This window comes from Gymnogyps californianus, chromosome 1 (genome assembly GCF_018139145.2).
Source record: "Gymnogyps californianus isolate 813 chromosome 1, ASM1813914v2, whole genome shotgun sequence".
In the NCBI taxonomy this organism is placed as follows: Eukaryota; Metazoa; Chordata; class Aves; order Accipitriformes; family Cathartidae; genus Gymnogyps; species Gymnogyps californianus.
In genome coordinates, this window is record NC_059471.1 from 163,630,280 (window position 1) to 163,750,442 (window position 120,163).

Genomic DNA, 120,163 nt, shown 5'->3' on the forward strand with positions numbered 1-120,163 from the left:
TACGTCTGAGAAAGACTCGGGGAAAGTCCCGTCCTGCATGAGCCAGCGGAGTTCCCCAGCCCTGGGAGAGGTTTCTTGGAGCAGCTTTCAGCGCAAGAGATGGCAACACTGAATGTGGTCACCACTGGGTCCCTCTGGGCAGGGATGAACATCTCCAGTGCGTGGATTTCACGGTGCTACTCCCAGCAAATTGCTCTGGCCACGTACCCAGGAGAGGGCAATAGTACGGAGCTCACTAGCTCCTGTGCTACTCAAAATGCATCCAGCTGAGGGAGGTTGCTGCCTCACTGAGTGGGCGGTGTGGCGGGCTCAGCTCAGCGTGAGATTTCTATGGCACTGCCCTCATCCTGTCCTGTTGCACGGCCTGAGCCTCCCTTCAGCGGTAACCGAGTCCCGAACTATTTAATTGCTTTTCCTTGTATTCCTTAGAGGTGGTGAAATAATCAGCTAATAACTGCAAATAACCACATGCCATTTTGCTTCAGTGTAACACAATAAACACAGAGAAAGCAGATGCATCCTCTCATTTGTAGCACAGAAAAGGCACTCGCCATGCGCAGCAGTGGTAGCTGGTTACAGTGCACGGTTACCGGTGGTACTGGGGCCTTTACTGAAACCAGCTCAAGCTCCCACCCAGGCACCCATCACACTTGCAGTAGTCAGGTTCCTCGGGTGGTGGGAAAGGAAACTTTTCACTTGACCATGAAACAACGATTTTGTAAACAGCTAAAAATGCAGAATTCTCCTTCATTCGATGCATAGTTTTCCTCACCAATCCCATTTGTTTGGCAAAGGATACTGAAATCCCAAAGTCCAGAAGACAAACACTTGCTGGAGAGGGAGGATGGGGCAGGCTGCTTTATTTGATTTGGTATTTTATTCAGTTGGGGGAGAAGGGAAACCATATTGCACAGCATGGTCAAGTATTGTAAGAAAAGAACAAGACTTGTAAAAAAATATAGTCTCAAATCCCTTTGAGGGAGTACAAGTAGTTAACACTCTGAAAAGCTTAAAATAATTTCCCCTTTTTATTTACTTGCTTTAACGCACATTAAGAGCACTATTTGCCATGACGACGGTTAGCTGTAATGACGTGCTCATCATTGCCATAGACACCCTGGGCTGACAGGGGCCTGGCAACACTGGCCGATGGTTTAAAGCTCTTGTGTTCCCTGCTCCTGTGATGGAGAGAGGCATAGCAAAAGCAAAGCGTGTGAAACAAACCACACTCAGGCTTAAGTAAAGAGGGAGTTATTTTTAAAATCCATTTATAAAGGGGAGACACATTAAATTTTAAAAATTGGTGTGATGTGAGTGGTTTAGGAGTACATGGCCCCTTTTTTTTTTGTTTGTCTGAGATTTCAAAGGTTGGCAGGAAGCTTTCCCAACAGAACATAGATCAGACAACATCTTGAGATTCAGGATACCTGAGCTGAGTTCCCAGTTTTCCAGTAGACTCACTGAACAATCCTGTCTGACTTTCCTTGTACCTCACTGTGCCTCTGCAAAACAGCAACATTCATGTACTTGGGAGGCAAACCAAACACACTCTTTACTTACTGAACTGGTAAATACATGGTGCTACACATACTGTATGCATTCTTAGAGATAACTTTGATCCTGTGAAGAGAAACCTAAGGGAAACATCATACCTAAAGGTAGCAGGAAGAGATTTCCCCTAGAGCACCGCCAGTGAGTGGGACCAAAGCCCTCACACCAAGCTTCATGGTTTTCTTACAGCCTGTGGGACATCAGGAAGGTCTGAATGAGACAACAAATCTGTGACGTAGCATGGGTAGTATGACAAGTGCCTGTGACAGGTTAAATCAGCTAAGTGCCGTGGAGTCGTCTTTGTGCCTGACCTAAACCAGAACAGTGCAAACATGGAAAATACTGAGAAAGGGGAAGAAGAGTGAGACGGAGATCTTGGAGGAAGTTTATCCCCTCAGCTAGTAAAATCAAAGTGCTTTGCCAGTCACATTGCTGGAGAAAAAAGCATCCCCACAAGCAAAACTTCAGCTTGTAGAGACAGCCAAACACTCTCCTGATTCAAAATATTACCTAAACACTGTAAAAACACATATGTACTTAAATTCAGTTCATCAGCTTCGTTGAGTAAACTCAGACCTTCCAATGGGGGTAGCTTTGGGAAAGAACAAGGAATAGAAAATAAATAAAGGATCACAGGCAAGGAGATGAGAGAAATTTAACTTGAAAAACTTCAGTTGCTGTGGTGACAAAGCAGAAACTTACCCGGAGGAAGGTGCATTTGCAAGGCATCCCTGTGCAAATACAAATCCATGTTGGGATAAAATCCAAGAGTCCAGTGGTGTGCGACAGCATCACCAAATCACTCTGAGACAAGGCCTACAAACATACCAAGGCAATTTGAAATGACAGGGAGTGTTTTACAGAAGTAGTTAACCTAGCTGTCGAGGCATTTAAGCCTAATAATTTTCTTGCTAGAGAGTCCGAGCCAAGCAGCCTTCCTGCCCCTGCCTGAAGCATGGGCAGTAGAGGCCCAGGGAGGTGAGCAAAGGGGGGAGGTCATCTCAGATATCCCAGGGCTGCCCAGAGAGGGGACTAGAGACCTTGCAGAGGATTTGGGGAAGCTTCTAGGAAATCCTTCTAGCAGAGCCCAGAGAAAAACCCTCCCTTGCACCCACTCTTCCTGCTGGAAGGCTGTTTGCGTTATTGGTGCTTGAAGTGAAGGGCTGCTTGAGCTCCTTTGCTATAGAGCTGTGGGCATAGGTATAGATATATCCCTCAGAGGTGTTGCTTTACACTGAAAGAGTAGGGGCTTCTTCTAGATGCTGTTTAAAACACCTAGTGACGGGTAGAAGGTGGTGAGGGTACGGCCCAGATGGGAACATGCTGGGAACAATAATGTATCTACCCCATGCTCAGTGCCAGGGCAGTTGCTTCTGTTAGAGCTGGAGAGGAGCAGGGGAGCCCCGTTAGACCTTCAATTCACCTTCCTGGTTAAACAGAAGGTACCACAAGACTTGTAATGGCACAATGCATGATGAGAAAGGATTGCTGCCTATGGAAGGTCATACTGAGATATGACAAGTGAATTGTAACATCTGAATTGGCACTAGGAGCCAGTGGTCCCTGGAAAAACAGAACAGCCACTGAATTCAAATGCCTATCCATCAGGCATGGCACTCAGGCGTCTCATAAAAGCACAGGTATGACTCATGCTGCAAACAAAACCAAAAAAGCCCCCAGACCTATTCTAATCTTCTCAGTTTTCAACATTGCAAAATCTTTTTTTTCTTTCATTACAACATCCTGTTTTGGGGAAAGGGGATGTTAAAGAAGATAGCTTTTTTCTTTACCTTTGCTAAAGCTAATACTGAGATAATGAATATTTGTAATTAGAATATCACTGACGCTCAGTTAACCTTATATGCCATATCAGAGCACTTCTGGCTTATGCAGTGAGGTGGGTTTGAGCCAGTTCAGGGCATGGTTATACTGGTCAGATTGCACATGGTCAGTATCAAACAAGCCTAAGACACACAGGAGTGATTTTTTTCCTGGTGTGAGCCAGTAGCATCCTAGACTGAATTGTTTGCTTACTCAGTGGACAGCAGAAATGGCAGTCCTGTTGAACTGCAAGAATATTTTGTATGCTCACCTCGAAGAGCCCAGGCTTCTGCTTCTGACGTCCCTGGAAGCACTTCCGCAGGAGGAAGCACTGCTGTGGTGTCACAGGCAGCAACACGGTGCTTCACCTCCCCCCTGTACAACCACATGGGAGCAGACGAATCAGGGACGTGCTGCTGGTGATGGTGGTGCTGCTGATCTCCATCCAGCCTCCCCAGACAGTCCACCAGGGACACCCGGCAGGCACTGACCACCGCCATCAGGGAGAGCAGGCTGATCCCAACATCGCGCTGAAACTTCCCATTAGGACGGGACACCAGCAGAGCTTTGCACAGGGTTACAAGCAGAGGCAGAATTTTAGGACAAGGAAGAACATTGGAGCTGACATCAGCATTACGGTCCCACCCTCCATAAAGGCAGCAGTTGTCCTAGCCTGTTGGAAATCAGCAGTTCTTTACTCCCATTGCTCTGTTGCAAACCAGTTTGAGCTTAGGAAGATGGCAGCAATTTGAAAAGTTACAGTAGTTCAGTGCAAAGTCCCCAACCCACTTATCACCTTCTAGTGATGGATACTCAGAGGCTCGAGCAGGCCTTCGATGCTGGCAGTGCCTGACGGCCAGTGCTGTGAAAGTTGCCTTCTTTGCAGCCTCTCTGAGCCAGCACCAGGAATGATTTCTAACCTTTGCGTTCCTGAGCATCACCATCAATACTTTACTAGTCAGCATTCGTCAGATCATTTCAGCCTGGGAAAGGGCTGTACAGCCACGGCAGTTCCTGCTATCCGTCAGGCCCTTTTTGACCTTGCCCGTGTCCAGCTCTGCTTTGTTGCTAGCTAATCCTGACTCCCCGCTGGTGCATTTCCTGGGACACTGCTTGCCTGCGGTGCTCTGCGCAGCACCACCGAGAGCCTGGGGAAGCGATCTGGGGCTGCGGTTTCCCCAGCAACAGGAGGTGAAAAGCCAGAGCCAGGAGAGTCAAAGTCATGTTTTCTAATTGCCCGCTGACTGTCCATTATGTGCCTACAGAAGGGAAAGCAGGGATAAAGAGGAGAGCCTGGGCTAGAAACAAACATCTCTTCCTCTCTTCCCTTCTATTTCCAGCTGCTGATACAACTCTTGCCCAGCAGTCCACTGCTTTCCAGTTTTGCAGGCTGCAGTGAAAGATGGATCTCAGGTCTTACCAAAAAGAGGAATTGAAGAACTGCATCAGCAGTAACGGTGCAAGAATTTATTAAGAAGCAAGTAGAAAAAAAGTGATCAAAGCAAAAAAACAAAGGGCAAGAACCATACAGGACTGAATGAAGATCGCATTAACACTTTTTATAAGCCATTGCATCAGGAGAAACTAACCTCTACTGTTTGCTGAACAAAGGACAACTGTACCAAGGAAGGTGGCACGTGAAATACGGGATGGAGAATAGTAAACCGGGGGGGTTATCAGGTGCTGCAGACACACCACACACTGCACACTGCCATCACCTCTAGTGCATAGCTCATTCTGCATTTATACTTTGTTTAATGCTGACCGCAACTGCCATCTGCTTGAATCCTTAACAGTCCTGGAGGAGACAGCACACACGTCTCACTGAGTCATCTTCAGCACCACAGGAGCTTCTTGTTGCAATACTGTGTTCCTACATTCATTCGGATGTACTCACCCATGCCCTTAGCTATCTTGCATTGGCCCCAGGTGTCTTAAGACAAGTTGCTACCACTCTCCCTTCAGCTAAATAGATAACACCTGCCCCGAGGCTATTTAAGGTTTGCACAATCATCCATTTGCATTGGCTTAGGGAGCTGGTTCACCTATTTTCTCCCACTGCCCCTGGAGCAGGATGGAAGGCACCTCAAAGGCACTAACTGGTGCAAGATAGGTTGGACAGACAGATGGGCTCCACGGCCAGGGTTTGCGCTGTAGCAACAGGAGGATAAATCCTAGATTTGCTACCTGATGGAAGGCAAGAGGACAGATAGGAACAGCCTCCTCCGCCAGCTTCATTGGCAAGTCTGATGGTGGGTAATGCGATACAGCTGCACTAGGCCAAGCACCTCTTTGCTTGGAAATGTCACTGTTTTACCGTATGGTTCCTCCTGCTCCAGTGGGAAAAGCAACTCACCTATGTTCAGGAGAGGACCTCATTTCTGGTCACACGCCATCCTCTAGCTGCTTACCATCATAACGTTCTTCCGTTTTACGCTCCCCTGACTAATCCAGAGAGCGAGCTTTCTGAGATACAGGAATAATGCTTGCAGGTTCACTGCATTTCAAACACTTTAAATAAATGAAATAATCTACTCTTTTTGCTCAATTTGTACACCTGCAGTCTGATAAAAATTGCTATGGAGCTACAACTGCGTCAGCAAAATTTCAAAGAAGAGATGCTCAGCTACAGCATCCTTAGGTTCCCTCAGGAGCTCCATTCCCTTCCCAGGCTGCAGTAAGCCTCCTTGCAGGAGAGGGATGGTATTTTCCTCGAATAGGCACGGCCTTGAGCACTCCCAGATCTCCGTCCCTCTCAAGGACCTGCCGAGCTGCGAGATCTCTTAGTGAAGAAGTAGCAGCAGTACGGATCACTACACAGATTACTGCACAGCAGCATCCCCTGCAGATTTCCTGTGGGTCTAGCAGGCCGCCTCCAGCTCTCTCAGTCTCGTGAGAATCAATGGCTGAACAAGCAACTGAATGGAGAAAAGCTGGGCAAACAGGCTCCGTGTGGGAAGTCCTAACTATAGTGTGGACAGATGATACTCAGTGTGACGTGAAGCTAGTATATCCATGCCTGTAGGACGTATTTGATCCGGGTTAGTGGGTTGAGTGGCTTGATCTTCTCAATGATCTCGCCGTTGTATTTCTGATCTGGTTCTAGACCAGAAGTCAGATTTAACAATTGCTGAACTGCTTACTGAAGACTGGGAAATTAAAGACCACAGGTAATGAAGCCCAAACTATTTGATTGGTGTCAAAGCTCTTTCCGTTATATGATGCAGCAGAGATGGATAGAGATTTATTTCCCCCAGATCCCTTTCCTAATCATTTTGACCATGCAAACTAACATCAGTCAATACCACTCTTCAGCTGTCCAGCAGGAAATATACAGGTGATGAATACCTCCGTTTCACCCTCCTGGAAATTAACGTAGCTTGGTTCTGATGGAAGGGTGGAAGACCCTTACTTACTCTGGCACAACTAATAAAGCACTCTCCCTTTCTGATAGATGTTCCAGATCTCTTGCATCAGAAGTGTTTCATCCATTGCCTTAATTCAGTTCTCTTCCTAACTGCACTGCAGTCCTCATTTTGGACACAAGGCATGTATTTCCACATGTAATACAGATTATTTTATCAGGAAACTAGAAGCAAGACTTCTTGCTGTTTAACATTGGTGTGGTACTTGGATACTATGAAGCTCACCACCCCACAAAAATCTATAAATAAGGCCCAAATCCGATCACCCTTTCATAATTAAATTTAAAAGCCATTTGTAAAATCAACGGCATATTATCCAGAATTTGGTAGTACGGAGTCTAAGCAGTGTTTTGTCACAGTATGCAAATTCCACCCAACCCACCCCTTTTTTTTTTTTTACAATACAAAATTTCTAGTTGCTGGCTGCAGGGTGAGACAGGTCCTCAGTTTTCTGGAATATTTTTATTCCAGGAGGGAATTCCAAAGGAGCTAGCAATCCACTCATTGGCAATTCTGCTATGCAAGATGTATCTAGAAATGACTGTTCATCTTTTGCCATACCACTAGAATGCCATTAACAAAGGTGTGACAATAGATGTTAGCAAGAACTTATACAGCATGCTCATACCAGAGGGACAAACACTGGTAACTTACATTCATCATGCAGCTGGGCCACGCAGGAAATCATAAAACATTCCCAGGAAAGAAACTCATGTTCAGATTTCAAATGGGTAAATAAAAAAAGTGTTAAGTAGTTAGCCATCATTATTACAGTATTTCTTTAGAACCTTAAAAAGACGTGAATTCAAAGTGGAGTGTATGTGCCATGCTGGATAAAAGTCCTTGCTGAGATGTAAAGATCCTGTTCTAGCTTTCACTTGCCAGCCAAAATACTGCTGGATTATCTACTGTGTTAGAATTATCACCCATGTGTTCTGACCATACTGAAAAGCCTACAGAAAAGACACCAAGGAAAAATGCACACAGTGAATTTATAGTGATATTATACACCCATGATTAGCGGGCCTACAGAGACACTTGGACTAGGGAGATACAGGGGAGAGTCTGCAGAACCTGCTGAAAATGCCAATAAATCATTACAAACACTGCTCTTAAGTATCACTGCTAAGTAACTCAGTGGTGCTATCTCAAGGAGAACTTACGAATCTCTGAATTCTGCTGTGTGGGAGTAGGGCATATCTGAGTAATTTATATGCTCCAAAGCACTTTCAGCCGACAGAATTGACAGCAACCCCTTTATGTTTTGTCAGCAACACGGACAGTGGGATTGAGTGCACCCTCAGCAAGTGTGCCGATGACACACCACACCAAGTGTGGTGCAGTCTACACGCTGCAGGGAAGGGATGCCATCCAGAGGGACCTTGACAGGCTTGAGAGGTGGGCCCATGCAAACCTCACAAAGTTCAACAAGGCCAAGTGCAAGGTCCTGCACATAGGTCGGGGCAATCCCAAGCACAAATACAGGCTGGGCAATGAGTGGATTGAGAGGAGCCCTGCGGAGGAGGACTTGGGGCTGTTGGTTGATGAGAAGCTCAACATGACCCTGCAGTGTGCATGTGCAGCTCAGAAAGCCAACCATATCCTGGGCTGCATCAAAAGCAGCATGACCAGCAGGTCGAGGGAGGTGATTCTCCCTCTCTACTCCGCTCTCGTGAGACCCCACCTGGAGTACTGCGTTCACCTCTGGGGCCCCTAACTAAGGACATGGATCTGTTGGAGCAAGTCCAGAGGAGGGCCATGAAGATGATCAGAGGGCTGGAGCACCTCTCCTATGAAGACAGGCTGAGAGAGTTGGGGTTGTTCAGCCTGGGGAAGAGAAGGCTCCAGGGAGACCTTAAAGCAGCCTTCCAGTACCTAAAGGGGGCCTACAAGAAAGCTGGACAGGGACCTTTTACAAGAACATGTAGTGATAGGACAAGGAGTAATGGCTTTAAACTGAAAAGAGGGTAGATTTAGATTAGATACAAGGAAGAAGTTCTTCACTATGAGGGTCGTGAGGCACTGGAACAGGTTGCCCAGAAAGGCTGTGGATGCCCCATCCCTGGAAGTGTTCAAGGCCAGGTTGGATGGGGCTTTGAGCAACCTGGTCTAGTGGGAGGTGTCCCTGCCCATGGCAGGGGGGTTGGGACTAGATGATCTTTAAGGGCCCTCCCAACCCAAACCATGCTATGATTCTATGCAAAGGCAGCCTGCACGTAAATGAAATACTACTTTTTGAAACTGAAGTGGTTAAGGAGTTAGTGGTTGTGCCATGATCATTATGATTCCACATGTTTTTGCCTTTGAAGATCTTAGGATGGTCAGGATTGTAATCAGAAAGACGGCTTCTCCTAGAGCACATCTGTATGTTAAAAACTCTAAGAACCAAATGTTAGTTTTTAAATGACTGAACTGCTAAGTAACCACCTTAAGAGACCAGTATATCCTTGTTAAGTTATCGGACAATGTGGTTTCCTTTTTTATTTTTTTTTATTTTTTTTGTTCTTAATTTTTGTTTGTTGTTGCTGGTTTTTTGTTTGTTTTTAATACAATTAAGGATGTACCTCACAAGAAAAAGCAGAAAGAGTCCTTATGGAAAAAAACAAATATATTGAACACATACCAATCAAATGGTACAGATATGGGACTGGCTTTGATTTCAAAATTTAAGTAGAAATAAAAAAGATGTAATGCAACAGCTGTTCAATTTCCAAGTCTAAATAGGCACTGTAAAAAGACATTTCAGCTTTCTCCAGCACACATTCCTGTCTAAATGCTCCCACTGTAATCAACTCCTAGGTTCCCAAAAAAAAAAAAAAAAAAAAAAAAAAAAAATCACTGGGAACATAACCTTAGAGTAAAAGTTAATATCCATCCACCCACCCTCTTACAAAAAAAGCAAACAAAAAAATCCCCCAAAATACAACCTTTCAATGCTGCTGTTTTGACTGGAGCAAAATTGGAGAATTTATAAAGGTTCAAAAGCACCCAAGGCAAGTAGTACAATATAATTTGTTCACTAACTTGTATTGGAAAGGAGATTAAAAACATTGAAATCTGCATCTTGGTACATAAAACTGTCGTCCTGAATAAAGAGAAATCTTTCAGAAAAGTTTTACAACTTGGTGGAAGTCCAGGACCCAGCTTTAGGCATCATTAATTGATGGGGTTTAATTCTGACTTGGTTATAACCACTTTTATATACTGTACATCTACCCTAGTTGGATCAGTGTCTGGAACTGCTCACTGGTGTCCCTTTGAACAACTGTAAACTAAACCATAGTATGCAACTCCATAGGAAGCTAGAGATCAGGTGAATATACAGCCAGTTATATCTCCCCTGCTTCACGCTCTTCTGAGCTCCTCGGATCTTCCGATCGGCCATTAGCACTTTCATAAGAACGTTTCTTGTCTTTGAAATCTCGCGGTGACCTCTCTCTTGAGCTTCTATCTTTATCACGTGATGTTCTATCACGATCTCTTGAACGTTCTTTGTCTCTGGAAGATCTTTCTTTTGAGGATCTGAAAAGTGCAGTAAATTTGAGAATTCAAGTTAGTCATGAATCTGTAGCTATCAAACAGCATTCTGATTTTATATTTTTCTTCTTTTTCCAGCCCAACTTTAGATTTATATAAATAGAAGTGTATGAGAAGACATCAGAAACCATTCTACTCTTTTCCCTTTCCTACTTCCAATTTCAAAAGATAAATATTGTCAGGGGCAGAATTTAATCTACATTTATTATAGAGCCCAGATTAAGGTCAATGTGCTTCACTAAATCTCTTATTTTCAACCTCTGCCCTCAAGCTTGCATTAACAGAAGTTTAATTAAAATTTCTCATCTGTAGTCTCTAGGTTGAGAAGAATGTCTAGCGTATCTCAGATATAAAACTTACAGACTTAAAAAATGTGTTTAAAAATGGGAGTTTGATTAAAAGCAGGGGGAAATTAACTTGCATAACTCTGGAATGAGGCTACTACATGACAAATATAAAACAAATCTGGAATCTGTGCTACAATTAGGTTTTGTTAGAAGAATTATCCCTTGCGTGATTTTGCAATGTTGGGGTGGTGGTGTTTTTAGATATTTTACTCCGATAATAGGCATTTCCAAAACCTTTACAATGAAGACAGAAAAGAGCTGTTCTATTAAACAATCCACGTAGTTTTAAATTAAATGAGCTACCTTTACTGGAAAAAAAAATGGATTAGACATCCTCCTCTATATTCCCTCACAGAGTGCACCTAAGCCTGCTGTTGAAAAACACCACATTTTCATTTTAAGATGTATTGCAATCATAGATTCTAATACATACTTTCACAGAAAAATCTTAACAGCATGCTATAAAGCTAGTCACTAATTTCTTAGTCAAAAAAATCTAGTGTACTGGACAGTGAGACTGTACTCTCTCCACTTACAGAAAGTTACTGTCATCACCTCAAAGCTTCAAAACTAGAGTCTGCAAAATGCTCCTGCACTAATTTCCTTTTGTAAGCTTACAAAGAAGTGACCTTTCATTTTAGTTCCTCAGCTGGAAAGATTACTTTCCCCACAATGTAGTGTTTTGCAAGACTTAGTATTTGCAAACACTGAGATCCACACGCATTACTCCTATTCCACAAACTACATGTCAAAGCTACAGGCCAAATAAGTTAATACTGGAGTCAGTACAGCTGTTTCACAAGTATTTTGTGCTGCAAGTCTCCTGCAGAAGTAACAATGCTTCCAAACTGGTTGACTCAGGCTAACTCTAGTAACTAATCCTAGAATAGGCAGACAGATAAGATGTGATGCCATCCACAGCTTTGGCTTTTCATTCAACGCATTTCTGGAGGAATATAAGATGTGATTGTCCAGCCATCCCACCTCTCTACAGGTGGGTCTCTAATCAGCTGCCAAGAAGGAAGACTGGCTTTAATGAATGACAGCACAGTGATGTGAAAGTTTATACAATTGCTTCAGCAAGCAGTACTGCTACCAGAAGACTTAGAATTAAAATACCTTTCCTGCCTTTCTCAAGGGCAAGGTATAGTCTTCAGAATCAGAACCTCTACTAGACTTGCATTACCTAGAATGGTTGGAAAGCATTACTTCCTAACTGATGAAGTGGATTCTTCAGCAGAAACCAATCCCTTCACCAGATATACAGGCAGCACCCACACTGTCATGTTCACCAACTATGAATCACGTTACAGTATGTGATACTGGTTCCAAGACAGTATCTGTGGATGCCTGCATTGGGTCTGAGGACAAAAAAACGTAAGTAGCCTTGGACAAAAATCCTAGAGCAGCCAGTGTGACCTAGGAAAGCAGGGAAAGATGTAGCTACAGTTTCAAACCTTCCAAGGGGTAAGATGTTTAACTAAATGGGCCTGTGCTCTCCCCCGGCTTTCTCCTCAAAAGAAAAAAAAAAAAAAAAAAAAAAAAAAAAAAGAAAAAAAAAAAAAAAAAAAAAAAAAAAAAAAAAAAAAAAAAAAAAGAAAAAAAGAAAGTGAAGTCTGTACTTCTCTACCACAGCAGAGAATTAGCATAGGGCTAGAATCTTCTGTTGTCAACCAGGATCTGAAGGATATTAAAAAAAAAAAAAAAAAAAAAAAAAAAAAATCGCCTAAATGCTAAGAGTGGGATCTATCTCACCAGCTTTAAATGTCTGCAGTGTATACATCTAAGCTAATCAGCCAGATTTCCTTAACAGTCAGCAGAAGAAATAGACACTTTAAGGCATGATTTGTCTCATCTTTACTTTAAGTTAAAATTATGTCAGGTGAGTCTGTAATGAGACTCAAGAGATTCACATCTGACCTAGTCATCTAAAGCCAGGTGAAATAAAGTCCCATCCTATGACTTCAGGTACTCTATTTGTCCGTACAATGTCTGTATGGGAGTACACCAGCCTTTGTCACATGAGTTCTTGTAAGTGGGCTCAAGCATACTGACACAACCATCTCTCAATTTACCCACATTTGAGTCTGCTGTCATGACTGATCTTATCATTGAGTATGCATCTCAACATCTAACTGCAAATACTCACGTTCTCACTGCAAATCAACAAGCACAAATTACGTATTTTGTTTCTAATGAGATGAAAGATGATTCATTTTAGTTATTTGGAACTTATAGCTAACAGCGAGGAAAAGCAGGACTTTATTTAGACCTGCTCTTGATAAGCCAGTCATCCAAGCCTGGGTAGACCTAAGGTTCCTATTACCTTAGGCACGTTGCTGTTATTACCAGATGGGTTCCCCTTACCTTAGACACATTGCTACTATTGCCAGATACTTTGTATACATTCAGTTGTGACCACAGAGAGTGGAGGCCAGCTCCTTCTATTGACAATTTGCAATGAAATTCCAGCCATTAAAGAGATTTAAATCTGTCCACCTGTTCATAGGGTGAATGATAACACAGATTAAAGAAAATGTCTGGCAGACAAATTTATGTATTTGTAGAATTTCCTCAGATATAGCACACAATAAACATCACTTTACTTTCAGAATGAAGAAGTATCTGAGAGGTGGCAGCTTTTCATTTTAAGTGAAAGGCTCTTTGGAAAACACTTTCTGAAGGGTGGACAGAAAAACCAGAAGGAACTGTATGGTTTGCTGCAAACAATAATACTCAGCACATGTTTGCCTGTGATAATGTTGTTATACAGAACAAAATGGGAAAAATTACTTCCAGGAGAAGCACATCAAGAGTTTCTCCAGTAAGGTGTCTAATTGTCTAGTATGCTTACATGTTGAAGCCGTAATGGATGCAATCAAAACTGAAAAAAACCCAGACACATAAATAGCTTTTACAGCAGGATTCAGCAGCCTACAATAACTGTATTTTATGGTACTTCAACCAAGCCCAAAAATCACACCAAAGGCTTCAGGTTAACATAAAATGATGCAACTCTTCCTACATAGCAACCACAACTCCACACTTCCCTTAAGGCCCTAGAATTAGTGGCACCATGGGCTGCCACTGCTGCAGCTTTCAGCCATCCTTCTGCTGCTTCTGATGTCACATTCTGCTATTCTGCAAGAGTTTGGCAAAAGCACCACGTTCCCCAGATCTGAATTTATTTAGTTATTCAAAACCAAAAGGCTATCACTCCTTCCTGAAGAAGTTAACTTGCTGGAGTGTGTCTTTTATTTTCCAGAGTATTCTTGGCCAGAATTCCTTGTACAACTGAATGTTTTGAAATTAAGGAAGACAGACTTGAATAAAAGTATTTCATATCAGGACTTTAAGAAATTCCTAAAAAAAAAAATTTTTTTTTTTAAATAGGATTTGGCAACAAGTACTTCCCTGGACTAGAAAAAGAGTTCTTAGGAGACAAGGAAGTATAATACGTTTGAGCCTGCAAGTTCAGGTTTATTTTGGATTCTAGCATCAACAGCAGTATGGTATTCAACAGAAAGACTTCTCCCACATTCACGTAAAAGCAGCTGTATTGGCTAGAAGGGCATCTGCACAAAGGAGGTATCCAGCCTGGCTGCAAGTTCAATAGCTATCCTTGTTCCCATACAGCAAGATCACAGCTCTAAGGATTCTTCAGTCTCTTGAAAACACAATATACAAACGTTAAGAGCAAAAATTTTGCTTGACCTCAGAGAAATAAGAGGTATGAGCTGCTAATAATGGCACAGCATTTTTTCCCCTCAAGTTAACAATAATGCAAAACTCTTATTTGTACCAAGGATTCGTCCAACACAGGTGTGTCTCATTCCTTCAGGGCAGCAACTGACATCAGGAGAAATATTTCCAGTACTTAATATCATAAGGCTGAAATCTTGTGCCCTGAAATGTTATATTCTTAACTCATTCACACAAAACAAGGCTTGAAGGACACTGACTTCATCTTCAAATCACCTTGTGCTTTTTCAATTCACCTTTGGCAGTTGAGACTGACAGGTTTACTCTTATATGGATAGAGCCAATGGTCCACACCATTTCCTTGTTCTTACATATTTCTCTGCCAACATACGAAGACAATGCATTATTTGCATTGTGCATATGATATTGGAGAGTTTGAACAACTACAATGAGAATCCTGGAACAATCAACCAGTATAGTTTTCTCTGAAGAACTGAAATTGAGTCTGGCAAGGCTGGACTTTAAAGTTGAAGAATTAAAGGCAATTTGAGCATATGCTCTATACATTGGTTCATCGAAGTTAATGTGTTGATTCAAAGGAAAATGTCTATTTTAAGACTGAAAAACTACAGGTTTGAAGATTTGCTAATCTGCCATTGTGAATGCCTTGAAGAGGCAGGCTCTTTAAGATAACTGTGGTGACAGGCTACAATCAAGATGGAAATTGCCGAGTCCGAAATGTTGACTTTAGGACACTAAAGAACACCCTGAAGAATTTTAAATACCAGACACTAGTGATGATATCAACTAGACTGCTGGACATTTAAGTTTTACCCATCTGCAACACAAAGAAGGAAACAAAAGACTTGGACCAACTCTGTCTTCTATGCTCTCTTACAGAGCACAATAGGACTACAGTCACCTACCTATTCTAGGAATAAAAAAGCACATTTTTAGGGCAAAGAGCCCATGAGATACTTTAACACATATTTCTCCATCCTTGGTAATTTACCTCCTAAAATAATTTGAATTATAAACCCTGCACGTGCAGCCACTTCAAATCCAGATCTTTTCTCTTGCAAGTTGACAGTCTGTCAGGGTTTTAAGACTGAGCACCCCATCCACTGTACTGCACTCAAGTCTATGCCACGGTGGCTGACCTATACAAGAAAGGAATCCTGGTTATGAGCAGACCTCCCTACCGGAGGCCTCGTTGTGCAATTCCACCACTCTTCTAAATTATGCTTACCTCACTCATCTAAAATAAGCCAGCAAATCCTCAGGAGCAGACAGCAATTGAGTCATTCAAAAGCAACAGCCCCAGACTGCTCTCTGCAGTAATCCTTCAATGAGGGGTTGAGCCACTTTCCTTGCAAAGCAACGTCTTCAGATGCAATGCAACAAGTTTATTTTCAGGCATATCTAAACTTGTTTTTATCTGGCGCAGTACACAACAGATGGGCTCCAGTGCTGGGAACAAGAGCCCAAGGGAAAAAACCAAATGTACGACAGTTAAGATGACTGCTGATATCCCTGGGTTCAAATGGAGATCAACTGTTTCACTTTCTACAGTGCAGGAAGCTGGTAGTATTATCAACTTGACACCAATACCTTATATCACTCGTCCAAAACAGAAATAATACATAACCCTATTTTTATTTAAAAAAAAAAAAAAAAAAAAATCACTACAGTATGTCAAATCATAAATATGTTAAAGGTGTAACTGAAATCTGAGACAGTCTCAAAACATGTTTAAATTACCAAGTGGTAAATGGGAACTTAATTTAGTGCGAAAATTCTCATCATGCGTCTAGGAAAAGCCATTTATTTCTAGGCCAACATTTACCTCTTTTTGGAGCTGCGTTCTCGGCTTCTCTCCCTGGAACTATGCCTGCTTCTATGATGGCTGCGACTCCGGCTGCGGCTGTTAGAGCGAGACCTGTGACGATGGCGTTTCTCACGGGATTTGGAGCGAGTTCTTCTTTTTCGTTCCCGGGAGGCTGAGCGAGACCGATGTCTGCGGCGATCTCGGGACCTAGATCTAGGAACAGAAAGGACTTAAACCAGACACTGCATTCACCTAGCTACTCTATCAGTGTACTGTGAATATTATGCACTCTATGCATAAGCAAATCTGTACAGAGAATGGTCCACAGTGTTCAGAGCTATTGCATTGTCCTATCACAGGCAAACAGAGAGGGGAAAGCAACATTAGAAATCCTGCAAACTCCTTTGTGACTAATGCAGACAATTTTACAGTTAATTCATGACTATGTATGGTTACAGCATAGCCAATTCAGGCTTCTGAAAGGAATTATGGAAAAAGATCTGCTTCTTTCAGTAGATCGTCTTTATCAGGCAAAGTTGCAGAACTTCATGATGCAGTGATAGGGATCATCTGCAGAACCTATGTATTATGATGTTCTGAGAAAACACGACTATATCCTTCCCCATAGCTACTACAATAAAACTAGTCTGGAAGTTCCTAAACACCATACAAATTCATGATTTTCTTTCTTTCTTTTTTTTTTTTTTTAAATCACTTTGCAATAATACCTCACTGGTGACCTTCAACTGCGTAGGTTAGAAAGGAAACTTGTACTATTGATGGGTCACCTGTTGCGAGTTAACGTGGTGCTTAGGATTTTGAAAGCATGGGTTTTCACCAAAAGGTATTAACCACAAGCTTCTGTTTTGAAGAAAGAGCAATGCTCTGTGTTCTAAGCGTTATTTGGGACAAAAAGTTGCATTGTAGTAGCCACAAAATAGACGTACATGTATAAACTCAGTAGCATGGTGATAAATACTGTATAAATACACAGAGATGACTATGTAACAGAATGCTTTGTCTGTAAAGATGGACATCTTAAACTAATAGTGCTAGACAAACGTATAATGTTCCAGCTTGTGAAAGGCTGGCTTCACTGATGGTATTCCTCATCTGCAGATTTATATACCTTTTGGTATGCTTGCTGTGGGATCTGGACCTGAAATAAATGGAAAATAGTAAGTCAATTTTTCTTACAGAATCTTATTATCAAATAAAGTACAATTTAGTGAAAATAAACCAGACTAGTTGACCTGTTATTGTATTTCTTATTTTACTAGCAATTATTTAAAGGCCTTATTTGATATTAACATCTTTGTAACATGTTTACCAGGAAACACATCCCTCTGATAACTGTTGTGTTTGTTGTTTTTTTATTTATTTTTGAGCCCACCATACTACAAACCCAAAAGAATATCTAATCTGCTTTTTTATTCCCACCCCTCCCACAGAAAAAGCTTACAGTTCAAGTCAGTACTCCCTTATTTCTTGTCAGGCACGTATTATCAGACTGCAACAGATTTCAAAAGTTTACATTGTTAACCTCTGAAGCTAACACATCAAGAGAACTGCAGTTCAGATTCCATTCCACTTTAGCCCCACAAGGCCTTGGAAGCAACTATTTCATAGAAGAACAGGGAATTACTTTCCTCAGTTATACATTCAACTACTTCCAATAAGGAAAATTGCTAACATCTAACAGATGTTAGAAACTCACGTGTGTAAACTCACATCTGTCTGGTCTCAAAACAAGGTACACACCTGAAAATTATCTCATTTAAAGGCCATTTGTTCAAATATGTACAGACACTTCTATCTGTAGCTTTTAAAAAGGCTTTCTATGAAAACAATTCAGGTTTTAAGTTAGACATGAAATTCACTCTCAATCCTTGTAAGTTTCCAAGGAATGCAGACTATTATGATTCTGCAGATTTAGAAATGTGTATGGACTACATCATAGTTTTCCCATTAAACTTAAATAGGTCATTATGTATATGCAATTAAAATAGATCCCTACCTCCTTAGTTTCTCCCTTTCTTCTCTTTCTCTCTCCTCTCTACGTTTCAGACGTTCCTGATTTCGTTTCTCCTGTTTATCAGCCACAATCCTCTAAAAGCAAAGGAATATATTCATTAAGTTACATTTCAAAAATTCTCAATGAAGGTGCTATAAAAATAATCTAGACAGTTAATATTCAGTTCTTTCCCTCATGTATATTCCCTTTCCCTTGCGTATGTTATTCCCTCTCTCTTCCTCAGTGTGTGTGTATATATATTTATTTTTGTGTGTCCAAGAAACAGAAGTTATTGCAGAAGAGCTGCAGCAAATAGATGGGTGTTACACGAAGACCTGAAATACGTAGAGTTATATCAAGCTTTCCATGAAGGGGAATTCAGAGCAGCAAGTCATGCCTTTAATGTGAGAGCTTCCATGCCAATCCTATCATATTTTGGCCACTGGGGAAAGGTAGAAAGGAATCAGAACTGGGAGAGTTAATTGTTGCATTAACTCTTTCAGCTACGCTGTGACATAAAGAAATCCTTAAGTCTTAAAGGACTTGCTTGGGCTGATACCTAGCTTTGAGGCTACTTGTTTCTGTATTGTGAACACAAGACATAATTAGAGAGGATGCTTCAGCTGATAGCCCCCAGGTTGAACACACTACTACTGGGGACAAGGCACGCTCAGTAGAGCGCCCTCAGATGTGGAACTCACAACTGGAGATCTGGCCAAACCCAAGTCTCGCCACCTTCTGGACATGATGCAAGAAATTCAACTCTTTGTAAAGACCTTCTTCTGAGATGTGGAATTGCCCCAGCAGCATCTTGATTAGATCTCTGAGGAGAGCTCTGAGGAAGGAGGGGATAGTTATTGTTTTCTTTTTTTGTTAGCGAAGTATTTCAAAAGATTATTTTATTGATGCTTTGGGAATGTGAAATAATTATCCATGCATTTTTTTTCCGAATCGTGTAAATAATCAGTTATTTCAACCCCTTATGTCAAATTATATCTATACTTCCTTGTACAATATCAGTAATTTAACTACAAGCAAGGTTTCTTGTTCAAGTGACTCTTTGCATAATTTCATGGAGGGATGAGAGGAAGCACACATGATCTATTCTAGGCATCTAAGGTTTAAGTTACAGCAGCCATATTTAGGAGCCTAAATTGCCAATATAGTCAATGGAAGAAGCTGGGCTTTCCAAAGGGTAAGTCACAGTATCCATGCAAGACAGCTGGAATATTATGAAATATAAACCAAGCCAATTTACTCAAACTCAGCAGCACCATTTTCTGCTTTTAGGGCTTCAACTCATTCAGCTATTGTCTTTAGTGCTTTCTACAGTTAAATGCTTAATTGAGCCTTGAACTCCATAATTTGCATATTAAGATCATAAATGGCATCAGTACCCAAATCCATCCTCTTGAATACTAAAAGTCTAGAATATAATTCCAGTAAGTCTTTCTTCCAGCACATGATTTCTGGTCAAAATAGTGTTGTTTAGGATAATATTCCAACTGGATTTCAAATCTTCAAGCTATAGAGAACACGCAGCCTCCCTGAACAATTATTTTAACAGCTAGCCTGACTTCAAGATATACATCTTTTTGTATTCCGACTTTGGATAGCTACAGCCTTGAGTTGTGGGGAGTTATTTATTTCATCTATTGTCAGTTAAGCTTAAAAGCCTTCAAAAATGACTTAAAAAAAAGAGAAATCTTCTTTAGTTGTTGGTACCTATAGAATGAAAGTCACCTCCTAATCTTTGTCTGGATAAAATAAACAAACTGAGTTTTAGTCCTTCACCATACAGCAGGCTGTTTGAGCTCCAAGCATTTCTGTACATCTTTGCCATGTGTTATCATCCTCCTTATGTATTTGTACCAAAAATGAGGATTTCAACACCAGCCCTATTAACATTTTATCCTAATTAAATAAATAAATATCACTCACTGAGGCCCACTACATGTTCTTGTATTTTCAAGATTCTCTTTATTACTTTTAGCCAATCAACTGGCTAAAAGTTTGTTTGCCTGTCTCCTATGACTGCTAAATATGTTCCAACATCACTGTCATTCAAAATACAGTTCTCCATTTTACAAGTGGAATTGCACTCTTTGTTCCCAAGACCCATTACTTTGAACATGTGTTTTAATATACCTCAGTGCAAAAGAGTTCATCTTATCAAATTATCCAGATAATTGATATTAAATTAGAATGTTTAGTGTTTTGTAGACTAATGAAATCCCAAATTTTAAAGTAATAAGAAAAAAATTCACATGCCCAGAAAGAAATATTCCATTAAGGTTGTCTGGCAAATAACTAAGTAGGAGCACATACATATACACACATAAAAATGTAAGAATGATTTACCCTGAGTTCCTCAAGCTTCTCTCTTATTTCAATAAATCCTAAATGCAGTTTTCCTCCAAAGTGGTCAGCAAGTCGTCGGTCATTGTCATGAAGGCCAAGATAAGCCGAGCACACTTCACAAACCCGTAGCTTCTGCTGTTGAAAGCTGGAGGCAGGCATAGAATTCCTGTATACTTCCTAGAAAAAAAAAAAACCAATTTGCTAACTGTTACTTCTCAATGCACAGAAATACAAAGATAACACTTCACCAAAGATATACTACAAATTGATAACCGAATTCAATGTACAGCAGCACACCCTTTAGTTAATCCAGACTATTCGTAAGTCAACTGTCTCATTAAGATACAAGGCAGGTTCCTTATTTTGAAGACTGGACATATTTAAAAGCAGAACATCAGCAACTGGTTTTGCAAATTGAACAAAGTAGGGTGATTATTACCTTTACTTAAGATCTTACTTACTACTTGGACGGATGAACAACTTTTTCATATGCAACAATGAATACATGTTAACACTACAATTACTATGTTAAGATACTATGAAAATATTACACCAGTTTTAATTCTGAACCCAGTTTAAAACAGTAGCAGTTTCCTGAGAAATCTACCTGCATTTTAGACACTAATTAAACAAGTTATCTGAGCAAAATTTATTTACAGTCACTCGGATGACAGGCAAGCAAGACTGCCAGCAACCTGTGGTACCATTAAAACAACTGCAGATGTTTGTTCCTATAAATTTAAGTATCTTGGTGAAATACGATATGGAAAAGCTCTTGGTGAGTTCTGCCACCTGAACATTACAACAAGGACCATTTTGACTTGCTTGATACACAAGCCATTGACTAATTATCTTTCAATGAAGACAATGGTTCACTTCACTGAAGCCTTCCAGTATGAGCCACATCAGCACACCATGAGGCACAACAGGGTTGCCACAGCAAGAGTCGTGAGCGTGAGACTGAGCGCCATAAGGTCAGTCCAGCAAACACAGACACAACTGTAGTGTCCACAGATAAAACTGGCCAATACAGCTAAACTAAGATAAACGCATCATCCGTGGAAGTGAGTATAATTTTAATAGTATAGGAGTGTATTTAAAGGTAGAAACTTTAACTGCACAGGATGCCACAAAGCAAATTCTTTAAGTTTTATATGAAGCAATTAGTTAAGGAACTAACAAGCAGGTAAGACATCTTGCATTACACAGACGCCAACCAATTTAATATTGGACCCTGCCCTCTCCATCCCCCAAGCCTTACACAATCAACTTACTTCTGCTTCTCTCTTCTTTACCCGAGCCTTCTCCACTTCATCCATTACTTTTTGAGATTCTTCCACATTCCCATCAGCTCCAAGCTGTTCTACTTTGGCCAGCAGTTTCCCAATTTCTTCATTCAATTCATGAACTCTTTCAGCCTTGAAAGACAAGGAAAGCCTTAACACAGGAAATGCTTTTAATTATGGAAAACAATCTGAACTACTACAGAGTTGTTATATGCAAAATCGGTAGGACAGAATTAGAAGAAACATGCAGAGATAACTTCTCCAGGTAAAAGTGAAACAGAAGTTGCCTCATGTAAAAATACACAAAGGCTGAGTTACCAAGCCTATGTACCAACGCCAGAGCAGGATTTTGTTCAGAAACCTCAAGTAATTCACACTGTTGTCTATACCACATAGTCTTGCAAAATTAGCATTTGTACAACCATTCCTCCTAGCATGTGCATATATGTGCAGAAAAATGATGAAAGTTTTTTTCATTTAGAAGATCTAGAGAAAAGCACATCAAATTTTGTTTACTTTATGGATGAAGTTTTGATCAAAAGTGTACGAATTACTAACATTTGTATGGCACGGTATCACAGAGTCAAGTTTCCTGAGCTCACAAATATCAGAGAGGTCTCTTCCCTGTGTCTACTCTCTGTGCTTTAAAGGCAGTTTTGAGAAGGACAGAGAAAATGTCTTATTTTTTCCCCTCCTCAGTATGAATTCTCAGATTTGATAGCTTGCCAAAGCCTTAAGTTGGCTCCTTAGAAAAACAGACCTTCAAAGAGACTTCAGCAACTAGTTTTACATGCTTACTTTAGCTGCAACTTCAGCACTGATCTCTTCTTGGGTTTCTGCTAGTCTTTTCTTAGCCACTTCTGTTCTCCTGTCACAGTCTGCAATAAATGACTGCAGGTGGTCCATTGCCTAAAACATCAAAAACAACACTGATCAATGCTGTCAAGAACATGAATATTTCATTAGTCTTAACACTTTCCAGGTTTATTAAGACTTAACTTTTACAAATTTTTGTTAGTGAAAACTTTGTAAAACAATAATCTAGCAGTTTATGGTGACTAATCACATATTAATACACAACATTTTAAAAATCATAGTCTACACGTTGTCACAGTTATAAGTATTTGCAGAAATTTGGAAGTGAATCTGTCTTAAGTCTTCTCTAAGAAGAAGCGAGCATTTCTAACATGCATTAAAATTCTTCAAAGGATATTCAGGTTCACCTCACCCAGCCAATACATGCAATATTGTAACTTTTTTCGCTAGGGTTTTAAGCTATTAAGCATATTAACACCATCCCTCCAAACAACAACAAAAAAAACCCCGAACCTTTTTGTCCTAGTGAAGACTAACTTCCTAGTTGGGAGTTCAAAACTGTATTACTCAAACTATGGTGTACTGAGACGTAGTATACGATTTGTTATCCCCAATACAAAATTACTTTCTTCAATAATCATAGAATTTAAGACTCTCTTCAAAGCACACACAGCCTTAACATTTGCTTGCTATTTGATAACACTAAGACAGCATCCAGGTTTATGATATTTTTTTCTGTGGAAGGTTGTTAACAGCTCTACCTAGAGATGACTACCAATACAAATTAAATACTCGCATATAATCATGAAGAGGCATGTATCGTTTACGTAACTGTGCCAAGGGTTTCTCTGCCTCTTTCTGTAAAACTACTTTCCAAAAGTTTTCCTTCTGTGTGTACCAAAACTTAACATTTGTTGCTCAGTTTATCTACCTAGGTACACAAATTATGCTTTCTCTCCACCATTAAGACAAAATACATACATCAAGCTCAAAGAAGAAATCTTGATCTTTGGATGCTATTTCATAGTCTGCCCTTAATGCCAGGTCATGCACCTTCAGACATTCTCCAAGGTCCATTCTCTGAAAAGAGACAGAGGGAAAGTGGTATAAATTTTCAGAAGTGTTACAAGGAATGAAATTAGCATGATTTTTTTTAACAGTCAAATATTCTGAAGGAAATCATCTCCCCTGTCGGAATGAAAGGACAGTTTAATAAAGCTGTAAGACAATACCAGATCTTTAATGAACATGCATGAATCAGGAAATAATAAAAGTAGACAGAATGAACAGCTTATCTTATCATGATGGCTGTCTGCATTACAAAGTATCATTAATGTCCTGTAAAAATGTTGTTTTACTGAAAGTTCGAAAAAGCGACTGAAGTGGGACATCCTGTATTGAATTAAAACAACTTAGGAGAACCAAGTTCCCTGCAAATAACTGGCAATTAAATGGTCACATGCTTGATCTGAACTGTCTGCACATTCTATGATATGTGTTCCAGTTATATGCATCACCTGAAATAGCTACAACCACAGCACCACTGTTAGTGCTGCTTAAAAACCGTTCTTGAAGCATTTCAAGTAAGATAGCCAAAAACCCAATCCCAGCAAAACATTTTGCAGATGAGTGAAGATTAGCTGAGTGTTGGACTATGTTCAAGAGTCAGGGAAGAAAGAGTAGAAATATTTTACTTGTAATCTAAAACCATTCTAGACAGGGCAGGAAGGAAGCATGAACTTAAAAAAGTAAGTAGGCTGCATCACTAAGCTTGCATACATCACTTAGAAGAGCACCCAGAATCTTATTAGGCAACAAATACTGGTTTTAAATTGAGATTTGCATACCACACAGCATAAGGAATTCTCATTCAATCTGTTCCCTGAAAATTTGTTTGGTGATCAAGACAGAGCAATATGCATATGACAAAAAACCCAAAACAAAACAAAAAACCCAAAACAAAACAAAAAACCCAAAACAAAACAAACAAATCCCAAAAAAATGATTTGTAATGGAAACAAAATTGAACAAAACCAAGGCAACCTCTCTGCAAAAGCACAGGCTGATGTATAATCATTCAAAGTGATTATTATTTGCATCACTTAAAAACAGCACAGTTGCAGTTAAGTCTGCTCTTGGCACTGCTCACTTAATATTAAGAAAAATTAATCCTTCCTTAACATTGAAAGCATATAATGAAAGTTGAACTCCAATGGAAAAAGCTGTTACTGTTGTAGTTTAGTAACAGTTTTAGAACCAAAACTAAAATAATTAATAACTTGTGTTGTGGGTTTTGTAAATAAAAGATGAGTGTTAACTCAGAAACTGCTGCAAGTCATTAGGGTCTGAGCCAAATGGGTGCTTTATTTTTTTTTTTTTTAAATAAACAAAATACTTGCATTTAAGTAGCAATTCAAGCCTCACAAGTATAGTAAAAAAACCAAACATCAATTGCTTTCAACTTCTCAAATCATCGGTTAGATGCTCCAACAAATCCATTAAAGTAATTTTTACAGAAGTTGTTGGTTTATTTCAAATGTTAGAGACAGAAAAAACATTGTTAAAATATAAAATTTTGAACTTGAAAGTTTTTGATAAACTGTAGTTATTTAAATACCCTTCAGCCACCATAAATCTGTTTTCCGGAAAACATTTGATTGCAAAAGAGAACATCTGATTGCAATGCTAAAGAAAAAGATTAGCTTTTCCTTTTGCAACTACACAGGACCTCAGCAGTTTTGTTAACTGATGCAAATCCACAAAGACCTTGAAGCTGAGCAATGTATTACACACGTCTATTTCCAAGTCATTAGATGCTGACATTAATTAAACTGCAGCATTCTTTTCAGAAAAGCACTTCAGTACTAGGAAAGCAATATGAAAGAACATTTTAAAATTATCTGAAAATTAGACACTTAAAAATCCTCCTAAAATTGTGAAAAGCTTGTCTTTATGCTGATTCATCACTTTCACTGATACGGTATTTAAGGTTAAACTGTAAAACTCAGGGCCAATGCTGTTTTAAGTGAAGCACTCCAGTTCTAAATGCATAGATAAGGCTAGTGACACACTTTAATAGATCTGAATACAATGACAAAAAGCCTGAAACACTTCCACCACAGCATCAGAAAAACACTATTTTAATATGCGATCTACATACACTTTGAATAAATGCATGAAATAAACTTCCATCACACTCTAAAAAACCAGAATTCACATGACACCACTATGACACACTGTTCACTTTACATGTGTTTTACGCTTCTTTTCCCTCTATTCGGGTTGGATTTGCCCTCCTCAATGACTCTGAGCCAGCATTACTACTGAAACATTTTCTGTCCTCCCTTTATCACTGCGCTGTGCCACTCCATGCTGGCACATCTGCCTGTGCAGTTGAACACAATCTGGGTACTGACTGGGTAAAACCAAACCAGAGCAAAATCAAAGACAGGGGCAATTTTTCAGCAGTGTACCTTTGTCCATCTTGTCAGGCAGCCACACAAACAGATGTGCTGACAATATGTAGGGGGCAATGTAATAGTGGACTTAAGCAGCTAGGATCTCTTACAGTATCAAGATGCCATTTCAGAAACCCTTGAATAACTTCAGTAATATTAGCGGCAATTTTGGGGGATGAGGTGGGTGTTACAGAGGATTTCTTTTTGTTTCATGTCTCAATCAGAACACAGGAAATTTTGGCTCCTCTTCCCCTCTTTGGTCCAACAGAGGGGAAGCCTTATAAATACTCATGTGGCATAACAGACAGGGAGCAAGAACAAGCAGGTACAAGAGAAAAGGATTCTTTTTCATTAGCTTTGCTGCTAAAGAAATTATATTGTTGTTGGAACTGCTCCTTAACACAGGCTGTACTAGTCTTGGCTAATCCTTTGAAAGCACCTTTGCAGAAATATTACTACTAAATGCCTTTCTTAAAAGTTCTATTAGCAAACCACAATATAGAGATACATAAAACACCCCCATTTAAAACTCTTAAACCAGTTTGCATATTATATGCAAAATCGGGCTAAAAAGCACTTCTGCTGGGTAAGTTATGCAACATCAGGCAAAGACAATTCATCTTGGGGATGATTCATTACTGTCAAAAGTCTGTGCTGGATCAGGATTCCTGAGGACCTTAATAAGCACAGAGCAGCTCATATTATAATTTGGCTCATATGGCTAGCTGCAAAGTAGATGGACAGCAGATGGAAATGGACAGAAAATACAGTAAGACACACTATTTTCATTTTCCACATGTCCACTTTGCAATTTGGTGCCAAGACATGCCCTCCCCTAGAGGCAAAGAACAAGCATTGGTAGTCAGCCATTTAAAGATCAATCACATTTGAAACAGAAGATGGCTATGAGGGAGACTCATGTTCAGAAATTGAGCTACTAATGAAGGCTTAAAAAGAATGCACATAAACTGTTTTTCACTGTCGATACACTGACTTTCAGACAGACTTACACTACTTAAAGTGATTTACAGAGGAGGCCTGATGAGTAAAGCAAATAAAGAAAGGTGAGAACATCCAAGTCCCCAGGCTAGACATAACTAAAGTTTATTGAATATGCGAAGCCATGCTTTGGGGCTTTTTGCAGTTACTGCACTTTTACTGAAGATTAAAACCAGAAAAACCCTACGTATTTGGAGAATCTTTCTTACAAGTGAAAGCTATTGCTGAAGATTAGTCTAGAAAATAGTCTAGGCAACCACATGCAAAGCAGGGTATCAGGAGTCCTTTCGCTATTGCTGAACTCTGCTTAAGAAACTCGTGCCTTCCACAAACAACTTGCTAACCATTTTCTGTAATACTTTTTTTTATTTCTCAGTGTTAGATGGGCAATTAAAGCTACTTGATTTCCCTGAGCTGAGGTTTAGACAACTGGTCTTTCATCCCAAACAATCTCATATTGAAATGATTTAGTCATCATTTTTGTCATCCCATCCACAAAATGGATAGAATGCCTGTGGTATTAATACGGAAATATGGAATACATACATTTAATTTAACAATGATGCATAGCTCTGCTTCAATCAAATCAGGTACCAAAAAAAAAAAAAAAAAAGGAGAATCATGTCAGTTAAGTATGAATAGACAAAGAAGAGCTGGCCAAGGACTTGGGTAATAGAGAATCTGAAGAGTTTATCTGCAAAATAAACGTGCACTCAGAGTAGCTGACACTAATAACTGAATCAGAGACTAAACTCTGATGTGATGCTGAAATTAAGAAGGCTTTCTTTTCAGATCTTGAGCTACCTACAGCAAAAGTCCCATTTTGGCACTTTTACAACTACTACATATTCCTTTGACATCAGAGATTAGATTACTGAATGTACTCTATATGGAACACAAAAAGAGCACAGAGAAGTCAAAGCTACTTAAAACACAGAGGGCTGATGTTGAGGCAAGTGTGACGTAGTAGCATACACTATCAATGCTTCTAAAATCAGCATGCATCTTTGATAGGTTTTGAAAGAAGATACTGTGGGCAGTGTTTATGTAGAGAATTCTTTCTAGCTATAAAGATACCCATACCAAAGCCGTTCATATTCAGCAAGAGAAGGATTTTTTGTTTGTTTGTTTAGGAAGATCTGACATTACTGAAAAATTTATATTGGAGAAACCAGATCTCTCCCTTTATCAAATTGTCAAGGCAACTACTGGGGTCTATGAGAACACCCTTGCTACTGAAAAAGAAGCTGCAGATAAACTCTTTGCTGAGATCTTCCTTATTATGGAACTCACTTTTCATCTGCACTAACAATTTTGTTTCTGACAGATTTCTCGACTTGTGATAAAGCCCACCCTTTCTTGTAGGCAACACGTGTTCAGAAGGGGAGCCTTTAGGATGATCAAATAATGTGTGACTTAAGTCCTCCGACACCACTAATGGGGTTAACTTTGTAGGACTTCGCTAGCAGGAAAGAAATGCTGAGCTAAAAAGAGGCAGAAATTATTAAGTTATTAAAGTCCTTAGCAACCAGTGAAAATTCCAGGTATCTTCAGAAGTATACTACGTTAACTTTAAAGACATTTCTCCCTTTAACCATACTCTCACTTCTGAAGACTTCAAGTCCTTAGAATAGATCTTCACTGAAAGACAAAGCTAGCAGCAGTCCTTCCTATTTTTAAATGACATATTTCAGTATTTACATAGTATTTGGTCTTATAACCTGAGTATATAATATATTAACATTGAAGTTAGATAACCATACAGAGAGTAACAAAAAAACCCTTCATCTAGATAAATTAAACCCATTAAAATGGAATACGGTACAATCAGTTTACTTTCCTGGCACTGGTCAAAGAAATTAAGAATACATTTCAAGAGACTGACACGATCACTTGCTGGGACAAAAGAGCACTTTACAATTCATCGCCACTGGGCTGAAGGCTACAAATTGAGGTAGCTTATGCAAGCCTAATTTAATTTGATTTGCAAAGCTGAAACAGTTCACATGATCAAATAAGTCCTGAACTGAAAAGCTTATAACCTCCAGCAGAATGCCAGCTTTTTGTAACACTATAGCAAATAATCACACTGGCACACTCAAGTTTTAAGCATGGAAATAGTTCCACTGAGCCAATGGGACTACTGGCAAAGAAATCAACGCCAGATTAAAACACCTTACTACTGCCTATCTGCAGATGTGGGAACTATCCAAACTTCTCTTCCACAGTAAAAGGAGATCTAGACAGTACAGTCAGTGAGCCTAAATGGATTCAGCCCACCTTGAGAGGGATACCTAGTGGCAGGTGAACTGAATCTTTCTCTAGGCTCCACTGCCTAGACTCCTTCTGACTCCAGTGCAACCTTCGACACCTAGCTCCTCAGCTGAAACCTAAATTTAGATGTCTTAATCTGGAGCTGAATTCCACCCCTAATAAGCTTAATCACGTATTAAAGTATATTGCTAAACCAAGGCCTCAATCAATATGGTTTTAGTCAGGAAGAGTCCTGAAGAGCTGAGTGCAACAAATTCATGAGCACATAAAGATACGCTTAACTGCAGGACTGAGCTGACAGAGCATACTTTGAAGTCTGTATAAATAAAATGCAAGAAGCAACGTTCCTCAACAAATACACATAAATACAAATACAAAGGTAATCCACTGAGCAGAAAGGAGTTTCTCAACTGTGGTTTGCAAGACCACATACAGTATTTGTGAAATTTTTTCAACAGGAAAGCACAATCAAGCTAATAACAAAGCCAGATAGCTGCAGAAGTGCTGAACTGCTTGGGCTCTTCAAAGATAGCTAGCGGGTTACTATAAATATTCAGGACATTACTACTTTTAACCTTATTAAAGGTATTTGCTTTAAATCTTCCCACCTTGTCATTTTCATTAGTACTCAGCTATTCATTCAGAAACATACAAAGACAGAGAAAACACATTCTTATACATCTTGTAAAACCTGCCAAAGACAGCACAGAGCTTACATCCAGAGAATGTTGCTTAATAGGTTCGTACCGTTACAGGGGAGTCATCTGAATCCTACATATGTAGCTTCAGTCCTAATCTCATAATATAGATGAATATAAACAAACATTTTTGTAATGCTGATGACAAATAACTCAAGAACCATGGTTTGGGAAAAAAAAAAAAAAACCAACCCAGAAAAACCCACAAGCCTGATCATCAGCAACTATTAAGGATACAAAAACTAAAGTAAGAGTGTTAACCCTTTAAGACAAAAAATGTTAAATAAAAATTGCTAACTTTAAGCAGTAAATTATTCAGTGTCCCAGTAGCCCGGGTTTACAAAGTCTTATTAATCTCTCATTATAAAATTCTCAACCTGAAATGAATGAGCAAACTCTTAAACCACTGACTTATGCACGTGAACCAGTGACCAAGTGATCATTACGAAAAAGCAGAGCATCAAAACATGAAAAAATGTCAGTTAAAAATAAAAGAGCTTTTGTGAGAGGCATTGTCAAAAGCAGGTTCTGAACAAACTGTTCTACAGCCTTGAATACGTCACTTCTGTGGTCTTACCAATTAGTTTACTATGTGCTTCACACAAACTTCAAAACGCATTTCAAATAAAAAGATAATCACAGAGCACAATAGATTTGGAATTAGAATTTAATAAACTGAAAGAGGATGCTACAATTTTATCTTTGTTTACGTTTTTGCTGTTGGGACTCACTATTCTACCTATGTCTGCCATGTAGCTGATTATTCCCATTGCCCTTAGAAGCAGACCACAAAAAAATCCAAACCCATGCTCTCCCTGTCTCTCCCCGAAAAGTGACACAAAATCATCTCCTGCAGGCACTGAGACACCTCTGACTGCTTGGCTTAGAATTTTCAAGTCTACAAAACCAGAAACCTAGTAGCACAGAAACATGTCCCTAAATAAAATGAAACAAAATGAAATAGGAATGTAACCAAAATCTCCTAATTTAAGTAGGTAACAACTGAAGCTCAATAACAGACTACTAGACAAGTCTATCCAGAAAAGTAGAAGAGGGTTAACTTATACAGACTGAACTGTTCTGTTGGCAACAGCAGCCAGAAGAAAGAATTAAATTTCAAAATACAGCTAATTCTTATGGCTTTAAACTCCTAAGTAAAATATTTAGGGTTCCTTTAAAGACAACTTTATTGTTCCTTTAAATACAAATTACTCTGAAGAAGCAAGACACAGAGAAGTGCAAAAGAAAGCTCAAAAAAGTAGGAAGCTGTGCATTGTTGCCAATCCAGACAATTGAAGTTTCCTAGTAAAACTCAAAACTTCACTAATTTGTATGGATACTTTTTTCCCTGAAATGTTTCTAATGTTAACCAAGTGATAAACCTGATCAAAGAAACTTGAGGAAAATACCTACTGCAAGGGTTCTGGAGAAGTCTAAGAAATAACAAAAGACTTCATACAGTATTCTTAAAAATAAGCACACATTTCATCTAAAAAGAGAAGAGATAACATATGCAGAAATCTGGACAACAAAGCGAAAGTCTCCAATCTTCTAAGAAAAGTATACACACACACACACTACTTTTACCAATACATACTGCAGCCTGGGGAACATGATTTTATTGTCAAGGGAAATCAACTCCTTGGCAGAGTTTTGGGTATTTGGCTATTATGGAAAAGAACACACTAAATTAACAGAGCCTACTCATATGAGTCATTTTGTTTGTCTTGCGTTATCTGTGAATGTCCTCCTTGAGTGCTTTTTAAAGAGTGGGTGGATTGGAATAGCATAGAAGTCTGCATTTTGCAAATGGGAACAGTAATATGCAGTTCTTCAGAATTGTACAGATTATCTTGCAACACAAAAAAAAGGCAATTCATGTCCAGTATCTTACTGATAATCTAGTCAATGCAGAGATTTAACCTCATAAAATGTCCCCAGAGAACTTATTCTTTCAGAAGCATAAGATTCTGGATTTGAATTTAAATAAATAAATAAATAAATAAAAAGTCACTCAGTCTTTGTTACCTACAGATCTTGAACGCGAAGATGCATGAAAATTTTCCTGTCAAAACTCTGGAGAAAACTCCACAGTCATTTTCCAAATCAAGGATAAACTGTTTAGTCACACTACATGCTTCTTGCCCTTTTAAAACCTGTGCTACTAAAAGAGAAGGTCCATTTCCTCAGACCCATGACTAGGTAAACAGCAGAACATCACATGGGTCAGATAAAGCCTGTCTCTTAGGAGTCCCTTTCTACTACTCCCACTAAAAGGATTAAACTAGTAATCGTTTTTCTGGACACAGAATTACATCGTGGAACACATTTTGTGGTATGATGACTAACTGCATTATGAAGAAGGGGGGGAAAAAGAAAAAAAAAAAAGATTGATATTCACTGAGTAAGCAGTTTAGTTTAGTACTCCAAGAGCAGCAGCAGAATCCAGTATGAGACAGATGAGAACTTTCAGTGAGGACTTAAACTGGGTAAGCAGACCCAACCTACATGCTTGGTCTGTACCATAAGAGGCATTATTGCATGATACCTACTACAACAACTTTCACAGTTCTAAAGATAAACATTTCTTACTTGCTAAAGACAGCCATTGTAGAAATTTTTGCTTATAGAAATTAGACTACAATGAAAACCTGTCACATTAATCTTTTAACAGTATCTTCTTGTGGATTCTGCCCAATGACTTTGTATGTTTTTATAGCATACTGTTATGTCCCATATCTTCCCCCAACCATAAGCTATTTTGCTCATCACACAACCAAAACACTGGACAACATAACAGATGCGTGAAGAGGAACACATTCTTCTCCCTTTTTCCCCATTTTGTTTGGACAGTAATGCACAGAACAGTTCAAAATAAAACTACATATGCATTGATACACAAAGCATTGTTATCAATTTGTTACCACTTATAAAAAACAAATGACTTGAAGGTAAGGAAATATGTGCAAGATGTATTATCTTCAGCGTGAATTATCTTCAGTATATGCCAAACACACCACATCAACTTCAAGACATCTGATTTTTGCGATATGACAGAACTTTGCGATACAAAAGAAAAAGGAAAGAGAGACTTTAAGGAAAGGAAAAAAATTTAGGAAGCCACAAGACTTATGAAGAAGCGCAACAAGTGGGCCTTTTCTATTCCATTGCCTTTTTTATTAAGACAAACGCTAAGTTCTCTAGTTCAGTTCTACTATTTATTTTGCCTCTTCTTCCTGTGCTTCTTAGCAATTACAGTTGTGCCTACTTTTGCAGGGACTCTTAAGAACAGGGAATGATATACTGTAACTATTGGTCTGTCAGTACAAGTACCAAAATTAGTAAAACAAACAAAATTAGTGTGTGCGTGCATGTTTGAAGCCCTCTGATCAACCAAAAATGTTATAGTAATTTAAAAATCATAGCTACTTGGAAAGCATGTTAGAGGCCAGGTGACACGTAAATCAGTTACCAAGTCTACGTATTTCAGTTTTCCACTTGGCAAATGAATTTCATTCTGTATTTCATTAAAGGCTCCAGTCAAGTTAACCATTTGGAATGATAGAGCACAGAGAACCAATAATGCTTCAAATAATCCTTAAGACAGGTTTTCTAGTACTTATTTTCCCCTCTGCCACAGGGTAAGAAAATGTGCCAACGTGAACAAGAAAAGCTAACAAAGTGCAGCATTAAGAACGGTAGGCACACGAGACTCTGCATATCATCATACTACATCCCTCTACTGTTAATTATTCTAACATCATGGAACATTAGGTTAAATAATCAATGCAACGTAACTCACCTGCCTTTCACAAAGAATAAGCAACCTTAATCAGGCACCACAAAGTAAAGCACAGGCACACTGACAAAGCTACTGGCATGTGTCAAAGCCCCTTGTGTGCTATGCTCAGGCATACCTCCACTATAGAGTACACAAAAATCCAAATCAAACAAGTTACAAATATGCCATAAAAGGAGATTTTCAAATTGCCTTAGAATTTGTGAAAATGGCACAGTAACTGGATATTGTACAATAAGTGTCACTATCATGTTAAATATATCTCAGCTTCTAGAAATGTAATCATTTGAACTCTCAGCTGTTTTCACTAAAATATTTCTGAAGAAAAAAAAATCACCTCTCTTCCCTATACAAAAATTTGTGTAGGATACTTTCTCACTACAACGTAAAGTTTTAAGAAAGTAACATCATAATTTATGCATAAATTATACTTCCTTTTTTCCTACTAGTTGCAATTGTACCAGCTTAAAACCACTTTGCTATAGTGCAATTCATGTAGGTAACATTATCTACTTTATTTAAATTTTTTTATGTTATAGCAAACAATGTTGAATTTATAAGTAATAATTAGCATATAGAACAGGAAACTTCTAAAAATTAACTGCATAACCCATAAATTAGTTGTTTATAAAAGTTCCTCTGAATTACCAGAGAGCACTAGATAGATACTTGCTGAAAACCATGAAATTAAGAGATATTACAAAGAACAAATATAATTCAATTTCTTCATTCTTATCTAAATAAAACACAAGATTTAGCTACATACAGTTCCAGAGAGCACATCATGAGGGCAGCAGTTGAGAAGGTGGCTCTTGCACACTCTGTCATCACTGAATTTGATTCGCTGACGGGTCGTGTCACCTGCAATATAGAAATCAGTACATCCCAGGTTAGAAATCTGGGGAAGCCAGACATGTTCTGCAGGTTACATGCAAAGCATTAACATTGCCCTGTCACATAGTGAAGGTCTATGGAAACTAGAACTTAAAACACTGTATGCTTCTTTGCCAAATAACACCAAAAACACAAATACGTGTTTTAATGCTCTATAATGCTATTTAAAAATCCTCTCACACTTCCCCTTCAAAAATGCAGCGTGAAAAGTGCTTGAAACCAGAAAGACAGCTTTAGCTTAAAAACACTTTGCTACAACAGCATTTGTTAAATGAGCTATATAATGTTCTATTCAGATTTTGCATGAAATAGTGATGTATTTGTATGCAACAATTAGCATATAAAAGCAGCCTCATAAACACAAAATGATACACATTGAGTCTTCACCAAATCCCACCTGATACTCATTTTATGATTCTGCTCTTGGATGCAATGCACCCTCTTACTTCTGATGGGAGTAGCATAAAGAGTTGGCAGAAGAATGATTTTAAATGCTTACAAACCTGAAAAAAAGTCAGTCAAACATATGGACACAGCCTATATGCAAAATTATTTTACAGATGTTTGCATATCTCCGTATCATAAGCCATATTTTTTTCTTTTCTACATGCTGTTTATTGGGCTGGGAACAGCTTAATTATATCTTCATCACGGCAGGTTGTAGTTCCTGCATCAGCAGAAGCATCAACCTGCCCACACACTGAGGTCCAATTGCAAGTTTAAATAACTCCATCTTGGAGCAAGACCTAAAGTCTTCAGAACAAAGTAACAAGCTGGTATCTTGGGGGTGAGGGTGGGAATATGTTTTCCTTTGAGTCATAACATAATTGTCACTATTTGAGATTCGGAAGAGAGATCACTGCTATGGCTCTCTTGTTGTTAAGACACAGGCATGATAAAACACCTTAATCTCTCTCAGGATGTATCTATTTATTAATTTTTTTAAAATATAATAACTTGTTAAGATCTCTAATCATTGAAAACCTACTGGTGAATTACTGAAGCAAGGAGGGCTGCTGGGGGGGGGGAAAGACATACAATGAGTTCAGATAGCAGCCTTTTCCATTTCATCAAATATTTTAAAGAGTGTAGAGACATTTTGCAGTTATTAAAGTATTTTTATGGCTTCATGACCTGAAACACTGAGAATTTTGAATCTATTAAACAATTCAAGAAGCCAAATTCATTACTGAGGTAACTACAACAGAGGGGAATTAAAAAACCCATATCTTATTAGTCAAGCCTTTCTTACTATTATGTAATCAGATTTTTAAATATCAGTTCTATGCACAGGATGCTAATATATAACATTTTCAGATGGGCCAAGTTTCAGATTATTAAGCAAACAAAATTTCCAAAACCACCACATGCTTAATTTGCCTGTGGGATACAACAGTTAAAACCTGTAATCCACAGGCTAAAGACAGCTTCAAAGCAGTTCAACAATAGGTTTTCTACAGGGTGACCTTACTGCTTAGTTATACTTACACTACTAAAAATTTAGAGCAATCCCTTTATAATCATGCCTGCTACTGCAGTAAAGAGTTTTGAGTTTTGCTTTTCTTTTTTTGCTTTTTAGGAGGTGGATCCATATTTTTTTAAACACGTAACTGCGTTTGTTCCACATTCATTAACACATCTGAAAAGTTATTGATAACTCACGGCTCGGCGAATGCGGGGCCTTTCTGACACTCCCTTGCAGATTGATGTAGGCAGGCAAAGATACATTGAACCTTTATAAATAAAACAAGGGGCCAGATTGTTCAATTTGTATAGAATAATAGACTCTGCCAGCAATTTTAACACAGCATCTAGAAATACATGTTGACTGTAAAGATTCTTCTATATAAAGACACATGAACAAAATCAAGAAAAGTATTTTAAAAAATACAGCTGATGGCCTAATAGCACTAACCTATCAGGAGTCAAGGAGTTACCAAGACCAGAAAATTGCTGAAAGACTCATGGTTCCTTAGGTAAAACTGGCAAGTAGTATTTTCACAGACACCTCAACATCTAGACGTAGCTTTTTTCATACCTCTACCACAACTAGGAACTGATGCTACAGCTGCAATACAGTCTTTTTTCATCTAAGTGGCTAGCATGATAATCACAATTACCAAACTGAGATAAGACAACACAGGGGGGGGAAAAAAAAATGTAGCAAAACCTGATCATTGACAGCCTCAAGAAGACGTTCCACATTTACATTTTAAACATTTGTTCTTTCTGCACTGTGCCTTTGGTCTAGTATTTGAGAGACTTTCAGAAAGGCTCCCACACACAGAACATTCAGATATTTACCTTTTCCTTCCCATGAAAAGCGGTTTCATACATTTGCATTTCTTTTTAATCTATGCTGTTTCAGAAGGAAAGGTTTATCAAAAAGAAAAGGTGTCATATACTATGTCCTAACAATGACTGAATTTTGTGTCCCTCTGGAAGCTCATTCCCGAGTCTGATAGCCTCAGAAGAAAATGCTTTCATTTCTTCATGAATTTTGTGAGCTCCAATACCCCTAAATAGCGCAGACCTGTTGGCAAGGGCAGAAGATGCATTCCGCTGCTGACCTACAGCTGAATCATCTTGAGCATGTGATGAGCTGGGGTCTACATGCGTTGCTGGGTGGGGGGAGGGTGGAATAAAATCTACAGATCCACTATACACCTGACATTCAGCCTATAGCAGAAGAGACTTTTGCAGATGCCTTCTAAGAATTAAAACAACATGGATAGATGTGTTCTTAAGCCAAGGACTTCAGCGGTATGTCAGATAACCAAGATGCTACTTCTCTTTGTCAAACTGTACTTAGGTTGATACACTCTTTGTATGCTCAAACAATCAAGTGAATGCTAAACAATGTTTATCAGTATTTAAAAAAAGGCTTTATATATTCTGTAAGAACAAAATAATACATCTAGGTACCAAGTAGCTGCAGTCATCTAAATTTCAGAAGTATCCTTAAACATTTAAAGGGGACACTACCACTGATATTTCAGACCTTATTACAAGTTCTATTTTAATAAGTAAATAATTGAATTAGCTCAGAATAGCAACTTATTTAACCCTGCCTCTGAAGAACAGCAGAGTATTCAACTACTTGATCTTTAGAACTCATGCTCATTAAAGAAATCAAAGTAATTTACCAGGGCATTACAGGAGTCAACATCTATTACTATAAGCCATCCCTGTGTTTCCAATTAGATTTTCTCCATTAAAAAAAACATCATATGATTGATAAAATTTATATGGAGATACAGAAAAAATAAATTAAGTTTTCCTCAAGAAGCAACAGCTTCAGTTTTACCTAAAGTGCCTGGCCCAAAACCACATTTCTATGAGACATTACTTTCCAGATGAATGGAGAACTTTGAAACAGAATTGAAACCATTCAAGTAAAAAAGCCAAATATCAAGGAAGTTTCTACACTTGCACATCTCATATCCTTTATAAGCACAAGGAAACTGCATACTAGAGACACAAATATTAAAGAGATGACGGCAGTAATGTAAACTTTCTAGAGGAAGTTTTCTATTTTGTATTAAACATGCTGACTACAAAAGTAACATCAATATTCAAGACCAATGCATACTGCTGATTAAGGAACATCCAGAGGTTAAGATCACAATGTGCACTTGTACTACACAATTCACTTTCAACTCCCAACTCTAACCTATTAACAAGCCTCCACAATGTCATTCCTGTTCAGTATATTTTAATCACAAACCAGCAGAACGAACACTTATGTATCAACAATGCTTATGCTTATAACAATGATTTATTTGATCCAGCATCTCTTACTATTCTGATGTATCCTAATACACGACTAACAACAATTCCCATGCATTGATGAGAACTACCCTTTATAATCCAACTGTAACCTCTAACTGCAAACTAATGGTGCAATCCATGCAAAGACAACAATGTGCATTTTCATTTTTATGCTGTTGACTTCCTGCATTAAGCTACATCAACCAAAATCAGTTAGCTTTCCACTCAAATTTTTGAAGCATGAGTCCCACCATGTTGGCAAGGGACTCTGAAAGCTTTACTCATGAAGAGCTACTAACTGGGTGGAATATCAGGTTGAAGACTGCGTATCAAATTTCATCAGCAAAGCAAGCCCTGTATAACAAGTATTCAACATCATTATTTAATTGAGGCTTATGCAGTCACAGAAGATCCTGTTCCTGCTACACACTGAACGGGCAGCTAATTCTGATATTCTTGTCACTAACACTGGATGCATCTTTACCATAACACCTTTAGAATAATACATTTCTAAGGAGGATTGCTTCTGTTTTACACTATGACTGAACTAATACTTGTGAATGCAGAATATGATGACATCATTTTTTAGCTAATGCATTACAAGTGGAACAAATATAGGAATGATTTTCTCAGGTATGAATATGCCCATTTGCTTCTTCATAAATGCCATTGCATATCGTGTCCCAAATCCAGAGTAGAAAAATTCCTCAAGTCTTTCACTGTTCCCTTCATTTTTAAGGGCTAAAGTACCAGAACTTTATAACGAAGCCAGCAAACACACACAATTCACTAAACATGATCATTCCTCTTAAAGCCTTCTGATCACTCCTGATTGACAAATAAAGAATCTTTTCATGAAGTTTATGTGTTGCTACTACTTTCAGATTTCTGAGCTGATATCAATTCAACATTTTGGGTAGGTTTTGCAGAAATTTGTGTATACAAGATACTTTTTTCTGCCTTTACTTTGCTGCTGATCTGTATGTGAAAGAAGAGCTCTCAGAGAAGGCTCTTGGCCCCCTAACCTGGCTTTCAGCCTGAAGCTACCCTGGCTAGCAGTCCTCCAGTAACAGACAACAACGTACTGAAACTTCTAAAGCACACACTACCTTCCACCCCCAAGTGTAAAGCAAAGTGGAAAACAAACTCTATGTACCCTGAAAATACCAACCTCAACCCATCACCCATCCTTAAGTACACGGAGAACTCTCCAATAATCCCATATGGAAATGAAGAAATTAAGTGGGTTACAAGTTCTAGATTATACCTCTGTTACCATATAAAGTGTGTCAACAAATACAGGATGACTAGGATAAGCACAGGGGTGTCACTTCAACTCCTCCCAAACAAGGAGGACAGAGAAGCCACACATTAGTAACCACTACTAAGGATAACTGAAGTGGCTAGTGTAAAACAGAAAAACTGATTAAGACGTGAATAGATGCAAAAAGGATATTTTAAGTTTGAATGCCAGAAGAGATGATCAAGAACAAGGAAAGTGCTTTGCTAGTCACATAGCATAATATTTGTTAGGATGCTTAGGAGAACATTTTCATGTCCACATGTAAGTCTCGGAAGCATGCTCAAATTTACCTGTCTCTTAAGAATCATCTAATTAACCTCGCTAGTTTTTCATATTTCTACACTATAACCTAATTTTGATGTAGTGGCAATTATTAAAAAAAAAACAAACCACAAACCCACCACCACATTTCTTTGCAACAGTCAAGTCTTAGCAGTTTCAAGATGTTGTGTTGTTCCAGGGCCACTGGGATCTGCTGTGTCTCCACTACTGTCAGGAGTAATGATCCTGCTCCACCCTCTGCTTCTAACCGATTCCTCACACTGACTCTAGCACTCATGCGGCAAGGCAGAGCAGGTAACTGACCTGGCAGAAAATGAACCAGTTGAGCAAGATAAGCTGATTTAAGATAAAACAGGATCTTTACAATCAGACCTTTTAAAGAAAACTTGGCAATCTTTGCTCATTTAAGCTATATTAAAAAAAAAAAAAAAATTCCTGGGGTACTAACATCAATTGTTAACATGTCACTCAATTTGTAAATGACTTGATTTATTTACAACAGTTATGATCCTATTTGTAAGGATCATTCCTGTTTTCTACAGAATAGGGATGGCAAAACCAGGGTTTACCTAAGCATACTATTAAAAAAACATTTAATCAATTTTACAGTTGAAAAATAGTATTTAAAAAAATAAAAATCACACTTTTCCATCAGCTTATTCCTAATACTTCTGAGTGACAAGTTCCCACAGCTCTAGTCATGAACAATAAACTCAACTTGAACTAACCTTTTAACTAGTGACATAGGTAATAGAAAGTCCTTTAGTTTAACTGCTAACAGTAAAAAAACCAATATGAAGAAAACATACATATGTAAGTACATAAGATTAGCACCTGGTCTTCAGCACTCCTTATTTCTCAATATTTGGGAAACCCACGCTATGTCTTCAGTAGTTTATATTTAAGCCTCTCTATTTAAGTGTGTCAGGCTATCAGTACTTGGCATGACATACTTCAGAGAAGATTTTTTTCAGCCTGCAGTCATGACTATATTAAATTAGTCCAGCTTTTTACTAACATCAAAATCTAAGCCACTTTTTTTTTTTTTTTTTGGCATGGTACACATCCAATCCAGTTTTCCACTTCTTGTCAGAGAAGCATGCAAGAGAAGTTTAAGTTAGGTATATTTAAGGTATTTAAAAAAAACCCACTTGTTTTTAAATAATGTGCTTTTCCAGGTGTGTAACAGAACCATACCTGCCATTTACAGAATGATTTCATTGTATTGACATTAACAATACAAGTGCTTTTTAGATGTCCCAGATGAATTCTAAGAACTGCAACTCACTGGAAACTCCTGAAGAGCATCTGCCAAGTCCCTTCTGTTTCACTTCCCTGTCAGGTGTCTGTGGCATGAGCAAAGGCAAGCACAGAGCAGCAGGGCACTGGGCCGGGCAGCTGGCAAGATGCTGCCCGAACCTCACATCCTGGCAGGTACCAGGCAGCAGTTCATCACACGTTGAGCAATGCTGCGTGACTACAAGTACACCTATCCCACTGCCAAAATTCAGACAAGGGAGGAAGCAGGTTGCCAAAGCAAGTCACAAAGCTCTCAGTTCTCCCTGCCCGCAAGCATAGGGCCCTCTGGGAAAGGATACAGCACGGGGCAGGCCCGGAGCTGCATACCTAGTTCTAGACAGCCACGCGTTGGACAACTCCGTTAGAAATGAGAAGGCTCCTTACTAACACAGTTCATTTTTCATAAACATTCTTACAGCTCAGTGGGTATTTTCTGAATCAATTTGACCAATACAGAACTGTGCTTTCTAGGTGTTCTCTGAGCTTAACAGCAAATCCATAAAAACATTTAATAACTACGTCCTCTGAGCTTCTCCATTCTGGCCGCAGGGACACCAGTTATAATGAGTGTGCACAAACTTCCACAAATTACAGCCTACAGCTCATCTCCTAAAACCATGTTCGAGCATCTCATTGTGGAATTTTCAAAACCATTTTCAGAGCACATTCCTGTTCTCTACAAATGATACTATAAGCTCTGGAAAAGTAATATAGACTACATATTCAGGCACCACCATTGGCTTTGAATTTACCTCTGAGTTTGTTCTATTCCCACTGAAGAGATCACGTTTGATCTGCCTTTTCTAATACAGGTACGAATTTTAAACTTGCACATTCTACACTCCTTCAAAAAAAAAAACCAACCCAAAAAACACCCCAAACCAAAAAACCCCACCACACACTAAAAAATCACAACCCACCCAAACCAAAACAAAAACCCCCAAACTGTGTAAAGTATAAAATTCTGTTAATCAGGAAATTAAAAAGCACTTTGGTAATTTTGAACAACATAAAACACAAACATCACCCAAGAAAGATTATTTTTTTAGAAACATTTTAAACTCTATTGTGTTGCCAGGAAGAGCGAAATCAAAGGCAGTGGGGACAAATGGCAAAATGAGAGCTACGATCTACCAAGAAATGAAAAAATTGCCACATTCTAATGAAAAGCTGTGATTTGCATATTACTAGAAATAGAATATTTGTCAAAGGTGATAGCAACATAAAAAAACCAAACGACCCCAAACCACACTACTCTCAAGGTTAGCAATATTTCAATGACCTTGAGCATGGCCTTGATTTTAATAAGTACTAGCTCTGCAGAAAAAGGATGATTTTCAATCCCTGTGTACACTTCGGTTTAAGTAATGCTCCACTGGATTTTTTAATTTTTTTTTAAAACTAGAATGGTGTTACACTGAGATCCTCAACTCCCTACTTAATCCAATAATGGAAGTCAGTTTTGCAAACAGTCTTTTCTCCTTATCCTTCCCCATCCTGCCAATTTCATTTAAATGCTTCCTCTCTAGACAGCTAGTTTCTAAGCAGTTCAGCACATGCGGTTTGGGAATTACAGGGCTGGTGGGAAGGGGGACTACAATTATCAATAAAATAACTGCTTTCTCACAAAGCTAAAAGAAATTTAGTCTGAAACTGCTTTTCCTGGTCTAGCTCTTAGTCATTTAGCATTTTTAAGCAGCTGTCACAGGTAAATCACACTCTTCTCCCACCACCCAATAGAAAAATACATTCATAAATCGAAACAGCTCCCCTCTCTTTAAACCTGTGTAGTCGTAGGTAGCTCTGAGACAGCTATCTAGGTGCCAACACTGGGAAGACTTGAGTTTCATGAGCACAATGTTACTTCATCAAGCACCGAGACACGCGCAGCCGCAACAGGAAGTATTTGAAAATCTTCTGGGGCAAGACAAAAACACCCTAAATCAGATCCTGCATGATGACTGCTCACTAACCAGCCTTGCTCTGGAAGGCAATCTCTGCAGTACAGTAATTTTCCAATGAGATTATCACACCCCTGTTTAAAACAACTATAAGCACTTAGCAGAAAGCATTCATGATATCCTGGGTATATGAAAACTAGTTACATTTATTTAAAATTCTAGATTATACTAAAAAAAGCTGCCAGATCACATTACCCCAGTACCAACAGATGACCGGCACATACAAGGCATATCCCAGTTCATACATCCTACTTGGTGCACTAGAAAACAGGTAACCATTGATTCAGCACAAAGCTTCAACAAACATATAACACATCTGCAAGAGTGAGTACAACATGTAGAACATTTAAATAATCTCTAATTGCTGTCTACCCTCGGGTGCAGTATTCTCTTGTTTATAAATAAAATACTACACAGCGTAGCAGGAACTGCTCTTTTCTAGCAGCCCACAAACTATCTCGATTTACGGGCTACTGCCAGTTCAAACTTTCACGTTGATTGCCATACACCCTGACAAAAATTCTAAGAAGCTTTACACAGTGATAATCTTCAGTTCACTATGTGACCGCAGAGTGATCTGAAACCGGACCGTACATCTAATATCTCCCTCTTGGGATTACTGCCTCTAGATGTTAAGCTTTTAGTTAGCTGTTTGGGGCTTGTATGATTTTAAAAGAGTTCGTCCACTTGGTTAACTACACTCTCTCTTTCAGACAGCAACAGCCATGCCAACCTGCTGACTGAAATGATGGTTTGGATCAGACTTTAGACAAAACTATAACAACACAAAAAAAAAACCCTGCTCTACTGAAGCGGCTGTTGGTTTGGGGGGGGTTGGTTTGTTCCTCCTCACGATCTGAATCTAGCAAACTGCTGTCTCCCTCAAGAGGTGAGCCGCGCGGGAAGGCTCCGCGGGCGCGTCTTCAGCGGCGCAGTTCCGCTGCGAGCCTCGGGCACCGCGGGGAGCGGATCTTAAACAGCAGCTGAAACGGCAGCACGGCCTCCCGCTACCCGCACAACGGCTGGCGCTGGCAGCTCCGCGGGGGGAGGCGGCACCCGGCTCCCCCGAGACCCGGGGGCGGCAGCACCGAAGGCCCCCACCCTGCCGTTGACCTACGACCTCGGCAGGCCCAACCCCGCGGGGGGGCGAGGGGGGCGGTGTGTGACACGGGGGGGGACGGGGGGCAGGGAGTGGGCCCCGGGCCTGCCAATCTCGGTGAACGGCCGGCCGGCCTGCCCGGTACCGCCGTGACCTCAGGGGCTTCGGCGGCTCCGCCCCCTCCTCCCCTCCCCCGCCCCGGCTAGGGGGCACTTACCGTCCCGGGACGTGCCCATGAGCTGGTCCAGCATGGCGCGCATCTGGGCCTGCGCCGACATCTTGAGCGTGCGGGGGGCCGGCCCGGCCCGGCCGAGTCACACCGACAGCGGCCTACAAGGCCCGAGGCCCGGCGCGGCGCTCAGCCCTCCCCCTCGCGTCACTGGCGGGCCCGGGCGGAGCCGCTCCCCCGACGGCGCGGGGCGGTGGGGGAGGAAGCGGGCGCTGCCTCTGTCTGGCGCTCCCGGTGGAAGGCGGAGCGGGAAACCTGCCTCGCGCCGGCCTCGGTGCCGCCACCGCCGCCTCCCCTCCCCCCTCCGCTCCTCCCGCTTCCTCTCACGCCCGCCACGCGCGCGCGCCAGCGGTAACGGAAACCCGCGCGCACGCGCCCTGGGCCCCCTCGTCCGCTCCGCGACGTCAGCGCGGACGGGCCTTGGCGCCCGCTGATTGGCCACGGCGTGCGGTGTTCGGCCGGTGACGCACCGCGCGGCGAGGTCCCTGATTGGGCCGTCGAGCCTTTCGCCGGGCTGGGCCCCTGGGGCGCGCTGATTGGCCGCGCGGCCGCGCGTAACCGCTGTGACGTCCTGGTCTCCGGGTCAGCGGCGGCGGCGGCGCGGCCTGGCCGCAGCGGCGGCTCCTGCCGAGAGCGACACCAGGGCGCCGGGCGGGGCCTCTGGGGACCACGGCGCGCTCCTGGGAAGCAGAAGTCGGGCAGTGCCCGGTCCGGTGGGTCCGTCCCGGGTTGTTGCCTCTCTGAGGGGAAACCCAACCGGAACAGTTTGACGACGGTTGATTCTAACGTGCCAAGGCACGTGGTTGAGCTGCAATTAATGCAAAGCAGGAGGGAAACCTGGGCTATGTAATGGACGTCTCTTACAGCCCAGCAGCCTGGTCCTGCTTACTCATCCCCGGGACAGGCATGTCTTCTCTTCGCTGGGTCGCTCACCGAGTGACAGGAGCGAGTTGTTGAACACGTGGGTGCACGCACGCATCTGGGCTAGGTAGGCGTGGGAGGGAAGAGGTACATACGTCTGAGCTCGTGCTGACAGAATATGCTTCTTAGGCACAATTCCCTTTATTTGACTGACATTCAGCACCATGTTAATGGCTCCGTTCTTCTCTCAAGCTGTCAAGTGCAGTTATGGTTGCACTGGTGAGAAAAGCTACTGTAATACCCGCTTTTTAGAGAACCTCCCTTAAAATTGAAGTTACTGTTACATGTTGCAGCTAATTCAACTTATGGAGCACCAAGATCCAGTCTCAGAAAAAATATTTTCACGATTCCTATCTATCCCAACTCCTGCATTTTGTGACTATCCCTTTCTTAACCATCCTGTTGCCATCTAGTGCCCCAAAACCGTCAATGACTGTCACAAGGATCAGTTCTAGCTGTCCACAGCCTGGGTCACGTTCAACTTAAGGTTAGCTTAATACGAGAAAGAAAAGGCAACGTAAAAAGCCATTTAAAAACCCCAACAACCTCTCCCAATTAACCGGATTTCACAAGGGAAGATGCAATGCTCAGACACGAGTCCTCTATAACAAGTGTAGGAAAAGATTCCCTACCCAGTGCTCCTCAGCCATTCAGAACATGTCCTGGCTTTATTTTTTCTTTAACATATAAATTTACTTTTCTTAGTCATTACGTTACTTTGTATTGAAGGGGAAGTAACTGGAAGCGATACAGACACAGGTTAAAATTTTCTCTATGGAGACATTTTAGCTATTATTTGTACCCACACCATACAACCTTTAGCTCTAGGTACTCTTTATGAAGAGCAAAGATTGCTTTTTCCATCTATTTCTGGCCAAATTTCAGCTTTTCTTCCAGAACTGGTTTCAGTGAGCCTTTTCTTTTTCTTCTGGAGCAATATACTACAGACTTTGGATGCAGCGAACCGTCAGTCCATCTGGAAAGTAAATTGCAGAATGTAGCAGCTGCATTAAATAACTCAGAACAACAAATACATCACAGCCATTTTCAGGGTATGGTGACTTTCCATAACTTGCATCTACTGGGCTGCAAATAGGTTGGTACTTTCTCACCTGCGATATCAACACTTTTCCAAAAAACCAACACTGTTTAACTAGTGAAACACTGCAAGAATTGCAAACCAGATTTTTGGTCTACAGAACCTTAAAACTTGTAGTTCACATCTCCTTACCTTACCTAAGTAGCCCAAATCTCCCCAGTTTTAAGGATCTATTGTGCCTATCCACTATACTTTGGGGATTAAACTATCCCCAAGTTTTAAATACAAGGGAAGGAAAATGCATAGATTTAGATGCTATTTGCCATGCTTTCCTGACAGACTATTTTGTTTTCCCTGGTAGTAAAAAAAAACAAGCACTGTTTTATTAGCCTTGCTTATAGCTCCTCCCCATGTACACATTTTTAGCCGTTTAAGTCATCCTTATTACAGATTTCTTACGTATCGTGCATATAATTCAACGCTCTTCTGAGAAGAGGGCAGCAACAATTCAAGCCAGTATTTCTTTTCTTATAAAAAGAAACTTTCTGTTCCAGATTGCAAGACAAGCAAGAAAATGGCAGCCTGATTTGTGTATCTAGTGTAACTGGCAGTCATCAGTTCACTGCCTAATGAGGTTTTTCTCAGATTCACAGTAACAGCATAGGAAGCCCACAGTCGCAGAGTCGACCGCTCAGAGACACTGAGAAACATGTAATTCATTAAGTAGTATTTGTCTCTCTGAATTGTTACCACTAGCTCACCGCCATGGGCGGGGGGGGGGGGGATCTTTAAAGTGAGAGAGGTTGGTGCTACTGCAGCACTCGCCAGAATCCACTAATGTTCCAAAGAAAGTGCCTTTGCTCTTGGGAGAGTAGAAAATTCCCCCCACACAGAACATGGCTGGAAAACCCTACAGTGAAATTCTCCTACCTACAGATTTTGAGGGGGGAACCAACAACCCTTGCAACTCCTCAGACAAACAGTTCAGCAGTGAAGGCTGTCTTGTTTTTCCACTACAAACAGCCTTTCTCTCATTCCGTGGAGGCTGCCTGTCATACCACACGTTCAGATCGAAGGGGTGGGTCCGGTACGCTTGATACACTGAGGGAGGGATTCCCCGTTACGGCTTTGTCACACCACACCAGCAACTTCAAACTGACAGAAAACACGAGCAAGAAAACCCAGCCCGTTTCGATAATTCCAGGATATTTATTCAGGAATAAATAGGTAACACAGCAGCAGCATCTTAACCCTTCCCTCCCGGCTGCTGAGGCAACCTGAAGCCCACCAGGCCGGCGACCTCCTCCGGCGAGCGCTCCCCCTTGCCGTGGTACTCCTGGTGAAGGGCCGCGTGCTCCCGGACGCTGCGGAGGAGGCAGAGGTAGGTGGCAGCCTGGAAGTGCAGCTCCTGCTGGGCCCGGCACAGCTTCTCGCTGGTGACCTGCGGAGAGGAGGGAACAAGCCCCGGAGACTTCACCTCCCCCCGAGGCCACGGGCTCCCGCCCTGGGCTGCGCGGCCGCGGGCAGGGGCACCCCCGCCTCGGCTCAGCTCGGCTCAGCTCAGCTCCCCAGGGAGGAGGCAGGAGGGAGGGGCAGGTGCGGGGAGCCCGCCCGTACCCGGTGGGCGCGGAAGGCCGCGACGATGTGCCGGTAGGCGGGCGTGTCGCGATAAGAGCGGCCCGCCCGGCCGCTGGCGTGGCGGAGCTCCCGCAGGAGCCCGCGCAAGGTTCGCAGCGGAGGGCCCAGCGCCGCCATCTTCCGCCCCTCCCCCGCCCGCCCATCGACCAATCGAGCGCCGCCGCCTCGCTGCGGCGGCCAATAAGGAAGCGGCCGGCGCGCGCGGGCTTCACTCTGCCTCGCGCCCCTCGGCCGCAGGGCGCGGAGGAGGCGAGGCTGCGCACGCTTCAAGGCGCGGCTCCGCCAGCGCGGGCTATCGAGCGCCGAGTCGAACGATCGTCTTCTCCTACCCCCACAATCAGTGGAGGTCAAGTGCCGAAGGTCGAGCGTCGAGGCGAGGCCGTGCCGAGGCCCGTGCGTGCGCCCCGCCCCCTCCTTCCCCCCCCCTGCCCCCCCCCCCCCCCCCACCCGCGCGCTAGGCCGTTGGGTTGGGGGACGAGCGACCCGCTGCCGGGCCGTTGGCGCCGGCCGAAGGTACCGGTGAGGGAAGGAGTTAAGGGAATCTTAGTGGATAAGATGTTGCTTAATGATTTGTTAACTCTTGTGCAAATAAACTGACGAAGAAGCCTTATGGCTCCTCACAAAGGACAGTTCCTGGTAAGAATCGGAAACTTGCCTTGAGAAGCGGTTGAAACCGACCCCGCGGTTTGAGCAAGAGCCAAGGAGTAACTGAGTCCGCCCAAGAACAAAAAGTTACTGGCGGTGACGAAAAAGAGCCATCAGCCTTCATCTCTACGACCCCCGACGACCACCATAAGGAAGCACTGCGCAAGCGCAACCGGGAGGAGTCTATGGAAACGACTTCTTGGAACTAATTTCAATACGAAGCGGGGATAGGTCATCCATACGTATAGGCGTGTTGGGAAATCTTATGCACATGCAACACTTAACTGCAGTTTGAAGCAAGTTGCCACGTTGCGGCGAGCACGACTTTGTTGGGATTGCCCCCCGTACTGCCCAGCGCTGAATAAACATACCTACTTTACAATCTTATAGATTGTGGAGTCTGCTTTCCGCACATCACCGGAGCGGGGTCACTGGGAGGCACCCGAGGGGCCCAATCCCGCTGCGGGAAGCCGAGTTGGGCCGCGGCCCCTCCCCGCCCCCGAGCAGCCCACGCGTGTTTCTGAGGTCTAAACGATCTACGGCTCGTTAGAACCGACGGGGGACGCTGAGAGAACCCAGGAGACGCAGACCCGCGGCTCAAGGCCGGCGCTCGGGAAAGCCGGCGCAGTTCGAGCGCTGCAGAGCTCCTGCCGGTTACGGCCGTCCCGGGGGGGGGGAGGAGGAAAGAAAGAAAGAAAGAAAGAAAAAGAAGAAGGAAAAGAAAAAAAACAGGCAAAAAAAGAAAAAAAAAAAAAAAGCACCCACCCCAGATGGGACTCGAACCCACAATCCCTGGCTTAGGAGGCCAATGCCTTATCCATTAGGCCACTGGGGCTGCTACAGAAGGCATTTTTCTATGCCGGTACTTCTCTCCTGTCCCCGCCCCTCTTCCTTTTATGGAACGCGTTGAAGGCCGCTGACTGGACAGCACCTCCCCGCGCGCGGCTCGCGGACCGGAAGACGCCTGCCGCGTAGCCCACTGGGAGCGCGGGGAGGAACCGTTGGTGGCGAGGCGGGGGTGGCGGCCTGGCCTGGGAGTGAGGGAGCGGGAACGGGCGTTTCCTTCAGCTCGTACATCAGGGCAGGACGCCAGACTTCGCCTTGAAATAAGGCACCCCAAAAGGGGAGAGCTCCCTTCTCATACTAATCCTCCGATAGTTTTAAAATGCTGCTTCTTGCTTGCAGTATTTCCCTTGCCGTTGTGGTAGCCCTGACTGAAAAAAGCTAGCAACCCCCCCACCCTCAACAATGAAAAACCCAACAAAAAGCCGCAAGCAACAACCCTTCAAGTGAGAGCTTTTTACATCTTTATTTTTGTGAGAAATCACAGAGACAGAGCTAATATGTACATTCCTCTTTATTTAATACAGCACAGACACATGACATTAAAAAAAAAAGTACACTCATGAAAAAAAGCCTGTCACAGGGACAGGGAACAGCTACGCCGAATTGAGTAAGGCTCCTACTGCAGAACAGGGGTCTGCCCGCAACGTTGGATCCCAGAGCAAAGTCTGCTGCCAAAAAAAAAAAAAACCACCCCACAACAAAAAAACCCAACCTTTGCACTCCTTTCAGAAAAGCAGAAAATAAAAGGGCAAGTCCCTCTCTGAACAGGTGGAGGCGGCATTATCTGCAAGGTTTGCAGGATACAAACCCTATTACTGTGTTTGGAGCAAAGCACTGGTAAAATGAGACATGCTGTCCATCTATTCTTGCAGAGGGCCAATAGTCCTGACCTCTGAAAACATCAGACTTCTCAGGGATAGCAAACCTGAGTATCTGGAAGGAGTGAAAACATCAAGTAGTCACACAGAAGAGAGTTAAAATTAGTCTCCCAGATAGGGCTCTGCTGGCCGCAACTGGGAATGTGCAGGGGAACAAACGGCTTCCCAACTAACAAAAGACTAACAGCCATTAAACTGACCAGAACAATATACACATTTGGAACTGATGCGGGCTTTTGTGGCAGCAGCTTCTTCCTTTTCCTGCTTCAGTTCAGGATGGAAATTAAGCAGGCACCAGTTCCTCTGGCAAAGAGCCTTACACACTTTTAAAAAATTAAAATACAAAAAAGGGAGACAGGTGTATTTACAAAATCCATGGCTGGTACAGTACATCATTTTTAAGACACACTAAATGCTACAATCTTTCAGGTCCTGAGATTATTACAAAAAAATCCAACAACTCAAAACTTGCGTTCAGGTCCAGTTTTATAAGGAGAGAGGAAAGAAATCACACATTTAAAACACAGTATCCCTTGAAGTTATTGGAACACACCTCCCTAAAAATCCAAATGAAAGTGGTGCTAACCACCCAAATGTAGCTGCATTTGGTAGTTCAGGCTTGTTGTCACAAGAGGGGAGCATTTCACAGGGGAGTTTCTCTGGAGAGTTCATCAGGTAAGCACATGGCTGATGGGATCCTCTCTCCGTCACTAAGCCCTATGATCCGAAATATGTGAGTACTAAAAGGAGGAAGGTGACCTTGTACAAATTCATGCTGGACTGAGTAAAGCATCACACGGATCACCAACTCAAACAGGTTTGCCATCTCGTAGTAACTGCACATTCCTTTGTTTGAAGCCAAGGAATGCAAAGAATTCTAGCTGTGATTTAACATTCGTTTATAACAAAACACTTGGCCAGCTGTTTGTTCTGAGCTACCTAGTGAAAGGCAGGAAAACACTTTGTCCATCTGTTTCTCAGCCTTTCATTGTCCTGGGGATCACAGCAAGTCAGGTAGAGTTAAGCTGACTATATCCAAACTTGCTAAAATATATATATATATATATACTAAAAGTGACACCAAACAAAGGATACTGAGGCCAAACCTCTGTCAAGGGAATGTTCCGCACTACCATCAGCTGTGCAGGCAGGTATTTGGACGCTCTGTTCTTCACTGAGCCTCTTTATCAGGCAGAACTAAACAGACTTGCACCCACACCTGTTTTTTTTTTCCACAATGAAGTATTCTGAACATAGTGCTTTTGTATCAGAACTTATCATCACAGATGCCCTTTTATTATAAGCACCTGACTTCAAGCTAGAGAATGCCAACATTTTAAGGATTACTCATGAAATGCTTCTAACCCTCAGTAAAAGAAGACTACAAGAGACAAATCACATAACAAGGGTACTAGTTTAACTGCTAAAATATAACACTGCTTAGTAGACTTTTGGGGGTAAAAAGTACTAGTTAGTTTTGTAATTTTTTTTAAACAGTAGTCCAAAAATAAAATTTCTCCATCTATTTCCAGTATGGATCTTGAGAACTATGCAAGAACATGGTACTAATTGCTACATGATGGAATCACCGGCAATAAAACACACACTACAGTTCTCACCTCTGAGCTAAATTGTTATTTGTAGTTACACACAACAAGACTAAAAGATCAGTGAGAAATACCTGGGGATCGTGATTTAGCTTTTATTTAAAGATCCAGCTACTGTGTAGCTGATAACTCCCCTTGTTTAGAAGCAACTTCATTTAAGTGAGAAACTGATTTAATTCACTTCTGATATTGGAAGGAAACCTGGGATGTCTCATTAGTTTCTCCCCAAATCCAATCTGTACATTAAAAACCATTGCTGCAGCTTCTTAAACCAATTTTGAGAGTTGAATATTCTAAAAAACTCTCAGACTACAACCTGTCACAAGTGGTGATTTTAGCTTCCCTCTCGAAGCAACTTCATGACACTTGACACTAGGTGTTGCACCAGTGAAAGGGTTTCTTTTTTAAAATACAAATTTCTTTCTTCACATTAGCAAAAAAGACTTCTGCAGTACAGACATTCAAAAAATATTCCATTTTCTTTGGGTAAAACTTCAGTATGTGTTAAGAGGGGTAGCTGGGGGAAGGAATGCAGGTAACACTGAAACACGTAAATACTTATCTGCATAGTTGATATTAGTGACTACTAATCAAACTAAGGCCTTATCTGGAAAAAGCTGAGAGCACAAGAAAGTTTCTTCCCCCACTCCCCACTCCTCTGGTGAAATCTGGTACGTCTCAAAGAAGCTCTGGCTGCCTCAGCAGCTACTTGGTTTGGCCTATGATGGTGGCATTTCCTGACTGGTTTTGGTTGATTCTCTCCCTCCCTTTTTCTCTTGGTACTAGACAGTAACAAACATAACTATCTGTTGATAAAATACATCTGCACACAGTGCTGGGCAAAAGAAACCACCAAAAACCCAAACAAAACCCCTTAGGTATTAGGCATGATAGGAGTCAAACATAGCATACACTGCTTGCTTTTGATTACTTCACCATAAAGAAAAACTTACTGGTTAATGGTTATTATTTAAGCAGGAGATGACAGCAAGGGAAGAGACCGAAATTCACTTCTAGATACAAAACATGTATTTTTCTTTTTTCCAGAGTTGCTCTGTAGAATTATAGCTGTCAAAAGTGGCTACAAAATACAGACCTATATCCTTGACTACTGACAAGATTAGCACAGTTTTATTTATGAGGAGTGTGCAAAAACAGCTGTAGGGAATCTTTGTACTTCCCCAGTTCTGGGCCAGTTCCAGGCCATGCTGATCTCTCAGCATAACTCATAGCAGCAGCAGGGCTTTCTATGGCCCCAAACGGCTCTTACAGCAGCAAGGGATCACTGGGTCACAGAAAAAGGATGATGAAGCCACACCAGAAGTTTCCACAAACAAAGCATTCCCCTACACAACGGTTATCTTCCCTGTGGCCCAGTAAGCATACTTCTGGCTGCTTATTTTGGCAGCGATTTCTTAAGCGGTAGACAGACACAGATTTTCACAACAGCTGCATTTGTTAAAAAAGACTGCAACAGTCAACCATTACCACCAGCTGTAGACTCCCCATCTCATAGATCAGCCTAGGATAAAGAGCATGTGTGTCCAAAAGGCATTAAACAGCATCAGAAGAGCCACGTTAGCTCACTTTACTGCCACAGGTGGATGTGGCAAACTCCACTGCAGTACCTTCACTGATGCACCTAAGGCAGATTAAGCAGCACCCTATCACTCCAACTGGCTGAGCTACCAGCAATAGTCCTATCTTTGACTGCCACCATTAGAGTGGTAGAAGAAATCTGCCTATGGCCTAGTTTACATAAACAGGTTCACTCAAGCATGTGAAGACAAGCTAAGAACTGAAATAGCAGTTAGGCTATTCTCTGCCACAGGAACATGTTGTATTGGATATCTTATTTTCTGCTCTCTAGCTGGGTTCTCCAACTATGAAGGACTCTTCATTCCATTCCCATTCTGGAAAGTAAACGCTTCCTTTTCATACTGCAACTCAAAATTAGATCTTCCCCAGAGGAAGCACATCACAGAACTAGCAGTCTAGTGATGCATACGTGTTACCTTAAGTTCAGCATTTGGTCAACAAGTGAATTGCTAATTTCAGGTATGCACACTTACAATAATCGTAAGTTAGATAGATCCTCGCCACAGAATTGTTAAAATCACTAGAAGATCTATTGCAGATTGCTAATTTTGTCAGAGAACAAGGAAACAAGCACAGACATTATTATGAGGGTTCACTTGCGGCTAACACCACATGAACTTACTGTTCATTAAGAGAACAAATCATTAATGAAATCTCAATAAATTGAGAAAAAGTACAACTAGAAAAGTACTTAATGGTGAATGATTCAGGCAGCATGTGAAGCATAGCCAGGTTTAACTTCAATTAGCAGCTGCACTCTTGCAGGTTTTACCAAATTCGTTCTTGCATATGATGCACAGTAGAAAGTGACAACTTTGGCAAATGTGAGAATCGTTGCAATAACTGGTGTCAAGCAGATGTGACTAGCCACAGACAAGATTCCTTGCAATTCATCTCAACTCAAACTTGTTGCAAGCTGCTATTTTAACCTTCTTTCTCCCCCACCTCCTTGGGGTTGTCAGCCACACATCTTTGCCTCAGACTCAGTAATTGTGTGAAGTGGTCCAGTATTTAGTAAGGTTGCCAGACAGGGCCCATAATGTTTTACTTGTGACCTAATTAAGATCCAAATTTAAAACCTTCAGAGAAAAATGCAAGAAGTTTCATTCCCATTAGCCATTTCCTTTCTCTCATGCACATTTACGCACACTCACACACACACTCTTTTATTGTACTGCCATCTTTGCACAAACGTTCACCTTTAAGCGTTTAACAGAGCCAGCAGAATGTAGAAGGATGAACAGGTTTCTCAGTAATATTGCTGTATGTGTGTGTGTGCACGTGTGTGAGTGTGAGAGAAAGAACGCACAAGCACACAGAACCAATGCCATGGTACAGCAGCTATGAAGTTACACACATTACACACTTTTTTTTTTCTTTACAAAAGGGAAAAAATAGTATAACAGCATAAAGCCATCTTGGCAAGCTTAAGATTTTCCTCCAAAATGCCTTCCAGCACTTCAGGATCTCTGAGAACAGTTTAAAGAGGGTAGGGAAATAAAATTAAAAAAAAAAGGCACTTAAACAAAGGACAAAGGCCTGAATCAAGTAAGTCATGGAGGGTAACAGCCATTTCACCAGAGCTAGGACCAATCAAAATCTACCAACCTCTTTTTAATTTCTATAAAATTAAAATTGCATAAAGTGTTAATTAATCAGTCATTTACCTACTGCTTTTACCTTCTGGTTCATTTTATGGAAAAAGAAAAACCCCAAACCCAAACAAAAAGCAAGCGTCCCTTTAATGATTTCCCCCCAATTCAGCAAAAGATGAAAGTTAGGTATTGGAGGAAGCCTTCCACAGCTTGGCTTGGCTGCAGGTTTTCCCTGCAATGCCATCTTCAAATAAATCCAAAACAAAAGCAGAAGAGGGACCACTGTGCCTTCACCAATTCACTCAAAAAAAAAAAAACCAAACCCCAAAACCAAACCAACAACCCAAACACCCCAACACTTCTAATCCATCTGTGGGCAAAAACTACTCAAAAGAAAACCAAAAACTGTAAACTAGATTAAGATTTGCTAATAAATACAGCCAAAAGTTCATTTTACGAATGTAGCAGCAAATGTGATAAAGTTAGTTGGAGTCCAAGATGACTCCCAGAGGGTTAATGGTTCACACAACTGATGGCAGCTTGGGAGAGTTGCAGGATTTCTCTGTTTTCGTGTCCTCAAGGGTCTTGCACCAAGTGGAGAAGGAGTGTGGAGGAAGGGTCAGGTGATGGGACTGCAGGAAGGAAACAGGCTCTTGGCACCTGTCCCACCCCCGAATCTGTGCATCAGACAACTTTGATCGGATTCAAACAAGAAGCAGAACCCAGGTAATTAAAAGTTACTTCTGATTAGCAGAAAACAGATGTGAAACCCACAGCATCCACACTTGGGACTTAGTTGATCAGTATTAGTCATGTATCTCAAATCAACAGAGAAGGCTGGACAAAGTGATTTAGGCCATTTGCATCTTGGAGTGGGAGAACACTGCAGTTATAGTCCAAGGTATCAGAAAACTTTGCAGCCTGTTTTTCATCTAGCCTGCCTTCTTTCTTTGCAAATGTCTTGAAAGGATTTAAAATAGCTACCACAACTTTTGGGACTTTGGATCATGTAGCAGAAAATATTACCCAGACAGTTTTAACATTTAAAACCTGTGTTTGAAATTATTGCTTGCATTTGTTTGGGGCTTTCAGTGAGCTTGACATGTTAGCTCATGTACAGTCCCCAAACCAAGTTCAGCCCTGCTGCCTGGAAAAGACAGCTCTACTTGGCTTTCTTATTGCTTGTGAATACTGAGGGTTATTTAGTATGTACAACTACAGTTTATTTATTAACAAAGGCCCTTAAAAAGTAGTAAAAACTCGGGGGAAAATGTCTTTAGAAGAGCTGCTGTGCAGAAAACAGTAAAACATTAACCTAATTTTGCATTTGGACGTTGCAGAAATCTTTCACTTCCCTATCGTGTTTATGCTACCTGCAAAGATCTCTGGGAGCCACCCTATTATTTCCTTTGATTTGGCCTTGCTAGGTTTAACCAGGGAGAATGGGGAACAGGGAATGTAGACCTGTTCATCACTATGTTGCTGATTCCAAAGAAGCTCAGGAGAGCAATGACTGAAAACAGTTACCCTCTGGGGGGCTGTTTGAACTGGCTTCACAAACAATGTATGGTCATCTTTATTCTCATCATCCTACTACCTGTTTCCATAATAAGTAGTTTACCTGTTTCCCAAGACTGAGAAGCTCAATAGGCCACAGAGACAGGACTACTCCTACCCTCCTTAAGATTTAGAGAGGATACTCCTCAACTGAAGATGAGGCATACTTCCAGGAAGAGAGGAATGCTGAAAGGAAATTTGTGCTGTAGTTATAAAGGGCTCCAAGTCTCCCAATCTAAAATTAAGTATGAAGACAAAAGATGGCAATTTGAATGAGATGCCTTGATGAGGAAAACATAGAAGAGGTAGAACTCTCTTAGGACAGGGTCTTCTAAATATATTGCTGCCTGATGGCTCACTGCTGCAACTCCCTTAGCTACATGCATTGTTAAAAAGTATCAGGTTTGACACAGTTCAGAGAATTAGCATCCTGCCAGAACTGTTAGGCCTCAAAAACAAAAGTTGTCTTCCTTCAACCCTTCCTGGAGAAAAGAGAAAAAAAATCAGATAAAGCTTGCATTCTAAATAGTTTATGGTATTTTGACAGAATTTGCACAGTATTAAGAATGCCAGAGTCTACGTAGCTGTATGTTTCAACTCTAAATAACATTGATGATGGAGATGCAAGCTTATCTAATCAACACGCCACATACAAAACATTAGCACTAGCTAAAAGGCATTTAATTGGCAGATGCTGTGGAGTGAAATTAACGAAGTAATGCATCTTATTTTAATTCAATCTGTCTTTCACAGAAGTGTTGTGCAAAAACATTTATTGCTGAGCTCAACTCAACATTTTTATACTAAATACACAATATATATTATTTTAAATTCACGTATATATATTTATATAAAATTAAAATGAGCTCTAAATAGAAAAGAAATTGTTGTCTGGTCTAAGAAAAATAAATCACATGTAAAAGAAACCTGAAAGCTATAAGTTAATCTAGCAAAAACACTGAAGATTCATTATCCATGGGTCAAAGTCTCTCTAGAAGGTGTAAGATAACCAGTAGTCACTGGTTCAATCTCAAATCAAACTACTGGAAAGAGTAGCTACTAGGAATTTCAGGATCTCTGATCAAAGGAATGTATTGGGGTTGAAGGAGAGCATCGTACTATTTTATTTGCTCCTTTCCCCTATAACTTATTTCAGTTTCTGCCATTCTCACCTTTTATCTGACAGCGCAAGGGACTCAACAGCAAAGTTCTGTCCTAGTGTCGAAAGTGCAACATGTGCCGGATACCTCCTAACCTTATAAATGAACCAGTCGATGTATTGCTATCCAAAAAAAAAAAAGCCAGCTTTGCAGTCTTGTGCTACCATGTAAGGAAGAGCTCAGGTCAGGAACTCCCCAGGCCAGCAGGGGCTGGAAATGCTGGAGACAACCCATTCAGCCCCCAGAAGAGAAGGCACCTCTGGTCGCTTTTGAACGACTCCTCTTTGGCTAATGCCTGAAGCAGTATTAACCTGGCTCTGGAATAGGTCACAATCAGCTTTCTTTAACTAGCAAATCAGTATAATGCATGGCTTTTGGGAGGAGTTAGATGAAAGATGAGGAAGATCTAGAATGAGTAAAGAACCGGCTGTGTTTTATAAAAGACATTAATAGAACATTACTTAATTTCAGTAGCAGATAGGCACAAGGCAAAGGAAAAGAAAGTTTAACAAATGGAAGGACTGAAAAATCAGTGTGCCTTTAAAAAAAAAAGATGTGGTAAAGAAATGCTAGTCTGACCAATAAAATGTGGGCTTCCTTTTCATGTAAATGGAAAAATTTCCATCCCCTTCCTCCCTTAAATAAGAATCTTTATATTAAAAAAAAAAAAAATCAAACCAGGAGCAAGGGATTTCCCAGTAGTCTGTGTCTCACATGTCGATGTACCAGGAGATCTCTTTTTGAAGACAGCTCTCTAATGAGACTGCATACATCTGTAGGCTCCCTAAAGCCAAACAGCCTTGTAAAGCTGGAAAAATGCCCGTATCAGAAACTGCATTTGTGTAAGGGTTTAATTATAATGCAAAGTATCCCAGCACCACCTCTACTCTACATAACCTTTGGTCCACAACCATATAGTACACTCAGGACCTACACATAATCTTATACTGGGCACTTCGGGCACTAATGAAGTGGATGATTCCACCTTACACAATGGATGGAGATACCTATTCTAACTCCTCTCACACTTTCAACTCTTCATTGGACATCACCCGGAAAAAAAAAAAAAAAAAAAATCTTTGTGCTGCTGTGGGTTTGACGATCAATTTCTTTTAAAAGCCAATCAGAGCAGATAAAAAAACTTGTTTCTTTAGGCAAGATCAAACTATGACCAGTCTGCATGACCAGGAGGACCAGTCCTCCTTTTCCTTCTCTCTTTGATCAAGTATTGTTTTCTTTTTCTTCTTCCTCTCACCACAGTGCTTGGGATCAGAATATGTAAACATCGACAGAAACAGCAGCCCTGTGACAATAAGCACTTTCCCAACTGGGCAGATTCTGTCAGCCAACCAGAACTGCTTCAGCTCCCTTGCTTGTCCAGAAGTCACTGGTTTTTCCGCTGTAACTTAGTGTCCCCTTTACTTTGGCCTCCATCTGCAGTTTAGAGACAGGAAAAGAAAGGCAAGAATAAAAGCATGAGTAAACTTTTATTTTTATAACTCACAGCAAAAGAGACAGGAATGTGGCATGTTCAGCTTTAGCATCACCAAAAAGTACATTGTCTTTATACGGTGGAAGACTCTGCATCTTCTCTGTAGTTCATTTATTACAAATAGCACAGTTGAAACCTGAGGTATCAGGCTTCATACCAAAACGTACCATCATTCTAAAGATTAAGTTGCAGCTTGGGATACTAAAAAAAACATTTTAAAATAAGGCCTTTCTTTAGAAGCCTTTACATTTTAATAAAGCATTTTTAGTATTCAACCCATGGCACTCACTGTGACAAAAAGTTAAGGTTGTACCAAATATAGCCAATTGGTTTGTTTTCACAGCCTCTTAGAGCAACACTGCCCAGTTTTTTGGTGCCAAGGACTCTAAGAACAGGATGAAGAACTCCCAGCCAAGACATTGTCACCCTTCCTGTTCCTTCTCCTGGCAAAAAAAACCCCCAAAACCCTACAGGTGGCAAAGAAAGGAGTACACTCTAAACTGCACTTTCTAAAGCTTTATGACAGTTTTTTCAGCTCTAAGCCTTACAAACAGAAAAAGGAGATGTTCTACTTAAACCTTCTCTTCTCAATCAAAATGTGCAACTCTTATCAAGGATAAAATTCCCAGGGAAGGCAGATCTTCCACTAGGAAACCATCACACTGTTCACACATGTACACACTCTTACAAGAAACATGAAGAAGCTTCTAGTTGGAAGGTCAGTTTCTCCTCCAAAGGAGAAATTAAAATTAAGTGGAAAAAACAATCTCGCCAATACAGACTTTATGCAACCTGTAAACAATCATGTTAGCATCCAGTAAGTAGTATTCCTTTTTTCCCCACCAGTTGAATTTGTACACTTCGGTTTCTAGAACTGCTACAATAAAGTATTATTGAAGTTTTTGAACTTTTTTTGTTCCTGACATTGAAGACAAGTAGAAAAAAAATTGTTCAGATTCCAAAAATACTGCTACAATAGAATATGTACTGTCTACTGCTACCAAAGCTTGTCCCTGTGTTGCATCTTCTCTAAACCAATTTCAGTTCTGGTGTACATTTTATTTCAGTCTAGGGCAGAAATCTGACTTTTAAGTTAAAAATAAGTAATAGGAAAAATATGTCTTTACCTGTGTAAGCTTGCTGCAAGTGAGCAGGCAGAGGTGAGTGAGACAGCGTTGCTGCGTGCTGAGCACCTGGCTGTAAACCCTTCAGTAAGTCTGGGGAAAAAAAAAAAAAAAAGGTGAGCAACAAAGATGAAAAAATAAATCTTAAGGACAGAGGCAGCCTTTGTGAAATAGGAAGTTTTTATTTTTATAGTGTAGCTATAGTAGCATGCTAATTTGCACAGATTTCTGAAGATGTATCTCAACAACAAAAAATAAATACCTGATAGCATTCTGACAGCTGCAATAAGTCAACAGAAACAGACCTATTCAGATATGGTTAATCAAAAGTCAGAGCAAGGTCCATGCCTCACTATTGGGATGCAACTCTTCATATCATTTCCTTTGGCAGAAAGACCAAAAATTGATATAGGTTAAAAACCTAAAGAATTTCTTTCTAAGCAATCGGGAAAAATAAATGCCATCTTGGTTGATACTTCCTCATAAGAGAACTCTTTGATATCTGAGATTACTGAGCTAAGGATATTTTGAGGAATCACCATATTCAGTCTATTTGTATTGTGACATTTGGAGACTTTTAAGCTATATTCCTTTCTAAAGATAAGGGATTAAAAGTTAACCCAAAAAAGCACGTTCAAAACTAAGTATATACTGTGAATGTAACAATGAAGTTAAGCTTATCAAAGGTGATTCATAACATTTGACTAATTACATAAACAAAGTTTTACCAGCAAAGAAATCACATTTGCTCTCCTGTAGGAATTTTCATGAACCAAATTTGAGTCTCTCAAAACTTTATTGCTTCCATTCTTAATTTCCATTTTCAGGATGCACCTTTCCTTATAGCACAGTGTGATAACTAATTCCACTCACTCTGAGTTAGGCTGTGGTGGAAAGCCGCTGAGGTAGATCCCGAGGTGGTTGTCACTCCAGCTGTGTCCGTCCCAAAGCCAAGCAGCTCCAAGGGAAACTGGAAGGGCACGGTCACAGGAACAAGGCCACCCAGCATCCCAAAAGGAGTTAATGGTGCAGACGTCACGTTCTGACTGGTTACAGACAGGGGTGATGCCATGAGAGTCAGAGGTGAGGCATTAGCCAGTAATGATGCTCCTGCTGTTGACTGTACAAAGAAAAGGAGTACTTCAAGATTTTAAAGCTTTGAGTTGTATTCTTTAAGGAGACAAGAATCGACTATTTTCTGTTGAGTGTGGCCCTATTAAGAAGTGTATTAAACTATTAATAAATATCTGCCTAGGAGGTCTTCCCACTGTTCATCTGCTAAGCAAGTACAATTATATCTCAGTTTCAGACATGACAGTATGGTTCATCTCATGTTTTTCTCATCAGCCTTGCAGGTAATTTCCTCTATCTCCTTTCTAATTATGCACTAGGTCTACAGTCAGAATCTAATGCAGCATCTTCTATTAGATTAATAATACGAAATTATCAGATGTAGATCTGAAGTTCTTCAGAAGCACAGTATTACTCTCCCCTCTCCAAATCTGGGTCTTAACAGAACATTTTATTTCTAAAGAGGTTGCTTAGAAGCAATGATTTTTGAAAATTAAGATTCATACATAAGAACCCCCACCACTTCAAGAGAAGTCAAGTTACCAAGATGCAGACATACATATGTATGTATAGGTGTGTATGCACATGTCAAAGCAAAAGGCAAAGGCAAATAATCTCTCCACTCTACATAGGTCACAATGAAGTTAAATTCACTGTAGTTTAAAAATGAAAATGCAAGATTAGCCAGAACATTTTAGCTACAACAGCTCCCAAATCACATTAAATCCTCTAACATTGAAACAGCTCATTCTTGTTTAACAATCTTTCCTTCACTATGCTGTCGTGGTTTAACCCCAGCCAGCAACTAAGCACCATGCAGCTGCTTCCCCCTCCCCCCTCCCAGTGGGATGGGGAGGAGGGAAAAAAAAAGTAAAACTCATGGATTGAGATAAGAACAGTTTAATAAAAGTAAAATAAAATACTACTACTACTAATATAATAATAATTGTATTGCAAAGGAATATAACAAACAACAACAAAAAAGAAATAAGACCCAAGAAAAGACAGGTGATGCACAATGCCATTGCTCACCACCTGCTGACCGATGCCCGAAGCAGCGATCTGCCCCTCCCAGCCAACTCCCCCCAGTTTAGATACTGGGCATGATGTTCTATGGTATGGAATATCCCTTTGGCTAGTTCAGGTCAGCTGTCCTGGCTATGCTCCCTCCCAGCTTCTGGCATACCTGCTTGCTGGCAGAGCATGGGAAACTGAAAACTCCTTGACTTGGGATAAGCGCTACTTAGCAACAACTAAAACATCAGTGTGTTATCAACATTATTCTCACACTAAATCCAAAACACAGCACTATACCAGCTAAGAAGAAAATTAACTCTATCCCAGCTGAAACCAGGACATATGCATACAGTAATTTTATATGCTAGTGTTCAATTCTCTAATGATCTACTACAAACCAGTTAGTATAGAAAGCATTTTGAATCAGACTCAAGCTCAGATATTTTAGATATTTGAGTTAAGAAGACTCAGACTGAAGAGGACTTCAAACCTGTGCATTTATACAAGTAAGCCTCAACTAAAACCAAAACTTAGAATCATTTTAATGAACACGTGAGCTTAAAATGAGGTCTCCTTGAGTTCTGTAGTATCAACTTACAGAAACAGCAAAGTGATGAAAACTCCTAGCAGGGATAATATTTCTATTACCAGTTTTGGTCTTAAGGTGTTCAGATGAAAGCAGCTAAAGAAAGGTTAGTTGTTGCTTACAAGAAAACACAAAATTTTAAAACAGTAACCCTCTAATCGTAAACAACTACAGATGTGATATTCTTAGCAAGTGTTTGTATTGGTCATCTTAGGAGTGACAGCTTCTAAGACATACTCCATCCCACAAGTAGGAAAAAAAAAAGGATTAAAAACGTCAACATACATGAGTATTCTCTTTTGCCTTTAAAAGTACTAATTTCACAATAAGCCTATCTACAAAAAAGACAACTGTTCACTATGTAATCTTTACTGTGCAACAAAATAAAAGCTATACAGTAATCTCTTGCAATTGTGGATTTGTAAAATGCCTGAAAACAGAAAGAAGCTTTGTAATGTGCTCTGCCAAGACCTTGCTTACTCTCTCAAAAAGGAGGAGAGAGAAGTTCAGCGATGGAAAGAGCTACAGAGAATGCCCTAAAGAAGTTGCTGTTCAGATGTTTCTATTTATCTCACCTATGATAGCACTTCATGAAAGGGTTCATCCTGCTCATGTAAATCTGAGCCACTGAGATCCTTAAAAGTCTAAACCAGATTCTGCTCAAGAGTACTAATGGTAGGTAGAGCTTTTTAAGGAAATCACACCTGATAATTGCTGAATTTTAGATTACTTTGGCTTTGTGTTCTTAAGATGTAACTTAATAGAGTATTCCAGAGTAAAATTTCTGCAGAGCTAGAGCAGGTGTAAGCTTATATTCTGGTAAATAACTGTCAATCAAAAGGGGAAAAGAGGGAAACACTTCTTGGAAACTCTTCCTAGTTAGGAACATCTTTATTGTCACATGAAATCATCTAGTCTGATCTTCAATGTAAGCAGACCAGGATATTCTAATGAGCAACTCAGGTACCATTCTCATCTTCTGACTGATTAATAGCAACTCAGATAGAAATTAAATCCCTAAACCCTTAATGCAAAGGAGATTCACTTTCAGTTGTATGCAAAGTTTTAAGAGGGGTAACTAACTCCTTAGTACATTGTACCTGACAACTAGTCTGGAATTAAGTTCAGCAGCCAGCCATTATATCTTTAAGGCTAAATAAAGCCCTTTTATCACAAATCTCTTCCCCTTCAGTGTACTTGGACTGGGAGGTAATTTGATTCTAATGTTCTCTTGAACGTACTCCACTGACCAAGCCTCAGTCTGCACAGTAGCAACAGCCTTATTCCATGGTTTATCTTCCTTGCACCACTCTTCTGAACCATTTCTACGTTATCAAAGTAACTTCTGAAGTGTCCAAAAAACCCACATGTAAAGTCACAATAATTATTTTAGCGATACCATATGCTGCTCAGTACCTCTAGCTGATTTCCCCCTTCTATATACCAACACACCTTATTTTGCTGTATTACAGTATGCACTCATGTTACTTGATTATCCACCACACCCCCTCCAGTCCTCTTCAATATCACTGTCTGCCAAAATGCACTTCGTTCCCAGGTGATCAGTGTTTCTAAAAAAAAATTACTTGCCTTTAACTACAGGAAGGTTTGCCAGAGTTCATCTCATCATCCAACACAATACTACTTACTTCCCTCATCTGTCATCTTTAAGCACTACCACACCTATTTCCCATTTTCTTCTCCATCACAGCAATTGTAACCACTGGATTCTGTTGACTGCACCAGGAAGAAACAACTCTGTTCCCAGTCCATTCACTGTAGCCTTTTTTGTCTCCTCCAGGCACCTTCCAGAGTACCCAGACTGCACTGTATCTGGCTCAGCTCTTCTCTAGGCCCTATGTGGTACCTCAGTGGCCCTTACACAGCATATGGGTTGTGGTTTCTTTCATTCAAAGTACTCAAAATAATGATAAGGCTGTGTCACGGCCTGCCATACATTTCTTGTTTATTGTAACAGACTTAAGGTGCAGTAGGATGAAAGACCATAGAAATGTCTTGTAAAAATCGTCTTCCTCCTGTCATTCAGCTGCATGAAGAAAAATTTCATAGCAAGCTGAAAGATTATAAACCATCGTTAAAAGCTGAGTATACATCACTACCATGCAATAGCTCTGTACATTGTTCAGAAAAATACAAAGCTTTTCCATTTGCTGTACACCAAGACTCTGATTTACAGTGATACTGCTTTTCTTAACTTTACTTAAGTAGTGAAGAATTCAGGATAGAGAGCGCAATAAAGAGAGCAAAACCTCAAATCATCTCAGTAATTAAATCATTCCCAGTAAGAAGAATGCACAACTTGGAAAAGCAGGTTGTCTTCTGGGTAAATAATAGGTTTGCATGGGTTTTAGAACAACAGTATTTTCAAAATATTTGTTTTGTACGACTTGTTTTATCTCCAGTGACAAAGTTCTGCATAAGTGCTCTCTCAAACAATTTCTAGGATATTTATATATTAATGAGGTGTCTCATGCAGTTTGACTAGATCCTACAAAATATAATACATAATCACAAATACTAAGAAAAAGCCCTTGCAAGTATTAATTTTAAATACAAGTCTTGCATTATACTCAAACCATAAGCAACTGAACTCTAGTTTTGCAAGTTAATCATGAAGCTTGGTAACAAATGTACCTAGACACCTTTTCATATGACCACCATCATTACAAATAGGTAAATATGCAAGAATACACAAATCCAATTATGCAAGAAAATACCACATCCCCTGAAAATATGGCCACACAAAGCTTACCTTTTCTAGTGCTCTTAAAAAAAAAACAAAAACAAAAGTGAATTGTATAGACTAGTATAGACCAACCAACATTTTACAGTGAGGATTCATTCCACACTGATCCTTGCATTTCACATCAGCTGGAAATACCTACTCACTAGTGTGAAAGTTTCACCAGTATTAGCATTTATGCTTAGTAAAGTATAAACATTAAATTTAGGACACATTTTCAAATCAAGATATTGCAAGAAAGAATGTTTACAAAATAAGTGTGATAAATATTACTGTAAGGTTTAAATGTAAACTTGTTAGATGCGTACCTGCACACTGGCTGCTACAACTGGAGACCCTGAGGCAGAAGATGGTCTGTGTGGAGTTGACAATTGTTTAGTAGCACCCTGTGTTCCACTTCCTGCTCCCCCAGACAGACTAGTCCTACTAGCTCCACTTGAGTTAAGGTTACTGCCTCTGCTGGCAGGTACATTCATTCCAACTCCACCCAAATTATTTTTACCAACAGTTCCAGAAGGAGAAGAGTTGGGCAATTTTGAAGAAGCCTGAGGGTTCTTTGCAGGCTGAAGGCCTGAGGTGCGATTAGAGGGCAGCAAATTCATTGTGGGAGACTGCCTACTGATATTTACACCACTGGTCTGTTTATGAAGGGGGTTGTTGCTGGAGTGACTACTCTGGGAAACTAGTGCACTTGAACTGGAAGAACTGGGTGTTGTTGCAGGCCTGGGGGATGAGGTGGACTTGGATGAAAATTTAGGTGATGCATTGGGCTTGGGTGTCACAGAGGGCTTAGATGCAGTGGGCTTGGGAGAGGCAGCAGGTTTGGGAGAGGCAGCCATGGAGAAGGGAGGCTTGAAACCCTGGGAAGAAACTTGTGACACCATAGCCTTGGCTAAATAGTTACTAGAGGTAGAGGTGCTGGATGTTGTCCGAGAAACCAGTGGGTGAGACACTTGAGAGCCACTTCCAGATGAGGGATTAGACAAAGGCAGGCGATATCCTACAGACTTATCTTGAGTCTTGATGACTGGTGATGAGCAAGACAGTTTGGGATTACTACTCAATTTCACCACTGGATTGGTCTGTGATTTACTAATAGTTGCTTGTAAAGGAGATACATATTTCTGCTGTACAGCTGAATGCTGGTGCACCTTTGTCGCTTGTGATGTTGAGGAAGAACCACCTTGAGCCTCAGAAGATGATACCAAGATATTAGCATCCTTGGTTCTTTGAGAGGAGGTGGAAATAGCTGCTTGGGTCTTAGAGGAAGAAACATGAGTCTGCGAAGAGGAGGAAGCAGCTTGGATCTGGCTTGACCTCTGTAGTCCTTGCTGAAGTAGTTTGGCTGGCAAAGGCTCTAAGGAAACCTTAGGATTTTGAATTGAAGATCCAGCAATAAGGCCTGAAGAGATACCAGTGTGAACTAGGTCCTGGGGTTTCTTTGGTACTGGCCCTGTGTGACCAGCAATAAGACTTGATGAATGGGGTGTTTGAGTGGGCTCTACTTTCTTTGAAGTTGCCAGGGGCAACTTACTCATAATGCTTGCTAGTTTCTCTTCCCTCAGCCCAGGGCGAGGTCTGGATGTTGGTGTGTCTATGGTGGACCCAAGAGGTGATCCCTTGGCACCATTATTGATAACTGCCAGAGCATCAGAAATAGAGTCCAGTGAGGGTGGGTGGAAAGAGAGGTCTTCATCCAGTGAGTCATCCAAGCAGATCGTCTCTGGAGCTGGCGTGCAGCTAGAGCTGGCTGGGGTGCAGACAGGTGTGCTGGAACTCAGGACAGTAGCGCAACTTGAATTGACTGAAGACATACAGGTTTTCTGTTCTTTCTTTGGACTGGAGTCCTGAGAATGAAGAGATAAGAAAAGACAGGTTTAATAGCCTTTCTGGAGCAGATCTAAAGTCTTCTTCAGTGTAACACTATTATTCCATAAATTCAGATGAACCGAAGATCTACTATTGAAATTTTCATATTAAGATACCTATGATATCTAGGTGTTGGAGTCCTGTGTGCTAATTCAATATTTGTATTTAAAAACCTAGTCCTGTTGCTCCACATAACTAAAAGTGCCCCACACAGTTAAGAATAACCTATGCTGTGAAGAAAAGGGTATCTAATCCAATTGCTAGGTAAAATTGCTACTGAACTAAGACAACACCTAGATGTGTCTAATGAGAACCTCTATCAACTTACTACGTTATCCTCCCAACCACACATTTTTCCAGTGTTGCCAAATTTAGTACAAGCTGAAAACAAACACAAAGCACACATTAAAAAATGTGAAACTCTACTGGAACTAATACCTCTTTGTAGACAATTTTCAAAAAGCTAATATAGCTTAAAGTTACAAAGCTACACAGAAGTCTTTTGTACTACTTTCTTTAAAGTAATACACCACCAAGTCAATAAGCTCTTATAGCATTTGCTGATGGAACCCTTCTGCCAGAATTTTTCTGGATCAGAGGCAGAAAACAGGTTGTACCAATGGTCATATAAAATTCAGATATCCAAATAGGCATTTACCTTCACTTTGGGTTTAGGGGCCAGAATCACCTTCTTCTTTGCCCTAAAACAGTGAAGATACATGCACATCAGAAGACAAAAGAAAGGCACGTCATTTTAGTTTTAACTGTTACCCTGATTATATCCCAATAAACTAGAAGGATGACTACTGGAGTCCAGCTTTAATAATAAAATATCCTTGAAATAGAAAATGCGTTAAACTATAGGGGGAATAGAACAAGCACACTTTTAATCCATTTTTTTGTCATGTACCTCTAAGTAAATTAGATGCAAAATTCACTGAATTGCTGACATAACCTGATATATATCAGGAGAGCTATTTTTCACTTTTCAAATTTAGAGAAACTTCAAAATATCAAGTCATTTCAGCCTCTTATAATCTTAAGAGTTTGTCTACTTAGCAGAGCTTTGTCTAAACTGAAGTAATCTATAATAGTTATATAATTTCAGTTTACGTTGATGTTTTTGTCACTGAGGAGTATGCGTCATGTTCTCATTTATATTTCAAACCACATAAAAACAGTTGCTTCCCCCCCCAAAGTGTTTTGCTGCTTATCAACTGTTAAACAGTTGTATCTAACTTCTGTTTGTTGCAAGAAGCCATTTAACAAACTTCCAGGTTCTTTTGCACTGTAAGTGAACACCATAGCACCAACTGCAGTTATGCGAGCAAAGATAGCATTAAGGATTATTAGTCATCAGCTTCAGCTTAGAAGTTAAGCATTTCACACCTTTTCTCATTTCTATTTCAAGAGGATCAACAGATTTACATCTTATAGGTCATTTATTCTCCTTTCCTAAGCAACTATGAATATGCCTTGTTAAAAAAAGACCTTACTGTAGGTGTACCATGACTCAGTTTTGCTATTATGCAGAAAAATATCCTATGTTAATCATATTTATCACAAAGGTTGCAATTTGGGTGTTATTCAAAGTCATAACTGTTTATTTGAATTCTGGCTGAATGCAGGCAGCTCCCGAGAGGGACACAGCGTTGTCTGAAAATCAAGAAGGTAAAATTCTGCTAAGATATATAGCCTTCTATGGTTAGAGATACTTATGAGGAAAAGAAAAGAGCAGGAAGTACTGCAGTCTGAGTTCAATTTAGTGTGCTGCACAGCAAAATTTAGGTAGTGTATAGTGCTTTGAAATACTTTGAGTAAAAGGCGTTAATCCAAGAATGAATATCCAGTTGAGTTATCTATTTTAACTTCATAACTGAGTTAAAATATAATGCCACAAGAATATTACAGTTATATGTCTAAATTAAAGCATTAAAAAAAATTAACATCGTAAGTCTCTTCAAACAAATCCCAAAATGTCTCCTTTCCTCCCCTCTGTCCGAAAAAAGGTAGCGTGAAGGTGAGAAAAGATGCTATGAACAATGTACAGATACTAGTAAATTGTCAATATTATACTCACGGAGCAGAAGTGAGGTGATTGTGAACACTTCGGCTTTCTTTAAAAAGCATCCTAAAAGAGTGCCAAGAAAAGAAACATAAGGTGATTCTACAGGGACAATCACCATATGACCACCAAATACACAAGTATCCTTGAATTTTCAGAACCACCCTTTGATTAGCTGTCCTCAAAGCAGCTAGTAGGTAGTTTGCCTGTACTGCTATCATGATGTAGTTCCATGCAGCCATAAACAGAAGAATGCTAAAAAAAAAAGATTTCAAGTTTACATTCAAAATACCTCAGTAAACGGCCAAGCAGAAGTCAACATAATGAAATATTACCTCCTTCAGCTGGACAGAAGAAATACATTTTGAATTGTCTCTCCTCAAAGGCTAATGAAATATTTTAAGTATCAAATTAAGGACTATTGTAAACTCTTCACACTACGCGTCCACACATTGATCATAGGTTTGGGTTTCATGGTTAGTCTGTTGTGTTTTTTTTTTTTTTTTTTTAAAAGCACAGAGGAAAAGAGTCAGAATACAGTAGCCAAGCTTGTTTCTAATTTTCTTCAGTATTTTGTATAGGCCATTAAGTATCATTTCTGTGACTTCAGTTACACTGGACTTACACATACATTTTACCACAGAGCCAATGAATGGCAAGAGTTGGTATGACAAATCTTAACACTTCACATGCTTTTATTTCCATGTTATCAACTCCTGAGCTGACAAGTGGGAAGTGAAAACAATTCCTGACCTACACCTATCCCTACAGCTTGCTACCCAAATGCAGCTATAAATAGACAGTTAATGAAAACTTGGCCCCATCTGCCCGTTTCCAGGTAGGCAAACCAGAACAGACAAGATTTTCCTACACCACTGCCATCACACTAACACTGACCACATCATGAACAGCTGTCTAAACAAGCTGATAACATATCCTGTAGAGCTGCAATAGTTATGAAAAATCCAAGTATCCACAAATCTCGTGTAATCTGGTAAGAAAACACTGACATCCTCTTGCTACAGTTCCAATGCTTTACGCTCACATTCCACTTTCATGTCCACTTTCACATTTTCTTCACCATACTAACCTCCAAATCTGTATTACATTCCTCCCCATCAGAGACTACTGAATGCCTATGAAGGACATCATGGAGCAGAAGGAACGTTCCTCATTACAAGTTCAATGTGCCACTTTCTGACCTACCCAGCTTCTCCAGAATATTTCCCTCCCAACCTCCTTCCTGGTGCTTTGTCTATTCCTTAATCTTTTTCATTTGGGAATGAAAATCCAAAATGAATCCCAGGCCCCAGTAATTTGTAGTATCATCCTTAAAGGTTCAAGACAAAAGTGTAACTACTACAGGAACAGAGGTCAAAGATATGGTACAAAGAAAGGACAGTGTATGTTCCAAAGCAAGAACACACTTGGAAAATAATCCCTCCATTGCATACATATATTTAGATGTAAAAGTTGATGAGAGAGATCAGTATGAGATTGTTTCTCTCTGATCATGATTTCAAGTCAAATGTGCTGTTTGACCTGCACAAAATAAACGTGCTGCAAGTCTACTTGCATGACCACCTCCAAAGATGACGAAACTCTTGGAATTAAAGGAAACAGACTTCCTGGCCCTTACACTTCTTTTCTGAACACACACATATTTAGGTTGCAGGCTTTTTTCAGACACACATGGAATTAATATGCAACTCAACTACAAAAAAGTGGGTTACATTATTTGAAAAGGCTTTGGGATCCTTTAGGACAAAAAGTATTTCTCTAAATCCACAAATATTAATAAAACAATCTCCTGGGGCAGAGTATGGAAGTTATACACACAGAAAATTCATGTGAAAGGTAGTTGTGATATACATGGACAAATGAACAAGGTGCAATTTAAAGTTATGATCGATACCTTACCGCGTGCTTCTATACTAAGCTATGAGGAACATTAAATATAGTTAACTTTGAAAGAGCAAGAAATTTTTCCTCTGGGCTGAACCCACAAGGTTCTGGTACTATAGACCTACTCTGACTCTGATTAGTAAGAATTCCTTATGAAATACATAGTCAGTAGGCCATTTTTAACATTAAATGCCTAAATTTTTTTCCAGTTTACAGAGCTCCTTCGCACTTGAGACCAAATATAAAGGTAAAAAATCATAAGCCTTCAGCATGATAATACCTACCCTAACATCCCAACAAGATCAGCATCCAGCATATAACATGTGCTGTATTAGGAGTTACCACTTCAGACTCCAGTAAATGCTTTTCCTCTTTTCTGTGCATAACTGTTTGCCTACAAATCACAATACATCACTTCCTAAACAGAAAGCAGGGAAGCGCCTCCCCGTAAATACAGCACAATTTGTAAATCATTATGGTACCAAAACTGCCCAGTTGGTAAGTGAAGCCTTGCTGGTCAACAGAAAGTTACGATCTTGGGGTTTGTTTGGTTTGTTGGTGGTTTTTGGTAGGTTGGTTTTTGGCTTGGGGCAGGGGTGGGGGCGGGTGTGTTTTGGTTTTTTGTGTGTTTTGGGTTTGTTTGGTTTTTGCCTTTTTTGTTCAAACCACTTTTATAGATAGTTTAAAAGCTTATGGAAATTTTCAAGCACACTTATCATATGGAAAGGAGAGAACCATATACGTTATATGGCTTTCAAATACAACGTTTTAACATGCTTCACTTCTATGTATTCTTGGATGACCTCACACTATCACTTGACTATTTTGCCACTATGAGTGATCTCCGTATCTGTTCCTAAGCTAAACTGGAATTCTTTGTCTCATTTACTTCAATAAAATCTTCATAAGAGATAACATCTCGCTCATCAGCATACTTACTATACAAAGCTAGATCCTTGAACAGAAATAAGTCAGCTGTATGCCAAGAAGTGTAAAACTTCATTTGTTCCTTTCATTACTATTTCACAAGCAGCTTATTACACCTTCATTTTCTACACTGAGTATTCTAGAAAATATCTCAGTACAGTTATTTTTACAGCTTGATACAGATTTGACTAATGTACAATCAAGGTATTCTTGAGCAAATTGATTAGTATTGTTGTATCATTTAGCTTTTAGTTAGATCAAGATTTGATGGGAAATTGTCTTTTGCAATGGGTGCTACAGAAGGAAAGAACTCACGTCATCTATATTTGCTTCTCTTCTACTTCAAAGTGTTTGAAAACTTTGTCAAATTTGTATTTCACAATGATTACTATTAGTCTTTCTTTATTTTTTCCCCCCTTTGTGTGGTTGTTTCCTCTTAATAAGTCAGTAGGAGGCAAGTATAAGTTTTCATTAAGAAACTGGTGTATTTTTAACTGCAGCATCACAGAGCATCCCAATTGCATACAGGAAATAAAGAGCACAAACCTTAGTGTTTTGTGAACTCTGGTATGAAATTCCAGCTTATAATTTTAAAGTCTATGTCACACTGCATTATCAGACTGCTTACAACATATAGGCAAAACTGCTTTCTGTATGACTATCACTTTCTGTATCACAGAAAGAACTTCCCAAGCAGTTACCCCCACCTCATACTTCCCCCTCAAATGAATCATTACGCACTGCGTTAGGAACTTTACTAAATTCAGTCTTGAGCAGATGACAAAAGTAAATAGTTCTCCAAGGAAAACAGTGGTTTTTTAGCTCTCAGGCTTGCAAACAAGACAGAAAGTTAACTTCTGAAAAACATTCATTCTTCTAAAATACTCCAGTTTCACTGACATATTTTGAAGTTTTAACCAATACTAGTAGTACATGGTTGAGTCAAATGTATAACAATAAATAAGATCCAAGAAATAGTTAACACCAAAATGACTAGATATATGAAGCAGGTATCTTACCTCGCCTGCATCCAGCCTTTAGGCCAAAGTGGTTTCACTTCTGTTTCCATAAAGGTTTTGAGGTAATCTTCAGCAGACTGACTTCTATTTGGCTCTAGCTCATAGCATCCCAGCTTGATCTTGACAAGATTACACAACAGAGACCTGCAGAAAGAAACACAATAAATATTGAAAGAAACAATCCTTTCAAAAGCTCAGCAAAAAAAGGCTGAGAAATGGAAGCACTGATGTTATACAGCTCCTGTCCATTGCCAGTTATAGAAGCAGCTCAGTTCCAATCACGTTTTTTGGAAGTTTGCCACTGCACAAGTTTCCTACTACAACTGGTATGATCTGCCACTGTCACTTCTCCATTTCCAACAGACCGTATGGCTCATTTTTTTTCATCCTTTCTATCATTTTGTAACTGGTTTTACATTTTCTTTGTGGTTTCCTCATAGCTGAAACATCTCCTCTCACTTTGCTCAGTGACCTCTATCTCATTTAAGATGGAGAATGTCTGAAAGCAAGTGAAATCCATTCTACACTGAATATCTCAACAGAAGATTCTTTCTGACAGGGATGCTGTCTTTTACTGTCCTTAAAAATATAAAAGTGCACACAGTTAAGTAACATTGGCCTTTCAGAGCCTCTTGAATGAAAAAACCAACAGATTTAAATACGTCGTCTTTAAGTATGGCTTCCTCCAGGTCAGTCCAAGCTATACTGGCTGTATATATTCCATGAAGCTTGCTTCCCTGTTGTCTTAACATACAAAAAAAGACTCATTGTGAGAAGTCCACTAGCCCCTTTTAATAATACGTATCCTTGTACTAAAATCAGCCTAGATCTTGCATGGGAAATTACTAATTTAGAAGGATCTGCTTGCTTAAAAGCCTATCTAGATTATTTAAATAATAATAATCTCAGTTTTCAGTAAAATCTTTTCTAGGAAACAGAACAGTGAGAATTCATCATTTCAGACAGGAATCTGTGTTGCTCTTGAGAGATAACATAGAATTTGTCTTCAGAGGGGATAGGAGGGGTTAAGATTCATGCATTCTGGATGCTGGCTTGCCCAAGGACTGGGAGGCTTGCCAAACCAGCATCGCCAATTTTGGTGGTTTGCCCTATTGTGGCAGAAATCTTTACCGCTCATTGGGTGACAGTGTTTTGTGACCTATTCCTAGAATGGTGGGAAGCAGTTATAACTCTGCTTACACCTCTGTTCTTTGCTTAAAGAAGCTCAAAGTCCTAGGACCAGGAAAATTCTCCAGTATTTGGATAAAGCAGATAAACAAGCAGTGAAAAAAGGGTTGGACATAGGATGATCTTGCCTCTCAAGTTAAAGAAAAGGGTGTTTTACTATTGCAGCATTCTAGCTTGCATATTTAGCCCCAACGTTCTCCAAAACTTCTCTGAAGTGTACTTCTGAGAACGATTATTTATTAAAACAGTATCATGTAATAACATCCCCTTGGAGATCCCTGTACGAAGTCAGTGAAAATTCTTGGTGGAAAAGGTAGTTTTGTCTCACCTCACTGTGTCATCCCAATGAAACTTCTTTCTGGGTCCCACAACCCTCTTTCCAGGTTTCTCATCATCATCTTCCTCTGATCCATTTTTCTCTCGTTCATCTTCTGCTTGCAACCTACGGTTAGAACAATTGTTTTATTTATAGGTATACAACACAGACAAAACATTTCCTTGAGAAAGAAGTGTTGTTTTAGGTGTTAGGAAAAAAAAAAAAAAAAAGGATCTGTCTTCAGATTCTTGTTATACCCTTCCTGAAAGGGTAAACAGTTCATCTTCCTCTCCTCACTGCTTCATGGTCCTCAGAGACAAGCGAAAAGGACACACTGTATGGATGCTATCAAGGATGCTGGCTACAAGCTTCATGTAGTGCCTCTACTGGGAAATGGCAGGATGCTTATCAATCTATTAACGCTTCTCCAAGTCTAAAATTAGTTAACTATGAGGGAACAAGGACAAAATATATCAAGAACCTGAACACACCATCCTCCTCCATTAATCCAGCATTTTGAGAATCTCCAGTATCCTTCTCACAGTTTATAATTTCTTTCTCTCAAGACCTATTTCATTCAGTTAATGGAATTTCTTTCCAGAGTCAGGTGGTAACATCACTTACACAAAACTAAGTACTCTGTACAATTAAAAACTTAGACACCTGTAAACTGGAGCTGAGTACTTTGCTGAGCTCAGGGAATGAACAACATGGAGACAGACCTCCAGCTGGACTCTAGAATGGGCATGCACAGACTCCAGAAATACCTACTTGGCATTCTTGGCTTGATTGCGGGCCTGACAGTCCTCTTGATACTTGCATAACTGTTCAGGCATGACATTACTGACAGCCAGTTTCAGCTTTTGCAGTGGTTCTCTCAAGCGGTCATCCTGTGAAAAGAGAAACACCAAAGCAGTCCCCTTAGATGCTATGTAAAGTGTGTTTCAGATAGTTTCACAAAAATTACTTCCCACTCACTCCTGAGAAAATATTCCCAGTACTAACTATTGACTGCAACAGCCATTTCCAACATGGCACTTGAATCCTGTTAGGTGCAACAGCATTATAGAAATGTACATACTTGAAATTTCTCATACAATTCATGTAAGTCTTGAGACCAGAAACAATGAAATATAGTCAAAAGGAAACATATAATGAATATCGCAAAACATTATGGCATGATCTCATTAAATAATGCTTTTTAATCACAACAGGGAAGGAAAGAAAACCTGATGGAAAAAGCAAGATGACTTGACCAATGAGTATCTCAACACTTGCAAATAAGTATCTAATTAATCAATCCAGAAACTGTGGTATAAAAACATCCTAGGTAATGAATAAAATATATGTATTAGATTATCTGAGTATTAGATTATTATATGTAATTTCTTTATCTCAAAGGTAAGGACTATGTATTTAGAATTGCCTCCAAATATTAAGAACTTCAAACATGAAAGTAAAATACTATATACTTCCCTACACGTTTTAAATTATCTTCCTACATCTTCTGACTTTACATTCTTAATCATAACTGCTTATTGAGAAGAACTAGAATACTATGTGCTATTATGTCTTACTGCTTAGAAATAGCATATGAATCTCTTTGCCTTCTTAGCAAGCTCTGAGATCTCTGCATTCATGATCCTCAGATCCTCTGCAAGATTTAGTCCTGGATTTCATCTAAAGAATCAGGTCAGGATACTTCAGATCACAGATAACTTTTTTATTCAATAGGAAAACATATTATTTAAGAGAAAAGCAACTGCAAATGACAAAGTATTTGTAAGACCTAGCCACAAAAGCTAATTTGCACAAACAGTACAGGCTGGGTCATCTATTATCCATCTAGTCTTTCTTTTTTCTTGAGACAAAAGTGAATGCAATAGTAATTTTTTTTTTTAGCCTGTCATAACCATGACTATTGTGGCTTTCTAGTTCTGCTACTTTGATATGTACCCTGTACCCAGCTTTCAAGATGAAAGCACTTCATTCTGAAATAAACGGTCTGAAATACTTAAAATATTTGTTCCTAAAGTATTGACAATAGCAGGTACACAGAAAAAAGCTTTTAAGCTGATCTAGCAACTGATCCAAAATGTTTTGCTTTATTGGAGACTGGGTGGCTGTTGCTCTACTCTCCTGCATTCTGTCCTCATCACTATTACATAATTGACTCATGCTGGAGCTAATCTCCCCATCATTACCTGGACATTTAGGTGTAACTTCTTCAGACGCTTTATCAGTGTGTCCTTATTGCATGGCACAAAAGCCTCAAGGTGAGAGTACACTCCATTGCGGATGGCAGGATTTATCTCCTGTAACTGTAGCTCAATACTGACAAACAAACAAGAAACAGTCAACCAGTGAGGCACTTGAAGATGAAGATGGCAACTGAACAAAAACCTAAGGAAGCTTTGTATGCATAACATTCTAGCTATGCATACTAAAAATAGCAGCTTGGGACATTTTCAGATAAACTTTTTTTACAAAAGGAGAAAGTCTTAATCAATGGCAAGAAACCACTCATATACGTACTTCTCCAGCAATGCTGAACACTGTAATTCAAATTTTGTTTACTCCCACCATTGCACATCAATCTTGATACAATTTTGACTGCTACAGTCTTCTAGAGATTACTTTTTGTTTCTTAGAATACAAACATAGAACCTTCTATATTAAATGCTTAGTTGAAGTATTACAGAGTAAAAAGAGCTGGCATTTTCCTTCATGAAAGCTGAAGGCGTTTTGAGTTATGAAAGTGGGGGACAGGAAGAAATAATGGCAGTTTTGTTGAATTTTACACATGAAGTCAAGGACACAGGGCACTACAAAACACTTTACACTGGATAAAGACAGACAGATAGTCATAACAGGAATTGTATTCATATATAAATCTCTTTAGCTAATAACTAGCTTAGACTGATCTACCTTCATTGACTTTTAAAGGCTTTGTTGGAACAACCTCAATATTATTTCCTCTTCTGTACTTTTCCTTTCACCCCCTTTCCAAACAGGGAAGGTTGTACAGATAATCACTTACTCCAGCAGAATATTATTCATGTCTTGCGTGAAAAACTTCTTCCTGCCTTCTTCATCAAACATCTTGGCAGCCTGAAAATACAGCAATAAAGAGTATCCAAGAGTTCATAGAGCACTTTGTCCCAACAACCTTTGTATCTTTACTTTACAGCTGTATCACATTCTTATTTTCCAGAGAACAGCATTACTTGGAAAAAATAAACAAAACCAAACTATACTCAGCTGTTTAGAAAAAAATGTGAGGATTGTTATTATACTCAAATAAAAATGCCTTGCTCTAAGGCAACAATCATTCTATTTAGGATCTGCCTCGATCACTGATGTTAACATTCATCTTTTCAATGACCATGAAGAAAGAAAATGGTAGAGCTGTTATTATCTCCCACCAGCAACACTGCACTACCACTGTTTGCTTTAAAAAGAGGAGCATTGCTTGACAAGTCAAGCAGGCAAGAGCATCAACACACATTTCTACTCTCAATCTATGAAAGGCTCCTTTTCTACCTGTTATGTGCCTCACCCACTTACAACTTCCCAGCCTTTTAGATCCATCTCAATCCTTCATTGCAATTTCTACAAAGGGATTATGTATGCTAGAAGAATACCTCATCCCTCTTTTCTGGTGCTGTCCAGCATTCTCGCCATCTTTAGACTATATCTCTTTTTTTTTTTGTCTGGTCTCTTCCCGAGTGTGTTCGGGGGGGGGGTGGGGTGGGGGGGTGGGGGGGTGGGGAAAGACAGCCTTATTCCTATACATACTTCCTTTTAATAAAAGTTTTTACTGACCTCGCAGGAATTCCCATGCAGAATCCCTTTATCTTTGTTCTTATCACCTAGATTCTTATTTTCAGAAACAATGACAGCTTGTAGGAGAAAGCCAATTCCCTGTACCATTCTACAAAAATCAGTAAGATGTTCTCTCTAGTGTTCATCCATTCTGCAGATTTATAGAAGTCAAGAGAAAAAACCTCCCACTTTTAGAGGCTTATTGTCATCTTATATTCTGGCACTGGGATCAGACAGTGAATATCTCAAGGAGCTGGAAAAGGATATGCATGCAGAAAAGTAGGCAAGTGTGGTATCATTATAGTGACTGACAAACTTTAGAGGCAGCCAACATGCTATGAGACTGAATATTCAAGTAATTAAAAATCTCTAATTCTGCCTTTAAAAAAAATTTTAGTGACTTGTGACAACATAGAATCATAGAATGGTTTGGGTTGGAAGGGACCTTAAAGATCATCTAGTTCCAACCCCCCTGCCATGGGCAGGGACATCTTCCACTAGACCAGGTTGCTCAAATGCAAGTATTAACTTGATAAAATTTACTATGAAATAGTTACTGTCCTTGTTCTTTGTAACTGATCCGTTTAAGTTTGAAACAAAAATGTGTTCTGGAATTGTGAACTCTACACTGCACAGGAAAACAGCAGTGTGATACTCTATCAGAAACCATAAGGTAGCCCATTGTCTGAATGCTTTACTGCTTCAGTCATGAACATTAATACCAGAGTTTTTTAAGTTCCTGTAAGGAGTGCATTCTGCTCACTACTTTCTACCATAAATTCAGCTGCTGAGGGGATGGTACTATCTGTTTAAGAATACTGAACCATTTGTCCTGCTAAAAAAATTAGAAAGGTTATAGATGTTTACAAGTGATAGGATACCAAAAAGACAAGTTTGAAAGTCTTAAATCCAGTATCTTTAAGCATAATTAACACAAGGATTATCATCATCTTCTGGTTTATATAAAGTGGAAGGAAAGATACACTTTGACATTTCGGTCCCAGATAGACTTTAGAAGGCGATTTCAGCATTATACCATCATACTGGACAGTGTTGCTGGCTTTTGAAGAGAGCAACGTTGGCAGATTCAAAAACTGCATCACTATCACTGAACTGTGGGTTTTTTTCCGCAGACAGATTATCTTGACAGTTACCTTCACAATAGAAAGAAGCCATTTTATTACTTTCCTGCCTGTGTACAATATTGTCTTCTATCATGGTAGTTCACAATTGCCCACTTAAGGTACTAGAAGACATCAATCTACAAAAGGAAGTCAGGAAGTTTTTATTGTATTTAGTCAGTGGCTTTCTAAAATTTTTTTTTTTTTTTTTTTTTTTTTTTAAATCTAGATATATCATACTCCATTCATGGAACACAGGCTTTTTCCTACAGCTAAAATTGCACTAAAGAGCACTAAAGCTGTGAGCCTGGTAAGTATATGACAAGACCGATTTCTTTTTTCCTGCTTTTTAGATGTTTTTCCCTACTGATAACATGTCAGTTGATTGCAGTTTGCAGAAGGTAAAGAAGTTGCAATCTAAGTCAACACACAGTCTAGTTTTTCCTCCAAGCATATGGGTAGACTTGCCGTGCTCAGCCAGCACCAAACTTCCAGAAGACATTATCAAAAGCAAAAGACAGAAGTTAGGTTTTCCAACAGCCACTGAATTAAAGCTTTCTTCCAACTGGGTGGGGCTTGTTTTACAGTGAAGCAGCATGAATTTGGGGCAGGCCACTAACACTTCCTGACTTTTGGCCTAATCCAGTTCTTCTGCAGTTTTGCTAGAAGCTTATTATTGATTCGTAGCAAAATTAACCTGAATATTCAAAGGTAGACAAAATCATCTCTCTCACTTTAGTAAATATTAACCCCTTGGCTGTATTTAGCTTTGTACATTTAAAAATAACTAAGAACACTATAAGACATTTACATACAGGTAAGATAAACATTACTTTTTATCATTACTTTAACCTGTAGCAAACCAAGCTCTGCTACTATTTAAAATTATTTTTTTCCAAAAAGGTAGTAACTTGAAATGCTTTTTCAAAACTTACTCTGAGTAAGGAAAAGCTGCACTTTATTCTGAGTAAGGAAAAGCTGCACTTTATTCTGAGTAAGGAAAAGCTTTAATATTAGAATCTGGACAATCAAACAACAAATTTATTCTCAACTTAAGATAACATCTACAACTGGAACAAGGAGCATGTTATACCTTAATAGCTCGGATCCCTTTCAATAAGCTATTGGGATGTTTGTAACCTGTGAATTTAATACTTTTCATTAATATTTTTTATGAGCTTGGACTCCATTCTAACCTTCCAAAAGAAAATATTCAGTTTTGTGGTTGGTTGGTTTTGTTTTTGTTTTTTTTTTTTGTAGTTGGGTGCTGGTTTTTGGTGGTGGTTTTTTTTGTTGTTGTTGCTGTTTTGGTTTTTTTTTGTTTGTTTTTGTTTGTTTTTGTTTTTTTTAAACTGGCAAGTTAGCATTTATGTTACAAAGCCAAAAATTCAAGACATTGATTTGTAAGCTGCAGTCATATTTCAGGCTTCCTCCTCCAAAGTAAGAAAATAGCCATCCATTTCACCAACTAATAATTCAAGTTAAAGTAACACTGATATTTCCATTATGGAAAAAACCCAAACAAACATTACAAGTTATTGTACACAGAAGATTTAGAAAACCTTGTCTCCACTGTGAAACAAACACTGCTTTAACAATGCTTTGACCTGCATCATCTCTGTGCCCATTTTCATCTGAGTATAAATACAGCCATTAAGATCGACATTACGATCAATTCTACTTTTTTTTTTTTTTAGCTTCAGCCAGCAATTCAAGGATGACAACTTAGGCCCTAATTATTCTTCCTTGTTCTCTCAGATTCTTGAATGCAATCGCTTACCAGTGAATTCATACTTACTGTTCGAAGGTCTCCAATGCGCTTTTCAAGTAGCATAGGCAGACCTTCTGGGAGGGCAGGCACCTGCTTGGGTGTCATGACCTGAGAGGTGTAGGTTGCTTGAGTGACATTTCCATTTTCTCCTGACAGCTCAGATACCGGGCTGCCATCAGAAGTGCCATCAAGCAACTTGTCAAAGTCAATGTCTCCCAGCATCTCCAGGGCACTTTCAGCTTCTTGCAGGAGCTCACGTTCATTTGTGCTACCAAAAATGGAGAGGACAGGATCATTGATCCTAAGATTCAAGTCAGAGATATCGTTTCCTGCACTGAGAGAGGAGGAAGGAATTTTACTAGGGGTAGAGGTTGCAACAGTCACTAGAGGTTTTGGACTAGATTCCTTCTTCCTCATGGCTTCCTTCTCCTTTTGAAATTTACGGATCATGGCAGCCAGAGAGAGTGAGTCTTTATACAATTTCTTCTTCTTCTTCTCAGACTTGTGTGAATTTAAGGCCATTACTCTGTAGAGGAAAGAAATCTTTCATTAGAATGCATGTGACTTGTGAGGCCTTAGTAACCTTTAAAAAAAATCTGGGAGTTTAGTACAATTAAAAAATTATCAGGGGGAAGAAGGAAGTACTTTGTGCTTCCATCTTCAGATTATTCTATCAACTACCATAAACCTTTGCTGGTTATGTGATTTTACGCTCACCAACTGATTTGTTTTGCTAAGTTTTGTACACATTAAGGCAAAGGTTATTTACTTTTGATGTCTCAATTTAATTATGGAGAAGATTGCACAGTTGTTAAACTCATGGCTGATCTATGCTACTAAAATACTTAAAATTGGCTCTCAGACTCCTGAATGGTGGCAGGTTGCTTTAAGTTTAGGCACACCATGTATGTTAAAATTCTCTTCATTGCTAAGAATTTTGACATGCAGGCTCAACATCTATATGCTACTTAAAGTGAGCATTTTCCGCCAATTCATCACCTTGATGAAAAATACTATCAATAAATTTTCAACACCAACTTGAATATTCATAGTAAGACAACTTTCACTCAATGACAGTTTTCTAGAAGCCAATTAAAAAATCCACCACCTTAATCCTTCCGTGCTAGCCTCAGAACAGCACACACAAAGTTAGTAAGAAACATGTAGGGTAATTGAGTTATGCTTATAGTTTTCCAGATTAGAAACCAAGGACTGGGAAGAAAATTATTTTTCATTAGAAGATGTAATTCTTAGTGCTATATAAGACTTTGAGTAGAACAATGATGGATAATGCTATTCATAGACTCAAAATTTCTTTTCTGTAATTTATCTTTCCTTGTTTTATTATTCCTTATTCAAAATTTTGGGGGACAAAAAAATTAGCTTGTAGGACTTATTTATGCAAAAAACCCAGACAAATTCCAAAATCAAAATCTGTTAGCTATTAATTATAGTTTAAAAATACAATATTCTTCTAAACAGCTGTGATAATCTTGCTGTGGCACACAATCTTGAAACCAAACCTCACATACAATTCAAGGGTTCATCTGAAGAAAGAAACCTACCCCAACTGCTTAGGAACTTTCATTTTCCGAGGCTTCTTCTCCTTTTCTGTCCCTTCATCTTTCCGCTTGCGCTTCTTCATTCCACGATCTTCACTTTCTTTTAACTTTGCTATCTAGAAAAGACATTAAATAAAGGACAACAATTCTTCCACCCTGAAGGACTCTTACAGCAAGAAACATTTAGTTTTCCTTACACTTTCCCATTCAGAGCCAGGAAAAATACCTCAGTGTGCATAAAGGCAAACAGTACCACTGGATTCCTAGCAGCAATTGCAGTTACTGACAAGTCTCAATCATTAATAATTTTTAAACAGTTACTGAATTCAGAGTTTTCAATAAGAAAAATACTTTAAGGCACACGCAGACTGATGCCCAGCTGGTATGAGCAACGGCCACCTTGGAAGACTGAATCCCCCCACCTTCTATCTTCTGCTACCACAGTTTCATTGCTGAGTATGAAGTTACACAGTATGGAATATCTTTTCGGCCAATTCAGATCAGCTGTCTCCCCTCCCAAGTTCTTGCTGATCTCTAGCTTACCTGCTGGTGCAGGGTAGGGAAAAAGCAAGCCTTCACACTGTGCAAACATTATTCAGCAACAGACAAAACTTTGCTGTGTTATCAACACTATTTTAGTCACAAATCCAAATCATAGCACCATAAGGGCTGCTATGAAGAAAGTTAACTCCATCCCTGCCCCCGCCTCCCCCCCAGTCAGATCCAATACAAGAACTTTAAAATTATGTTAAATTTAAAGAATTATAGAGCAGGAAAGGACATCAGAAAGCAGGAAGTTCTTGGAATGGCATGGAACTTGTGAATGTCATATGCAAGCAATTATGTTCGCATTGATCCTAACTTGTCAAAGTACATAGAACAGCACGCTGTTTGGGAAAGACTGTATATATACTTTTTAACATAGCTATTTTTATGCACTGAGTTTATTTTAACAGATATTTTGTTTTAAGTGTTATTCTGAATATTAGGAACAATTTCAAATCATGCAAGCTTTGCGCAAAATCATAAAAGCAGTGTTGGAAAATTTAAGTTCTCATCTCATATAATAAAATTCCTATAAAGTTACAGAATCATCTGTCACTTCAAGATAGATGGACACAACTTGCTAGCTTGCCTAAACAGATGGTTAGTCTTACAAGACTGGACAGCCTGTGGACATCCCAAGTTATTTCCCGAATGCTAGTACATGAGCCACAAAACAGAAAATGCAATAAAACAGTATTGTGCATCGTTCTGCTTTCAGCATCTTCATCTGAGCCATTCTAAGCATATCAAGTATTTCCCAATGTCCACCTAGCTATAAGTTCTGTATAAAAAGCATAATTAAGATCACTCACTTTAGGTGGCCTATGCTTTTTGTCTTCTGCAAAGTCTTCATCCTCTGAGTCAGATGCCTGGCGGAACTGCAGTGTACCAGTGTTGATATAAAACCCTCCATATTTGGTTGTCAGGGATGCAGGAACCAATTCATCATACTGGGCAGGAAAAAGATGATGAGTTATCAGCTTTTCTTAATAAAATGAAAATGTAGTTCATTTACCGGTCCCTATACATGAAAAATTATATACAAGTACACAGCATAGCTCACTAGAAGAGAAACAGGATAATAATGCTATTGAAAACTGACTGGCCAAGGCACAGAGCATTAATATCACAGAATAACCATTCTACTTTCAAAACCATGCCCTTTTTTTGGAAGAAAAGACAGGGCTACAGCATTAAAAGTACTGCTTTCTGAAGGAAATGAGAATGGGCACATAGGCATTCTCCCCCCTCCCCCAGAAAATAAAAAGCCCAAACACTTTTAAACCTTTTTTCCCCAATGTTCTGTCTCTGAGAGCATATTACATTATGCTAGACGTTAAATCTCAAGATACATAAACCATATGAACAATGATACACCACCTGCCTACAAACAACTTCACTTGATTGTTCACTGGTTGTGTTTGTCCAGGAAGTAGGCAGGCACATAGAGAACTATTTGTTTTCATCTACAACAGCCTTACAGACATACCAGCAACATCACTGGTTGAAAACAAATTTTGTTAAAAAAACAAACAAACAAACCTGCCTCTATCGATTTTAAGTTTTGTACTTCTATTGAATAGCGTTCAATTTTATGAGACAATGTGCAGTTCAAATTACCTTCTGTTAGTCATACACTTTTATCACAGGCCCTTTATCTGTAAGTGATAGCTACAGTTATTTCCAGAACCTATTTCTTCCATATTTTCGAAAAAGATGACAGTCCAAACAATCGCTGTACTGCAGTGGAAGAAGCCTAATCTATATCAGAATTTTACAGAATTGGATGTTATATCCAGGAAATAGGACTGAAGATAGTAGAGATGTTTTTGTAAATTAAGCATAAAAAAGCTTCTCAGATTATACACTGTTTCATTAAGACTACCACAGTTTTCACTAATACCAATCTCTGCAGTGCATTTGACATGTTCAGATGTTCCAACACATGCTACATTTAGTACCAACTCCAACCACAATGCCCTGCTTAAAAACTTGTGGAACCTCAAACTTCTCTTACAAAGTTCTCTGAAATTTTCTTTTGTTAAAAATGCTATCCCAGACATGATAAAACTTAGCTACAGTATCTGTTAGCTTATTTCCAATTTGAGGTGTTGAATATGACGTTGCTTCTTATACAAATACCACAATGCCAGGACTTGTTTTGCTGAAAGTCATATATATTCTCACTGTTTAGACAGTTTTAAAACCACAAAAGGTTTCAAACTCTTATACACACTTTATTTCGAAAAGCACTTAGTATTTATGAACTATTTTCCAAGTTAGAATTACAAAGCTGTATCTCAAAAATATTGAAATCCAAAGACAGAGGCAAAGTGGTCAGTATTAGGGTATAGTGGAAGACAATATTAAATTCTATTATTTCATGACCAGCAGCCTCCTCAGAATGACATTCTCCCCCAAGTATTACCAGAAAACTGTTAAATCTCTAGGAAATATCTTGTTAACAGCAAACTTTCAAAAAGGCTAGGAGGATGAATAGATTCATTCTAGCTCTATGCATAAATATCAACAAAGCAAGCCATGGAAGTGTTTTCAAGAGAACTGAGGGAGGGTTGCCTTGACAATGCCGTTATCACTACGCAGAAGGACAACGTTGTCCTGAACTACTCCAAATTCGAACTACTGCTCTTAGTTTTCAAATACTGAAAATTGTAAGATGGTGCACTTAATAAGCAACAAATGCAATTCTGGAAGCTATAGTCTGTCTGGAAGCATACAAACAGAATACCTGAGACATATACCTGCCAACAAAGATAAGGAGGAAGCATTTACAGGACGTAGAAAGTGTTACAAAAGTACCAGAAAGACACAATAACAGTGCAATGACTAAGAATCAATTTCTGCCCTTCTTCTGAAAGAAAGGGTAGGATTTTGACACACCTCAGAGGTATGCACTCTGGCAGAGGAAAAAGTCAATTTTGAGTTACAGCTGCAAGCGATAAATGTTTGGTAGGACAGCCAAATGATTAAGAATTAAGATACCTGAGAAGGAAACAATGTGTTTGTTATTTTGAAGTTTGAACCAGGAGGCCTTCCACTGCATGTCTGTTAAGACAGAATTCACCAGGCTGAATAAATTAGTAGACAGTTTTAACTGCCACAACATTAACTGAAGACTTGAGATCACCTACATGAAGGGAACACACACAGTGTAAAGTGAAGCACCAGCTACCAGCTTATTTCATTTCTCCCTGCACGCCATGCAAAATATACTGAAGATAAAATGGTTTAAGAACCAAAAAGTCTGGGCTACCAAAAGCATTAAGACAGGAAGAAGAGTTATCCAGAAGAAGAAAACAGTGAATGTATACTTCAACAAGGAAGCTGGTGAAAGAACCTGAACTGGAGACCTATGTGGATTTGATCTGAATAAGTAGTTAGAAATTTCCATGAGTCATCACCTTTTACCTTCCTGGAATGGAAGGCTTAACAAGCAATACAGAAAGACAGAAAGGGAAAGGAAAAGAGGTGACAGGATCTATGAAATACCCTAAGATCATACAAGAGACTAGCGCAAGAAAGCAGGAGAATCTATTAATTGGACAAAATGAAAGCAAAGTGGCTTAGTTGTGGACTTGTCATTCATCTTAAGAGACCAGGACGATCACGCAAAGTAGGAGGTGCAAAGTAAACTTGAGAGTGGAGGCTGGGTAAGAATTTCAGAGAAATCCGATGTTTTTCCACAGCTCTCAGAACCAGCTTCATTATGTCGAAGGAAGATGAAAGGGAAAGAAAAGAAATGATTATCCACAGTGCTTAAGAGAGAGCAGGCATTTCCCTTTTGAGCTGACAGGGTATGAACTGAATTAGTGAGGCTGGGGCAGTACGGGATCAAAACAGAAGAATACAGTAGTTGCCAAGTTTGAAGGAGAAAGCACACAGTCAAAGCTGGGACCATTATCATAAGAAGTGAAAGTAAAGGGAAACACAGTAAAGTCTTGGCTGCAGAGCAGTAAAGGAAGCCCTGGAGAACACACAGGAAAAAGTAAGGATTTAAAGACAGTCCACAAGTGAGGAAGTCATGAATCACAGCAGATGAGAATGATCAACATGCTATGTGGCACAGATTCATAGGAACAAGGCAACCAGAAAGGCAGAATTTGTTCAATATACAGATGAACAAGCTATCCCGTAACAGTCAGCAGGCAAACAAGGTCAGCAAGACATGGATGGATACGTAACTTACCAGCTGAGGTTTCAACAGCTTCTGCTGAGGACTATGAATTCAGTCAGACTTTCAAAGACCTTTTTGACATTCAGTTCTCCTTAACCCTTGAGAGAGAGTTTACCTTCCCTACCAAAATTTGGTTTGTCCTCAGTCTACTGAACAAGGTATAACTTATAACTCAATGCTTCATTTTATTTTCAACTGACCTAAAATGGGGACCTGCAGACCACAACATACCTAGCACCCTCTCCTTTGAAGTAAGCTTACTAACTTCTAGTGCCCTAATTGAACAGAAAATTCGAATACAATTGTATAAGATATTGGCAACAGCTGTATTAAAGTGCACTTTAAAGTTTCTTCAGGACTCTCAATTAAAGGGAACATGGCTCTCGCAACTTCTAAATCTTCTGATGAATTGGTTTCAAGACTTTTGCTTTGCACTAGTTTTTTCTGCGTATGAAGTCACAGAAATGATTCTATTAAGGAAAATAGTTTAAGCCCTTTACAGTGTTCTGCTCTTCCTTATACATTCCAAGACTGAGAATTAAAATTCTCAGACCTACAAACAGACAGGACTTCATATATGATGGACTCCTGTGAACACAGATTTGTCCCATGAAAGATTATGGAATCATTCTGCAGATAACAAAATAAGACTGATATATTGTCTGATCATCTAAAAGCAGATCAGTATGTAAGTTATTTTCAACTATTGTCCTTGAGCTACATTACTATGCTTCTAGTGCCATTAATCTAATTAAATGTTTAGGTGTGAAAGATAAGTTAGTTTTTTTAAAAAATAAGTTAACCAGTTTCAACTTCATTATTATACCAAGAAGAACAGTGAAATTTTATGGATTATACCAATTTAGTTCTGAAATCCAGACCCACAGTACATAACAGTATCTTATATTGTCTGCTCTTGTGTGTAGATATTTTGACCGTGATCCTCCTCATTCAGCTCCCTTCCAGAGAACAACCTATAGTATAAAAGTACACATGGGAAAAGGCTTTTTAACACTTCTGTATTAAGCCCTGGAAATTAGATTTACTGCAAACATGTCCAAGTGTTTTAAGAAATGTAGCCTGTACATTATTTGTTGTGAAACTGATATTATTTAGATAAAAGATAAGCAGGGATCATTTTTGTTCCTTGTTCAGTTTATTTTTAAGACAGCTCTAACCAGCTTAGGGGGAGGGGAGCTGTTTATTTTTGATCATCGTTAGCCCACTGAATAAAGTCAAGCTACTGAAGTTATGTCAAATATGGTTGCTTCAGTCAAATGGACTGAATATCCATACAGTTCACTACATACTTCAAGATACTTCAAACATAGTTGATTGATGTCTATGCTTCTTAAAGACACAAAGAACTGAAATGCACTCCTTGGCTTTGCTATCCTTTAAGGATAAATTTTCACAGAACTATCTTTCTGAAAAATAGCATAATAGAATATACAATGAAATCCTCAACAAGGTTAAGGGGGAACAATATATTGCTTTTCTAATCCAAGATGACATCAAAAAGCAAGCAGAAAGAACTTTCCCATGGTAAACAAGGTTCCTCTTCCAAAATGCATGGGCAAGTAGTTTGTTTGTTTGTTTTTTTAACCCTGGGGCAAAGTACAGCTGGCAAAGCACAACAGAAAAAAGCATAACAGACTATTAAATAAAGATATAATACCTGGCTCAGGGTAGTCTAGACTAGGATAAGATAGTCTCCTAGGAGAATCCTAGTTTAGTAGTCAGGATATTGTAATCCATTAGCCTACCAGAGCACCTTGAGGGAAGTATGAATATATATATATTGCCCTGTTTTGTTCTCATCACAACCACCACCTTTTATACCCTTCCACGAGTCACCAAAGTCAGGCTATTAGCTTAAGTGACCTTCAATGCAACGAGATGACATTCTTATCGCCTTGAAAATATTTCAGCCTAAGTTATAAAATGTATGACCGCTTATGTGACCACCTTTATCTGTTCAACTCCATTCTTTCAGAGATTGAGCTCTGACCCACACTGAAAATATAGTTCAGTGTTTTTATTACAAATAAATATGCAATGTATTACTTAACCTCTCCAGGTTTCATGCTACAGAATTACTAGAAGATTCTGTAGAAAAAAAGTTATGCTTTCCTTTTCCATTCATTTAACATGAAAAGCAGACTTACCATATATGACACTTAAGACAAATGGTCTTATCAAAGATGTGTTATTTTGGCATGTTATAACCCCCCCTTTATATTATATTAATCATCATATTGTTTGTATATTTTTGGAAAACACTTAAATTCCTAGTGCTGCTTAAATAAATTCATCTGCTCATGAAGAACAGTTGATCCTAGGCCATAATCTACCCTTCTAGTAGCTCAGATTACTTTGAAAAGTGGTTTTGGGCTCTACAAAAAGCTAAATTTAGCAAAAAGCAAGAAGTTGCTACACCTATTATCACTATTATTTCTGAATTATTTCTTACTCCTACATTGTTGATGTACACAAATTTAAACAATGGCACTACAAAGGCCAGATATAAGTCTCAGGTTTTTTCTAGTACTATGCAGGTGCTGAGTTTTCAGTTTCCCAGTTGTCCCACCAAGGTCATTAAATACACGAGCAGTCCTAAACTACCTGGTTGAAACCTAGGCCAGACCACGGGATTAAAAAAAGTTATTTAAGAAATTACTTATTCCTTCCTAAAAAAGGATATGATATTTTGCAGAAGGAGCAAGAGAACATTACTGTTGCTTTAAGAAACATCAGACTTGTTCTGCAAATTCCACTACTTTGTCCCTCTAGCCATAATGGTTCTTGTACTACTGCTGGGTATATAGTTTAAACACGTCTGTTCTGCATTAAGCAGAACAGTATCTGCTTTATTTGTCTGGTACTCCACTTTACACCTTTATTTATCTTGGGGTGAGGAGGGATAAAAAGCAAAGAAAGAGTCTCCTAATTGAAATTTGCCCTTGTATTCACTCAAATGCATATGACATGTCAGGTGCCAACAGGCAGATCTACACTGAAGACACCTGGGAAGCATGCAAGACATCTTTTCTTAAAGGTGACATGGTGTACTCAGCTAAGTGAGCACTATTCCCCAACCACAGAACTTCCAAGACTAGGCAAAGTGACAATGAACAAGGAAAACAGACCAGTAATATAAACCTACAAATCCATAGCCAATGAAACAGCTAGTAAGTGAATCTCAAAAAAAAAAAAAAGCTTTAACGCACCCTCACGTATTCAGTGTGGATGAGGTTTGTGATAGAGGTCTACAAAGGCAGCTTTCTCCACATGAAAAATGCAGCAATATTAAATTTATCTCAATCCAAAGTGAAAGTATGTTTAATAATGGATCCTATGTAGCGCTTTTCTGTATATGCCTCTAATATTGGCAGGTTGATAGGTTTTTTCATTTTGTTTTTTTAAGAGACATTGATCTTTCTCACGCAACAACACTGCTCTCTGTAGCTATGCTTAAAACAAGCTCCTTTGAGTAGGAAGGATGAGAATATCAAGTTGGCCTAAAACAACATCTGGCCCAGAACCCCACAAAAAAGGTAAAAATTACCATTAGCACACAGAGCTCTGCCATTCCCCAAGCAGATACCATTCATGACCATCAGCACACTGAGTTCTGCCATTCCCCAAACAGATACCATTCTCAATGGGAAAAAGCATCTCGGGTATTCAAGAGTCTTGAGCAAGATGCTCTTACTGGCAATCCATCAGTTTCAGGTTTTAGATCACAACAGCAAGAACTCTTGAGGGGAAGCCAGGGTGGGAGAGAAGAGGATATTAAATCTATCACACCTTTAATAAGCCTGGAGATTACAAGATAAAGTAAACCAAATTTATCCTGAAAACATGTGAAAACTGTATATCATGACACAGATTTTTTGCAAAGACTAAGTCCTTAAATTATGGAAAGTATTCTACGGAATCCAGATAGAAAGAGAGCAAACTCTTTTACCAATGTGTTCAGAATTACTAAAATCAACATACAACCCTTGAAAGGCTGTGTTTTAAGAGGGTCTGAGCTCTTGAGGCAAGATATAGCTAAAGAAAAGTAAGTTTTTCCTTTAAGTTGAAGTACCTGTTTTGGAGAAACTTTCCATGTACGAGAAACCATTGGTAGGCTAGTTTTCTCTAGCCAGCAGCACAGTACTCTTACACCAGTGTTTAGAAGGCTGCTGTGGAACCATGAATAGAGTAGACTGGGTTAAATACTGACATACAGCCCTAGGTGTCTGAAGTACTCAACTGCATGCTTCCCATTGCTCTTGGCATTCATGTTTTGCTTCACTTTCTGTCAGTGTGGCTACCTGGTATCGCTGCTTCAAAAGACAGCTTGCACTGCTTACAGATTTCTAGGTGGATGGTTCTTCCTCTGCGCTCATCAACCCAACATGGGGGAAGGTGCTAGCTGGTCTTTGTTCTGGATGTGCAAGTCTTACTACCTCTGAGTAAGAGAAAATTGCATACTTTTTCACTAAGCACCATGTATTACTTCAGATCCCTGTTCTATATTACATAGCAGAAAGCTCAGAGAGCACTGTATTCTCCTGGCATCTCTATCTATATAAAGCTTACATTGTCAGGAAGGTATTCAACCAACCAAATATTCAGAGGTCATCACAAGAGCAAGTAGTCCAGCCACACCAGGCTGATATGCACATTTATGCATATGTGCGCATGCAGGAAGAATAGAGGGGAAGCAGAAATCTACAGGAATACCATTCACAAAGAATGTAGTTCTGGGCAGTTTACAGCAAAACCTATTTTCAACATCAAAGCAGTGGAAACACTGAGGGACAGCTTTCTTCGCAGGTTATGAACATTTTGTGTATTACTACCACATAGGTCCGTTAAGATAAGCAAAGATTAGGACTTGCCATCAGACTAACTGCTACATAGCAGTTGGAAACAATAGTAAGATGGTCTTGATTTACATTTTTTTTCTGGAATGAAGAGTTCACAACCCACTGACTACAGTCAAAATGCTCAACCCCAAAATATCCACTGTATAGACTGAAGCATGGATTTCCCACTTGCCTGCAACTGCATTCAGAGAGGAAAAGCCACTTCTTCCAAACAGGACCAGCTAAAAATTTTCCAAGGAGGACAGCAAGGTAAAAAACTGAACAGCATATATACCAGATACATCCAAAGCAAACAGCAACCTGTAACTATGTACTTATTCCTGAAAGAGGAGGCAAGTCTGAAGGAAGATGGGAGGTAGGAATTGACTGTGTCACTTAGGGTAATATGTACCCAAGAACCTTTCTGCAATATTTTCCTTTAGTTGGCTTCATGTCTGAGTCCACTGAATTGCTCTTCAGAAGCCCTTACTTTTCCGCATTCAGTAACCACAAGGACTTTAATGGTCTTAATGCAGCCATGCTGCTAAAGCCTTTACTACACTGTAGGAAAGTACTGATTCTTTCCAGAGTAAACAATGAAAGCAAATCTGTAAGAATCTCATGCATGGTTTTCATTTTCACAGAAGGTAAACAATGGCAATCTAGCCTACTAAGCAGCCCAAAATTTACTCTACTTCATCAGGGCAGGTACCAGTGCCCTTTGAGGAGTCTGAAAGGAAAAAATCTCTTTGCTTAGGAGAAGCTCCCTTTATCAGCACTTTCCACGAATCTTTCTCCAGAAAAGCATGTCCTGTACCTGTCTGTACTCCAGCCCCATTAAAATCCATTACCTGAGAACCATGCCATTAGCAGATTCCCTGCACTTGACCCTGATTCCCTGCCCTCAAGAAAACAAGCAGAACAATTGCCTTCCTTGATCCTTGGAGGACCCAAATGCTCTGTTACATGTGCATCTATGTTACATGTACAAAATTGCCTAACTGGAAATGGATCCAAAGGAAGCAGAATTCCTTAACTCAATTACAATGCCTGCTAAAAACAGGCTTAGAGTTTTATTGGTTTGATTTCTTGAATACTTGATGGCATTACCTCAAAATCTGTTTTTAGAAGGAGAATATCTCTAAAGCTATGGAATAAATCTGTTTCAGTGCCAAAGAGCTCAGTATTTATTTCACACCTGTGACAAGAAAAAGGACTAAAATTCTAAGGAAGCTTTTAATTATTTTTTTTCTGGGATACAGAGGGAGACAACAGGACACCAATCCTGGAGCAATTCAAGAGGCACTCATTTTTCAAGTGTTTGTGCCCAGGATATTACAGCTTTTTATGTGTAAGAAAGTGTATCTTCCTAAAGGAAGTAAATCCAGGCTGGGCCTGGCCCTGACATTTCTCAGGGTACATGGTGATTTAATAGCTGGCCACACAGAAGATGAGCAAGCCAGACACGTAGATTTTCTTTCTGAACACTTCCCATTTGCATCTGAGATGGAATGAGAGGTTTTGTTGAACTTAACTCATACATTACAGGACCCTTAAGCTCTGCAACAGCAACTTAGACTGCAGCTGGCACACACCGCATTTTTTTTTCTTCTTTTCTGTATAGAAATAGGGATAAAAGCAAAACAGAGATGGCCTCTCACTAGTCTGTATTTGTAACGCAGACACAAGGCATAATGATTTGTTCAGGAGAGCAATCTTTAGAGAATACACCATTCTCCCCAGTAGCTTCCACAGCTACCACATGATGCAACCATCTGGTCCTCTAACAACTGTCTTTTGTATGTTCTTGCAAGGAGTCTGGCAAGAGATATCAGAAGTAAATGCTCCTGCAAATCTAACGGATCTGCTGCTGGTAACAAGAACAGCACTGGAAGGAGGCACAGTATGAGAAGTACTAATACACCAGTGAGTGTTCAACCCTGCAAGACTCACGTACATCTTTGATAGAGACCTGTACTATGAGTACTGAAAGTTATCCAAATCACATATCAGATCTGTGATAGGTCACAATAACTCCAGAAAAACCAAGATACAACTTGGGTCCTGTATCATAAAATTTCAAAACTGAGTATGGTTAACTTAAGCAACAGTGAGAAACCAGATAAGCCTATAGGCTCAAGTGGTTTCTCAGCAGGAGTGAAGCACATCTGTTCTTACTGAGCTGAAGATCAAAATCTGAACTTTGGAAAGGACATACCAGGGCTTAGGCCCCAATATTGTTCCAGCACCACAACCAAAAGTTGAGGGATAATGACAGGACAGTTTAGTATTGGCAAGTTCAACTGAAATTTTAATCTAGACCAAGAAAAAGGACAAATTAATAAAAGCTACAATAAGCATCTACAGCAAACTCACTTTTCACGCAACTTGTTCACATGCCTTCAGACCTACTTCAAAAACTAATAATACACACAGATGAGCTCAGCCTGCTGTGAGGCTATCCACTGTGGTTAACAGCTGAACTTCTTTTGTCCAACGTATCAGTTCTGCAGCATGCCTTCTGTGCACCTCACACTGTTCTTAAAAGCAATATTCATTGCAACATCTATATGCTAGAAGCCTCACAGCTCAGTGTTGTCAGACGCTCTTTACAAAGTTTCATAATTTCCCAGATCTACTACCACATTCAAATGGAAGCTCGACATAATGTATGCTACGCAACGCATTTCACTTCTGTGCTTTTCTTACTCTTTTCTCACAACTCCTTTTCATCATCTTTCCTCTCCCACTCAGACTTTTAGCTCCCTCCTCTTCAGAGCAGCAGATCATTGCTGCTTTGTCCAGTGTCACTCAGCAGTGGAGGATACAAGGCTGGCTAAAGAGTCAGGTGGTTTTTGTTGTTTTCCTTCGTTTTTACTTGACTAAACAGCACATCTACTTCTTCCTGACATCTAATAAAGGAGAATTATAGGACATCTCCAAGCTTTTATATCATCCACTCTCTCTTCCAACCTTCTTCCTCATTTTCACCATTTCATATATCGCCTCTAAGATATCTTCAAATGCCCTCTTATAAACCTCCTGATATTGCCTGCATCTAATACCTTTTTCCTTTACCTCGAGATGTCTTTTCACTTCTGAAAAATATTCAGACAAAATAAGCTGTAATATCCTGCTGTTTAACCAAGCTGTTTTATTTCAAAATTTTCAGGCATACTTGGAGAATGTTTACAATAACCATCCTATTCTTATTGGTTTTTAAGAGCAGAATAGCTTCCTGATCTAATGCAGGAAATCTAACACCAGTAATCTACTAATAATCCAGATAGCTAGTACAAGAAACTAAACAGAGCCAGTGTAATTTCAGTCCACAGTAAATGAAGGGCACAAATAAAAATAATTTAATTTCTAAAGCTTGAAAATTATGTGATATAGCAATAGCTTTCTTAATTCTTACAGTGCATAATGACATCTGAATGAGACTACAAATATAATCATTCATTGGATTCCCAAAGTAGTATGCCCTTCGGATCCACACCAGTTATACATGGGCACAAAGTATTTTCCCTTACCTTTCTTCTTTATCAAAAAAATAAAGCATTGTCTTATTTCTTCTTGCTGCTTTGATGAGGCTTACTTACCGCTTCAGAATTATCAATGAAAGGGTCCGTTTCATCATAACCATAACCTATATCAATTAGATCCTGCAGGCGATCCTTCCGATGTTTGTGGGGCTTTCCACCCTGAAAACAAAGCAAGCGTTCTATCATTTGGGAAACAGGGAAGCAATGTACTGATGTCTACAAAACATAAGGCATTGGAGGGATGGTCATTCAGGGAATTAGCAGTTTTGCTTTCTTGGATGCTTCCTTGAAGATGGTCTAGATGACTAATAAAAACTTTCACACAAGATGAGTTCTGGCAAACATGCTTTACTATAGCCTCACCAGAATCATCCCTGAAAGGTATTCACTAGCCACCTCGTTTCTGCATGATCGAGATCTTCCTAACATTTCCTATTTAGAGATGTTTCACTGTCCTATGTTTTTAAAACATAGTGATAGGACTGTTAGTGATAGAAGGACGGAGATAATTTATAGTGTTAAGTTTTTCACTATGTTACAGAGTCATTACAAAGGAAAATACCGATAGCCTAGCATTCAGTAAAGTGTTTCCCCACACAAGATGGATTGCTTCTCTAAAGAAAAGCGAAGCCTAAGTCAAAAGAGAAGAATATTGATCTGGTACTTGCAGATATGGTGCCTATGAGTTGTCAAGAAGTTACAGCATTCATATGACATGACTGAAGAAAAACATATTAAGATTAAATCCTTTGAAATGCAAGAGCTGTCACCTCAGTTGATAGGACTGGACATGAAATGGTTACTTGAGTAACCTAAAGCTAGAAGCTGCATCACAGACTGTGGGCTCACTTATCTCCAGCAGACAATAAACTTCATTTTAACCTGCAAGTACTTTTCTCATGTGAAAATTTTATTGTTAAATCAAGTCAAGTAAAAACTCACACCCAGCTCAAACATTCAGGGACAGTTATACAAATGCTAATCTGCTTAGGATGTAAGGCCTAGTTTTCTGACTCCCATACACTGTCAATATAAAAGTCTTAAAAGATAAAATTCTCCAAAAGGCACCACCTTCACTAAAATGGTAACCAGTGTTCTTCCATGAATTCAAGAAGATTTGCTCCTGAAGCTTCTCTGCCTGTACTCTACAGTTCTAAGTATGTTTAGAATGAGTCTTTTCAGTTGTGACATGCAAATATCACAACCCACTTATTACTATGAGTATGCAGACACTGTTAAAAGGAGGTTTCATCCTTGCTCTTATGAGCAAGTTTAAACAACTTTTGCCCAACAGGACTAGAAGATAGCAAATACAATGCCAATTTTTGAAGAATCTTCCAAGGGCCACAGCAGTCTATAAACCAGTAAACGTGATCTCTGTATTGGGGAAGCTAATAGAAGTTATAAAGAACAGAACCAGCAGGCACAAGAATATACATTCCAGAGCAGGAAAGAATTTTGGTAGAAGGAAGCAGTACTTCAAATGCTTTAAAAAAGGTCCAAAGATCTTTAAAGGCAAGAAACTATCATGAGATAAGAGGGAAGGTCCACTCAAATTAATGTCTGGTTTAAGGCTAGGAAACAAAGGTAGGAATAAATATTTAATCTTGGCAAAGAAAGTAATCAGTGAGATCACTGCGGAATGTGTATTTATTCATCTTTAGAAGCAACAGAGGGCAAACAGTGGGGGGGGGGGTGCAAGATGACAGAAATTACTGAGGATAGTAAAGAAAAAAAGACAACTGAAGAATCACTGAAAGACCTCACAGTTGCTCTGAACTTTGTATGATAAATCATCAATTGAATTCAGTATCAATAAAAGCAAGGTAATCCACACAAAGGAAGTACAACCCAAACAAGAAAAAATACAGTGTGCTCCCAATTTGTTATGTTGCTCAGGAAGCACTGGAGTTGTTTCACACAGTTCTATGATGTTTGCTCAACAATCAAGAGTGGTCAAAAAAGAAAAGAATTGGGACTTATGAAAAAAAGGATCAGAGAGCAAAACCAGAAGTCATCATTATATCACTGATAAATCAGGGCATCCTACCATTAATATCCTTTCATTTAAAAAAAGAAATCAGAACAAAAAAGGGAACACTAAGCCAACAAGGGTGTTTAAAGGTAAAAAACACTGCTTCTGTACAATAACAGAATGTTAAGACACTTCAGCTGGGGAACAAAAGGGCTGAATTTAGATGATAGCATCAGAATCATATGCAGCATGCAGAACAGGAAATATTTCACTGTTTCTTACAATACAGAAACTATAGAGCGCCAAGTGAACTCATCAGGTTTAAGCACAAAGTATGTTTTCATACAACATAATCATCATGGTACTCAGTGCCATGGAACACAGAAATTCAGTGAACTCAAAATGATCTGGCAAATTTATGGCAGAAAGCTATATGAAGGACAGTTAAACATGCAGCCTTTAGCTTTGGGAGAAATTAAGCCACAGATTGCTTGACAGGCACAGTGAAGTAATATCAATGCACACTTACTCTGTTATAGTTTCAAGTATGAGATTCCACTAGTGTCAGAGGACTATGCTACCATCCATTAGATGGACCTTTGTTTTGATCCAATAAAAATTCTTACATTATGTACAATATTGTCCAAGATTCAATATCATGTTTTTACAACATAGAGCGTTTGATTTTGTCTAGAGAATAACAGTAATCAAAAGAATGAAAATGGGAACCATTCAGAACAGATTTTTATGCTGTGTTTAAAATGTGCAGCAATTGCAAAAGTTCTGAATAATCAAGTAAACAAATGGTACATTAACTTTATGCATCTTGTTTTACGAAAATATGTTTATTCATAGGCTTTTTCTTAGTATCTGCAAGATATATCCAACACTGTACTGGTTTGATTATGAGTACAGGAATTTATCTGAAAAGAAGCAAAAAGTCTTCAAGGAAGACTGTTCTTCACACATCCAATTTTTCAGAAGTACTGCCACACGTGCTATGATTAAAAAGATTGTTTGACTCCATTTTAATGGATATAGGTAAGTAATACCTAATTAGTTTAAGGAGGATATAGTACTTCCTGCAAACCTGAAAAAGCCCTCTACTTCTTTCTCATACAACCAGTGATTACTTTTCCACTAAAGCACTGTTAAAGAGAAGAAGAGAATGGGTATCTACTTCATGGGTTCCCTTTTCTAGTTTAAGCTAAGGAGCAAACATCTCACCACAAGAATCAGAAGATGGCTGGATATTGTCAGAACATGAGCAATTGTACTGGGTCAGTGTACAGAGATGCAATTCCTCTCAGCATGGATAGTAAGTAGAGACTGATGGTTCTTGTATTGGGAGAGAGAAAGGACAGGGAGTGTCTAACACAAGAACTATTAATCCCTCGCCACCCTCCATGTTTAGTGGCCCTAACCTAATAGGTTGTTCTTTATATAGAAGACATTCCCCTTCCAGGAATTTTGGGGGGGCTGAGGGGCATAAGGTATGGCAGAGAATGAGAGAAAGGCAAGAAATCAGAAGTGCAAATAGTAATCAAGATACAAGTGTACCATGAATTTAAACTGTTGCAAAATGATAGTTTTTGTTACCTACTGCTTTCTAATAGCTAAAAGTATCTATTTGCCCCTTTTATGACTACTGAGCATTGAATTCTAGTTTTCATAGGTCTAATAACTCCATGTTTTGTCCATATATGTACATGTTTAGCTTTGATGTATGCATAAATGTATATGTAAAATTAGATTGCTTCCACTACCACTCCCTCCTACATATATTGCTTTAGATGCTCTACACTGACTTTCATCTGCTGTAGTTAAGCAACTTAATTCAGTACATTATAGGATCCTTACTTGTATTACGGAAACGAGCTTTCTAGAAAAGTACAATTGAAACATTTTTCTCTCACATTCAAAAAATAATCTATCATTCAAATAAAAAGCAAACAGTATTCTGGAACTGCCTTCTCAATTCACAGGGTATATTGGGTTCCATCAATCCCTCCAAAAGATGAAAATGATTCTTTTCAGTTTAAGGGTTTCTTTTGTTACTTATCACAGCTAACATGCCCTGAAATAGTAGTTACTTCTACAGAATGTATAGACTGGGCACTCAGAGAAATCTGGCTTTGCCAGAAAAAAAATCCAAATAAATCAGACAAGAAAGATTTTAATATGTATATTAATAGCAAGAGATACAAATGACTGCTCTTGTTTCCCTTCTTTATTATTGAGGTGCTCTATTAGTAATCCAGAATATCAACATGCCTAAGCATGATGATGAGTTTTGATTGCCAGCTCAAAATTAATCACCCAACCCTACTCATATGAATTCTTAAAGACCTGTTTGGGTGTGGTTTTAGTCAACATTTTCTGATTTCTACCTTCATTTATTAGTGAAAGCCTCTTTATGTTACTACCTAATGTTGTTCAAGTCATTCATGCCACACTTTCAGGAGTCAGCAGAGTATCTTTAGGCAGCTGGCAGCTACAAGATAAACTCATCAAGCAATGACTTATTATTCAACAATAACTTCCTATGGAAGCATTCCAAACTAGTCAGAAATTCATCAGGATTCATCAGTATTTAGCCCAAACAGAAGAGCTGTTCAATAGTGCACAACAGCTTTACATAAAAATTCTCTCCTCCAGCACAGTATTTATCATGAATATCGACCTGCATCTATTACTCAGTTGTATTTATATAGGAAGCTTTTCCAAGAATAGCTTCACAAGCTATAACATCCTATAGACAAATCTATTTAGCAGACTTGTCTAATAAGCTTGTAGCAGCTTCAAGCTGCTTAAATGAAATATAATGAGACAGTCAGCTCCAAAATGTACAGAAGTCATTTGACACTACATTAGCAACCCTATTCAGGAAAAAACCTGATGGTAACATCTCTACAGCATTATACGTTATCACTATTAAATATTTGCATATTTTAATACAGGTACAGTAACTCACGTATTTTGCCTCAAACTTCTTGGCTAGCATTTCTACTTCATGCCGCTCACGTTGTTCATCATCAAATGGATCTTCTGAGTGAACCAATTTCTTCTGAAAAATGCAGAAGTTAAATATTCATTCCATAAGAAACACACAGAGTGCATCTAATAAAAACCTATTAAATGTCAATAAACAATGCTCTGATGACTAAGTAGTCAGAATTTATACTGAGTCCAAATACTTACTTTATTCTCTAAAAATCAGTTTGACCCGTTCAATTGTCATTCAGTTACTTTTCTTCTAATGAGAACACAAACAGGAAAGTTAAGAGAAAGACTCAGATTTATATTTTCCCAAACATTCTGCTACAACCTCAATTGAAAGTGTAAGCATAAGAGAGAACTATGGCCATTTGAGGTTCAAAGAGAAAGAACTCTCTCTAAATACAACTCCTTTTCACTTCTGCTTCCACTGGTGACTCTTATTGGTGCTCTGATCCTTCTAGATACAATACACAAGATGTACCTGGTACGCCAATCAGCAGGGAAGCAGTTAAGTTACAACCATAACTAATGTAACTCCTTTTAACTCTTGTACTGTTATTTTTTTCTTCAGATAATTTCAGTAATCATAGCATGAATTCTACAAGATTGCCACTATGGCAGCCACAAGGACAATAGAGATTTAATATTCCAGCTGTACAAATAAGGACGAAGTACCCCTCCCCCCCCTTTTTTTTTTTTGGAGAAAGAGGTTTTCACTGACACGAAGTCAATGAACAGTAATCAAGGGTATACATAGCGCTTTTTGGTTTTTTTTATATCAGGTACGGCAGAAAAACAGGGCTGCCTTCTTCAAATCAGAGTTCACATAAAATACAGTAATTGTTGGAAGCGGGGGAAGGTACTAGGATGCTAAAATATGGTGGAATGGAGTTCCATTTTTATGGAACTTTATGGATGGTAACTAACTTTACTGCACAGGGACCACTCATCAATGAATAAACGAAGATTTATGGTAGACTAAGAACAAAAAGCAACACTGAGTTCAGAAAAGCAAGATCCTTCCTCCACAGTATGAAAAGCCAATATATTGACTGAAGGATGACCAAATAACGACAAACTAGCTCAACAGTACCAAGACCAATGTAATGAGGAAGGTAAGCTGAGCAAAACTGCAAACACCACATAATTATCTTACATTTTCTAAACTGAGTACTTAGAGAAAAAATTAATAGAGGTTATAGTTAATCCTGAAACATAAGTTTAAGTTACATACATATTTCCTGCAAGCATAATTAAAGTACTGCTCAATTCATGCAACACCATTTTCTCTAGTTTTAGCTGGGAAAACCTATTCCACATCTTCTGCTACGTAAATGTGGGTTTTTTAATTGTGAAATGAGACAAGGTTGAGGCCAAAGGTCTCAAAGCTGTAGCTGACTATCACTTTGATTAGTTAATCCCTATTGGAATCTCAAATTCAAGCAAGTTTTAGTTTTGATGGTTTCTGAGGGCTCTGATGGACGGCTCTCAGACTTTGCAGTAGCTTTAAGACATTACTTCAGCACCTTTACAGCCTGCTTGACAGAAGCCAACTGGGCTTCTGGCTCACCCGCTTTAAGTTTTACGCACAAAGCTTCAATTGCACCAACAGAAAAGGGAGCGCACTTTCACTTCTGCCAGTTTTTAAGAGGCAAATAAACTCTTCAACCACACTAACTTATTACTCACATCCAAAAACTTTATATAAATAATTCCTACCAAAAGATGAACTCTACCAGCAACCCTATCAAAGGATGTTCTCTTTATCAAGGCAAAAAAGCAGGACACAGACAGCACGAGTTTCTAACAAACATTTCCACTAGCTTCTGATTCAGGCTAGGAATCCAAATTTGGAATAAAAAAAAAAACAACACAGAAGTTGCACTCATCCTGTCAAATAAGTTTTGGGATTCTCTACCTTTTCATTGAGACTTATTAAAGCAATGTTTGAAGTTATTCCTGTGCACCAGTCTTTGCCTTCCCAGAACAGCCTGCCTCTGGAGAACCTTTCTTGGTTGCTCCAGTTCCAAGCAACACTACAAGACAGAAAGACAAGCTCCTAATTTTGTAATGTTGAACTTTAATCAGCATAGTTATAAGGAAGTCAAGCAACTTCTTATAAAGGATAAGGAGTCAACAATAGCTTTCAGAAAACCCAATCAATCTTCACCCTACAAAAACAGTTTGCATAGCTAAGTTCATATGAACTGTTCATTTTAAACTGAAGCATTACTAAAACAACAACAAATTTGGAAATCTAAAACTCCACTTGAAACCACAGCATTAACTGCCGACTAGTTACTACCTACCTGGAAAGAGCAAATCTTAGATTCTGCAGAAAAGTGGTAGAGGGCAGACATTTCTTGGTCAAGCGTCATTTTAACAAGGTACTTTTCACTGCTGCATTAACTGGTATAAATCACCATAGCTATTCTATTCCACAAGCAGGATCAGTTTTCCTTTCACAATTTTTTTCTATTTTAGGACTTCAAACAGGTTACATACAGGGTAAAAGACAGACTTCTGTCACCCTAAGCCTCCTGCACTGTGCAGAGCAAATTCTCCTCTTGTATTTGCTTTAACTGTGAAGAAACCAGCATGCACTAATTTTATTGCTGGATAAAATGTTTCTCCCCTCTCTTTTCATGCTGATTAATACAAGCTTTTAAGTCCTCCCTACTGTATCAGAGTAGCTTTTCCAGCTTCTACCATATAGCAAGCAAGAAGTTAAACTGACAGGCCAAGTACACATCAGTTTTTAAACAAGAATAAAAGTCCAGAATCACTTTAAAAGGATCACAATTTATGACACTGTTTTACATAATTAGCTGATTGTTCCACACAGTCCAGCAACAGACAGGCCATTATGAGCCATTCATTTCAATCTGGACTCTACAGAGAGCTGAAAAACATACACAATTTCTTATAAAGCATTTCTATCGCTGTTTCTACCTTAAAAGCAGTCTCTGACCCCAATTGTACCAAAAATCCCCTAAATCAATGCTACCCCCTGAGAAGACACGGAATTTGCATCAGAACTACATAAAACAGCCATTTTTCCCCGATTATGTGATTAACATATTACCAACCTACAGAAAAAAGGCAGTTATGGAACTGGGAACTGCCAAAGGGCAAAGTCAACCTCCACATACTGAACCACTTCTAAACACTAACACAATTTTCATCTTCATACAGGAACTGCTCAGAAAGATGGTACTTCACAGAGCGGTGTGCTTATGCTACACCAATTCAGAGGAGTCATAACTGCCACTGTTTGCCCACAACAGCTGTAGGACAGGATGAACAGAAGGAACCTTTTAACTTGCATCAGATCTCAGAGGGATTAAAATCACAGTCATTGATTTTTCTGTCTTCCACATTTGAACACAATCCAGTGCGTACATCCCTCCTACTACAGAACAAAACGTGAGCAGGCTGCTAAGTATAGTTACAGCATCATCATCACCTAGAAACACTTCGGTTCGTCAAACAGAAGTTTTAACCATTCTTGAGTTTGTGCTGGATGTAAAAATCCAATGGCAGTATCAGTACTGGTATTTGAGGTTTGCTTTTATCACCAGAGCTATCGCAACCTTCTCAGTAGTAGTTACTTCCTTGCCCCTTGCCCTTTCCAATAAGATGTAAACTTTCTCTAAAATCGTCTGTGTACCGGAATTAAGAGGAGCCACAACTATTTAAATCAAGTGCAGCTTCACTGGTATCCTCAACTCACTAAGAATGAGTGGCTTAAGTGTGACCAGCTTAAGGACATGCATCTCTCCTTCCTACTTGAACACTAGGTCCTGTTGATTGGTTAATGCTGCTTGCTTCTTAAAGTTGTCTGCACAAGCTTTTCTCCTTAAAAACCAAAGTAGTTCGAGTACCAAATATTTTCTGGTTGGAAGGAACAGGAAAAGGGAAAGTACTTTTTTTCTTGAATGAAGTTCTTAACAGTTACAGGTGAGGTTACAGTTTCAACAACATTAACTCTCATTCATCCCTGCCCCCCCAAGACTGCAGAAACTCATCTCCAAGTCTGCTAATGCTCACTTCACCGCTTCTCAAGGCTTGTGGCAGAGCTGGGCTAATAACTCTTCATCTACCTGCACACAGCCTACAGACAACCCGGAAAACAGATCAGCATGGTAATAGTTTCGTTCAGCTGCCGGAAAAAGCTCCCGGGAAGGGAGGAAGCAACACTACCGCTCCCGGGGCAGGCAAGGTGAGGGGTGGAGGGCGGGGGTAAGCGGGGCACAAGACACTGGCTCTCCTCCGCCCCTGCTCGCAGCAAACGCCAGGAGCCGTCGGCCAGCCCAGGGACGACAAGTGCGAAGTCTCCCCTTCCCCCCATGGGCACAGGCGCAGCCTCAGCACCAGGAGGAGCCCGGAGCGACGACGAGGCCGCCAGACTTCCCTTCAGGGCGCCGCCCCACCGGGCCGGGACCACCCCCGAGCACCACGGGGCGACCGATAACGTTATCGGCAAGGCTGGGGACGCGGGCAGCTGCCCGCCGGGAAGAGGAGGAGGAAGCACGGCAGGGCCCGGCCCGGCGGGAGGGGAAGGGGAAGGGAAAGGGGAGGTCCCGTACCCGCGAGTCCCCGCACAGCAGCAGCTCCGGGTAGCTGAACTCCACGCAGCCCTCCTCAGTGGGGTCCTTCAGCACCACCTCCAGGCGGACCGTCTGGCGGAGCGGGAGCGCCTCCTGCGGCGGCGGCGGCTCCTGCCGGCTGCTCTGGCGCGGCGGCGGCGGTAGCTGCTGCGGCGGCGGCAGCGGCGGCGGCTCGGGCCGGGGGGGCTCCCGCTGCGGCTGCTGCTCGGGCCGGCCGGTCTCGCGGGGCGGCTCCAGGCGGGGGGCGCTCTCGCGGGGCGGCGGCGGCTCCGGCCCGGAGAGCTCGTGCGGGGGCTCCGGCGGCGCCAACAGCGGCGCCTCGCGGCCCGCCGGCGGCGGCTCCGGCTCGCGGCCCCCCGGCTCCCGCTCCAGCGCCGGGCTCTCGCCCTCGCGGCGCCTCACGGGTGACAGGCTAATGAACGGCACCCGGCGCGGCTCCGCCATCCTCCGCCGCCCCCCCCACCCCCCGCCCGCCGTTCGCCGGCCCCCGCCTCACGCGTTCGGTGACACCGCTCTCCGCGCTCCCTCCCACCGGCTCCTCCTCCTCCCTCTCCCCTCCCCCCTCCGCCGCCCGGTCGGAGCTGCCCCCTACGTTCTCCTCGCCGCCTCCACCCCCGCCATCTTGGCGCCCCCCCACATAAATAGAAGCAGGCCCGCAGGCCGCGCAGGCGCACCGCGGACGCCGACGCCGGCGCGCCGCCCCGCGTCGCTGTTGTTATTGCTCAGCTTCCCGCCGACGTCAGCGCGGCCGCCGGCGCCTACACGCCGCGGCCGCCGGCGCCCGCCCCCAGTTGCCTTGGCGATGTGCACGCTGCCTGCCGTCGGCGCCTTAAAGGGCCCGCGGCCCGCCGGGCCGACCGCCACCCTCCCGGCCGCCCCGCGCCGCCTGGGGCGCCCCCGCCCGCCGGCACACCGTCGCGGGGCAATGGCGGCCGCGCCGCCGCCGCCTCCCCTCCCCCCTCCACCTCGCGGCCGCCCGAGGGCGGCAGTTGGCGCCAGGGGAGCGGCCTCGGCGGGGATCCCCCCTCCCTGAGGCGCGGCCTCGGCTGAGGCGGGAGGGGAGGAAGGGGCAGCCCCGGCCCGGGCTGCTTCGTGCTGACGGGGCGGCGGGAGCCCTCGGCGGGACCGGGGTTGCCCCCGCCGCCGGCAGCGGGTGTTGACGGGGCTGTGCAACGCTCGTCCTTTCGGGGCAACGTGGGATGGCTGCCGGGGCCGCGGGCCTGCTTAGAGGAAGGTGCTCTGAGGCCTCTTGAATTCGGCAGCTGTAGGTCAGTCACGAGAAAAAAAACACCCCTAAATCCTAAACCTGATCGAGAGTTCAGTTGCGGGGGAGACCGACCGTTTCCAGGCTGCAGGGGTGACAGTATGAACGCATCTTGTCTCAGTGGCATCAAGACACACTGTATGAAGCGCTGCTGGATCAGCTGAGAAGATCAGGGTTTGACAAAATTGCCCCATAAAGGGTTGAGCCCAGCCTGCTCCTGCAGAACAGCAGATGCTGCTCTGGCTGCCAGGCTGCCCTCTGAGGAAAGGCAGCTTGTTGTGCGGCCATGCCTGGTCTGTAGTGTACCAGTTCTGGTTGCAGGGAGCAGTTGTGGATTGGTGAGGAAGAGTTGTCCTCTAGACAGGGGACAACGCAAGGAAGGCAGGGTATGAGCAGCAGTGAGACTTCCTTCGTGAGCAAGAGCTGCCTGCAGACAGTGCAAGTGTTTCAGTCTGTCACCACCTACTTTGACAGGCTGATGGCTGGTATTTCCAGATGGAGGTGTGCCACCAAGGCACTGCTAAGTTTCAGGAAGCTATGAACATCTTCATGTGCATTGTATTCTCCAGCTTCATTGGAGCAGAGAGAAAGATGTTATCATGTTTTGCTCTTTTTTAGCCTCAGAAATACTAGGAAGGAGGGGTTTTGTTCTCTTTTCAAAAACGTACTCATGTTAGGCAAAGCAAACATAATTTACACATGTGTATTATTCTGGATAATTATAGCAGACCATTCTGTGCAGCACATTACTCCACTTTCCAAACTGCATTCATCACAGTGCTTGATGTTTTCCTCTCATTGCATATGAAGTCTTTTGACTTGACTGCTTCCTTTCATCTAGACTCCAGAGAAGATCCATGACACTAGAATGGTGTTATTGAAAGTTATGATTTCACTAACAGGGAATGGAGGACATTCCAGCATACTGCTTGCAGCAGGAAGTCAGTGGAATGACTGACCTGATCTGAGAAACGTAGGCTGTCTCCTTTTGAAGCTTGAAAGGCTTTGTTGAGCTTTATAGTCAAAGGGACTTATTTTATCTTAAAACCTTGCATGTTCTAGTATGACTAGCAAGCTCGGTAGAGGTATTCCTCAAATATGGTTTTACTTTCAGCGTCATAATAAAATTATTTGGAAATCCCACTTGTTATCCTGTTGAGAATTTCATACAGCCATCTGATGATACACGTAATAGGCAATGTATTTCTGGATTCAAACTGAGTGCGTATCGCTAAGCTCCAGACCTGCAGATCCTGCCAGGAAGATTCTAGTCCTCATCAAAGTTTCTATGTAGTCTATGTCTTTAAACTTTGTGATGGTAGAAAGGGGCCTTTCTTCAGCAAAAGAGCAATGTATTGCTCAGCGAACAAAAGTCTTACGTGGAAATCAGGGGCTCTTCTGCAGCTCTGCTGAATGCTTGTTTTCAATTACCAGATGGGAGACCAGACATTGAAATAAGGAATACAACAATTTTTCTTCACAGGTAATACTTGGACATATCCATGGAAAGGAGTGAAGATAAGCTGTATCCAACCTAAAACTCAGTTCTGTCTTTCAGTCCCCTACGATATGTATTCAGAAGTAATGAATGTAGGACAGGTACTCCACAAGAAAATGAGTTTTGCAAGTATCTGAATTCAGTACTTTAAATTATCTTGGTTGTGGTGTAGATACACCTGGAAGCACATCCTGGTCAGATTTTTAACACATTTTTTAAGTAGGAAAAAAATAAGCTGGATAGGAATAACTCATCTGACCCATTATAAGGTTACAGAGAAAAACAGAAGTAGTTCTTGGAAATAGTTTCAGGTAGCCATTTGTTCTAAGTTAGGAGATTGCAGATAGTAGAAGCAACCTTCCACATCTAAGGTTTTCGTAGATATTTACTGGTTTGTTTATATAGCCCCTCTTCCTCTCTCTCTTCTGGGAGTTTAATTAAATAAATAAACCCTCATATTTATATGTTATCTAACCTCAGCGCATCTTGGAGCACGCATCTTTTTTTATGAGGCTCAACATTTGTTTATGCAACTAGACAAACAGTAGTTCTGGATCTCTGAATTTGAAGTGAAGTTACCAAAGACAGCTTGCTCTGGATCTGAGTATCTGAACTAAATCAGAAAGAAACTTGGCAGCAGATCCAAGCATAGCGGTTACTGGAATATGTTATCATTACATTTGGTCTAAGATACTGGAAGCACTCAGGAAAGACTCCAAAGAAACAAACCAAATCCACTAGCTCTTAAGTTCTCCAGGAATTTAGTTTTGAATACACCAGAAGAGTTCCAGGCTTGTGCCATATCAGTTTCAAGAGGAGTTAGATTTGTATTTTTTTTATCATTGTTTTTCTGTTCTGCTACCTGTTTTGTGCTTTGGCATTAAGCTCTGTCTCAGGTATTGTTTGTACATAGTATGATGTGCTGCACTTGTCAGTGGAGCTCAAAATAAAAAAAAATAAAACAAAAAAAAAGTAATCAGATACGTTTTGCCAATTATTTTGCTTTCTCTCGGGATATGACCATGCTAAAATAGTCCAACATAGAATACAGATTCCTTCCTTGTATGTTATCTGAAAGACACTTGATAATGAAAGTATCTCTTGAAAGAGGCATGTTAAGAGTTTAAAAAAAATGCAACAACTGCAGAAAGAGAGTAATTTTGAGGTGAATTTGAAGCTGCTTTTTATTTGAGCAGATCATACAAAGTGGATGCTGAGAACTACAGGTGCTACAGCCACATCAGTGAGTGGAAGTTTCTTGACCTGACTTTTTGTTTCAGATACAGAAAATGACGGAGACAGCCCAGTAAGCCACCAGAGGCCTCTACCCTGGTGCAGGTGGTATCCTCCTTGCTCTGCCTTGGGATGGCTTCTCTGTCTGGGAGACAAACCTCTAGCACTCTCTCTTCCTTTTAGGCTGTTAGTGTTAGAGTCAGAGCTGTACCCTGTTTCGTTCCAGACCAGTGCTAGCTGCTCTCCTGGACCTAATGGAAGCTCCTGTTCTGCCTGCACAGCTTCCTCTGGGCTGGACGCCCCACAGCAGCAGGCCCCGGGTCCCATCAGAAGGCAGAGCTGTCCTTATGATCAGTTGTGTCTATCTCCAGGGAGCTTGCTTTCAGTTTCAAAGGCTGAATATTTTACTTCCATGAGCTGTGAAGGTGTTGCCCTGGGATGGGAATGTGGGGGAAAACATGTTCTGCTTATATCAATAATAAGTTTCCTCACTCAAGCTTAGGTGGCATGGGGTGGCAGTTTGTCTTCTGCTTTGCTTAAGGTGAGCACTGGGACCTACATTGAGGTAGGAGCTATACTGGTAGCCAGCTCATGCCTGTGCCAGTCAGATCTCAGCCGCTCAAAAGTCTCCAACAGATGACTTCTACCAGGATTTGGGCCTTGGTTTTTTGTGAGAACATCCTCATTTTCCATGGGTTGCTTCCTCACTGTATCCCCCTGGTATCTTGGTTTCTTATGGTCCAACCAGGCATCTTGTTGATCCTCATGGTCCTTTCACTGAAACTGCTGCCACAGCAGCTGCAACTTTCATTGCTGTGTCAGGAGATGATACAGCTGCAGGTAGGATGGTGTTTGTGTAGCTTTTACTAGAACGGCTGCTGCATCACAAGAATCCACTGCACCAACAATGTGGCTGGCATTGCTGGTTTTCTGTTTAATGAGGCTCTCTGAATTCAAGTGTGCTTTTTTTTGAACTTGTCTTCCCTCCTACAGATTTACTAAGTTGCTTCCTGCCAGATCCAGAAACAAGGAATAAAACCTCCCTTCTGTTTCCAAAACCAAGCACCAATGCCCTGCAAACCATTTGGAAAACTAATTTATCTACAGGATCCTTCCCCCTCATCTGTTTTATTTTTTTTAATTCTTTTAATTAAAAATACTGTTTCCTGCAGAACATACCTCTAGTTTTCTCTGCTCAGGCACGTGTGCATAGAGTTGTTACCAGCTGCTCTGCCACATCCTTAAAAAGTCCGAAGTGCTCTATTCAGTGAAGTAAACAGTGGTTTAGAAGGACTGTAGGTGGGTAGAGAAATGCCAGATGTTGGACTAGAAAGAGGGCATTAGCTTCAGGTAATTAGGATATACTTTACCAGGGCAGTAATACTCATTTATCACAATTTCAAGGCAGAGGAACCGTGATTGTGAACTTTATCCCATGCGTTGGTATATTGCCCCCCATGAACTGGTCAAACCTTACTTCTTGGAGAATGAAAGTTTGAGCCTATGAGACACTGGACGCCTTTCAAGAACTTCAAGAAAAGCTTTGAACAAACCTGATCAAAAGTTCAAGGTTTCAATTACAATAGGAAGTTCTAAGAGTAGAAACAATATTTATGCAAAAGGTAGTTACTGCTCCAGTAACTGGAAACACTTTTTACCTTTAGAAGTGGATTTAGGTGCATCTTTTGTTCACTTCCTGAAATGAGGAATGGTCTTACAATACCGTGTTGCGTGCCAGGACAGCATAAATGGCAGTACTAGGGATCCAGGAGGTAGCTGATGAAAACAAAATGTTGGCTTTTATCTCATGTTAAAAATAAGCTAGAAACCAGGGCAAGTCTTCATGTTAGAAAAGTAAAGGGATTTACAGGACTGCATGTGTCGTGGCAGTGTGAGTTCCTCAACCAAAGGTGGGGGTGTTACCTATCATCTGTGCTGTTCACGTGCAATTTCTCAATGAGAACTTCAAAACTGACATAACTTCTGTATGACTAGTGATTTTTATGATCTACAGAATATTGTAACATTCTTTAAGCTAATAAATAGAATAAGATCGTTAACTTAAAGGAACCTCAGAGAAAACGGAAAGCTTCAAATGCTGCATTTACATGGAATAGAAGATTAGGAAGAAGAAGGGATGAGAGAAAATGGAAAGAAGCACTGCATCTTGGCCAAGGAAGAGCAAAGTGCTCCAAGAAGCTGCTGTTGGGAACAGCTTTCAATCCTGGAGAGGAGGTGAGATATTAAGACATTAAACATCAGCTCTTAAGTGGGTGCATTTACCAAGCAGAATGCTGGTAATTTGTTCTCTCAGATAATGGTAGCAAAGTAAATTCTAAGAAGATAGGAACACTTTTCTAGTTACATCTTATTTTTTACTTAATTGTTAATAATTGTTTCTGCTTCTGGTGTCAAGATTTTTTCCCAGAACAAGCATGTGACTTTCGTCTTTAAGCTTTCCTAATGTTAAGGGTGAACTCAGTTGAGGCTGGCAAATAAGCTGTAAACTTCTCCAGTAGTAATGATTCTAGGTGAAGTGGTGTGTGGACTCTGTGTCTCAACTGAAATTAATTTGGCAATGTCAGCATCTGAAAGGTTTTCTCTGCCAAGCAGTGAAGATCAGTTTGAGGTCTAAAATCACTAGGAAATTTCTCCTTGCAGGTGTACCCTTTACTTTTCTAAGAAGGAGGAAGAAACAGAGGCAAAAAAATTAGATACCTTCTAAGTGGTCACAAGAAAATTAAAACCACCGAATTACCAAAGATAAAATAACCTTTTAGCTAAAATCCTGGAATTTTCTTGTAGCTATAAAGAATAGCAAGAAGGGATACGTCAGACATAAATACAGAAGAGATTTTGTAGAGGAGTACCCAGTAACGTGCACAAAAAAAAGCTTTTTTTCATTAAAAATACAAATATCTAGAAAGAAAGCAGAATTCAATGAACTGGTGAAGAAACTTGAACTGAGGAGCATCTGCCTGTCACATGTTGATTGTGTCTAACAATGTCACTTAAACCGTACTTAAACTGAGTTTAAAATTGAAGAGGAGCTGCCTTTGGAAAGAATAGATTACCTTGATGGTAGCGCTTTTATGATTCACACCTGCCCATTTGACAGTGTAAAAACAACTAGATATTTACAGCTATTGAGGAGGATTATGTGCTCTGGGGAGTTGTCCCTCACTTTTTTCCTCATTTGCACCATTTCTTTAAAGATACTTGCAGCATGGGATGCTTATCTCCGATGAAAAGCCTGTTCCATCAGGCCAGCACGCCTGGAGGCAGCCGAAGATTACCAGCCTGTCTGAAAGTTTGGAGTCAGGTTATTGTCTTATCTCTGTATTGTTGTCTGCTGGTTCTATTCTTCCAATGGTAATTAAAAACACACACGAATATATGAGTCACAATTTCAAGTAGCTACCCCACCCACTTGTAACGCGAATAAGAAGGATTGGCCGTGTAGGGAATTCTCAGCTTGAATGGCAATTTCTACACTAAAAGCAGTAGTAATGCTGTTTATTGAGGTAAAAGGGTCTGGAAGTAATTCTCAGAACGACAAAAGCTAATGTGCCATAGATTTGCTCTTGCTGAGGGTTTGTCTTGTGAGTGCTGACCTAGGACAAGACAAACGCTCTCTCGGTGCCCATGAAAACGGAGCCAGTCAGACTGCAGGCCAGACTAGCCTTGGTCGCTCGCCACTGTGATATTTTCTGTTTTTTAGTGAAATTCAAATATTTTAATAATTATCAGAAATTGATTTATTAAATACTGTAATATATTAAAAATTAGTATAGTTACTGTTCAGGAAACAACTTTCAAGCAGTGTTCACCCTCCCAAAAAGGAGAATTACATGTAATACATATGTAGATTGCAAAGCAACCTTCTAGAAATCATAAGGACATACAACGTAATATTTGGCTGTGACCTTGGAGAAATGTTCTTTATTTTTTCTCTAGTTCCTCCTTCGACTTTCAGACTGATTTTACAAAAACTCCAATTCCCTAACAAATGGTTAGAAATGGTTTTTCAATGCCTCTCAGCACTTTGGAAACTGCTTTTACTTATATAAAGTTCTACATCTAAATAAATGCACGTTATCACAGACAGCTGAGGGTGATTGCATAAACATATTACCACATTTTTAACATTCATACAAGCTTACGATCAGAATAGTCAGAAGCATACTTTGCATGTGCAGTTCAGCATTTTCATACTTCCATGATTTTATTTCCAAGCCAAATTGCCTTCAAAAAGCAAAGCACATATTCATCACTGAGAATTAACTACATACCGAGCTTGCAGATTCAACACAAAGCTGCTTTTGAGTTGCTACAGCATTAAAAATAGCATCTGAAAAATTACTTATGAAAAACGATTTTCCATACATGAATAATTTAAATAGACAAATGGAATTTTATTAAACTCTGTTTTCTTACCACCTCAAGTTGTATTTTGAGAAGACATATGAAATTTGAAGATTTTTGAACATATTAAAACGTGTAGAATAGCAGCAATAACAGTGATGATTTTAAGAATAGAGTGGATGCTACGTATCACAAATGCTTGTGAAAACGAGCTCCATTTTCTGTATGACAGCTGTATTTCAAATGTCATTTTCCTGGCCTTACAAGAATTCTCCCTTAAATTGATAAGTAATTGTACAGTCATATTTAACTTATATTGAGTACTTATTTGAGTATTTCCTCACCATTTTAAGGGACTGAGTTATTTCTTAGTGTCATGCTGATTTCTAGTCCTCCATAGGACTTAGCATATTTTACAAATCTGAACAAATCTTGCCTCAAATGCCTGTGAAGCAGAGCGAAGCAAGTAATGCTCAGAGGTGGGGCGAGGGGAGGAATAGATTCATGGAAAACAGCAGTACTTTGGCAGTACTTCATGGTAGTCCTGTAAGGGCAGTCACATCAGTGGATAGATGGGAAGGGAAAACACTTGGTAGGGAAAGGAGCACGTGCAGAAATGAAAAACGGACACAGCGATAGAACCTGCTTGGGAATAACTAGCTGAACTGAGTGGGAAGTCTTGTAAAGCTTGCCTCAGAAATTACTTTGCTGTGACCTGAAAATAGCTCTTCTGCCTTTAAATGGTGGGGAAAACCACCATTGTTTTATACAAATAAATAACTTCCCAGTTTGTTCAGTGATGACTAAGTTCAGCACATGTGGCAGCATGAATAAGTCAGACAAAACTAAGATTGAATTTGTAGAATACCAATATTATGATAATCATCAGCATTAGGAATATACCAGGCAGTTGAAGACCCGGTTTATTTGTTTTTGTAATTTAATTTTTCTAAAGTTTTCTTAGACACAGCTATCGCACCTGGATTGATATTCGAGATACATTTACTTCATGTGATATGAATTAATTCACCAGCTTTGCAAAGTAAGACATTGTGTTTTGTCACATAATGGCTACCCATATAATGGCCTCACCCACTGATGTGAGGCAAGAACATGATTACCGGTAGCTTTAGAGTAGACAGGCATAATGATCCCATCATGCTTAAGAAGGACAAAATCATCAAAGAAAATTATAGCTGTTAGAATACGCAATGTAACCGTTAGAATTGAAGCACGGTTGTTTTCTATGTGACATAAACCATCTCAACATTATAATATGTATTCTTAAAATATGTTATTTTATATTATATAATTCTGCATTGTTGTGTGTGGTTTTTCACAGAACTGACCACGCAGAAGTTGCTTACAGTGATCAAGGAACAGATGGTGGAGTCTGAGGCTCATCACTCTTCCCTAGTTAAGGGCCAGCTTAAAGTGTGGTTTGAGGACTCCAAAAAAGCAATGCAATTCCTAGGTCCATGAAAGTGTGATTCAGAGACAACAGCATAGGTAGCATCCCACTTTTCAGTTAGATTTAGCTGTACCTGAGAACCACTACAAACTATCCCACAGCATATTTCCCCTCAGAAGTCCCAGGTTCTTGAAGATCTACTTGTAAAAACATTTTAAAGACCATTACTTATTTTACTGCATTCATTATTTTAAATTCTCTTAAAGAATTACTAAGAATAATATAACGTGAACCAATTAAGCACAATACAATGTGTAACTATGAATTCAAACAGAAGTACTTTTTATTTGAAGAATACACTGTGTCTTCTCAAAAGTTACAGCTCTTACTAAATATAGATTTTTATTTTTAAATCTATAAAATAGATGCTAGTGTAATTCATCAGTTAAGCAAGACCTATAAGGAATTTAAGAACTGTGCCTTGCCCAGACATGTGAAATGCCTGCTTTATTTGTTCCAAATGAAAGTTTAAACTCTACAAAGGCAAAAGTAAGCTTTTGGGGTGTGGCTTCTAAATGTGATTACAGGGCAAAAAAAAAAAGTTGTTTCAAATTCTTCAAGCAGCCTTGAACAACTGGACTCCATCAATCTTTCTGGGATGCTGTAAGGTTCATCTAATAAAGAATGAATGGGAAGCATTAGCTCCCATGACATGAATCTTTTACAAGTTTAGCTGAATACAACAATATTGCAGTTATACAAACGCAATACATACATTTCTAATGTCATATACCTAATTTAAAAGAATAGCATAATACAGCATCCGTAAGGTGCATATTAAATAAGTTGAGATCGACAAATGATGAAAAGTAGCCATCAGTCATCATTAATAGAATGTTTTGGGGATTTACTTTAGTAGGGTCCTGGAAGGATGGAGGATCCAACATAGCCCTTGATAATCCAGATATAGATGTAAAACAGCACTAATAAAAGGCTGCAGAGAAACAGACTAGTAATTAGAGAGGATAAGATAGTCACACAGAGTGATCTGCAAAACTGAGCCCATTAGAACAAGATATATTTTTTTGTAGAGCTAAAGGTAGGCTGTCTTTTCCAAAGGGTAGACTGTATCCTGGAAAATACCAGTTCTGGAAAAACCCTAGATGTCCTGTCACAGTTGAGAAGCAATTTAATGCAAGCTCCCCCTGTGATAATATGGCAAAAAGGGTGAATGCAGTCTTTGAGTACACATGTAGGAGAATAGTAAGCAGGAGTATGGAGGAGCATATTCCAATGTCATATACAGTGATAAATTATGCCTGGTGCTACATGGCCATGTTTTTAAAAAAAAAAAAATCTGTTGACAAACTGATTGCCAGTTTTCCAGCCTGGAAAATATCCTTACAAGGGATGCTGTCTTTAATACAGACAGAGGTGACTTGCTTGCAGTTTATGCATACCTAAAGATGGAAAAAAAAAACCCCAACACCAAAAACCCAAACCAAAACAAAGAATGCTAGGCTTTAATGACTAACAGCAAAGATGAACATTGGAAGAATCAAATATTAGAAAACAAGGCCAAACAAGCTGAATTTAGAATTAAGGTACAATTTCTAAAAGAGCAAAGGCAATTTAACCATTTGAACAAATTGCAAAGTAAAACGATGTTTTTTTCATTATCCACCTTCAAATTAAGAGTCTTAAGTTTTTCTGGCAAATATTTTTATGGAAAGCCAAGTTAGTTATTGGATTCAACACAAAGATCAGCTGCTGAAATCTACCATCTTGCACTATGTAGGGTCAGGCCAGATTATCTAGTAGTCAATTAATGACTTGATTTTAACAGTTACTGGTGACACTTTCATGCAATTATCTACTTAATCAGTGATCATATGAATAGATGAAATGGGGAGAGGGAAGTCTGGAAATGAAACTCAAAAAAGAGTGACTGGAAATTACTTCTGGAGATAATACAGGGAAAATTTGGTTAGAGAGTAAACCAATGGGCAAAACCCAGATGTGTTCCTCAATGTATGTATAGCTCCCATATAGTGAAGCTACATGTAGCAACAGCTATATATATAATTGTTTATTTTGTGTCATACTAGCTAATGGCCAAGTTCCTTATTCAACCTTAGACAACTTTCTTATGAAGATCAATGAGCAATCTTCAAGCTGAGGGAACCACGTAAACCTAAATGCCTGGTACAGTCCACAGAGTTGGAACATGACATGACTTTTCCTTCACAATGAACTTGTCACCTCCAGTTTAGTACATTTCTTGGCTCCAGCTGTTACTACGCTTAGAAGTTATATGCTGGATTCCAGAATTAATCCAGGAGGGTTGCTGCTGTATTGGATCAGTTCAGATGCTGGCCAAAGCAGATGTTATCCTGGAACTCACTTGCAGCAATAGACAGGATAAATGTCCTCCCCTGCAGTGTAATTCACTTAGATGTTATTGGCAAAATGTTGTTCAGGTATTACCAAGTTTAATTAAAGGTCATCTTCCTTATCTATTAGGAATGGGACAGCGCCCAACTAAAAGCAGTTACACGCTGTTTCAGGTTTGGCTTTCTCTACTGGTCACTATTAATGTTATGATTGCTAGCACAGTACCTTCTGTGCATTCTCTATAGCTTATTTTCCAGAATCAGGTGCTTATTCAGAGTACAAGAAATAACCGTATTTTCCATACTCTTCCTTGAAATTCTGATGATGTAGCAATTTCTTTCTGCCTTAGTCTCTCTTCCACTACGTTATCTGAAATGCCACTGTTTCAATTTTATATTCACTTACTCCCGACCCAATAAACTTACCTGTTTCCCTGACTCTGCACATGCATTCTTCACTGCCTGCTTGTACTGTATAGGTCACTTTTGTTGTTGTTTTTCTCCACATCTACCTTCACTCCTAGCTGTCCTATTTAGAGTACCTTGACTCCTTAAATATCCACAGTTCAGGGAAATATGGAAATGGGCAGGGATGAAATTTTGTTAACTCTACCTGAGAACCAGCTTTAGAAATTCTTTATTAACTTCCCTTTCTGTATCAGCTAAGGCAACTTCTATTCACATCTCTATTCTTTGAATATGATCTCAGATTAAACAATGGAAGATATTCTTAGAATGTATTTCTAAGGTAAAATAAACACCAATATTTCAGCACTTTTCTTGTTCTGCATTTTAATAGTACCTACATATCTGTTCCATTACCAAGACCCTAAATGCTAGGACAATATATATTATATCTTTTATTTCATCACTGCTCAAGGCAAAGCCCTGCAGTCCCCTGTTCTTGATGTCTTAAATGACAAAAGCTTTATTACCCATCAATAAAATGCACTGTCCTAAAACCCACATTATTTAGCATATCAAATATGACGTTGTGACTATAGTGAATAAAGGTGAGGTTTTCAAAAACTTCTTCACTTGTCACAGACAGAGAATTTAAAATTAGTCCCCAAGTCCTTATGCTGCAATGCCATCACACTTATTTCAGAAGATTCAACCAACATGTAAAATGGTCTGCAATGGATTTGGATGCTCTTCAGCTCTCCTGCAAGTCAAGCTTCAATAAAGGGAGTAATTAGATGCATTTAACATCTGCTACAAAGCCACCAACATGATTTTTTGAAGCTTTGTACCAAGACTTATAATGGTATTCCCGATCTGTTTCCAAGTTAATTAAACTGGGAGGGAAAAGAAAAATGCCTTTTACAAGTGAAATGTGTTTTGTAACTGCTTTCAGTCAATATACTGCTGCTCTCACACTGCTTTTGAATGAGTGTAAAGTTGCCCC

General features: G+C 39.9%; 3 protein-coding genes and 1 non-coding gene across 6 annotated transcripts; all 4 read right to left on the reverse strand.

Moving 5' to 3' along the window:
• Positions 1 to 9,636: 9,636 nt before the first annotated feature.
• LUC7L2 (LUC7 like 2, pre-mRNA splicing factor) lies at positions 9,637 to 44,837 on the reverse strand. 3 transcript variants are annotated; one of them, XM_050902845.1, is made up of 11 exons: positions 44,743 to 44,837; positions 34,683 to 34,777; positions 23,670 to 23,768; positions 22,671 to 22,781; positions 21,861 to 22,004; positions 20,587 to 20,763; positions 18,229 to 18,320; positions 17,341 to 17,370; positions 16,230 to 16,424; positions 10,258 to 10,319; positions 9,637 to 10,209 (listed from the first exon to the last, which is right to left on the reverse strand). In XM_050902845.1, exons 1-11 carry the CDS (start codon positions 44,801 to 44,803, stop codon positions 10,127 to 10,129), a joined length of 1,149 nt encoding a protein of 382 aa, XP_050758802.1. In that variant the 5' UTR covers positions 44,804 to 44,837; the 3' UTR covers positions 9,637 to 10,126. The 3 variants fall into 3 exon arrangements, with proteins under 3 accessions (XP_050758802.1, XP_050758809.1, XP_050758796.1); XM_050902852.1 differs by adding an exon at positions 36,473 to 36,543 and having other exon boundaries at positions 9,637 to 10,319; XM_050902839.1 differs by having other exon boundaries at positions 9,637 to 10,319.
• Positions 44,838 to 47,900: 3,063 nt separating this feature from the next.
• FMC1 (formation of mitochondrial complex V assembly factor 1 homolog) lies at positions 47,901 to 48,469 on the reverse strand. The gene is made up of 2 exons (XM_050902863.1): positions 48,332 to 48,469; positions 47,901 to 48,155 (listed from the first exon to the last, which is right to left on the reverse strand). Exons 1-2 carry the CDS (start codon positions 48,467 to 48,469, stop codon positions 47,961 to 47,963), a joined length of 333 nt encoding a protein of 110 aa, XP_050758820.1. The 3' UTR covers positions 47,901 to 47,960.
• Positions 48,470 to 49,759: 1,290 nt separating this feature from the next.
• On the reverse strand, positions 49,760 to 49,832 carry TRNAR-CCU (transfer RNA arginine (anticodon CCU)). Its single transcript has one exon. It is a non-coding gene; the product is annotated as a tRNA-Arg (tRNA).
• Positions 49,833 to 59,326: 9,494 nt separating this feature from the next.
• Positions 59,327 to 107,035, reverse strand: UBN2 (ubinuclein 2). The gene is made up of 17 exons (XM_050892926.1): positions 106,571 to 107,035; positions 101,956 to 102,048; positions 97,064 to 97,165; positions 85,220 to 85,357; positions 83,865 to 83,977; positions 82,327 to 82,825; positions 78,623 to 78,693; positions 77,787 to 77,916; positions 76,354 to 76,472; positions 75,595 to 75,708; positions 74,079 to 74,222; positions 70,243 to 70,293; positions 68,821 to 68,863; positions 66,602 to 68,140; positions 61,729 to 61,975; positions 60,859 to 60,948; positions 59,327 to 59,673 (listed from the first exon to the last, which is right to left on the reverse strand). Exons 1-17 carry the CDS (start codon positions 107,033 to 107,035, stop codon positions 59,624 to 59,626), a joined length of 4,008 nt encoding a protein of 1,335 aa, XP_050748883.1. The 3' UTR covers positions 59,327 to 59,623.
• Between the last annotated feature and the right edge of the window lie 13,128 nt (positions 107,036 to 120,163).

Coding starts and splice junctions, on each gene's coding strand:
- FMC1 (XM_050902863.1), bottom strand. CDS start 48,469: ATGGCGGCGCTGGGCCCTCCGCTGCGAACCTTGCGCGGGCTCCTGCGG. Junction 48,156..48,331: donor CGGCCTTCCGCGCCCACCGG/GTACGGGCGGGC, acceptor TCCTCTCCGCAG/GTCACCAGCGAGAAGCTGTG.
- UBN2 (XM_050892926.1), bottom strand. CDS start 107,035: ATGGCGGAGCCGCGCCGGGTGCCGTTCATTAGCCTGTCACCCGTGAGG. Junction 77,917..78,622: donor ATGAATAATATTCTGCTGGA/GTAAGTGATTAT, acceptor TTTGTTTGTCAG/TATTGAGCTACAGTTACAGG. Junction 70,294..74,078: donor AAAGGCTGGATGCAGGCGAG/GTAAGATACCTG, acceptor GCACTCTTTTAG/GATGCTTTTTAAAGAAAGCC.
- LUC7L2 (XM_050902839.1), bottom strand. CDS start 44,803: ATGTCGGCGCAGGCCCAGATGCGCGCCATGCTGGACCAGCTCATGGGC. Junction 34,778..44,742: donor CATGGGCACGTCCCGGGACG/GTAAGTGCCCCC, acceptor TCTATATTGCAG/GTGACACGACCCGTCAGCGA. Junction 17,371..18,228: donor GAAAGGGAGAAACTAAGGAG/GTAGGGATCTAT, acceptor CATTTATTTCAG/GTCCAGATCCCACAGCAAGC.